This window comes from Magnolia sinica, chromosome 3 (genome assembly GCF_029962835.1).
Source record: "Magnolia sinica isolate HGM2019 chromosome 3, MsV1, whole genome shotgun sequence".
Lineage (NCBI taxonomy): Eukaryota > Viridiplantae > Streptophyta > Magnoliopsida > Magnoliales > Magnoliaceae > Magnolia > Magnolia sinica.
This window is the reverse complement of record NC_080575.1, coordinates 3,982,553-4,126,731: the sequence shown is the minus strand read 5'-3', so window position 1 is coordinate 4,126,731 and position 144,179 is coordinate 3,982,553. Positions and strand designations below refer to the sequence as shown.

Below are 144,179 nucleotides of genomic sequence, written 5' to 3'. Positions count from 1 at the left end.
AATTCCTTCAAAAACCCTAGAAAATTCGCAAAAATGCCAAAAAAAACTCATTCAAACGAGAAAAAGATCAAGAAAACGAGATCAAGGAGAAAATTACGGTAAAGAAAGAAAAAAGAAATGGAAAAGAGAAATTTGAGAAGTGCCTGCAGATCTGTGGCTGAGGTAGAAAAAAGCTAGGGTTAGGGCTTTTTCCGCCTGTTTTCCTTCCCTCGTCTTCCCTCAAAAGCTTCGGCGGCTTTGAATGACCAACGGAGCTCGGAAGAGAATACGGGAAGGAATGCGAGAGGGTCTTGGGAGGGCTTCGTCTCTAAGTATTTATAATAAGGGAAGGAAACAGGAAAGAGAGGGATGTGTTTTCTGATTAAATGGTATTGGAATGGACGGTCCAGATTGAATCAGCACGGCAGGAAGATGTACCCGCCGCGTCTGTTACAGCCAAAGGCGGGAGGTAAAAACGTGCTCCCAACTCGAAGTATAAAATGAAAGTTTATGATACAGCCGGCATTTTTGTACGGTGTACTTTATTTTAGAAATAGGATTGCGTACGAGTAAACTACGTTGAGCCCACCTTGAATGTATACAGTTTATCCACGCCGTTCATCTGTTTTTATAGCTCATTTTACGGGTTGAGCCCGAATTGAAGCATATCCAAAGCTCAAGTGGATCACACCACAGGAAAAAGTTGAAATAATGATTTCCATAGTTAATACCTTACTAAGGCGTACAGTGATGTTTATTTGTCATCCTAACTGTTCATAACATCTCAAAGGCATGGATGAAGGGAATGAAAAAATTTCATCTTGATGCAAAACTTCTGTGGCCCTAGATGTTCAATTCACACTTTTTCTTGTGGTGTGGTCCACTTGAGGTTCAGATATGCTTCATTTTTTTTTCTTAGCACTAAAATTATCTAATAAGATGGATGGACGGAGTGGATAGAGACATAAAATACGGTGAAACCCACAAAGAGTTGGGTCCATGGATCAATAATCCAGACCATTGATTTGTCGTGTCCCATTGTGAATGAAGTAAATTTTGAGGGGAGAAATAATGAGCTCTTGATCTATGGCCCAAAGATAAACGGTGATGAAGAGAAGGAAAAAAAAAGAAAAAACCAACGGTTTACAATCAATTGAAAAAGTCGTTATGTTGTCCACGAAATCTCTCGATCTTGGTTAGCATGATCAGCGGGCGTTTGGCGCATGGGTTTAAACGGACTAGGGGAGTGGGTTTTAAGATCCCGTTGACCAAAGATGTTTACGGAAGCATTTGCCCACAGTATAATTGATGAGACTTATATGAAACGTTTCCCACGTGTTTACACATTACACACGGGTTTCATTTCTGACGTATGGGGCACTGTGGATGGACACCATGAATCCAAAACTCGTTTTGGAGTTTCGCATGCATATGGACGGTTGAGAAGAAAATCACATCAGCTGTCCACATTCAGCTGAAAAATGGCACTAATCTTCATCGAGATTTTTGGAGCGATCTTCGTCCGCGGTCTGATGCAACCTGCCCAACGGTCTGGATTACTGAACCGAATGCCCTAGTTATCATAAATGAGAACGTGTGTACGCTTCGGAAATTTTTGGCCACGTGCCATAAGAGTCCCGTGATTTGATTTTAGCAATTGGTAGCGCGTGCTCGTCTGGTGTACATCCATGCACTTAAAAGCTGGGAAAGCGAGGAAACTAGGGCTGACAGTCCGCCGGATTCAAACCGACGGATCTGCCACCGACACATGAGGTTGGCCTCGGGCATGACGTGTCGGGCTTGGGCTACACGAATACCAACCCGCCCGACTTTCGACCTAATAGAAGCCACTATCGAATTCGAGTGGACCAGTCAAACCTCATATTAATTTACATTGATATGGTCAATCCATCTCGTCTACTATCTTTGATTTCAACCATCCATCATATATTAAATAATCGAGTGGTTAGACGCATGCATTCCATTGTTGTTGCATGATCGCGTTCGATTTTGGAACAATTAATGGGCCTGGTAAGGACTACTCACAGGGAATTCTTAAAACGATAGTTTATCAAAGTCCGTATAAATGAGTGTGCGTGGATCCATATAAGTCCCGAGCCCATTCAAACTAACCCAGAGCCTAATCTAAACCATTCAGTTCAAAAAATAGGCCAAGATTGGCCCCAGGATCAATAGCCCAGAAACGTGAAATTTAAATTTCACTTCTAATAATGACTCAATCGTAACATCATTTTTTTTTTTTTATGAAGTATTAATCTATTCCCCACAATATAAGTTGTTTTTAAAGCCTTTTATAGATTAAAAAAATCCTTAAAATAAAATTAATTTATATCTTTACCAATGAACATCACTCAAATTATCAAGCTTACCATCTTGGCTATTTAATAAGAACATGAAACGTATTTAATTGCTTTCAAAAGTCATTAACAACAAACTATGAGGTAATTTACCCTTCGGCTATTCACTAATAACTAAGATGTCATTACGTCTTTCTATGAGTACCTGGCTTTTTTAATTTTCAACATACCTATCAGCATTGGTTGAAGAATGAGGTGAGAGTTCAGGTAATGAAGCCTTTGAAGAGCATGATGAGAATATCAACTCTCCCAAAGACTTTCCATTGGTAGTCATCCCCTTCTAGTGAAATCTTGCCATCACAAATTCAAAGTATTGAAGCTTCCAGGAAGTCTTTTCACTAGTAGTCACCCCACATGTAAGAGAAGAAGCCTTGAGGAGCTGGCTAAGAGCCCTACTCTCTAAGGCCTTTTTTTCTCCTCTCAAGAGTAAGGTGTGGTTGCACCCTGGCCATTTTCTCAAATAGAGAAGTGCTAGTATTTTATTTTTTTCCTTCACTCGCATCTCTAATTAAAATCTATCATCTCATAATCAAAGATTTTGTAGAATAAAGTTGAAAATCTAAGAACTTGATCATATTTTTTTAAATTGTTGAAGTTCTTCCCTCTTCACTCACATTTTCTAATTAATCTAAACGGCTTATTTACTAATTTCATTTATATTGCATTTTATTTATTATATTACTATATTTTTCATACAAACCTCATTGTAATTTCATTTTTTACTGTGTTAATTTATTTTCAAATATAATCTAAAACTAAAATCTTAATAACCTCAAGTCATATAAAGTAGAAATCATATATTTGAACAGAAAGTAAGAGCCTCTCAACTTCCTTTTTTGCAAATGAAACTCTCACGAGGGTCGACCGTTGAAAACGATGCACGGAGGTCCAGGTTCGACCCTCAAAATCAAGGGTGGACCATCGACTGACCAGAGACCGAGGGTCGACCGTTGAAATTGAGGGTCGACCCTCGATGAATTTATGAACACTTATACTTGGTGAATTTTCACATACTCGGTCAATTTTCACATATACTCGGTGAAGTTTCGACAGTTAAAAACCGTCTCAATACTTGTACTCGTGAATTTTCACATGTAATCAGTGAATTTATGATGGTTGAAAACCATCTCAACACGGGTACTCAATGAATTTTCACGTACTTGGTTAGTTTTCACATGCACTCAGTGAATTTACAATGGCTGAAAACCGTCTCCAAAACATGTACTCAATGAATTTACAATGGTTGAAAGTCATCTTAACACTTGTGAAATTTCACTTGTACTCGATGAATTTATAACTATTGAAAATCGTCTCAATACTTGTACTCAATCAATTTTCATATGTACTTTGTGGATTTTCACCTAGTATAGGGGAAATTTGACCAAGTATAAGTAAATTTCACCAAAGGCAAATTAATCGAGTACGTGTAGAAATTGATCAAGTATAGGTGAAAATTCATCGAATACATGTGAAAGTTGACCGAGTATAGGTCAAAATTGACCGAGTACATGTTTAAATTCATAGAGTATAGGTGAAAATTCACCGAGTACGGGAAATTTGACCGAGGTGGGATTAAATGTTGCAAAATTTGTGTAGTTATTTTAACAACTTGACACTTTTAAATACATATCCTAATAAGATAGATTTTACAGAAATACAAATACACAAAGGGGGTAAATATATGCCATTCTCACCCATAATATATATACATATATATACATACATACATACATACATACATACATACATATATATATATATATATCCAATGGCATGGAAATTAACTAACTACGGGGTGAAATTTGACCGAGTACTCGTGCAAATTGACCAAATACTCGTGTAAATTGACCGAGTATTGGGTGAAAATTGATCGAGTACTTGTAATTATAGTTTAGGATTTAAAATGAAGAATTTTTTCAATTATACCTGCAATGCGTGGCTTTTTGGACGGAGGCACCATTTTCTTTCTCTTATATCTCTCAAATCCATCTTCAATGTAACAGGTTTAAAATAATGAATAAAATAAAGTGGTGGTGGAGATTTCAGGAAGAAAAATGAGGAGACTATTAGAGAAATAAATACAAAAGAAGGAGATAATTTCAAGAAAAAATACAAAGAGAAGAGATGATTTCGGAACAATTTTAGGAAGATAAGTTTTTAGTATAGCAAGGGTATTTTTGTTCGAAAAAATCTCTAAAGTTTAGACATGAGAAGTAAAGTGTTGGATATTTGGAAAGGCTGCTCAATTAAAAGTGAATTTTACAAAGAGAGATTTCTCTTCAATTGTTTGCTCGAAAAGAGTATTTAATATTTTATTTTAAATTGTCTAATAAATGTCTTTTGATCCAACGGTTGCAACATAAGCCCCACCAGTATTATATGATTCTAAACATTTTTCTTGTGGCTCCATTCTTATCAGTTACCCAAATCCACTATGATTTATACTTGCAAGAGGAAGATTAGAGCAACGATCTACATAAAAGATTACTTGGACAACTAGGATCATCCAATCATAGCATATTTTTGTGTTGCATGTAGTCCAATGAAGCCCCATAGGATTACATGATTTTTTTATTTTTTTTATTTAGTCCAAATAATTGGTTCATCACTAATAGAAAACTCATGTTAGTTGCAATATGATTAGGTTACATTATTACTAGGGCTGAAAGTCAGGTGGTTGGGTAGGGTAACCCAATGTATATATAGGCTATACCTCAACCCAACCTAACCTAACCCAACATTGGGTTGGGATTTCTCAACCCATGCCCAACCCAAGCAAGGCTCGATTATGTTGGCCGGATGAATACATGCTAATATGTTCATTACTACATTAGTCTATTATATTTTAAACACATGTCTTAGTTTTTGTACTTATGATTTTATTAATTATATATATGGTTATTTATAGTAAAAAAAACTTTATTTTTTCTAAACAAACAACTAAAATACAGGATAATTACTCCTTTAAAAGTCGTGTTGTATAGCACACAATCTATTTCAGAGAGAGAAATTTATCGTATTTTGTTAACTTGAGTCATCGAAAATGACCCAGACCAATGAAACCCAATGTCATTGAAATTTCTTGTGCCTTCAACACAAACAATCAACACTCAATTATAATATATAACTTATATATTAATTGGGTTTGGGTTGAGTTGGGTCGGGTTGGGTAACTCGAGTCCAACCCAAGTTTTATTGGGTTGGTGTTAAGGGTCATTTGGCACCGTAGATTAGAGAGGATTGAAGGGGATCCAAGGGGTTTCAAATCGCTCCATTGTTTGGTAGCATAAAGTAATTGAGGGTTTCCAATCCCCTCTTTGAGAGGGTTTGTAATCTACCATGAGAGCTTGGATTACACCTAAATTATTTCAATAGTTGTAGGTGTAACATATATGTCATTATACACTATCATTTTATTGGGCACATGACCCACTAATGGTGATCAACACTGTCCAAACATTGTCCATGTAAATCAACGATTAAAAATCGTTGGTTGGTCACCTAGACATGATCTTATGCTTGTGGCCCATTCGAGACTTGAAATTTCATCATTTTCGAGGCAAAGCATATATTTCAACGGACTTATCATAACCATTGTGTCAAAAATTATATATCTCACTAATTAAAGATATTAAAATTGATTTTGTAATTAAATTCAAATCCTTATAAATATACCATGGATAGGTACTTTTAATTAAAATTGTTTCACACTAGAGGGTCGGAGGATTGCAAATCCAGGGTGTTTCTGACCATGGGGTTCTGAATCCAGGGGGTTCCGAATGCACGCTCGGAGACAGGCAGTATAACACGATTGACTTGCGTTCGATGCATTATGCTCCAGATCAACCCAACGCGGATCGGTCAGATTGAACCCGCCCGACTTTCAGCCTCATCACATATAGCATTTAATGCGTAAATGCTCATGACGTAATTGATGACATGCATGTCATGGAGTGGCTACCCTAATTTTCTTTCAGTGGCAAACCGAGTATTCAATTTTCATTTTTATTTTTTTTCCGGAGGATCCATGCGAGGCATCTCATACGTCGAAAGATCGGTCCCTCGTTCCGAGAAATTGCTGACACAGACATTCAAGACTCTTGAGTTGAATGCTAGAAACTCTTGACTCTTTGGTCAACGGGCATCTTACCACTGTGGAATTTGTTTATCTCTAAAAAAACATTGATACACTGGTAGAGTTTGATGAATGATACACAGGCACTAACAAATTACACACGCGACATACAAGTAATTCAAAATTAAACTATTCAAAATACGGGTCCCTCTTTAGATGTATCAAGAACAAAAAACATTATGCTTATTTAATTATCATTATGTAAGATTGGTGGACACTTATCGGACGGTTAAAATTGAAAAAAACTCCAAAGTCGTATTTACATTGCTGAAGAATCAGTGGTCAGGATTGTTCAACCAATTGATTTTTGAGCCACCGACTTCCCGACAGTGGGCCTAAGATTTTGTCAGTTTAATTGAGTGGACGCATGCCACGTTTCTACGTGCCAGAAAGGGACGGACAAATCAGGTAGGCCGTCGGAGCACTCCAAATTGTAGTTCGCAGCTACGAAGCTACGCCGAAGATGCAGGAAAACCCATGTGCGCTAGCCGCCCTTTACTTTTGTGTTAATACTCTGTGGAGCCCACTGAGATGTATGTGTTTTGTACACGCCGTTCATCCGTTTTTCCATCTCATTTTAGGGCATGATTGAAAATTTTCAGATCTCAAGTGGACTACGCTACATAAAACGACGAGACTTTGGACGCCTACCGTTGAAAATTTCCTGTGGGCCACAGAAGTTTTGGATCAATCTGGTATTTCTTTTTTCCCTTCATCAAGGTCTTTGTGAAATTATGAACAGGTTGGATGGAAAATAAAAATCATTGTGGGCCCCAGGAAGGTTTCAACGGTGAACGCCATTATCCAAATGTTTTCTTTGGTGTGGTCTACTGGAGCTTTGGATATGCTTCAATCTTGGGCTCATGCCCTAGAATGAGCTGGAAAAAAGGATGGACGGCATGGATAAAATTCACACATAACAGTGGGCCCCACAGAGTCTTCCCACTATGGCAAAGGGTGGTGAGAGCCTCACTGCACAGTCCGCGTCCTGATGCATCAGAGCGTTGATGGTATCTGACGGACCAGTATGTGCAGCTGGGGCCATCCTTCAATGATCCGGACCGTTCGTCCTATGGGCCCAACCTTAACTGGGGAATGATGCCTGTGTTGCAACTTATAAAACCCACATGCAGAATGCTGAGTCAATTGGTTTTCATCCTGTGAGTAATAATCACGCTGAGAGGACGGTCTTACTACTCATTCACTGTGTTGAATCTGATCCGTTGAAAATTTTCTTCTCAATAGTCTACGCTATATAATAATCTAACTATTAAACAACTCAATATTCTCCATTTCTTTTTTTATTCGGTAACTCAATAATATTCCATGTCGTCCAACAGATTCCACCTCAAGGATATGAATCTAAAAGGCATCATCGTCGGATCATACGTGCAAGTGTACATTGTTAGGAAACACGCTATCTGCAACGAACCCGGTTTGGTCGGTGGTAGGTGGACCCCACCATAATTTATGTGTTTCATCCACTCCGTCCATCCATTTTTTCAGATCATTCTATGGCATGAGCCCAAAACTAAGTAGATCCAAATCCCAAGTGGACCACATCACAAGAAATCGGTGTTGATTAAATGCTTACTATTGAAAACTTCCTTAGAGCTATAAAAGTTCAAGCTAATATTTGTTTTTTTCCCTCCATCCAGATCTGAATGATCTAATCAACAGGTTGGATGTCAAATAAACATTACAGTGGCCCTAAATAGTTTTTAAATATACATTCAATTACTACTATTTTCCTTTAGTGTGGTCCACCCTAGATTTAGATCCACCTCATTTTTTGGATCAAGCCGTAAAACGACTTGAAAAAAAATAAATGAACGTGTTTTAACAAAGACATCATGGTGGGGCCCACAGAGCACCGACCAGTAGCTAGCGTCACTAGCCAAATCGCGTCAATGTGCTAGTGTCCTTGTCGTGCACACGACAAGCATGTGGAGCATGGGATCATCCATCTATTGTCCGTACGTGATTTTTCAACTATAACGATTGTGGGGAGCTTTTCTCTCATGAAGAATCTCAGCCAATGTTAGAATCACGAAGATGCTTTAAAATATATAAAAAAAAATATAAAAATAAACTTAAATAGAACATACAAAATTTAACATTATTATAACGATAATGAGCAGGGGTGTACATCGAGTTGAACCGTGTCGAGCTAGCCTCAGCTCGACTCGACTCGGCCACTGGCTGACCTTAGCTCAAACTTGGCTCGGCTCGGTCCTTGAGCCTAACTGGCCAGCTCGGCTCGATTCGGTCAACAGCTCGGGCCGAGTTCAAGCTAAGATCGAGCCAAGTTCGCCATTGAGGCATTTTCATAAACACCTAGACCGCACCTTCAAAATACCTGAACAGTACCTTTTAAACAATGTAAAAAAATAGAGTTGTTACAGCAGAGCTCTTGAACACAAAATAAAACTACAATACTCAACTTCTCCACTAACATTTCATAGTTGAAAATGAGATTATAGCAGGTATATATAGAGATTTCAAGTATATATAAGATTACAGTAGGTATATATAAAGGATTCAGAGTTTGAAGATTTTAAATATCCTGATTGATCCACACCCACCATCATCACAGGTGGGCCACCATTATAGAAACCATTCCCAGACTCATCAAACTTGTGATTAGATCCATTTATTAATGCTACCACCTTTTCATCAGAACCTGTAACCAATAGAAAATCCATGAATAAATGATTCATCCAAACATAAGAGAAGATTAAAATAAAAAATCCTCATCATGGGCAGAAAATAAATAGAAAGATAGACAGGTGCAATGATCTCATCCATCAGATGCAGCCTAACCCAGGTACACACCAACAAGCAGTGAAAAGATCAATGGCAACATCAATGACAAAGTAATCGAGTCACCGAACTAGTTCGATCTGAGTTCGATTCGAACTGGATTCGATCCGAGTTGAGTTGAGCTGGGGCTTGCTCGAACTCGGCTTGAACTCATTTTCGAGCTTAAAAAATCAGCTCGACTCGACTCAAACTCAACTTCGAACCGAGTCAAATCGAGCGAGCTAACCGAGCTAGCTCGGTTCGTGTACACCCTAATAATGAGTGGCAATGAAAAATTAATTGATTACATTTTAGAGCTATAAATACTATAAAGCAATCATTTTTCATATTTAGAGTTGATGATGCATGAGAGTGGAGAGATTGGCAATGATGCTATTCATGCATTTTAGAAGTGGATGGTTGGAGATGTAGTTTTGGAGCTTGATAGTATCATTGCATACCAATAAATTAAATGGTAGACCGGATAGAAAGTCTATGAGACAGGAACAACATGCTCAGATGATGAGTATGACTGAATAAATATGTTAGGATAGATGAGCAGCAAGATAAGAAAAATATAATGAATATGAATGCATTAGAGAAAAATTTATGAGTAAAACCAATAAATAATAAGATAAGAGAAGTATGCTTCAGTGATCTTTTCTTCATCTTTTATATACATAGTCTCACCCCATGCATACGCATGCACTCACACCATAGCGGGTTTTCATTACAATAAGTACTCGAACCCATGATCTTATGTTGAAACTCTTGTAAGTTTACCATTGAGGTGTGAGTAAGGACTACATGCTTAAATGCTTTAGGGGTTGCTGGACATAAAGGATTTGAAGGAATTTGAGGGAATTCTACATCCATCCATGGGACTTCAAATGGTACTGGTATTTCAAATCTAGGGGACTTCAAATCCTCACTTTTGGGGAGTTTGGCAATCCCTTTCTTTTGCTTGTATTTTAATCATTTTTATAGGTAAGAGAGTTGCATGGATAACATGTGTCACTAGGCTACTAATTTACTATGCACATGATCAACCGATGATATCCCAAAACAACTACAGAATTGACTGCATTACTAAAATTATTTCAATAGAATGATTTGAGTAGTTCAAACATTGCCCATGTAAATCAATAGTTAAAAATCATTGGTTAGTCACTTAGTGGTGATCCTATGTTCGTGGCCCATCCAAGGCTTAGAATTTCATCATTTTCAGCTAAAGTATATTTTTCAATGGGCTTATTACAATCATTGTGTTAAATATTATGTACTTATACTAATTACAGATATTAAAGTTTATTTAGTAATTAAATCCAAACTCTCATAAATATACTATTAATTTAAGTGCATAACTTCTTTTGGAGGATTCTTAATTGAAGCGTGCCAAACACATTTGGAGGATTCCAAATCCAGGGAATTTCACATCCATGGGGTTTCTAATATGAGTTTTCCTAATTCCCCATGCATATTGTAGCCTTGGCTATGTAGAAAACAGTGGTGATTGAACAATGCCCTATCAGTGAAAACTTTCTAGGGCTTACTATACTGTTTCCATCAGGTTTATCTGCCATTCAACCTGTTGGTAAGGTTAAAGAACTCGGGAAAAAAATATCAACTTGATCTAAAGCTTATGTGGCACATTAATGGTCAATCACCACTGTTATGGCTAAGGTCCAAGTGAGAATTGAATCTGCCTCATGTTTGGGCTGCCCAAAAATGATCTAGAAAAATAGATAGAACATGCCGATATAGAATACATATATCAATGTGGGCCCATAGAAAGGGTCACACCATCTTGGATGAGGCCGGGCCACACCTAATCCACTCCCTTGAGGGCCAACACACGCGGAAAAAAAACAAAGAGTGCTCGGAAGTAAGAAGCAATGATCTATAACCAACAAACAAACAGGTGTGATCACCTAGTAAATGGGCCTTCTTGATTTATGGTCCAAGGATCATGGTGAATGATGAGTCCCGGGGATCCAGCCAACATGTAATGTTGGAATGACGACCATACCTCTTCAATCTCTCCTTCTAAACAAAGGTATTGTACACTCTTTGGCCCTACAGTTCGTAGGGTGCATGTATGCTCCTGTTTTAAGTTTGCAAGATTGGGGCCACGGTTCAATGATCCAAACCATTGATTTGATAGGTATCGTCTTGGTGGATCATAAACCAAAAATTCCTACAACTTAGCAGCTGAAGAACACTTAACCGTTTGCCTTGTCAAACAAGAGCAATGTGGTGTATCAGCCATCTATATGGGTGGGCCACCTAATGAAGGAACAGGATGTTTTCCATCCTAGAGAATTTCGGTGCATGGCCATCCATGGGACCCACTTGCAAAAATTGAAATCTCAAGAGGCATAATGCAACTTTTACACTCGTTATTGCGGAGAAGTGGCCCACAAGGAAACAAACATCCATGCTCAGCGGCTAATTTGTCACGAGCCATTCGGCCTCTTGTCTAAGTGTTTACAGCACAACATCCACCGTACATTTCATCCCTGCATGCATTATTTCTCGTGGGGTGTTATGTGATACTCGGGAATCACACGACGCTCGATACTCAGGCACTTAGAAATTGTACAGGTGGCACATAGTAATTCAGATTAAATCGACTAAATTGAGGAACCATCTGTCACTGGGTCCTAGCACTAGAATCTGATTGATTGAATAATGCTAACCTCCGGTTCGGAGACACTTGTTCGTTGAAATATGACCATTGGATATTTTCATTCTTATCCGTCCAATAATTCTCCTCCAATCTGGAAGCTAGATAATTAAATACTCAAACGTTTCGGTTCATGATACATCTAAACTGGGAACTATAATTTGGACGGTTCAAGTTACCTTCTTTATATGCCATATATGCACTTTCCAAGTGCCTGCTTATCATCCATCACGTCATGCCAGAGCACCGAAGATTTTTTTATTTATTTTTCTATCCATGTATGCTTCTGGCCACTAGTTTCTTTCAGCAAGTGGACCACATCATACTCGGGGCCACTCATGCTGACCTCTGGTCGGTTTCTTCAAGTGGGCCCACCTGCCCAAATATATGACTAGGCCGGTCCGTAATTTTTATTTTATTATTGATTGGTGGACCATCTAATTTCTAGGCCAGGTCATCCATCTGATGGGTCCACAGGTGCAGGGTTTGATGCCACCCTGCATAGAGGCTCGTGTTACACGTGCTTGTTCAAATGAGAAAGTCAAAAGTCCAACTGGTTGGACTTTAAGTTACCGTCCAACCAGCGAATAACTTCGAATCTGTCATGTGCGTGCAGCATCCAACACGTCCACTTGTTTTGTCCCATCATGGTGATTGTCTTATGCAAAAAATCAGCCCCGTACACTCATCAGGTGGTCCATACTTATATTTTATTATTTTTTGACGGATATAAATGACCCACCCTTATATTTATATGCCATCCAAAATGCAAGTGCTTAACAATTTTTATTTTTTTTCACACGCACACACACCCCTACACACTCACGCTAGTAGAATTTCAGCACCTATGGGTACTGGAACCCTTGACCAGGTGTTGAAACTCAAGAGAGTCCACCACCGGGAGGAAGAGTAAGGAGCCTGCAAGTGCTTAAATAAACTAAAAACACAAATATTAGCAAGATCCAAAACTTATGTATACCATAAAGGTTTTGACAGTGGCTATTCCATCACCACTGATTCTAGTAGTGTGGTCCACTTTAGTTTTAGGTTTATCTTTTTTTTTATTTTTTTTCAAACCATGTCCCAACTTAAGTTAGAGAAACTGACGGATAGGGTGGATTTCTCGCATCTCTCGGATGCCCCCACTTAGCCACTAACAACGAGAACTTCTTGAAGGGGAAGCATTGACAATATCTTTTGGACCATGCCCCCACTTAGCCACTAACAACGTGAACTTCTTGAAGGGAAAGCATTGACAATATCTTTTGGACCATGCCCCCACTTAGCCACTAACAACGAGAACTTCTTGAAGGGGAAGCATTGACAATATCTTTTGGACCATGCCCCCACTTAGCCACTAACAACGTGAACTTCTTGAAGGGAAAGCATTGACAATATCTTTTGGACCATGCCCCCACTTAGCCACTAACAACGTGAACTTCTTGAAGGGGAAGCATTGACAATATCTTTTGGACCATGCCCCTACTTAGCCACTAACAACGTAAACTTCTTGAAGGGGAAGCATTGACAATATCTTTTGGACCAATTGTTGTACTTTTGTTTACACCCAGCCTGTTATAGCAAGCTCTAGCAAATAAGATGCCGTGGTGGTGTACGTGTCAGTATACTTGTACAAAAGTAGAAAAAAAAAACTTACGGAGTACTGAAAATAAGATTACAAGATTCAAAACACAAATATACTCAAGACATGTCATGTTAGGAATGCTATAGCACCCAAAAACATATGAACTAAAACTCTAAAGCAGTCATTCTCCTATTAACACACGGTTAGTAGATATATATTATACATATGCAAACTAGCTAGAGAGCACAAGTGACCTAACGTAACTCCCAAGTAGTAACATTTAAAGACACACGATCAGATTTAATTGACTACACACAACCTTAAACCACCATGCGATACCTCACGAAAAGTAAACTTTCTCAAAACAAAAATATAAATAATATAGCACCGTAATGCTTGCTAGCTTCATCTCAAAATAGAAGCGTATCAAGACAAGACCATTAACTGATCCGATTGTCGATCTCAAAAGCTAAGGGATCATATGCAGGCCACCGCCTAATCCAACTCTATAAAAGTAGAAGAGAGTGAATAGCTTTAAGCCATCACTAAATCAATTAAACAAATCTCTTATACCACTCAATGTTACTTGTCGAGTCTTTATGTTCAATACAAGTACATGTCTTAACTTAGCCTAATTTAGCCTTTCTACTTTTGTCCAACACCACGGTATAGAAAGTTTGAATCAATTACTGTAGTTTAGTCTCTTCACTTTGATTCAACGCATTGCTGTAGCAAGTAAGATTTAATTTAGTTTATCCACAAACTTGTTGTCGGAGCTTTAATCCCTAGGTCTTTGATTAATAATTCCTATGCCACAGCCCGTTGGCCAAACCACGACCGTCGGATGACCATGCGGCATGCCTTTCAATGTTGGACCCTGGAACCAAAAATCAGCCCAATGGGAAACTTAGGTGGGCCACAACATAGGAAGCAACTCAGAGGTGAGATCCCACAAATAATAACTTCTAGATTTATTTTGGGCCAACCTTGCTGTGTATTTACAATCCAATCCATGCATCTCACAAGCAGCACATGAGTAATGGACACGCCAAAATTTAGGCCATTCCAAAACTCTGGTGGCCACACCATCTGATTTTATTTTATTTTATTTTATTTTTTGGTGTTTTTGGGATGATTTGACATTGTACGTATGGCGTGAACCATCCCATTATTGGACCGGCCCCATTGGTACAGTGGTGAATACGAAGAGAAGAACAGGAAAGGACGTGGTAGTTCTGATGCACACATCACGTGGGCCCCACGCAGCCGGGTCCCACCGAAGGTTGTGGTGGCACGGGTACTTGCATGTGGTCCACGTCACTTATATTAAGAGGACATTCCATCAAGGCACACTCCAGAGCTCAATAAGAGATGAATGTTGGTGTTTGCTGGACAACTAGTCATTAAACCTTTGCAAATCTACCAATGAAAAAGTGAACTGCCAGGACAACTAGACAAGCCTAAAATGATGATGACGTGTACGGCCCATGACTGTGGGACGTGGTGGATCCAGAACCACCCGTGACTGTGGGGCCCACCTTGATGTATTTGTTTAATGGAATAAGCCTAAAAATGAAGAGACATGAATCGGAGATGGACCACGCCACATGAAACCCTGATAATTGAACACCTACTATTAAAGACTTACTAAGACCCGTTTGCCATTGAACCTGTTGATAAGGTCGCACAGACATTGATGATGAGAAAATCAGCTTGATCCAAAACTTCCGTGGCTCCCCAAATTGCTAAATTCACCACATAAGGCTCACATAAGTTTTTTTTATTTAGCTGATCTTTACAACTTCCTTTGTTCCAGTGAGTTAAACCTGATTAACTTGTTGGATGAAAGATACGCCACATATTGGCCCACATAGAAACACATGGTCCGTAATTTGACATCTTATTCCCACTATTCCATGTGATGTGGCATATTTGACGTGTGTATCTAACTGATTTTTTACTGTAAGACCCAACATTGAGTATAGAACATGATGAGGAGAGTGGATCTTGTACTTAAAAATATGGGTGGGTCCTACCCACCTGGGTGTTCTAAAGGGTTGGTGAAACAAGCGTTTGGAAAGGACTCTCATCTCCATGTAGCTCTTTCTCTTCTTATTTTTCTCACGGCATTTTTACATTACTTTAATATCAACTCATTTTTGTATACATTGATTATATTACTTTAGAATCAACTCACTGTAAAAATAGATGTATGTGATTGTTGAATTTAATATTTTTACATTAATTATATATAAAAGTATAATGATTACAAATTTTTAATCTCCTCGTGATCTACTAAATTTTACCTACTACTCTTGTGTTTGATTTGATTGTGGTAAAATCACAATAAGGATACAATTCTTTTAATTTATCAGGAATACAGCTAATTAAATAAGTCCTTGCTCTTTCAATCCCTTCCTCACTCCATGAAGGTTGCACACAACATGCTCCCTAATGGACATGGATCTGGTGGATCCAAGTGCTATCGAGATTTTGGTGAATTTGAAAATATAGGGCCAACTCTAATATATGTATTTTACATCCACTTTGTCCATTTAATTTTCCAGCTTGTTTTAGAATATGAGCCCAAAAACAATGTAAATCCAAATCTTAGGTGGGCCACAATACAAGAAGAAGTGGTGATTGAACGTCCACTATTAAAAACTTCCTAAAGCCCATTATAATGTTTATTTGCCAGACAGTTTCTTGATAGGATCAAATAGACTTGGATGATGAGAAAATCAAAACTTTTATAACCCTCAAAAAGGTTTTAATAGTAGGCATTCAATCACCACTATTTCCTGTAATGTGGATATACTTTATTTTTTGGGCTCATGCCCTGAAATGAGTTGACACAAAGGATAGATGGCGTGGATATGAAACATACATATCAAGGTGGGCTCCACAGTGATGGGTTCTGTCTCCACCAAATCCGCATCCCCTGTTACTAGGGCTGTTAATAGGCCGGGCTTGGGCGAGCCAAAACAGAGTTTTGAATAGGCCCAGCCCAGAAGCCCGCATGGAATCAGTTTAAAATCCGGCCGGGACCAACCCCAGGCCCGGCCTGTATACATCCCTAGCTTCCCCTGAATATTTTGCCGTTTTCATTGCTTGGATGTAGCTTTTTTCTTTCTTTCTTTTTTATTCCCTCAACAGGTTAAAATTAGTTGGCCACCAATTAAAGGGCGAGTAATTTTTCTCGATTGACATAACTTTTTCAGTCGGCCATCTAAACGTTGGGATCTACCTGGGAACGGCTAAGATTGTGCCTGGGAACGGCCATCATAACTTTTTCAGTCGACCATTAATTTTATTTTATTTTTTCCATCTTACCCAGAGTATGAAACCTCTGTAAGGCGAATATATGATGAAGTGGCCCAATCACATTACAGAGAACAAAAAATACCTGTTCCTTACCGACAGAAGATCCGGCTGAGAAGTCCCACACGTATCTTCTCCTTGCCTTGTGACCATCACACGTGGAAAGAAGACGCGGCTCGGATGCCATTTTCGCACGTCTCTCTCTCTCAAGACAGAAATGACTGGAAGGTGCATTGGAAACGAGTTCCTCACTATTTCCCCAATGATGGTGACCCATCCACCACATATTTGGCACACCAGGTCGCACTTCAGAACGTCTCTATCATGGTCTTCTCTGTGGATGTAGCATTTCAACGGTCCAGATTGTATTGAAACAATGCCATGTGTATGGTGGATCAATCACCAGCATTCAGAAAATGGTGGTGAACTAACACCACTTCTTCACGGAGTCGTTTCTCAGTATGTGGTCACAATGATATATGATCCACGTGTGAGCGTCTTTGAACCGTCTGGTTATTCGAAGTCGATTCAACCTTCTACTATTCTCTAAGAAAAGTAGAAATTCACCGTGGACCGTTCAATTTGCAAGCTACTGGTCAGATATTTCGGATTATTCTAGTTGCTGTTCATTTAAGACATGCGATTATATATATATATACACACACACACACGGAAACGCTCACCTGCAAACCGGTTCGTACATACTACATACAAACTTTTTTGAGAGCTCATCATACGTGATGTGGATCCACAATCAGAACCGTTTATGTGAAGCAGCACCTCATGAAACCCTCCAGGACCAAGTTTTACTTTGATCTAGAACTTTGATCATGAAAAATTAAAACAGTTTTCTCCCTTGATTTGCATTTCTCTTTTCTATGGCCCACCAGAATTTTAGATCAGGGTGAAAATTTCACAGATGAGGTTTCATGGGATTCCGCATCACATGGACCGTTCAGATTAGATACCCATGACACGTGTGCAAAGGTGCACACTTGTGTAGGTGCACAGGGGAGCATGACTCTATATATATATATATAATGAATGGCTCAATTTTGATTATACGTTTCCAAGTGTATGTGTGTTGGGCATGTCATCTTAAAATACTTAAAATATTAGATATGTGAAGATTGGCTTCTTATTTTACCACCTATCATTAGCATTGTGAATGGAAGATTTGTAAAGGGGAGGACATTAATCCTTCTTATGAATTTCTTTTGCCTTAAATACAATAACTAACATAGGAATGATGTGTTGAGGTAGAGCACTATCTACCTTCTGTCTTGAAGACAATACCTGAAGCAGGGAAAAATGTGTTAAGGTCGAGCATCGTCTTCTCCTAGGAGATAACTATTCCGAATCCACCGAACTTCAATAGGCTCTTCACAGGGATGCCTTAAATCTATAAGGAAAATAAAAAAAAATAGAATAATTTTTGAAAATTCATAATAAATTAATTGATGATGAAAAATGAGCTTACACATCTTAAATAATGAGAAAAACGCTAGGAAGTAGTTTCGGAATTAACCACTTGGAGTGACTTATTATTTATAAACGGTCGTGATTCCTAACATGGATTTGATGGAATTTTGCAGGTAGCTAAATTAGCTCGTCTTACCCTAAAATCATATATGGAATGTCCGGTGGTTCATTCCAATTTGTGAGATACGTCCTTTTTAAGTTCTGATGGTTCGAATCATCTCTACCCCCGGTCGAGCTTTCTTGGTCCATCTTAGCTATGAAATCAACTGCAACCCGCTCTACATCAATAACTTTTTCTATGATGATGATACCTTGTTTACTTTCTTCAACAATAATGATGTAATATAATTATATACATAATTATGTGCTGATTATTAATTTAAATATATATACAATACAAACGGCAAATAAATTAAATACAGAAAGCAGTATAAATTACCTCCAACCGTTTAAGCTGGTTGTGGCATAATCACACATCTACTCAGATTTACAAAATAGTGGCGACTCTTCAAACGTCTACATGAATGGGTACGACTATCCTGATCCAGTAGGTTGAAAAATTGCACTGAGAATATGCTATTAGCCATCTGATTTTTCCCTTTGAAAATTTGAGCACTCGCTATTTTAATCTGATCCATCCATTTGATAGCCATTAATTGGATGGTTAGGATTACTTGAACAGCGTGATTTTAAGATATGCACTCCATCAGTCCGGTTCAAAACTCAGGTAGGCCACACCATAGGGAAGGGATCCCACCATTAGTAGTGCCTGGGGACACAATGGCTTATATCTGCAATCCGTTCCATTCATATTTTTATTAGTAGGATGAAGGGAAGTGCCAAAAATCATGGTATTCTAAAGATAAGGTGGGCCACACCATTTGAAGTTAGAGATTTTAGTCATGATTTTACACTGTTTCCTTTGCCAAGGGCAACCTAAGTTTGAATCGGTCTGATGTTCAGGATCAAGGTCAAACATTGGGAAGTGCATCTGATGGACGGTGGGGATCTCATGCATATGAATCATGCGCTCCTAAGTAGCGGTACGGTCGCCTCTTGAATGAGGCCGACTGGTAGAGTCAATTACCCGGCTCGTCCGAGTCTCGACTCATAAACCAACTGAACCGAGTCCGAGTTTCTGAATCTTTTGAACGGTGGATAAAAGAGTCAGCTTCTGATATTATTACCGGAGATCTAAGGAATGTGGACCATGTGGTCCACGAAAATAGGAAACATGCCACTGACAGCTCGGCTTCTGGACCATTTATCCAATCGAATCCAATGGACACTCCATGTCCTTAAAAAAGAAAAAAGAAAAAGAAAGCAATGGTCCATATTCAAGGGAAAACAAACCCACCAACGAATGGCTAGGATTTTCATATAGCATGATTTTTAGACATTGGCCAACGACATAAACGGTCACAATCATGCCAGTAACACGTTGTCGACAATGCATGGGACAGATGAATCTCAACCTAGATACATGTGCCCTGCATTTACGATCATACCATAATATCTAAAATCTCTACCCCCTTTAAGAAGAATAGTATGTCAGTGGGCCCCACCATGGGGCATCCAAAGATGTCTCGCTGCATCAATTCCTTTTATTGTAATGGCCAAACATGTCAACCATCCAGATTAAAAGCCAAGTTTGGATTTATCTCATTCGATAAAGCAAAATATGTCCAAACACAAAAATCCAAATTTGGCCATGTTTGGATGCACAGGTGAATTGAATTAAGAACCAATGGCAGTAATGTCCCTTTCACCTTGAAAGTAAGGTAATGGCATTTTGGACCATACTAGCTAGCTTAATGTGAATGCTAACCACAGGTGCAACTCAGGTGGGTAGAATCTTGACCGCAAGTTGTTAAACATACGGTCAGGATCATATTTCAATTACCCAGATAACCTTCCCTTTTCTTATGTTTAAAACCCGTCAAATGTTCTTGGTTTAAAGCAGCAGCCCATGTATACAGACGTGTGCATGCATGGCGCATATGTATGAGTTTCAATTCATCCATCAGAACGGTACATCTATTTAGATGACGGTCCACTAGTAAGGTGGGCCGCAGCTTACAAAACAAATGTACTTCCCCGCGCGCGCCCCCCCCCCCCCCCCCCTTCCTTTTTCCCTACTGTCGTGGCTACCTGCTGAGTTGAGAAAGAGTTGCTCCGGTACAAGATACATGGAGGGTCGGACCCACGTACTGGATGGCTCCACAGTGATGGAGGGAAGGATGTGAGGTCTACCACTGTCATCCTCAAGGGAATAACTATTCCAAATTCACGAAACTTATCTGATTCTTCACATAAACTTCTTGAATTCTCGAAAAAAAAAAAAAAGCAAGCGAAATAGAAAATAAATTGCAAAAAATTTAAAATTGATTGATGATTTAAATAAACAAGTTTACAACCCTTTAAATAAGGATACCAAGTAATGAAAGAAAAATCAAAAGCAAACTACAACTAAAATTCCTAGAATTCACAACTTACTATAAATAGTAAACTTACTATTTGTAGACAGTCGCGAGGTCTACTAGTGTGTAAGGTTTTCGGCCAAAAATAGTAAGTATTCTATTTGACCTCACCAAGCTGTTCTTCTCATTATTCTAAGCTCGAAGTGACCGTTGATCCGGGGGTATTTCACAAATCCAGCTTACATAACCCGGCGTAGTGGGTTGGGTAGCTAAAGTAGCTCATTCTACCTAAAAATCATATATTTTACGTCTGATAACTCATTTCAGATTGTGAGATATGTCCAATCTAAGGTCCGATGGTCCAGATAACTTTTGTCGTCGATCAAGCCTTTTCTAATCCATCTTGGTAATGAAGTTATCGCAACTAGCTCTACATCACACAAGTAGTAGAGCGTAAATTGCATTTACTGAAGACACATCTAGACGTGGCAAAGCTCCTGCAGCGTCTACTTCATTTCAAACCCAAAGGTTTGCTACCATATATCTCACGTTTTGCAATTAAAGAGCGCAATGGGCTGGGCTGCCTGACCCAACCCTGATGGGCCATGGCTTGGGCCACTAAACTTGGCCCAAGAGCTTGGCTAGAGCTTGAAATCTTGGCCTGGTGTTCGGGCTGGGCTAATCCAAGAGCATTGATGAATGGTCCCACACACTTCCTAAGTCCATATTTTATAGATATTACATAAATATTAGCAATATAGACTACAAAATCCATATACTAGTGTAACACAGAGAACTTTAATACTTTAAGAGTGCAAACCGATGATACAAAGCACTTATAAACGGTCTAAATTATAGACCCCACATTGGATGGTAAATAATATACTAACATGTTTATTTAATTCCATGCATATAGTGGATAATTAGATTGTGGCCCAACCTTCTAAGGTGAGAGCTATGCTCGAAGCCTCTTTAATCCACTAGAGCTAGGAGTTAGGGTTTTGTTACAATTCAAAGGGTTTCATAGTATAACTGGATATATTCCTTTAGTTGGCTGACTTTTTAATAATTAGTATTAGAGCCAATACTACATCTTATGTTTGAGTCACAGAAGCAGTAACCTGTGAAATGGGTAACCTAAAATAGAATAAAAGCTGTCAGGGTGTGGAAATGGCTACCTAGACAACTACCATATCCCATAAAGGATCAATTTTAAATGAAGAAATAATCAAATATTATTCCTAGATATCTTAATGGGTCATTTTTTAACCAATTGTTTCTTCATTTATGCGTTCTAATGAATGCTCAGAGGATTATTATTCGGATTTTGAGATGAAAGAATCCTCAGGTCCTTTTCAATGAATCAAACAGTTTCGTTTATACAAAGGGCCTTCCAGTGCAAGGGAAATTTTTTTTTTTTTTAAAACCTACTGTTGAATTATTTTGGGCCCTTGCCAATGGGAACATCCGCATTCACAGGAAAAGAGTCAAATGGAGGGTTAAAATATTTGAAAGATGACTCATATCCAAAAGCTACAACCCCAGTGTATCCTATACTTGGGAATGTATTCTAGGAAACCTTACTGGTAGACTCACAAGAGTTATAACATTAGATCATGAGTTCAAGGATCCATTTGGTGTGATTGGTGTGTGAGGGAATTTGAGTGCATTCTTTACCCATCATGGTATGGGTGAACAATTTTAGTTGTAGGTTTGCTCCTTACCGGCATAAGTTTGATTTTCCTCCCCATGGAATGCCCTCTACATGTGGATAAAGACACGTTGCCGTCATAAAAAATAAATGAAACCTCCCTCATCCTTTCAGCTCAATGAAATCAACAGCGAGTTCTTTATGCTTTCAACTAAAATCTTTAAAGATCGTATATGCTTCAATCTAGCCGCTACAACTCAATTGGAATTTCGTCAAATTGCTCAATCTCACGCACTTGGGCTCAAATGTGAAGGTCGGGCCGGGCTTGGACGAAGACGTTTAAAAACCGATAGCCCGCCCGGCCTGTAGGATTTAGATTGGATTTCAAATTTCAAAATTTCATTCTACTTTTGGCAGCAGAGGAAACGGAGCGAAAAGTAATTCATTTCCAGGAAAGGGTTTCCAGCTCAGATGGGCCCCATCATGATCTTTATGAGAAATCCACTCCGACCATCACCTGTGACACCTAATGTTAGGCCTAAGGTCCAAAAATCAGACACGTAAATATTTCAAGTGGACCATACGATTAGAAAAAGTGTACATAAACCATTCACCGACCCTACATCTCTCCCAACCTTTTCCCTTGGTGGGGCTTATTTGAATCATTGATCAGCTTGATTTTTTGATTATAAGCATGAATTAATATTGCACATCTAATGGTCGGGTCGGATCTTATAAACGTAATGGTGGGTCCTCTGAAAAATAAAGGGAGGGCATCCCCAGAAAACTTATTTCGTACGCACATCACCAGGTGGCAGTCCCCGTGAGAGATTTGTTATATGGTTTATTTTTGGAAAGTGGGTGACTGCTTGGGTGGGATACACCTTTGTGTTGGTGTGAATCCGGAAGCAGATTGCGTACTGAGAAACTTAGCATACGGAGTAAACTCTGTGGGGTCCACCGTGATTTAAAAATTTTATCTACTCCGTCCATCCATTTTAAAAGATAATTTTATGGCTTAGCCCAAAATGAAATGTATCCAAATCTCAACTGGAACTCACCACGGGAAACAGTGTGAATTGAAATTCTACCGTTGAAAATTTCTTGGGGCCCACAGAAGTTTTTATCAAACTGATATTTGTGTTTTCCCTTCATCAATGTCTCTGTTATCTCATGAAGAGGTTGGATGAAAGATAAACATCACTGTGGGCCCTAGAAAGGTTTGAACGGTGGAAATCATTATTCCCACTAATTCCTTTGGTGTGGTCCAATTGAGTTTTGGGCATACTTATATTTTGGACTCAACCACTCAAATGATCTGGAAAAAGGGATGAACGGCGTGGATAACCCACGTACAGTCATGGTAGGCGTAGCTCAGTTTACTCAGAACGATAAAAGCCTCGTTGAATAACTCAGTACCCAATCCTACTTGGTGAAATCCATCCTGATCATCAGGTGTGTCCCGCTGTGATTGGAACATGTCCCAAAACTCAGCCTTATTTGTAATTCAAATGGGTCACACGATTAGAAACAACATACTAAATGATGATCATCCTTGGATGTTTTTCCCTTAGTGTGGCCCACATGAATCATAAATAAGCTTGATTTTTGAGCCCTGTGCCTAACTTCGATGTGGAATGGATTTTATATAAGCAACACGTCAAGGATGGACGTTTATTGCAACTGTTCCGCATGGTGTGGTCCATTTAAACAAGGATCAAAGTAATTTTTTTCATCCTCAGCCTCGATTTGAATTACACATCTAACGGTTCGAGTAGATTTTATACATACATTAAGATTGGGACTGCTTATTTTCTTGCACCCATCTTAATTAGGAAATTAAAATCCACTCCAACCATTAACTTTTTAATACTAAGCTACGTTTAGGTGCAAAAATTCAGGCTGATCATTTATTTACGTGGACCACACCAAAAGAAAAAATGGAGAAAGAGACATCCACCCTTGATATTTACAACGCCCACTGAAAATTATATAAAATCCACTCCATTCATTAGATACCACACAAAAACTTAGCCTGTTTCCCAAATATCAGGCCAATTCATTATTTAGGTGGGCCATATGAAGGGAAACATTTTTGAGGGTAAGTGTTGCCGATGCAAAGTTTCCGATCGTGTGGTACATATGAAATACGAACGGTGGTGATTTTAGGTATCTGGCACTAACATGAGGTGACATAACAGATGGTCGGGGTGGATTTTACATATACAACATGGTGGGGCCCACCTTAGACGGCAACTTCCTCTTAAAAACAAACTGAAAACCCTAAAAATCATTCCTTCAATCATTCATCTCCCAGTCTTCTTACTGCGTGCAAAACCTAATTTCGGAGTGGACAGAAATCCCAACTCGGTTAGCTTCCTCTGCTTCCGGTGGTGGGCCACCACTGATGTCCGACAATGAGTTTTCCGACGAGCCTTACTTTCCCATCTCAGCCCACAGATGGGGTGTGCCTCTCTTCCACGTCCAACCCAACTCTCCTCTCTCTCTCTCTCTCTCTGCGTTTCCGTCGCCATTGCCGTAAGTTCTCTCCTCTTTCTTGACTGTGGGCCCCACTAAATGCACGGATAAGATAGTATACGCAAAAGGGAGGACGCGTTCAGTAGCTATCTCCTGTTGAAGTGACATCACCAAGTACTGTGGGCCTGTCATGATATATTTGTTGTATCCACACCGTTTTCTTTTCTGTGGTGTACACTTGAGATTTGGATCTGCTTGCCCTAAAACGATCTCTCCAAATGAATGTACGGTGTAGATACAACACATATATCATGGTGGGCCATAGAACTTGGTGACGTAACTTCATTAGCAACATAGCTAATCCGCGTCTCCAAAGGTAAGGGCCCACAAAATTTTTCATTTAGACTTTTTTGGGCTCAGGTTTGGGTCAGGCCCTTTTTGTACATTGCAGGTTAGACTATTTTGGCCATCATGGGCTTGGGCCGAGTTTGAGTTTGAGCTTAGTTTGAAAAATGCAGGTCAGGGCAGAGCTTTGCCTAGCCTGATGACAGCTTCACTTGTGGCTAGGTGTTGTTTGGATGCAGTGGGTTTGGTTGACTCCTACCTATAGAGATAGCCATACAAAGCATGTTTAAAAGTTGGTAGGTAAGTGGGCACTTAATCATCTCACGGCAGCACGTGACCCAATCAAATTAGGCTATGTCCCAATACCATTAAGCTTTGGTTCACCGTCCAATCTAAGTCAATGCATGGTGATTGAGGATTGCCTGGTCACATAACATGTAGTTGCCTGGTATTAGGACTCTTGTGTATCTTTTGTTGCCGTGCTAAATCATTTTAAACCATGAGCCTAAAATTTAACCATATATATCCAAGGCTAGAGGCTACCACACCAAGGGAAGCAGTGGAGATTGAATGTTTACACAGTGAAAATTTCCTGGGACTATGGAAGTTTTGGATCAAGCTGATATTCAATGTTTTCCTGCATATGGGTACTACCTTTATAAAAGAACCAGATGACAAATAAACATCATAGTCAAGTTCAACGGTGGACATCATTGTCCCTACCATTTATTGTGGTTTTGTCTACTTGAACTTGTGATATAGCACACGGATTGGGTACCACCCCATCCCTAGATAGGAATGGATGGGGGCTGTGTGGGGCCATTATAGTGTATGGGTTTTGTAGGCACCATCCATTCATTTTGCTATATTAATTTACGCAAAAGCCCAAAAATAAAGTAGATCTAGGCTAAGTGGACCACACCACTGGAAGCAGTGGTGATATTAAAAGTTTCCTAGGGCCTACTAGGATGGTTAATTGCCATCCAACCTGTTCATAAAGCCATATAAACCTTTATGAAGGGAAAAACCAATATTAGCTTGATCCAGAGATTACATGGTCCTCAAAAAGTTTTCAATGGCAGCTGTTTAATTCTTTTGTCTTTTTTTTTTAAAAAAATCCTCACTGTGCAGTTTAATTGAGCCTTGGAACTGCCCCATTTTTGGGCTTGTAATCTAAAATAATATGGCAAAATGGATGGATGGTGTGGATAAAACCCATACATCGTGGTGGCCCCTCACAGCACCTCCGTTCCTAGCAAGGGGTATTACCCGATCCGCATCCTTGCATATGCTTCAAATTTTGGCTCCTCTATTATAAAATGAGCTTGAAAAACTGGCTAACAAAACACATTAGTGGGCCCCACAGTCCTAACACCGCATAGCTACGTGGTAATGTTACCATGCAATCGGGAGAAGGGGGATTGGGTACTGCCCTTGGACCAAGCTCGTTCCTCTATCCCCCTGATGTGGTAGGATATGATCGGAGAGATGGGACCCACATAAAGCACATCTGGAAGTTGTTCTGTCCAGTAGACCGTTGCATCTTTAACAACAGCCTACAATACAATCAAATCCTACCACAGGAGTGAATGGAGCCGAGTGCAATACCCCATATGCAACCAACTGCTCCTACTCCAATATGATAGGGACCCCTTTTGAGGGGCAGGCCAGATTGTTCATCAATAATCAACCGCAGGACGACAATTCTCCTGCTAGGATAGAGGCTAGTTTTTGGTAGCCCACAGTTAGATGAATAACACACATGCAACTGCTATTCATCAGAAGATAAAATCCAGGCTGTCCAATCGTTTTGATCTACCGGACTTCGATGCATGACAAGGATTGCTTGCTATGGGGTCTACAACAAGATATATTTCTTTACAGCCACGTCGTGCACCTATCTGCAAAGGGTGCCTTTCACGACTTTATAAACAACACGGGCAGCAGATGGATGTCTGACTTGGACCATACCAGTGTTGTCTAGGGCTAATGAATCCCCACCATGGAAATCTATAAATCCCATCAAAAAATGTAATAACGAGCTGGATGAAGTCCCCAGACATATGGAGAATCCCCTGAAGGGTAAAATGTTTCATATGGTTTAATCCAACAACTGAGTTTTGACCTACATTCTCTACACCATATATAATCCATCACTGGAAGGGTTAATTTCTGGCTAACAACAACATGCAAGGCCAAAGGCTTTGAGCAAACTTTACAACTGTTGAGTTGAGTTAAGAAGACCTTATACGAACATGACAAAAATTTCAACCAAAGAGCAAACTACTGTCTGTTATTTCCTGATTGAACTTGTCCAAAGAAATCAAATTACTAACCTCCAACTCATCTCCATCAAGAAAAGTTCGGTACCAACATCAACTCACGCTCCAGAAAAAGTTCTCCCATTGATAGAAGAGGGACATCCACCATCATCTACCAGTGGTTAATTTGTAAATCAAAGCTAACAGCGCAATTAAAAAAGCCAATATGACACTCACACGTGCCAAGATACCCTGCAAGCCCTTAACATCTTTGGAGTCTAACAAAGCATGAATTTTCCTGGGATAGTCCTTTATCAAGAGAAAGTTAAGCAGAGCTGTCTTCGGGTCCGGCATGTTGGAAGGAATTGCATTTGAGTCCAGCACGTGGGAAGTAGAGGCAGAGCCGCAGTCTGGCATGTCGGAAGCAGAGGCCGACACTTCCACCGTTTTCGTTTCACGTGAACTTCCTGCCAACACTGGTATAAGGTGAGTCAATGCAGCCCCACCCCTTAAGATTATCTTTTTAGGAAATTGATGATTAAAACCAGGAAAAGAAGAAGAAAAAGAGCCGACATTCACCATGTAAATGTAAATGTTACTTGATGGGATGGCTAACCACCCCATCAATGGTTGTTGCTGATGGATTACAATGGGATGGCTAACCACCCCATCAATGGTTGTTGCTGATGGATTACAATGGGGCCATGCCCTCAATTGACATTTTGAGAAAGTAGATAATGAAGCAGAAAATAGGATGGAGATTCACCCCTATTCAGTATCCCTCACTAGCATGCACAATACCAGAAAAAAAAATTACTCCATAGCCAGGATTCAAGTGCATGCAGATCATATGGTTTGGTAGGCATAAGGTTGATAACAAAAGTAGGAGACACCTACATATGAGTTCATCTCATTTAATCATTACATATGTACAAGAGATGACAATGATTGCTAGTTATCAAGATTATTTTTAATCCTTTACCAAAAGGAAATATGATACCTAATACATAATTAGGATTAACTAAAATGAGCTAATCAATTGGTGTGCTCCATAAACTTACATTTAAAAAATAAAATAAAATAAAACTAAAATGAGACGTTCATTTTTTAGGTGTCTCCCAAACAGGCCCTAAGGATAGAAAATAATCTTCGTTAACCAACAATCACCGATCTCTAATACAAAATTATGATATATGCTAAAATGAGATGAATTCAGTTCTTTACATCTCCCAAACAGATGCCCTTATTGGTTCAATTGATCAGGCAGTTCTACGTCATTTTCTTTGGGACCTATTTGAATATGGTGACATCTAAACCCCCTTTGTCCTTGGCATGTCTAATGGATTAGCTTTTTAGACAGGAAAAGAAGCTGCTTCTCTAAGAAACTGACCACGGATGGTTTTTCATAGTGCAAGTTGTTTGATTCGCATGTTGATTTCCATAAAAATGAACCTAACACGTTCGGATTGCCGGACATAAAAACTTAGTCAAGGAAAGGGGAATGTTGCATATGAGAAAACTGTAGAAAAGGATTTTTCTTTTTTAGGTCTGGGAAAGGAAGAAGACAACATTTTACTGAAGAAATCTACGGAACGAGAAACCGATTCCTCATCCTTTCTCCCTGAAACAGGAAATTGATTTCCTTTCCTGGGCTACTAATCTGATTTCAACCATTCAAACAGGCCTCAACAGTCAACAGTGAGAGTTGTCTGGTGTTAATGTGAAAGGGGCGTTTGGATCGTAAGTTACTTTGGATAAGCTACTTAATGCCATAAGTAGCTTATCTTAGTTTCTAATTGTCAACCAAAAAGTAGAAAAACATGTTTGGTTTCCAACATCATAATTAATTATCCCTCATGTTTGTTTGGTTTCCAACATCATAAGTAATTATTCCTCAAGTTTGTTTGGTTCCCCTCACATCCACCATGCATCATGTGGGACCAAACTTTGATTTGAACCATTCACTGTGTGGGCCTCACCTTTAATGTGGGTCGTCCATCATACAGGGCCCACCTTGGATGTGGGTTATTCATCATTATGGCTCAACCTTTAATGTGCACCATTCATCATGTAGGGCCCACCTTTGATGTTGATCATCCATTAAGTGGGGTCCCACCATCAATGTTATTGTCCATCATCTGGGGCCCACCTTCAATATCCACCGTCCATCATGTGGAGCCCACCTTTGTTGTGGACGAAACGTCTCAATGGAGGAGCATATTCTCGGTCTCTAGATGGGCGCCCTCAGAAACCGGGAACCTCTCATCATTTTCTAACTGGATTGGCTGATTATATGTACTTCAAACAAAATTTGCAAAGCTGATAACTACTAGATAGATGTTAAGTATCAATTCACAGAAAGGAGAGATAAATGCTACATGATAAAGAATCATGCCACATCTAACTTGTACATTGTACCTGCATGGCCATTTTGGAATGTGTCTGTTGTATTGAGTTCAGAGAGAACCCCCGTCTCGAAAAACATTGAATGAAGCACCCTCACACATTTTTCCGCTTCACTGTCATTCACTATCAAGGAAATGTTCACCTGCTAGCAGGAACAAGGGCCACATTGTTTAGATTGCACAGGATAGAAAGAATTTTAATGATCCAATGACCAGTAGGGATACAATGCCCAGTTTTTCAGTTCCTACAAGTAGGGTCGATGGTTGAATGAACCACGCTATTGGTGCAGATGGACTGTGCCCAGAAACAGTCCCCACAATTGAAGATCCTCACTATGGTTGTGGTAAGTTGCTAGATATTTCCCTTAAGCGTATATATTTGCAGTCCACTGATCCATGGGCTAGTGACTGTTCCCTGTTGAGAAGGTTTTTGAACCATGGTCCATTTTTTGTGAGGACCATATAATGAAAGTCACTATTGTAGAACCACAGGCCTGGATATGCAGACTGAAAACCTGATAGGACTGCATGTCCTCAGATCAAGGACCATGTAGGTTCCTCAATGAGATGGATAGGCATAAACTGAGGGAGGGAGGGAGGAAGGAAGGGGAGAGACCTTAGATGATCCTTGAGTGATCTTCTGGAAAGAGATTCCTTCATCTGTAAGAACGCTGAATACCTGCCATGTGGGAAAATTCTAAAATCATGCATTCATCCTCAATTCAGAAAAAGCATAAACCCTAATTTTGTGTTTCTTAAACTGAAAACAGAGGTATTCGAGTGATCAAAAACAGAAAATATCACAAGATTTTCAGCAATTCCTTGTAAAATTATTGCAATTTTTATGAGAAAATGAAATTTAAAGAATTTATTATATTCATACATATTTAAAATTTTAAAAGATTGTATTACTTTATAATAAATTAAATTTTTTTTTATTCAGCAGTGAGATTTTACCAATAATGCCCTGAGAAAACTCAAAATCTGAAAATCTACCAAGATATTGCTGAGAACAAGATTTGTCACTATGCCTTGCAACTAGGGAGAAGACATGTATTATGGGCAGAATGATAAGATTTGTGGAGCTTTTCGTTTTGATAGCCACGCATGCATGCAGACAGACAGGGATGGGGAGAGGGAAGGCAGAAGACAGGTATTATAGGCAGAATGATACGATTTCCAGCACCTTTCATTTTTAAGTGGGGGGGGGGGGGCGCCCTCAGCTTAAGTGCAGATATCATGGTGTCTCATTAAATCAGGTCTCACAGTATCATTCCACATGTATAGAACAGGTCAACAGAATGTGGCTAATTGCATCTGGGCTATGAGCTTTCTCAAAGGAATCTGCCCAACTAATGGTATCTATGGAGCCTCACCTTGCTTAGTGTCTGTGGAGAGTGCTGCAAATTGCCAATAAGGATTATTATAGATCTGTGCTGACTGGGATCCACTTCTGCAATCTGCTTGAGCTCTTCCACTACACGGTCGAGCTCCTGCACAACCACAGCAATTTCCAGTTGGTTCTACTGGAAAGGAAAAGGACGGTGCTAAAGTCACTATGAAAAATATCAAACAATCAAATCCGAATGATTAAGCTATTAAAATAATATTAGGGGTTGTGATGTTTTCAGTCATGATGATTTCCCTAGAAATCACAAGAAGAAAACAGTTTTGTTTCCCTCAAAAATTACTAGGCATTTTTGTAAAAGGGCAACAATATATGATGGTTGATTGAAAGAAACAGCATTTTTTTTTTTTCTTTTTCCTCCCAACCCACAAATGGCACAGGTTGGAACCGCGTTTTGTTGGCCTAATCAAGTGATGAAACTGGTATGCCACATCATTGGCTGGCCCATCCCAAACATCTTCCACCAGATCATCTTAGCCATCTGACGCTGATGGAGAATTACAACTGATGGTCCGCTTTTAACGGGGACAGAGATGGTTAGATATGGCTGATGGGAGATGCTTAGGGAGTATCACCCATCCACCATCAGCGCCATCATATGAAGGATCTGAATCACATCTAATGTGCACCCACCCCATATGTGCAGCTTGCCTCAGCTGAGCACTGCATGTTTTCATCCTTCAACAAACCTCACAGGTATAACCCGCGTATATTTAGCTGATGATAGCAAACTTGCCTGCATACTAGTGAATTACAGCATCGGCGCCGGAATCTATTCACAGAATGCAAATATACCAAATGCTGGATACAGCAATAAGTGATGACAGAAAGTAATCAGCTCAATGAAATAAAAGGATCTTAAACTCGTACACTTCCCCGCTGCTGAATTGATTCTCTGCACAAAATCTTTGAGGGATCCAATGTCAACAAAACACTGACTTCTCTAGTTACAACCACATCTATAAAGATACCCAATTCCTCAAAGATGGAAAGGACCTGTGCAGGAAAAAGGCAACACGAATCACATTTGGAAGATACAAACGAAAGCAGGTCTGAGAGGGAATAGATCTAGTGTGTTAAACTGGTTAACCTTCTTAAAGAAATAATCGCGCTGACCAACTAATTGAGTGCTCGTTATATCCAGCACAGTGACATTCCGCTTCAACGCTATGCTGGTTATTACAGTCTGGAATTAGGAAACAAAACAGTTAACACTGTTGGTACTTCATGCAATAAAACAATTCCACAAAAAAAAAAAAAAAGAAGAAGAAAAAAAAGAGAGAGATCTCGTTGACAGTAGTAAAGATGAAAAGTACATTGCTACAAACCTTACTCATATCTCTAGCTCTAGTGATGAGGGAACCTTCAGCATCAGGATTACAAAAGTTCTTGACCCTAACAGGAATATCGGCCTCTCTAGCAGGTCCCATGGATTGTGGATGCAAAACCTACAATAAAGGACTATATAATACTTATATAATAAAGATGGCAACAAATGACACCCCTCCTGGGTGATTGCATGCATCCATAGGGATTAGTCTCGCCTAAAAAAAGGGGCGGGGGACACCTTGTCATCATAAAAAAAATGACACTGAGATTTTAGAGAAGAAGAAAGGAGTGCTAAACATCATCATTGTCATCTTCATCATCATAGCCTCATCCCAGAAATTTGGGGCCAGCCAGCTTTACAAATTCCACAAAATTGGCACAAAGTAGAGACACAAAGGTAAATTCCCATTGGCAGAAAATCACCTATAAGAAAATAATAATAATAATGTGATAGGGATCAGGTTGTTTATTGCACCAGATTTATGTGCTATATAATTGACATGAGACCAGTGATGCTATGTCATTTGAAGTTTTCCATTCTATAAGTCCCTTTTATCTCCATATAAAATGCTTATCTTAGTCACAGGTTCTTGCACAACTTACGTGCGAACACACGGCACACAGGTGCCAGATCAGAATCGCTTATGAGGCTGGCCCCACCATGGATGCATGCATTAGGGTGGCCAACAGATCCTAACTTTTTAACTGCTGAATTTGGAGGTGGTGGCTGTTGGTAAATTTTTTTTTTTTTCTTTCTTTGGAACTCACCTGTGCACCGAAATACGCAAGCTCAGCTGCTTCATCAAATGTCAAATACGGTACAGGCTCTGCGCGCGGGTAAATATTAGGATTACAGGTCAAAAAACCATCCCCATACTTCCACACCTGTTATGAATTAAAAACTGGGTTGTCATGAATGATAAACTAAGTTGAAAAAAAAAAAAACATGAAAAGTAGCTCAAGCAAAAAGTTAGAAAAATAAATGCATACTTTAAGGTAGTTCTCCACTAGAAGTTCAAATGATTTGGTGTAACAAAGCAAGAGAATATCAGATGTTCTCTTTCAAATCAAAATGGGATGTGGTTATGATTATCTGGGAAAAAAGGGGCCAGTGGTTATGAATCTCTTTCCATGTGTACAGACAAGCCTTAAATTCACATGCGCTAAGGTTTTGAACTAAACCTGAATTTCTCGTACACCCAATGCTTTCCCAATGGTTGTAGCTGTCAAATCACTCCCGCCCTTTCCTAAAGTAGTTACAGCACAAGATTTCTGTCCCTGCAGTTAGCAGATTATCAAGATGAGAAGTTGCACCAACAATTGAAGTTCAATATATAACAGAATCGGTTCTTTCAGAAAAATTGTATGAAGTTACTCCCTTTATCACCTACAAAACCTGTATTTAAAAGAAAAGGGGACCACTTTGCAATAAGGAAAAACGAATGAAGCAGATTCTGCAGTAAACGACCTTTCCGAGGAAGCCAGTAACAACAGGAATCGCAGGATCACTTATCCAGTCTCCAATCAATCTCTCTGCAACAGCGGGATATGTTGCTTCCAAGATAACAGCATTTGTAAAGTCATCTGTGGTTATAAAACCGATATTATATGCATCATACTGCAAAAGATGAGGAGGTCATCAGTTAGCAAGAACAAAATCAGAAGCTAATTTACATTAAAGGAAAAGGAAACAGGATAAATTTTATGCTTAGGGCTGATAGCAAGGTGTTCCGTATCTGTTATCATGCGCCCGTAGAGGCCGATACGTATAGGTAACAGCTATGACCATTACACGATACAGAGGTGAAACGGGGCAGTTGGTTTTTTGAGACCATATCAGCCGTTACCGGGCATAACGACCGTTACTCCCATAACGGTCGAAAAACGGTCACTTTTTTTTTTCTATTTAAATTCATTTGTCTCCTTTTTTTTTCCTTCCAAAAACTCTCCTACATCATTTTACAATAGATTTCAACCATTTTACTATAGCTTTTAAGATTAAAACCGTTGATTGAAATGATTTGAGTGAATAAAAGCTCCGAGGCCATTTGTTTTCAAAAAATTGAAAAACTAGTATTTATGCAATTATTTATTTATTTTTTCTGATTTCTAGTTGTAATACTTGATTGTCATGTGTAAACATTAGAGACATAATCATATTTTAAAAAAAAAATCACTGGACAGCCTAATACAACACTCTCACCAAAGAGTGGACTGTTACACTTCTATAAACATGTTCGAAACAAAAAATGAATACATATTTGAAATATTTACATTATTCTTGATTTTCTAAATATTTTTTCAGAATTTTTTGAGCAAAAGAAAATTTTCAATTATTACGGCCGATACCCATATCAGTTACCGATACAAAATACCTTGGCTGATAGCATAATATAAAGACATGGATGTTAAGTGCCAAAGCTATGGGAATGGCAACTGGAAGTTGCGAGGAGAGTGGGTGGTGATAAATAGTGTAGGCATACAAGAAAAATTTTCAAGTGGAAACTTTTCTTCTTTTATTCTTTAAATTAGTGAGTGTACTCAAAAGGAAAATGAGATCAACGTCAAGGAAGAGGGAGATAGTTCCCAATACACCAGATAAATTATGATTATTTATTTACTTTTGCTTTTTGTAATATACTAATTCAAACAAACAACAGATAAAATGAACTCCATTGATAAACCCTATATATGCAATATTGAGATTTTTTGGGTTCAGGATTGAACTCATGAGCTCAATATCACATCACTGCCTAACTGCTAGCTCACAAGGCTTCTGCCATATCAAGGTTCCACGTAGCAAGAGTATCCTTTTTCTGAGTCTTGGGCTATTTCTTAAAGCAATTTTTATTTAACCTTACTCTCATCTCAGTTTAAAATGGTAGATTGGCAAAAGTTTTGTGATCAGCTGCCCACCAAACATTAACCTTCCTCTTTTACCCAATAGTTCTAGGAACCAGACATGGAAGAGAATCATATGGACACCACTCACATGCCAACATGGTCCACCCAGTATTGAGGAAAGAAGATGGGCCATTGAGGGGCAATTGGAAATGCAAACACTAAGCACAAAGAAGCATATGAAATGTCATGCTCACTTAGTTGGCTTCCAATCATGGCCCGTTTGGGAGCTTGGATGTGGAATGCATTGGAATCCAAATCACAATTACATCGGAATCAAGGTGATTCCAAATCCTCAGTTGTGTTTGGTTGAAATGCACTAGAATCCAAATCTTCCGTTTGGGAGCTTGTATTTGAAATGCATTTGAATTCTTCAATATATTCACGAGACCTGGATTTGATTAATTAAATCAACTTTCATTTCCCAAATTAGTGTGTGTGTGTGTGTGTGTGTGTGTGTGTAGCGGAACGCTCACCTGCGAACCAATTCGCACGGACTACTTACGAACTTTTTTGATAACTCATCATATCTGATGATTCTTGAAAATATGAACGGTCCACACGAAGCAGAACCTCATGAAACCCCCTGATACCAATTTTTACTTTGAACCAAAACTTTGGTGGGCCATAAAAATGCAAACAGTTTCTTCCCTTGATTTGAACTTCTCTTTACTATGGCCCACCAAAATCTTATATCAGGGTGAAAATTCACCTTCTAAGGTTTCATGGGATTCCACATCTTATGGACCGTTAGGATTCGACACTCATGACACGTGTGGAAAGGTGCGCACATGCGTAGGTGCGTAGGAGAGCACGCCTCTATATATATGCGATTTTTAATAGAATGATTGTAATAAGCCCATGGAAGTATATACTTTGGCCAAAAATGAGGAAATTTTGAGCCTTGGGTGGGCCACAAATGTAAGATCACAAAGAAGCGACTCGTTGATGTTCTTTAATCGTCCATTTAGATGCCCAATGTATGGATGCTTCCGATCATTCTACTGATGTGATTTAGTGTTGCAGCTGATAATTAGATTGCTTTGGGGTACCATCGGCATGTCACATGTACAGTGGATTAGTACCCTAGCAACACCTTTGTTACACGTGAGACTCTCTTACCTTTAAAACGGAGCCAAAAAAGGCATTTCATTTGGAGTACTTCGGAATCACAGCATTTTGCTGAGATTTCAAAACACACCAAAAGGCGGTATTTGAAATACCTCCGATTCCATTTACCACGAAATCCAAGTGGCCAAACGCAAGAAGTAGCTACTTGGATTTGAAATAAATCCATTTACCTGTAAATCCAAGGTGCCAAACGACCCCTCATATTGACACCACTCATGTGCCAACATGTGCCTTCCAGACTGCACGTTAGCAACACTATTGTGTGCACAGTCCACAAAGGGGAATCGGCAAACAATTCCTCACAAAGGGAAATCAACAAGCAATTCCCGTCTAGAGAATGGAATTCTAGACGAACCTAGGGGTGGCAATTAGTAAGCCAGCGCAGCCATGTAGAAACAGGGCCTGGGCCCCTAAATCTGGCCCAAGGGCCAGGCCCATGCCAATGATGAATGGCCCAACCCATACCTTTGGCACTAAATTAGTTTGTGCCTATTTTCTGTAGTACATCCTACCTACAGAAAATGTGGGACACAACATAAAAAAAAGTGCATGGTGTGAAAACCAGGATGGCAAACTAATTAGCAAGCTACATGGTTGAAATTATTTGACAACCAATGGTTTGAATGTGCATTTGTGGCCCACCTAATAAGTGATAGGTCTGATTTTCGTCCCAGCCCAATAGGGATAGGCAGGGCCTTTTTAGCCTAATCAGGGCCAGGATCAGGCCAAGGCTGGTGCCTTTTAGCCTACTTAGTGCCAGAGCTGAAAGGATTGAACCAAGCTATGACCAACTGGGCCCAGCCCATTGCCACCCCTAGACGAGCCTGCTGAGCACAAACAGCACACAATGTGCTACCACCGGACCAAAAGTGGGAAGGAAGTAGCTGCAAGGAATAGCAAGGAGTCCGTAACATGTGTTTATCAAGAGGCAGTCACATGCCAACACAGTCACTCGCAACACCGACCTTTTGCTGAACTGTTGTGCATAACTAATAGGGAAAATTTCAAACATATGGTCTCTAGCATGCAATTGCAGACAAACTCGATAGGCATGATTAGCAATTTTGTATTAATAAAAAAACAAAACTTAAATTAGAATATGAGGCCTAAAACAAGTGATCATGAAACAACATACTTGGCGAGCTTTAGCATTAATTTTGTTCAAATATGCTGCAAAAATCCTTGTTGACATGCACACTCCAAATGATACTAAATGGTCTATTGTACACGGAATCATCTCCTTCTCTGAAGCAATCTTTTCTAGAAATTGCTCCAACTCCTCCAGCAATGCTGTGATAATTACAAGACAAGAAACCAATATGGTTAGGCAACCTCATAAAAATCATCAACATCAATGAAACAAAAAATAGAGGCCAAAATGAGAATCGAAATCAAAATATGATAAGTTCAATCAAGCAAAATATGTTTGCACCATGATGACTCCATAGCAACATAAATCCAAAATTTGAAAATCATATAAATTTAAGCAGTTTTAAGTTTAGCCCATTATAATAGGCTTATGATGATACCACATTAACATTTAAATGGGAGAAAGGACACTATTTTCTTGGAAAAGCAGATACCTTCCTTTTTGGGGTGTACTCTAATTAATTTGGTTGTCTCTAATATCCAGGTCTATTATGCCTCTTTTACATTGTCATATAGTTAAGCAGAAATAGCATCATCAACGGCTGTTACGGCTCCGTAACATGAAATGGTTGCCACCATTACCTTCACATAACGGCGTTTATGGCACACCATGCTTAAGGGACATTCTCATTAAAAGAAACATTCACAGCGGTCTAGAAAGATTAAAAACATGTGAAATTCTCTCTTCTAGGAGAAACAAAAAGAGACAAACTAAATGCCCAGAAAGGCCAAAATGCCAAAGCATTTCATTTCAATAGGAAGGCATAATCCACGATGAAACAGTAGTGACAAACTAAAATCATTATGCCTGGAAAAAAAAAAAAAGGTACTGAAATTTTCACCATAATCAGATACCATATCTAATTCAACTGAATTAGGGACCAAATGGTATATACACTTTCAGGTTCACTTGATTAACAAAAAAAACTAGATTTAGAGAAACAATAAAGCCTCACGAGAAATGGTAGACCTATCCACTCCAAGCTCATCGACAGTCCTGCAGAAAGCAAAGCAGTGAGAAACAGGGATTAGAATAGGACTGATCGAAATTTCACACTTGGATAAGAAAAGTTTTAAAAGCAACTGTTACTCTGTTAAGGATATCAAAGGGTCAGACCTCGACAAAGCAAAATATAATTTTCGAATGTGGCAGGTGGACAAGCTTGGCCTGACCAGTTCAAAATATGGGCCTAAACCAACCCCAGGCATGGTCCTTTGATAGCCCTAACAACCATGATCACAAGCAAGCAGTGTATAGAAAGTAGCACTCATCTTGGAAAATCAGTCTTTCAAATACCAATACTTTGTCAGGCCAATGAAAAATTCACCAGTTTCACAAAATATCAGCTAAACATAAATTAAAATGAGCCATCTTTTATAGCAACTAACTAATTGAAAAATAAATGAAGTTGCAAGCTACAAGGTTGGTTGAGAGGCAGAGGACCCAATACAAAGTAATGATCACATCACATCATCCTGAGCAAGGAAATCAACAAATCTCATCTGTATGTTTCAATACATATGAGGATGAGATGCAGACCATGGATGTTAATACTGAATCTTGTCAGGGTCCATCAACCAATCTACACAAAGCTACAACAGTGTGAGTTGGGACTGGTACAGGTTTTCAGCCAAACCAAGTTCCCTCTGCTGAGTGCAATTCCATAAGCAACTTTTTTGAACATTACTAAAGATCAGAAAGAGAAGAATAATAATTGGGATCTTACTTGAGATGCAGTTCTTTAATAAATCTCAACTCATCAATGTTGGATACATTAGAAGCACCACAATCAATGGCCTTTTCCCCAGCCTAAGACACAGCCATTGAATCTTAAGATAAACATTGAACTATGCAAAAGTATAATTAAGAAAAATAAAACAACACAAACTACAAAACTGGATCCATGCATACCCATCGCAGCCTATTAGTCGTCTTCTCCATTGCTGACAGAACAATTACAGGTCTTTTTTCAGGATTACTGAGAATAAGTTCTGCAACTTCCCTCATCCTTTTAGCTGATGCCACTGAGGTCCCATCAAACGTCATGACACACCTCAATTGCCCCACACTTCCATTGGGACTTTGCACAGTCTTGGACTTCTCAACCACAGAAGTAGCTCCTCTCACACAACTGCTTCTCAAGGCTATACTTGAGCAACCAACAACTCTTCTTTGACACAAAAATCCAGCAGTCGAAGCTACAGATGTTGCAAACTTAATCCTTCTCAATGAAATCAACAGGGAACTCATTCTGCCAGCATAAGGAGTTTCACCGCTGCAGAAACTCAACGAAGTTGCCATTCGAAAAATGCTAGAAATACACTCTCTTCCTACTATATTTTTGCAGATCTATTGTTTGACTATATCCTTCTCTAGATGACGGAATCTAGGTTTCCCCAGAGTCCAAAATACAAAATGAGCTTAATTCAAAATCCTCTCTGCTTCTAACAGAATCTTTAAAGAACACAAATGCTTCAATCTAGCAGCTACAATTCAAATGAAATTTCATTGAATTGCTCAATCTCACGCACCACCAGCGAATTCCACAACACAAACATCCTCCATCGTCCTTTAAAAACCCTAGAAAATTCCCAAGAACAAACGAGAAGAAAAAAAAGAAGATATAACAGAGAAAATTAGGGTACAGACAATGCAAACTTGGAAGAAAAAAAGAAGGAAAAGATAGATTCCAGAATTGCCTGCAGGTGAGTGGGAGAAGCTTCAACGGCTTTTGAATGAACGATGGTACGAAAAAAATACGGAAGGAAATGCCAGATACGAGAGACGGCCGCGTGCATGGGTATTTATTAGAGAAAGGAGGCACGAAGGGGAAATGAGACATGTTTTAGAATGGACGGTCCAGATTGAATCAGCACGGCTTATCTGACTACCGTCACCAAGTTCTGTGGGTCCCGTCATGATATATTTGTTGTATCCATACCGGCCATCCATTTTTAGAGATCATTTTAGGGCATGAGGCAAATCCAAAGTTCTAGTGGAACAACCACATGAAACAGTGGAAGATACTAACTTTAAAAATGATCACATAACCATTAGGTTATAAACTTGGCATTACTTATTTCCGTAAACTACGTTTTTGGTTCTAAATCAGACCAGTGATCCTGCCTTAACGATAAGTCTTAATTTATTCGCTTTCATTATCGACTTATTTACACTCAACCAAATAATTGTTAAAAGTTCAAAAGTTGCTTAGTTTATCAAGGCAAAAAATAACTCATTAAAATAATATCTCTAACCTATGAAAATCGCTTGATAATGAAGTTGTCTTAATAAACATGTGATCATGTTCTCAGCCATCTGACTGCTCTATATAAGCGCCAAAGGTTAATATTTCGGTTTGAATCGGATCTAATTGATCCTAGCACTCCAACTGTAAAGATAAATGGCTATTAATACGAGAAGGAAGAAAAAAAAAAAAAACAATGATTTACACTTAATTGAAAACTCATTTGTCCATAAAATCTCACAATCTTGGTTAGCATGATCAAATGGACCAATGATACGTTTCCCCGCTTGTTTATACGCACGGGTTTTAATTCTGACATACGGGGCACATGGATGATCCACGGTCCACACCATGGCCCACCGTGAATCCAAAACTCGTTGACAGATATATTTGGAGTTTTCGCATACCTATGGATGGTTGAGAAGAGAATTAAATGAGCCGTTCACATTTATCAGAAAAGTGCTCGTGGAGATTTTTGGACGGATTATCATCCACTGGCTCGACTGTTGTTGTTGGCCGTCTACAGTGGCGCGGATTAGCTGCGTACAGAGTCAATAACTATCTTGGATTATGTATGTGTTGGATCCATATCCTCTTTGGCCAAATCATTTAAGGCATAACCCCAAAACTAAAGCATAGCCAAAGATCAGGTGGACCCATTACAGAAAATAGTGGGGATAAACCTTCCTAGGGCTCGTCATAATGTTTATTTGAAATCGAACCTGTTCATAAGTTTGTATAGATATCGACGTAGGGATGACACGAATATCAGCTTGATCCAGCACTTCATCAGCTTAAGTAGTTTTTAATGGTGGATGTTTAATACTCACTGTTTTATGCGTTGGGTACACTTGAGCTTTTGGTCTAAAGCATTATTTGGCTCATGCTCTAACATGATCTCTCCAAATGGTTGAATGGTGTGTAGATGTTTATATGCCATCCATACGGTTCGTATTGTCGTTTCCAATGAGATAAATTGAAAACACAAATATTATTCGGATTCAAAACATCCATGGCCCATGAATTTTTTAAATGTGGATATTCAATTCTCACATTTTCAGCCCACTTGAGCATTGGATCCAGGTTATTTTTGGCCTCAAATTTTAAAATGAGCTCACGAAATAGATGTATAAAGTAGATTTCTCACAAACAACACACGGTAGGCCTTACCTGAGTTTCTGGTGTAGGAACTTCTTGCATAAGCATGGTAAATTCATGTCTGGTGTTGATTTAATGGATTACCTGTGCAAGCCTTTAGCAGTATACTCTTACCCGGGTGGTAGACTCCCAGGAGTTTCAACACCGGGTCAAGGGTTCGACTACCCACCAGTGGTGAAATCCAACGGCGTGCGTGTGTGGGGTGTGTGTGCGTGTGTAAAAAAAAAAAAAAAAAGTTCATGTGCTCCGATGTAGATAAGGCCCACCATGATGTTTCGGAAAAATCTACCATGTACATCTATTTTTCCTAATAACTTTAGGAAATGAAATTAAGAGCGCCGTGGATCCAAAAACTAAAGGCGGCTATTCATAGGGAAAATTAGAAAAAGAGTTTACCACGTGCTATTGAAATCTTTTGGACTCCACCTTAATGTTTATATGCCATCCAAATCCTTTATAAGGCCATCGCCACTGGTATGAATTAAAAACACAAAAAACTTGGCCTGGTAATAGACTTTTGTAGCCATACTAATGTTTAAACGGTGGTAACTGAATCTCTGTTCGGCCACAACTGATTTTTGGTTCCACTTGATTATTGGTCTCATGTCCTAAAATGGTAGGAAAAACGGATGGAGGGGTGGATTTTTTTAGAAACACCATGGTCGCCCCACCTAGCAACCCAGGAGTGGATTATGTGATACCCGTGTCCACCAAACTGGGTAGGAACCTTGACTGTGGGGCTCACAGTTACGTGTTTTCACTAAATCCACACTGTCTAACCATTTTAAAATCTCATTTTTAAGCATATCTAAATCTCAGGTGGACTATAATACCTGAAATAGTGGTAATCAACCATTAAAAATTGTCGTAGGCCACAAAAGTTATGGATCAAGCTAATATTTTTGTGGTCTAGTCATCCAGGTCTTTGTGACCTTATCAACGGTTGCATGGAAAATAAATATTCTCCTGGTGCCCATGAAGTTTTTTATGGTGGGGATTCAATGACTACTGTTCCCTGTGGTATGGTCTTGACACAGGGAAGGAGGTCTAGCACCGTCTTCCTCGGGGGATGTTATAAAAAAGATGTCTTAAATCTTGTTATATTCGATTAGTCAAAGAAAGTTCGACTCGAAGTCCAGCAATAATGTTTCTGAAATTTTTGATGTCTTCGACCAGTCGAAGTCCAGGCTCGACCAGTCAAAGGTTACACAGATTGTGCGCGGATTCTATGCAGACTGCATAAATTTGAGGCAGTTTTAGAGAGGTGCGTAAGTGGAGTTTCCTAAACTATAAATAGGAGTCCCTAAGGCCATTCTAGGTGATGTTAAAGCTTTCTAAAAGTATTCCAAGGGTTCGTAGAAGGGGTTTTAGGGTTTCAAAGGGTGTAGCAAGGGTGAGAATCGAGTTCGTTCGAATCGGGTAAGTCATTTCTCTTTGAAATTTATGCTTTCATAGTGGATCTTTGTTGCTTTATGCCGTGGTTTTTTTCCAAAAGGGTTTTCCACGTTAAATCTTTATGTTCTCTTGTGATTGCTTGACGCTATTGGATTGCTATCCTAGATCCATATCTGTGTGATTTCGTAGCAGAAATCCCAACAAGTGGTATTAGAGCAATCATTGGGGAATAGATCTGAATCTTCAGGATTAACAATAATGGGAAACACCAAGTTTGATATTGAGAAGTATTCAGGAAAAAATAATTTTGAGTTATGGAAGATTAAGATAATTAGTCTATCAACCAAGCAAGGCAAATCTAAGGCTCTTGAAGAACGGAAACCAACTATGAAGGATGAAGAATGAGAGACTCTTGATAGTAATGTTTTAGCCTCCATTCGTTTGTATCTCACGGATGAGGTTCTCCACAACGTCATGAGAGAGAAAACTGCGGCTAAGTTATGGACAAAGTTAGAGGATGTCTATGTGAAAAAATTCTCTGAAAATCACCTACACTTGAAGCGACAATGGTATAACTTCAAGATGGCAGATGGTGGAGATCTAGAGGCCCAAATCAGCAACTTCAATAAATTGGTTTGCAAATTGCTGGATATGGAGGAAGTAATGAAAGATGCGGAACAAGCATGTATGTTGTTGAATTCTCTTCCGGCATCATATGAGTCATTCAAGGACATAATGTGCACCACAAATAAAACACTGAGTGTCGACACCGTTACCTTAGCCCTTCAAGGGAAGGCCATGAGAAAGCTAAACGGCGACATGAGGACATCTTCTGATGCACTGTTTATGAGGGGTATGAATTTTGAACAAGGTAGAGGATCTTGAAATTTTAGATCCAAATCTAAGGACAAGAGCAAAGGTAAGATAAAGTGCTGAAACTGTGGGATGGAAGGACACATGAAGAAGGATTGTGCAAATCTTAAATCAAAGAGAGAAGAATTTGAGGTTTCATATAGGGAGGCAACGCTACCACGTCAGATGGAACGAGTGGATGTAATGATGATGTTTTGATTGTGTTTACAATCAATCGCCCATATAATGATTGTAGGGGCGAGTGGATTCTAAACACAGGGGCATCCTTTCACATGACTCCTCATCGGAGTTGGTTTGTCACTTATAGGGAGTGTGATGGTGGATAGGTGTTTATGGGCAATGACAGTGCCTGTAATGTTGTAGCTGTTGGTACGATGCACATCAAGATATTTGATGGGATGGAGCATACCTTGACTGATGTCAGGCACGTTCCTGATTTGAAGAAGAATCTGATTTCTCTTGGTGTACTTGAGGCAAAAGGATGCAAGTTCATGGGTATTGATGGTGCCCATAAAAAATCTAAAGGGGCATGGATGATCATGAAAGCGCAATGGCTCGATAATAATTACAGGTTGATTGAGAGCACTTCGACAGGTGGAGCTGCAGTGGTTGTAGCGAATTCCAACTTTGCACGTGTGTGACATTATCGGCATGGCCACATGAGCAAGCAGAGCATGAAGGCTGATACGCGCGGACAAAGATACCGAGCAGGTGGAGCAGTCACCTGTGAGAAGAATTACATAACATAATCGCATGATATCGGCGATGTACATGAACGACTCCTATATCGCATATTCTCTCGTTATAGATGAGGTTATTCAGATGGTTCTAGGTGAGCTTGGTGCTGAGAAGTGAAAGGTGACTATGGGCAATGTGATAGGCTCGTTGTGTCAGACCGACACATGAGAGTTGATGGAGCTTCCAGTGGGCTGGAAAGGGGTTGGATGCAGGTGGATCGTTAAGAGGATACATCATAGATACAGAAAGAGGTTGGTAGCGAAGGGTCATGCTCAGAGAGAATGGATCGACTTCTCAAAGATATTTGCGCCGATAGTATAGCAGGTGTCTATTAGATTTGCATTGGTGCTGGTTAGCCAATGTGATCTCGAGCTGGAACAGATGGATGAGGAAACTGCACTTTTGCATGGGAAATTGGAAGAGCGGTTCTTTATGAAGCAATCAGAGCGGTTCGGAGTTTAAAGGGGCTGAGAAGAAAAGTCTGCAAGAGGTCGTTACACGATCCGTTGCCTGGGCAGTGGTATAAAATTCGATTCCTTCATGGTAAGTTAGAAATTTTCTAGGAGTGAATACGATCACTGTGTCGATTGCAAGACACTAAGTGATGGCACGTTCATCATCCTGAAATTGTATATTGATGACATGTAGATCGCCAATCATGACATGTCTGAAATCAATGTACTGGAGACTCGGTTAAGTGGGATATTCAAGATGAAGGATCTGAGGGCTGTAAAGAAAATTCTTGATGATGATATTTATAAAGACTGGAATAGGAGTAGGCTTTGGTTATCTCAAGCTAAATAACTTAAGTAGGTATTGTTCAATTATGTGATGGACCAGGCAAAGCCAGTGAGCATTTCATACGCGGCTCACTTCTAGTTTTCCTCAAGACGTGTCCTAATACTGATGAGGAAAATTTCTCATGAGCCTTATTCGAATGCGATTGACAGTACATGTCATGGTTTGTATTAGACATGTTATTTCACAGGCTATCGGTGTTGTGAGAAGATACCTCGGTAAGTAATATTGGGTGGCGGTGAGATGGTGCAAAAGACTACGTCTTAACTTTTGGGAAGACGAGCAAAGGTGGTTGGGCATGTGGATTTAAATCCGGCAGACATGCTTATCGTTTCTACAAAGAAGTTTAAGTTCTGTGCAACTTATATGAGCTTGGCGATGGTGTAAAAAGAAGGACGGAGTGTACATAAGAAGCATTGATAAAACTATGATGCGATGCAGAAATAAGAGAATAGGTCAAAAAGCTACACAGTTGAAGATTAAAGATATGGTAGAGGTTGTTATAAAAAAGATGTCTTAAATCGTGTTATCTTTGACTAGTCGAAAAAAGTTCAACTTGAAGTCCAGCAACAATGTTTCTAAAATTTTCGAGGCCTTCGACCAGTCGAGGGACAGGCTCGACTAATCGAATGTTATGCGGATTGTGCGTAGATTGCGTAAATTTGAGGTGGTTTTAGAGAGGTGCGTAAGTGAAGTTTCTTAAATTATAAATAGGAGTCCCTAGGGCCATTCTAAGCGATGTCAAAGCTTTCTAGAGGTATTCCAAGGATTTCTAGAAGGGGTTCTAGGGTTTCTAAGGGTGTAACAAGGGTGAGATTTGATGTTGTTTAAATCGAGTAAGTCTTTTCTCTTTGTAATTTATGCTTTCATAGTGGATCTTTGTTGCTTTGTGCCGTAGTCTTTTCTCGAAAAGGTTTTTCACATTAAATCTTTGTGTTCTCTTGTGATTGCTTAGCGCCATTGGATTGCTATCCTAAATCCAAGGATTTCTAGAAGGGGTTCTAGGGTTTCAAAGGGTATAGCAAGGGTGAGATTTGATGTTGTTAGAATTGGGTAAGTCCTTTCTCTTTGTAATTTATGCTTCATAGTGGATCTTTGTTGCTTTGTGCCGTGGTCTTTTCTTGAAAAGGTTTTTCACGTTAAATCTTTGTGTTCTCTTGTGATTGCTTGGTGCCATTGGATTGCTATCCTAGATCCATATTTGTGTGATTCCGCAACACAAATCCTAATAGGGGATAACTATTCTGAATCCATGAAACTTCTCTACACTCCTCACAGGGTTGCCTCGAATCCACAAGGAAAACAAAAAAATAGAAATAATTATATAAAATTGTAATAAATTGGTTGATGATGAAAAACGGGCTTACAAACTCTTAAATAATAACATAAACCTTAGGAAAAAGTTTCAGAATTAAACTATGACTAAAACTCTTAAAAATTGTGACTTACTATAAATAGCAAACTTATTATTTATAAATGATCATAATTTCTACTAGTGTAAAGTGTCCTATTTGGACGTACAATGATATTCCTGTAACTATTCTAAGCACTTTTCATGTTAGGCCCAACTCCTAAGGCCTAAGGGATGAAGAGTTGTACTCAATCTAAAACTGACCATAAATAGTAAAAATGAATTCACGGAATTAAAATAGGAATTCAACTGTCGATCTGATGGTATTTAGCGGGTTGGGTGGCTAAAGTAGCTTGTCCTACCCCAAAATCATATATGGGACGTCGGATAACTTACTCTACTTTGCAAAATACGTCCATCCGGATCACATTTGTCTCCAATCGGGCCTTTTCCAATCCATCTTGGCAATGAAATTATCCGCGATCCGCCGCATAAGATTTGGATCTGCTTCATTTTTGGGATCATGTTCTACAATTAGCTTTCAATAAGGATGGATGGCCTGGATGTAGTCGCATACATCACAGTAGGCTCCACATTAAAGCGTCCCTCCCACATCCTTGATCGGAATCGGATTGGCTACTCCCCTGCCACCAGCTGGCGGTTGGCACTCTGTGGGCCCCACCATGATTTTCATCCATGCCATCCATCTATTTTTCTAGATCATTTTATGGTATGAGACCAAAAATGAGGTATATCCCAATCTCAAGTGGACCACATTACAGGAAACAGTGTTGAATGAACGTCGACCATTAAAAACTTTTTGGGGGCCATAAAAGTTTTGAATTAAGCTGATCTTTATTTTTTTCCTTCATCTGGATCTGTATGACCTAATCAACAGATTGGATGTCAAATAAACAGTACAGTGGGCCTTAGGAGGATTTTAATAGTGGATATCCAATCACTATTGTTTTCCCGTGGTGTGGTCCACTGAGATTTATATCCCTCTCGTTTTTTGGATCAAGCCATAAAATGATCTTTAAAATTCGCTAAACGACATGGATGAAACACATACATCATGGTGGGGCCCACAGAGCACCGACCACCAGCCACTGGGCTGATGGCAGGGGGAGTAGCCAATCCGTTTCCCGTTGGATCCGGGTCTCACCTAATCCGCTCCCCCAGGCAGGAACTTATCGCAGGAAATCAGCGTCCGTGGTGGACAACCAGCCTTTAAACTTTGCCTGCAAATGTACGGTGGACTGCCAGGGACAACCATTAAACTTATACACACACACACACCAGACGGGTTCGAGCTCTGTTTCAAGTCGAGCCTGACCAAGCTCGAAATCGACTCATTTTTATTCGAGCTACAGTTACTTGCACTCGGCCTGATCCAAATCTTCATGTGAGTTGAGTCACAACGAGCTCAAACGAGTCAAGTCGAGCCGAGCGAGTTTATAGAGCTAGATCAACTCGTGTACAGCTCTAGACATATGGAGAACCCCCAGAAGTTTGAACCTACTGGGTGGGTTGACTGGTCAGTGTAAAATGTTTCGTATGGTTTAATCCAACAACTGAGTTGTGGAACTGCATCATTTTGGGAGGACCTACATCCTCTACACCATATATAATCCATCACTGGAAGGGCTAATTTCTGGCTAAAAACAACATGCAAGGCTAAAGGCTTTGAGCAAACTTTACAACTGTGAGTTAAGAAGACCTTATACAAACACGACAAAAATTTCAACCAAAGAGCAAACCACTGTCTGTTATTTCCTGATTGAACTTGTCCAAAAAAACCAAATTATTAACCTCCAACTCATCTCCATCATGCAACATAATATATATGGGAGAACTTGAAGAAAAGTTCGGTACCAACACCCACTTACGCTCCAGAAAAAGTTCTCCCATTGATAGAAGAGGGAGATCCAACATCATCTACCAGCGGTTAATTTGTAAATCAAAGCTAACATCGCAATTAAAAAAGCCAATATGACACCCACACGTGCCAAGATACCCTGCAAGCCCTTAACATCTTTGGATTCTAACAAAGCATGAATTTTCCTAGGATAAAAGTCCTCTATCAAGAGAAAGTTAAGCAGAGCTGTCTTCAGGTCCGGCATGTTGGAAGGAATTGCGTTTGAGTCCAGCATGTGGAAGTAGAGGCTGATCCGCAGTCCGGCATGTGGGAAGCAGAGGCCAGCCCTTCCACTGTTTTCGTTTCACATTAACTTCCTGCCAACACCGGCATAAGGTGAGTCAATGCATCCCCACCCCTTAAGATTATCTTTTTAGGAAACTGATGATTAAAACCGGGAAAAGAAGAAGAAAAAGTGCCGACATTCACCATGTAAATGTAAATGTTACTTGATGGGATGGCTAACCACCCCATCAAGGGTTGCTGCTGATGGATTGCAATGGAGCCATGCCCTCAATTGATATTTTGAGAAAGCAGATAATGAAGCAGAAAATAGGATGGAGCTTACCCTGACAAAGGTCACCCTTATTCAGTATCCCTCACTAGCATGTACAACACCAAAGAAAAAAAAATTACTCCATAGCCAGGATTCAACGCATGCAGGACATATGGTTTGGTAGGCATAAGGTTAACAATAAAACTAAGGTCCTTCATAGGAGGCGCCTAAATATGAGTTCATCTCATTTAATCATTACTAATGTACAAGAGATGACAATGATTACTAGTTATTGAGATTATTTTTAATCCTCACCAAAAGGAAATATGATCCTATTATAACTATGATTAACTAAAGTGAGATGAACTCCTTTTTTAAGCTGTATTTGTACCAACATTATTTTAATCCTCTTACCAAAAGGAAATATGATCCCTAATACATAATTAGGATTAACTAAAATGAGCTACTCAATTGGTGTGCTCCATAAACTTACATTTAAAAAATAATACATAAATAGTAATAAAATGAGACGTTCATTTTTTAGGTGTCTCCCAAACAGGCCCTAAGGATAGAAAATAATCTTGGCTAACCAACAATCACTGATCTCTAATAAACAAATATGATATATGCTAAAATGAGATGAATTCAGTTCTTTAGCATCTCCCAAACAGATGCCCTTATTGGTTCAACTCATCGGCAGTTCTATGTCATTTTCCTTGGGACCTGTTTGAACATGGTGACAACTAAACCCCCCTTGTCCTTGGCATGTCTAATGGATTAGCTTTTTAGACGGGGAAAAGAAGCTGCTTCTCTAAGAAACTGACCACCGATGGTTAGTTTTCATAGTGCAAGTTGTTTGATTTGCATGTTGATTTCCATAAAAATGAACCTAACACGTTTGGATTGCTGGACATAAAAAAGTAGTCAAGGAAAAGGGAACGTTGCATATGAGAAAACTGTAGAAAAGGATTTTTCTTTTTTAGGTCTGGGAAAGGAAAAAGACATAACATTTTACCGAATGAGAAACCGATTCCTCATCCTGTCTCCCTGAAACAGGAAATTGATTTCATTTCCTTGGTTGCTAATCTAATTTCAACCATTCAAACAAGCCTCAACAGTCAACAGTGAGAGTTGTCTGGTGTTAATGTGAAAGGGGCGTTTGGATCGTAAGTTACTTTGGATTAGCTACTTAATGCCATAAGTAGCTTATCTTAGTTTCTACTTGTCAACCAAAAAGTAGAAAAACATGTTTGGTTTCCAACATCATAAGTAATTATCCCTCAAGTTTGTTGGGTTCCCCTCACATCCACCATACATCATGTGGGACCAACCTTTGATTTGAACCATTCACTGTGTGGGCCCCACCTTTCATGTGGGTCATCCATCATACAGGGTCCACCTTGGATGTGGGCCATTCATCATTATGGCCCAACCTTTAATGTGCACCATTCATCATGTAGGGCCCACCTTTGATGTTGATCATCCATTAAGTGGGGTCCCACCATCAATGTTATTGTCCATCATCTGGGACATTCAATATCCAACACCCATCATGTGGAGCCCACCTTTGATGTGGATGATACGTCTCGATGGAGGAGCATAGTCTCGGTCTCTAGATGGGCGCCCTCAAAAACCGGGAACCTCTCGTCATTTTCTAACTGGATTGGCTGATTATACGTACTTCAAACAAAATTTGCAAAGCTGATAACTACTAGATAGATGTTAAGTATCAATTCACAGAAAGGAGAGATATATGCTACATGATAAAGAATCATGCCACATCTAACTTGTACCTGCATTGCCATTTGGGAATGCGTCTGCTGTATTGAGTTCAGAGAGAACCATCTCGAAAAACGTCGAATGAAGCTCCCTCAGGCATTGTTCTGCTTCACTGTCATTCACTATCAAGGAAATGTTCACCTGCTAGCAGGAACAAGGGCCACATTGTTTAGATTGCACAGGATAGAAAGAATTTTAATGATCCAATGACCAGTAGGGATGCAATTCCCAGGTTTTTCAGTTCCTACAAGTAGGGTCGATGGTTGAATGAACCACGCTATTGGTGCGGATGGACTGTGCCCAGAAACAGTCCCCACAATTGAAGATCCTCACAATGGTTGTGGGAAGTTGCTAGATATTTCCCGTAAGCGTATATATTTGCAGTCCACCAATCCATGGGCTAGTGATTGTCCCCTGTTGAGAAGGTTCTTGAAGCATGGTCCATTTTTTGTGAGGCCCATATAATGAAGGTCACTATTGTAGAACCACAGGCCTGGATGTGCAGACTGAAAACCTGATAGGACTGCATGTCCTCAGATCGAGGACCATATAGGTTCCTTAATGAGATGGATAAGCATAAACTGAGGGAGGGAGGGAGGGAGGAAGGGGAGAGACCTTAGATGATCCTTGAGTGATCTTCTGGAAAGAGATTCTTTCATCTGGAAGAACGCTGAATACCTGCCAAATGGGAAAATTCTAAAATCATGCATTCATCCTCAATTCAGAAAAAGCATAAACCCTATTTTTGTGCTTCTTAAACTATAAACAGAGGTATTCTGGTGATCAAAAAGAGAAAATATCACAAGATTTCAAAATCTAAGCTCTTGTAAAATTTTCAGCAATTCCTAGTAAAATTATTGCAATTTTTATGAGAAAATGAAATTTAAAGAATTTATTATATTCATACATATTTAAAAGTTTAAAAGATTGTATTACTTTATAATAAATTATTTTTTTTTATTCAGCAGTGAGATTTTACCAATAATGCCCTGAGAAAACTCAAAATCTGAAAATCTACTGAGATATTGCTGAGAACAAGATTTGTCACTATGTCTTGCAACTAGGGAGAAGACATGTATTATGGGCAGAATGATAAGATTTCTGGAACTTTTCATTTTGATAGCCACGCATACATGCAGGCAGACAGGGATGGGCAGAGAGGAGGGCAGAAGACAGGTATTATAGGCAGAATGATATGATTTCCAGCACCTTTCATTTTGATAGCCATTCACACATGCAGAGAGAGAGAGAGAGGGGGGGGGGGGGGGGGGGAGGGATGTGGAACTGCCAAAGCACCTTCATTGCCAAGTCCCTCAAGAAACCCACAGCCAGACAATTTCAGTAACGACTGCCGATGCCAAGAGGAAAGCAGCAATGACAAACTCAGGGCATCAGCTTAAGTGCAGATACCATAATGTCTCATTAAATCAGGTCTCACAATATCATTCCACCGTTCTAACAATATATAGAACAGGTCAACAGAGGCTAATTGCATCTGGGCTACGAGCTTTCTCAAAGTAATCTGCCCAACTAATGGTATCTATGGAGCCTCACCTTGTTTAGTGTCTGTGGAGAGTGCTGCAAATTGCCAATAAGGGATATTATAGATCTGTGCTGAATGTGATTCACTTCTGCAATCTTCTTGAGCTCTTCCACTACATGGTCGAGCAACTGCACAACCACAGCAATTTCCAGTTGGTTTTACTGGAAAGGAAAAGGACGGTGCTAAAGGCACTATGAAAAATATCAAACATTTCAAATCCAAATGATTAAGCTATTAAAATAATATCAGGGGTTGTGATGTTTTCAGTCATGATGATTTTCCCTAGAAAACACAAGAAGAAAACAGTTTTGTTTCCCTAAAAAATTACTAGGCACTTTTGTAAAAGGGCAACAATATATGATGGTTGATTGAAAGAAACAACATTTTTCTTTTTCTTTTTCCTCCCAACCCAGAAATGGCACAGGTCGGAACCGCGTTTTGTTGGCCTAATCGAGTGATGAAACTGGTATGCCACATCATTGGCTAGCCCATCCCAAACATCTTCCACCAGATCATCTTAGCCAGCTGATACTGATGGACAATTACAACTGGTGGTCCACTTTTAACGGGGACAGAGATGGTTAGATATGACTAATGGGAGATGCATAGGGAGTAACACCCATCCACTGTCAGGTCCATCATATGAAGGATCTGAATCACATCTAATGTGCGCCCACCCCATATGTGCAGCTTGCCTCAGCTGAGCACTGCATATTTTCCTCCTTCAACAAACCTCACAGGTATAACCCGCATATATTTAGCTGATGATAGTAACTTGGCTGCATACTAGTGAATTACAGCATCTGCGCTGGAATCTATTCACAGAATGCAAATATACCAAATGCTGGACACAGCAATAAGTAATGACAGAAAGTAATCAGCCCAATGAAATAAAAGGATCTTAAACTCGTACACTTCCCCACTGCTGAATTGATTCTTTGCGCAAAATCTTTGAGGGATCCAATGTCAACAAAACACTGACTTCACTAGTTGCAACCACATCTACAGAGATACCCAATTCCTCAAAGATGGAAAAGACCTGTGAAGGAAAAAGGCAACATGAATCACATTTGGAAGATACAAACAAAAGCAGGACTGAGAGGGAATAGATCTAGTGTGTTAAACTGGTTTACCTTCTTAAAGAAATCATGCTGACCAACTGCTCGAGTGCTCGTTGTATCCAGCACAGTGACATTCTGCTTCAACGCTATGCTGGTTAGTACATTCTGGAATTAGGAAACAAAACAATTAACGCCGTTGTTACTTCATGCAATAAAGCAATTCCACAAAAAAAAAAAAAAAAAAAACGAAAGAAAGAAAGAAAAGAAGATCTCGATGGCAGTAGTAAGGATGAAAAGTACGTTGCTACAAACCTTACTCATATCTCTAGCTCTGGTGATGAGGGTACCTGGAGCATTAGGATTACAAAAGTTCTTGACCCTAACGGGAATATCGGCCTCTCCAGCAGGACGCATGGATTACGGATGCAAAACCTACAATAAAGGACAATATATAATACTGATATAATAAAGATGGCAACAAATGACACCCCTCCTCAGGATTACCCAATGCATATGGTTTGCGGGTGATTGCGTGGATCCACAAGGATTAGTCTCGCCTAAAAAAGCAGCGGGGACACCCTGTCATCATTAAAAAAATAAAATGACACTGAGATTTTAGAGAAGAAGAAAGGAGAGCTAAACATCATCATCATAGCCTCATCCCAGAAATTTGGGGCCAGTCTTACAAATTCCACAAAATTGGCACAGAGTAGAGACATAAAGGTAAATTCCCATTGGCAGAAAATCACCTATAAGAAAATAATAATAATAATAATAATAATAATAATAATAATAATGTGATAGGGATCAGGTTGTTTAATGCACCAGATTTATGTGCTATAGGATTGACATGAGACCAGTGATGCTATGTCATTTGAAGTTTTCCATTTTATAAGTCCCTTTTATCTCCATATAAAATGCTCATCTTAGTCACAAGTTCTTGCACAACTTACATGCAAACACACGGCACACAGGTGCCAAATCAGAATCGCTTATCAGGCTGGCCCCACCATGGATGCATGCATTAGGGTGGCCAACCAATCCTAACTTTTTACTACTGAATTTGGAGGTGGTGGCTGTTGGTATTTATTTATTTTTTTTTAAAAAAAAAAAAAAAAAAAAAAAAAACTTTGGAACTCACCTGTGCACCGAAATATGCAAGTTCAGTTGCTTCATCAAATGTCAAATACGGTACAGGCTCTACGCGCAGGTAAATATTAGGATTACAGGTCAAAAAACCATCCCCATACTTCCACACCTGTTATGAAATAAAAACTGGGTTGTCATGAATGACAAAATAATTTGAAAAAAAAAAAACCATGAAAAGTAGCTCAAGCAAAAAGTTTAAAAAATAAATGCAAACTTTAAGGTAGTTCTCCACTAGAAGTTCTAATGATTTGGTGTAACAAAACAAGAGAATATCAGATGTTATCTTCCAAATCAAAATGGGATGTGGTTATGATTATTTGAGAAAAATGGGGCCAGTGGTTATGAATCTCTCTCCATATGTACAGACAAGTCTTAAATTCATAAAACCTACAAATCTGTCCATTGAGTGTGGAACGTGCCTATGCTAAATTGGAAGCTCTATTCTTCCATCGGTCCTACTTTTTATTAATTATATGATTTCTTAGTATGTGGGCATGTGATTTAGGTTAAATCAGATTTTATTTTCTACTGTTTACTCTTAATTAATTGGTAGGTTAGCATTTTTTGTTAATTGACACTACAAGAAAATTGAGCTTTACCGGCAGCCAAAAACACCCTTAAAAGTCTAAAAAACCGCCGGTAATGGAATTATCAGCGGTCGTACTCGAGCCGCTAAAGGGAGACGTCGTTATATCTTTTACCGGCGGTCGCACATCTTTACTAGCATTTTTTATGAACACTGCTAAAATAGAGACTTTTACCGGCGCTTATTATCTTTTACCGGCGCTTTTGGTGACTGCCGCTAAAAACTATAAAAGCACAAGTAAAAACTGTAGAAGCGCCGATAAAAACGGTACGAAGCACTGGTAAAGGCTGTAAAAAAAATAAAAATAAAAAATTGCCAGTAAAAATTATAAGAAACGCTGGTAAAATCTGTAACAAATGCCAGTAAAATCTGCAACAAATGCCAGCAAGAGATGGAAAAAACGGTGGTAAAAGCTGTAAAAATTGCCGCTAAAGATGAAAAAAATGCTGGTAAAAGATGCAAAAAGCATCGCAAAAAGTTGCCACAACACTGGGAAAAAATATGTAGAAACGCCAGTAAAGGCCTGATGAAAAGTTGTCTAGACATATCAAAGCACCGGTAAAAGTATTTTTGACCACTGCAATAAGGTTGCCAAAACACCGGGAAAGATATGGAAAAATGCCGAAAAAGGCATGCCGAAGTGCCATTTAGACATATCAAAGCGCCGGTATACGTTGGTGCAAATCTACGAAGGCATCAGTAATAGGTTCCTAACAAGCTAGGCATAATTCAAATGTCATGAAAGGCCAACATATGCCATGGAAAACCTTTAAATATACACAAGTAAAAACTGTTGACTGCTTGTAAAAGTGTTGACCGCGAGTTAATTTTTTTCTTAATCCATTTGATTGTTTATATTTAATTGGAACCTATATTGTTTTTAAATATTTAGAACCTAAAAAATGTTGCACAACACAATTAAAAATGAATACTAAATAAATTGTATTACTTTACAATGAAAAACATATAATATTTACAATAATGTGTTGAAAATGTTTTGAATACATATAAAAGAAATCCCTTCATCCAGCCATATATCATCTGTTTGGGCCTACAACCTGCAAGACAAAATAATAAAAATAAATTAATTACATTTCAACCATTTCATGTGATTTGGATAGCATATCCTATGACAATCAACGCCCCAGTAAGAATGCGTTCCTTCCCATACAAGTCAATGAAAGGAGGGGCCCATTCACTATAAGCGACAGGGTCAAATTCCAATCCAAAACTTACATGGGGCATATCCGGTGACTTTCAATGGCCAATCCAATATACGGAAGGGATTGATTCATGGGAAGAGGAAGCTGCAACAACCTAAAACAAACAAAAAAAAAAGGAAAAAAAAAAAGAAAAGAAGAGAGAGAGAGAGAGAGAGAGCTGCAACAACCTATCAAAAAAAGAAAATATAATAATGATGTCTCTTACCATTTCTGCCTCGATAAATCAACTCATCTAAGCCAGTGCCTATTTTTACACCACTCATGCACAACATATAAAACAGCTAAAAACAGCGGTGAAATCGAAGGAGAAGGCCATCATGAGCAGGAGATTATCAAACAAAGAGCAGGTTTTTGGGGTATCTAATGCAAACTGTATATCAGGTTACACCTCCCTTAGTACTAGAAATGGAACAGTCCCCAACATAGCTTTTCCCAATAGCTGAATGTATCATTACACATTTTTTATTTTAGAATTTTACACCTATGTTTGGTTGTATAAGCAAATTGAATTGTGAAAATTCAGTTCAAACAAGAAGAAAACAGCAAAAACTAATGATGTTTCGTTAGTAAGTAGCTCTCACATTGCAGCTACATTCCTTCAAGTCATCAAATTTGCAATAGTCGAGTTGCAATTGGGAGTCAGAAAATCAATGTGAATACAATGGCAATCATAAACTTTACTGGAAAATTTATTGTGATCCAATTTGATATTGTATCCAAACATGCTTTAAAAGAGACATGCCTGCTAATTTCACCATGGGTTTTTATCTATTGAGGGTTCTGTTTTTCAGATATTCTTTGTTTGTTCAAACTTGCAAAGCTGAAGTTGGTCTGTTTGGACAGGCTTGTGCTGGTGCTGTAATGCTGACGGATATCGTTTTCTGGTGTCTTATAGTTCCATTTCTCTCGATCCAACATTTCAGCTTGAATATAGTGAGAGATTTTTCCACATTTTTATCTTTTCCAAAAGGTTAATTGCTGGAAGATAGAGGGAGCTTTCCATGTCCATGCCTGTGTAGCAAGACACTCCATTTTCTAGAATTTCTGTGTCTGAAACTCATGTAGGACACACAACTGACACTTCTATTAGGAAAACCTTGGGGCCTATTTGGATGACACTTAAAAGTGAGCTCATCTTATCTATACTATATAAGGCAAGCGGCTTTTGGATATTTTTTCCACAGCAATTTGTTTTGTAGGATGGAAAACTTTGAATATTCAAATGAAATGGGAAGACATTTTAAATGAAGGGCTACTTTGGGAACTAGAAAATATTGTTGTTGTCCATGTTTCACCTGCAAAAAAAAAAAAAAGAGTTTACAAACGGCTTATATTTTACCCACAACAAAGTATTTTCATCTTTAAATTATTATTATTTTTTTGTATGTAAGTAGCCAGCTCAAACTTCTCCTCTTTGAATGTAACTGGCAAGGAGTTTAGTAATGCAACTGGTAAGGAGTTTAGGACTTCAACCCAAAAACAAGGAAGATCTAAAGCTCAAGTTGGCCCCAACTAGGAAATGTGGAGACGATCCACCCATCATTGAACCAACTAACCCACACCTTCACAAAACACTGCTGTTTTATGCAATTAGCTTACGTGAAACTTATTTCCATGCGAATGAGCAGATGGTATGATTTTTGTCTTATGACATCCAAGAGTAAAAAGTCTGAGGAACTTACTGGTTTACCCTCTATGTGATCACCATTGGGTTCAACCACCTTTTTAGCAAGCACCTGACCTCTTGGAAGTGGAGCACCTGTTAAAACATCCTTGTCAGCAAGAGCTGGCAGAACAGTATCATTAAAGAGTTAATGACCAAAACACTGGCAGATCCATGAATCACAAACAGCTCCATGGTTTATAAGATCAGCAAAAAACAGGCAATTACTACAATTTTAATCTTTTTGTTGTCGCATAAGTGGGCCAGCGGAAGTGGATGGAAAAACATCCAACTGCGATTTGGTGGTACATCCAAATGCACCTTTAATGTACTCTTGAACTGTACTATATGACTTCGCTTTGATGGTTGATGGCACATAAAAGCTGTAGTATAAACAGGATATCGAGATGACAATCATGGAATAAAAAACCATATATACACGTGGCTCTTGTTGTTCAGTGTAGGATAGAAAACAGAAGCTACAGCTCTTTTTGTTCAGTGTGGCAGAGAAATGAAACCCATGTTATAGGTGCTTTGGTTATTCTACTTTACACTCTCATCTCAAAGTATCATTGTTTATGGGTGAAGTGTGGTATAAACAATTTTATGAAGACGCCTCCAAATACTGCACTACGCTGGTGCAATCAGATGCACTGTCTAACTGAATTGCAATTACAATTCGTATCTGTTGAGCCCATTCTAAAATTTAGAAGGCAAACACACACACACACACACACACACACACACAAAAAGAAAAAAGAAGACAGTGAGAGAACAACCTGGATCAAGAGATATTTGATATGGTTCATAACTGCATGCCAGTGTGGAATACGTGTGGAAGTTTTAAACCATTCATTAGGTGGGTCATGGTGACATGTTTATGAGTTGGGCTATGGAGGTAGGTGTGTCAGACATCTTGCATCTGTTTTCGACACCGACATACGTCTAACTATATTTTTTTACCTTCTTCTTCTTCTTTTTTGGGATTGGCACATTTATGTATAAGTTAGCTATGATTGTTGTGGATTGGTTGGTTCAATCAAATATAGAAGTATTGACAAAATTTATGGACATCATCATCATCTAAGCCTTATCCCAAGTAATTGGGGTTGGCTACATGAATCTGCAAAAAAGTGTATCCCATTTATGGGTCCACTAGCAGTCAGGTGCTACTAAGGGATTTCTTAAATAAAGAACACAAACAAACCTGGATGAAATCAATTGTCTTGGGGACCACAGTTCTTGAGTTCCTAAAAATTTTCACATGAGGTTATTTAATATTGTGAATAGATATATCCATGTTTGTATTAACAAAATATATATTATTGGACGGTGAAACACTTGTAACAAAAAATATCTGCAAAATCATCATTCGTATAAGTACATGTAACTGAACATTTTACTTAGAATGTTCAATGTGCAGTAACAAATGAAAAAGTAAATGAAATTTCAGGCAATTCTTACCTTTGACCACTAGCTTAATGGGTCTAGATTCACTCCTCTGCTTGAATGACAATTATGGCTTGCCACAGGCCCAACTTGCCCATACAATGTACATAAGCACCGACTTGTTTTGAGCAATCGTTGAACTCTATCGTGATCTCACTACCAATAGAAAATAACAATTAAATACCTGAAAAGTCATATGAAACCCAACAGTCAAATCACTACCAATAGAAAACAACAATTAAATACCAGGTTGAGAACACTCGAACCAAATCCATCATTCAAATCATTTTCAAAAATTAAATACAAAAACCATTCACCCTAACAGATTATGCGGAAAACGGCATTAGATTATAAACCCATGATTTAAATCAGAGCCATCAATCAAATTCCACAAAAAATCAACCAACCTCTTGAAAAAGAAGACAACCACATTGAAATATTGAAAACCAAATCAGAATCCATTGTTGTATATCACCTCCAACACTCAAAACTTACAAATTTCTACACGTACATACATACACATTCATATGTACATATAAACACACAAATTAAAACCCACAGCTGATTGTAACAGCCCCTTCACTCACATTTGTTGTTGCAACTACTACTACTTCACTTTTCTGGCAAAGCACTTTATCGGGGCTAGAAACCAATACAGACAACAAAAAACACAGCCCCATCACCTGAAAAACAAGACCCATCTCAGGATTCAAATCAATGGAAAGAATTGTTCGATGTCTCATTGAAAGGAAATAGAACAAACATGATGATGTTACATCAATAAAGGCTCACAAATCCTACCAGGGCTTTCTGCTTTGGAGAGACCCGGCAGCATATGACAGCTGCACCTAGATCGCTCATTATTATAGTTCAACTGTAACTCACTGAGGCTGGATTGTGAACAGAAGAAAAAATCCATCAAGAAATTAGAAAGAAAATGACCTGTTGATTTGAATTAATGATAGATGATGAGGCAACACTAACAGCAAAATAAGAAGCAAGTTTGCCACCATATTGGAATTTGTTGTAAAGATGTCTAGCTTGATCACATATGGAGCTTCTACCAAAAGCACCAAACAAATCCCTGCGCTGCAAAAACGACGTTAGTAAACTTCATGTGCACAGTCTTTTGAACTAATCCAACTACACATCTTTAATGTCATACCAAACACAATTCAATATTTCCTTAGCAATTCTGACCCCTTACAGTGGACCCCACTGCTAGCTGATGGATGCCAAGATCCACCATCTAATTAGACATGGGACCCACAACACTTGGATACCACAACATTCAAATAGCCATCTCAGCTGCCGCTGAGTTAGCTTCCCTGGCTGCCTACACATACATAAGCATGTACACATACAACAAATGAAACTTCACTTCCCACCAACGACATTCTGACATCATATGACATCCTAGAAATCCATCATGGTATCACACAGCCTGTCGGATGATATTTGGAGAACCACCATCAACCATCAAAAGGGCAGACTGGCAATAGCACATAAGGCAAATGATGGCCCGCCTGGCCTTCACGAATCAGCTAAATAGTCTTGCAAAAGTTCTTGCATATCTTTCCTAATATGGAAGATACCACAAAAGACTGTAGTCACTGCAATTATGAAGCATGCCAGCTGTCTCCATCAAAATCAGGCTTAAGATGGACTACGAGTTACGATACCAATCAAACTGGACAGTTTCGGTGAGAAATCTCACCAAACCTATTTGTTAGAACCAATCCCACAATAGGGTGAAACATGCAGCTAAAGATGGTTGGCCTTGTCCATAAGGCACATCTTGAAGAACAACCTATCAAGGATAGGACATGATTAAGACATTAATTCCCTGCCTATCCCACTACTCATCGATGAAAAACGGCACTTTGCTTCAAGTGACAATATAGAATTTGAAACTTTTATAGGATAGCTATAAGACGAGGCATTCTTTAAAGGACAGAAAGTTGGCCAGTTCATAGGCCATCACCTTTGTCATGGTTGTGAAACAGATACAGGAGAGTGGGTGACTGTACCAATACCCTAAAACAGTTAATACCCACAAGGGGACTCCTTGATCAGGGTTCAAAGCATAACAGGATGGGAGTGAGCTAGCATTGGAGTTGGGTGAGCGAAAAAGGAGATGGATTCAAGAATCATGTTACCCCAGGGCATATGGTGTTCTCTACCATGCAAAGACAAAAGTCCAACAAAACATATTAAGCATCAGAGGCATTGTTGCTTGTGTGCCGACCCCAGTCATTTGGCATAAGGCTTAGATGATGATGATGATCATGAGGGATTGTTGCTTGTTTCCAACTAAGAGAAACTATGTGTAGAAACTGTTACAATTCACTGAAAGCATTCAAATTTCAAGAAATCAATCATGGGACCCACTTCAGAAGCAGCCCAACAGAAGAGAGTGGAACATCTAAGCTGTGCATCAGGTTAGCCCCACAATGTACATGACCTGGCCCAAAAATGAGACTGGCCACTATCCATGTAGACCACTCCACTTTGTGTGGCCCACCTAAAGACCTGATGCACAGTTCGTATGTTGCAGCTGCATTCCAGCCCCAGTGAAGCTCATACATAGCAATTAGCATACCTTAATGTTAGGCAAGGTTATGAAATTCTTGCTGACATGGACAACAAGCTTGTCCATGAAAGCTGAGGCGATGTAGAAACCATGAATGGTGTTTCTTTTTTTAAAAAGTAACGAGAAAGATTTCATTAAAGAGAGAAGAGAAAACAAGAAAGGAAAAAGGGAAAAAGAGACTAGCTGCTGAGATAGCAGAAGAACTCTAGACCCCTAAAAAACAAAGATCTACATCCTTCAAACCATTAACATTTACTGCCCATTCAACTAAATGCCTCTTGGCCCTAGTCCCAACTGCCAAAACCGAAGAAGAAGCGTTGTTAAAGCATCAGTCGTTCCTTTCTAAGCGTTATTAAACCATGCATGGTGTTGTCTAAGTTGTATCTGGAAACGGTTTCCGAATGCACAAAATCAAAATCAGTGGCCTGTTTGGGAGACTAGAATTCAGACAATTCAAGAACTGAAAGAAGAGTAGAGCTTTGGCATTTCTTTTCATTTTACGTATTGGCAGAGCCCGTTGCTGATGTATTCATAGGAGTTCATGGGAACCATTTCCTAATTGTCAAGTTCATTTGCATTAGCCTACCACTCCACATTAATATATTCATCAGGGATTCTTTTCCTTTATGAAGATTATGAATGCCAACTTATTCATCAAGCTCATAATCGAGAAACAATTGTTCCCTAACTAATACATGTTAGAACTATAGAACGCAATTTCAACTTCATATGCAACTATAAACAAAGAAATGGCATCACAGACAAAATAAGGAAGATCATAACGTTGCCTGGTTGTTGCTGGCAGAACCATAAAATTCCTCTGTTAGAAAGACCAGTTAATAGTGAGCAAGATAGGAAAATATTTTATTAGTTGAATAATAAGCGCACACTGGATGGTAATGCAATTGAATTCTCTTCTTCTCTTTTAAATATGACAGAATTGGTGATTATCAATGAATAGACATATCATGCAGAAACAAAGAGTGATGCTTAAATTAAGTATAGCAAGCATTTCAGAGCAAAGCTCAACAAAGATATATAAGTAAAGGGAAATTCAAAGTTAAAAAACAATGTCCATAAATAATAATAATAAATGAAGATATTATCGGATGCTGGAAAAAAAATCAGCAGCGCAATTAGACTTGATTCGAAATTTTTGGAAGAGATTCAGGATTCTTAAGAAAGAAAGAAATAAAAAAATAAAAAAATATAAATCTTTTTATGGACATTGCTGTGAATTAATCAATCATCATTGTATCCTTGTCCCAGCTTTTAGGAATCCTCTTATGACAATCATTCAGATCAAATGCCCTATCTTCGCTCAAAAAGCCTGCAGTTGGTATTGGATTATGACCCCACTAGATTTTTAATGAACATCTTCCTCAAAAATACAACATCCAAGTCCATACAAGTACAAAGATCAAACCACAGTTCTTCAAAAGCCATGATATTAGTGTCAAGACCATCATCTCATAAGGGCTTTATTGCCCTTATGAGATGAAATTACAGTATTCAGGGTATAGACTGATTGAGCAAAAGATGTATGCTTTGATCTGCAAAAGAAACGGAGTCTGATGTGAACCAATGCAAGCATGTGAGTATTTATGCCTATGAATAGAACTCCATTGGGAATGAAATACTCGACGCAACTAACTCCAATTACTGAAGAATAAAGAAAAAGGAATGACTTATGGAAAGGTTGGGCCACTCTTTCTATTACGATTACTGATACAAACACACTACAAGGTGACCATCTCAGTCACCTATCACTAAGCCTAAACCCCTCTCTATAGATGCTAGTCAGGTTGGAGCATATCCAAATGGTCTAGTACATCAATCCAAACAATTGATGGAGCATAGCCAACATTTAAACATAATAAATCCAAACAGTCTAGTAAATCAATCCAGACCATCCAAATCATGGGCCTGTTTTGCATGGAGCATAGCCAAAATTTATACTGATCAGACAATCTAATTTATTTGGTGTTGGCCATTGAATTTGGACCACTATCCATTTTATTTTAACTGGCCATTTGAAGGCTAAAACTAGATGTTTCTTAATTAGTGTGATTTTCAAGGTAGGCTCCATCCACAATGGGACCTCCAAATTGGAAGGTCTGGATTAGTGCCACATGTATGGTGGATGAGTCACCACCATTTGGGAAGTTACAACATACACACATCAGAGGGTAGCCCATGTTACATAATGCATCAAGTGGTAAGAAAGCGTAGTACCTGTTTCACTCTTTGCAACACATCTATTGCAGGAATGGCTAAGTAGCCAGGAAGATGATGTTGGAACCATGGATGTTGACGAATCTCAGGAATTGTCATTAGCTTAATTGGATCCACAACAAGGATCCGGGTGATCGAATCACTTGCTCCAACAGACAAATGGCTAGGAAGGGTGCATTTTCCACTCTGATGACAAAGAAGGTAACAAGCATATAAAACAACTTGCATCTAAAAATACTGCATGTATTAAAACAACAGGCCTTTTCCAATCATATTTCTTTCTCAGCATGTTGCATATCTGCATAGACAACATCAGCATCCTCCACAGATCTTTAACTACATCTTAGCAACAGTACCCACAGATTTTGTTGTTTCAGTCCTAAAGAATTCAGTTTAGCCAAGAGGAAGTGACAAAAAAATAATGATGAAACCTTAGCATTCACAGCGAGAAGTAGCTGGCAAATATCACCACTAGGGATATTTGCATTAACACAATACAACTCCAGTATTATTTCACCACTCAAAACTAAAAGCTTGTAGTAAAAATGACATGAAAAATGCTTATGGAAACCAAATCAAATCCCCTATTCATACAGCTAATGCATAAAATAAATAAATAAATATCCCCTGTTATACATGCAATTCTGCAATCCAAGAGTGCTACAAATTGATGGTCACAATTTTTTTCTCAAAGGAGAGGCAAGATTCTAGAGGGCTTCCCTGTTCATACTTGCTGCTGCTGCAAAGACAAAGACAAAGGCAAAGGCAAAGGCAATGGCAGAATCAGCTTGTCTTATGCAACAAAACTGCTTCTCTCATTCTACTGACAACTCCCTTCATCACCACAGTCAACAGGTGGATCCAGCCCTTGTATTGGAAGGATCCATCTCCTTTGGAAGGTTTGCGTCAGAATCTCTAGACTGGGGAAAATGGTCATCCTCCTCTCATAACAGGCACTTGGAAGAGGTGCAGAAATACTCCACCCTGGGCTCTGTTGCTCAGAAGAAAGCTTACTTTGAGGCCCATTACAATAGAATTGCCGCTCAAAAGGTGGCAGCATTGCTTGAGCAAGCAAATGCTGAGGTGAATAGTCTCTCGGAACAAGAAGAGAATGACAGAGTTCAGAAGGGCAATGCACAAGATTCAGCCACTGGAGAAATTACTGATAACAGCTTTGACATTGTACATAAGAAGGACAAGTTGGTGGAATCAAATAGCAATGCAGGTGGTGATAAACCAGATGGAGTTGAATCACCTGAAATTAACACAGGGTTCTTGACTGAAGCAAAAGGGTCAGACCTGAATGAAAAAATGGATGGTTTGGAAACAACGAACGTTGAAGAAGCAGGTCCATTAACTGAAGAAAAGATTATCATAGAGACCCCAGTGCAGATTCAATCCTCACCGCAACTTGGAGATACAAATAATTACAACTGCCAATCGGAGAAGCCACCATTAAAGGAAAGGTTTGCTGCTAATCAGAACTTGGCCAGAACAAAAAAGAAATCAACAGTTTCCACTTCAAAATCATCAGTTCCAAGTCAGGCATCCAATCTTCCTCCTTCCCCAGCTAACCCGCAACACCCGTCCATCCCAGAAAAGAAAATCACGCCACTTCAAACACTAAGAAGTCTGCAAGGGACTCAATGGAGAAAAAGAGATCAACCCCAAAATCATTGCATGTCTATCAATTTTGCACCATATCATGCTGGTGAAACCACTCCTTCCATAACTAGAACAGAGACAATAGACTCCTACAACCATGGCAATCACCTGTATGTTCCTACTAAAGTTTGTCTATATATGTTCTAGTTCTTGGTTGTTATGCATCCTATGTATGATGGTTTTGTTTTACTGTCTGCAAAAAAAAATAATAAATAAAAAATAAAAAATTCAGCAAAGGTGTTGGACCGTGATAGCTAGCCATACAATCAATGGATCGAAAAAGGAATGGTTAAAGCAATAGTCCACATTCAAAAAATGTAACTAACAACAATTGCATGGCCACATTTGTCAGATCACTCTGATTCTTGGTCTATAGCAAATCCATGCAGTAGCCCACCAGATCAACAGTCAACACAAATGTTTGCCACATTTACAGTGAAAGGAGCAGCATAGAAGTTAGAAGACACACTCTACATAATTGATTATAGCATTTCTCAAACAGAAACACCAATGTTTAACCTTATAAAGTTTCTCAGTTGCTTAGGGTTGAATGCCAATTTCAACAAATGGCAGATCTAAACCAAAATTGAAAAATGTACGTTCAAATGAAAATCCAAGGACTGTAAGTAGAGTACACGGTGCATATTTCCTGTAGCTATCTTATCCAACAGTAGCTCTGCATGTTGGCCTGTTGTCCCAGCCTGTACTCCACACAGTTGGGCCAAATGAAAATCCAAGGGCAGTGAGTAGAGCACACAATGCTTATTTCTTATAGCTATTGTATCAAACGGTTTCCCTGCATATAGAGCATATGTAAAAACTCAGTGTTCACCCAATGGGGGCGAAAACAGAACCAATGGGGGCAATATGCAATGATCAACAAGAGCTAGTGGCATCCATACACCGCTTGGTCCATGAGATTCCCTGGACAACTTAAATGATCAATCTCTTGATCTGATTGCTTTAATGGGACCCACATGACCAGTCAAATGGCTCAAACTATTGGATTGTTGGACCCATAATTCCAAATAACATCCTTAGTAGATTTGTATACAAGTAGCACATCTCATATAAGGCTATACAGTCGAGCACTTCTGAAAGAATCTTGTTAGTTTGGAATCTTTAATGGTCAGTTTTCTCTTATTACAACTTGTTAGGTATCGGCATCTTAATTAGTTAAGGTTTGGAATAATAGGATGCAAGCAGGATTATATTTTAATTGGGATTTCTGTTTCAGGAATTTCTTCAAACAGCTGACATGCTTGTTGCTCACTGGAATTTCATCAAACAAAGCAACACAAGGAAAAGGATAACCAAGCTAAGGCCGAATGTTACCGAGGTAGGAAGATTCGAAGGCTTCCCTGATCTCTCGTTTGGGAGATATACTGCTACAGGATGGATTCCTGCGATATGTTGCATTTGCTCCAGGACATTGTGCCACATCAGCGGGGCCATCAACGAACCAAACACACCCACCATTTCCATGAACGAGATTCAGCATTTCATAGTCAGATGGAGAATATGGCAGACAGAAGGTTGTGATCAACGGCAGAAATTTTCATTTGGATCGGGAAAATCGTGGTGGAAATTGGTCTGGTTGAAGACACAATTGGAAATCAGTCTGCCACTGCATGCCATGGTTGCTGCCCAATTTCTGGCCATTAAAAGAGAAAATGAGAGAGAAAGAGAGAGTACCTTTCACTTCGTGTGCTCTGATTTCTTCTATTCCCGTCAGCTATTGGAGGGAGATTGATCAATGGCTGCTTCGAAGAGAACGAACTGGGAGAGACATCAATGGAGAGGGATGGAAATCAGGGAGATCGAGAGATGGAGGGAGAGGAAGAGGGAGAGGAAGAGGAAGGCAAAGGGACAAGCGAGATGGGAGAGAGAGATGAGGAAGGGAGGGGGCCGAGAGAAGCGCACGTGACAAGAGAGAGCAGAGGGAGTGTGCGCGCGCGACAAGAGAGGGAAACGGAAATGATATTTCCCTCCGCGTTTTTCGTTTTAGTATCATCATTTCACGGGCGCCCACTTTTCAGAAACAAGGGCGTTTTTGGACGGCTGCCGGTGATTCCCATGATCACCGGCAATTATATATGGCCGCCAGTAAAAATAGGCACCTGGAATACTCCATTTTCTTGTAGTGTGAATTATTTTATGGACTCTTTCATAATCTCTACGTTGCATGCTAGCATTAAATCATGTGTCCTGCATCAAATTTGGTATCAGAGCATAGGTTTAGCATAGGATTTTTGTGTTGCATCTAGGTAAGAGTCGCATCTAAGGTTAGTAGAGCATTCATTGCATATAGGATCATATTGCTGATTTTTTGTTGGAGTATCATATTGCTGAATTTTCAACGAGCATTTCCCCTTATACCATTTCTGAAATTTCAACATAGTAATCTCAAGTCGTCACATTGCTGAATTTTCAGTTTGTAATTTTCAGATTACACTTTTGCTGAATTTTCAGTTTGGCACCGTCGAATTACTTTCCTGCTGAAATTTTTCAACATAAGATTTGAGGATAGCGACTTCCTGAATTTTCTGGTTAGTGTGTCTAGCGTGATCTCTAGGTTAGTACTATTATTGTCATCACATTGTCGTAGGACCTAGGGTTTCCTTTAAAGTGTCCTTGTGTATACCCACTCGTTCAGGACGTGGTTTTGGCCTACATCCCACTATGAATCTAAAGCAGATTGACGAGGCCCTTAACGCTATCAACAACCGTCTGACGGCTATTGAAGCGCACAATAAAACCACTACAACTCAATTGACCATGATCAATGCACGCATCAATCAGCTTAAAGCCTCCCTTCAGGCAAACCCTAACACTCGAGAAGATGTCCAATCACAAGTCAGTGATCAAGTTGAGAATTTGCCACTTACAATTATTAATCATGCCTTAAAGCCAAATTGTAGAAAGTGATGATTGGTGCAGGGATTCAATTTTCCACACTTATGCCAAGTGTGGTAGCAAAATTTGCAAGGTGATCATTGATAGTGGTGGTTGCATCAATGCAGTATCCACTCGCGTTGTGGACTGCTTAGGTATGCCAGTCATTGCTCACCCTCGGCCTTATCGAGTCTCATGGGTTGATGCATCTTCAATTCTGGTTTCTCAACGATGTCCCATTCCCATCCAATTTTGTTCCTATACGGACACGTTGTGGTGTGATGTTTTGCTTATAGATATAGGCCGCATCATTTTGGGCAAGCCTTGGTTGTATGACATGGACGCAACACTATTCGGTCGCTCAAATACATGTTCGTTTTTGTGTGGAGGCAAAAGGATTGTCTTGAAGTCTCTCCCGCCCAAAAGCAGCCCTAAAAAGGAGGACGTCAAGACATGCGGTCCTAAAGATGTGATGAAACTCCAGCTTGAGTCTCTTCTTATAGTTAATGCCAAAGAGTCTGAAAGAGAGACTAAAACTGATTTGATATTATATGCTCACTTGGCAAGTGAGGTCACACCTAAGGTTATTATGGAGATGCCACTTGAGGTTACACCCGAGGTTAGTGTAGAGTTAGCATCTGAGGTGAGTCCGATATTGGAGGAGTCCAGTGTTGTTATTCCAGAGGACATACCGGATGAGCTTATACCCATGAGAGAAATTTACACATTGACTCTACCAAACCTTCATCACGATCAAATGAGTCCTGAAGAGGACATGATTTGGAAAGACAAGTAGATGAGCCTAGGACCCCTATAGATTGCATACCCATGTCTGTGTTCCATAACCCTTTAGAGTTTGCATATGCATCCTACACAACATACGCATGACTTGCATGTGGAAATTAGAAAAAGAATCAATATAAGTAATGAAATATACAAAAAGATTGTTGACTCACACTATAGGTTTAAAGAGTTTGTTATGGGTGATGAAGTCATGATTAAAATATGTCCAAAAAGGTTTCCACAAAGAACCATAAAAAAATTACAAGCCCATAGCGTTGGACCATATAAAATCCTGAAAAGACTGGCTTCAAATGCTTACTTGATAGATCTTCCACCTAACATGGGTATCGGTTTCACATTTAATGTGGAAGATCTTGTACCGTTTCATGGACATTCCCCTAACCCTCACATGAACTTTGATGATGATACCCCTAACCTGTCCAAAAGCCCATGGCCATTACCTGACCCCTCTTCTCAACATTTACCATCCGCACCATCCATACCTATGAGAAGAGAGGAGATGGAGGATATCTTACATGAAGAAGCGATTTTCACACGACATGGCGGTTACCAGGAGTACCTTGTCAAGTGGAAGGGTAGACCAAAATCAGACAATATGTGGATCACAGAGTCAAAGCTTCATCGACGAGACCCGGATCTCCTCGAGCATCACTGCAACTTTATTTTGCCGGAGGCGAAATCTCCTCAACCGAGGGGAAATGATGGGGACATCAGAGGACCCACTTGGGTGTACCAAAGATGGAGACGACCACCCACATCAGCACAGCTTTCTTTGTGGATGAGAGACGAGTTCCAGATGGGGCCCACCAGGCCATTTTCATTGGACGTGCATAAAGAAGACCCCACTTTGGGATGATGCATGTGAGCTACTTAGGAGATAATTTTAGTCATAGTATTTCTATTTCGTGTCGATCTGACCGTTGGATCTTGTAGATCAGGCCATCGGGCAACCAGCTTTTTTAAATTTGGGCCCCTTGGATTCTAATCTTGCTTTCTTTATGTTTTTTGATATTTTTAGGAGTTATTTGATGATTAAGATTGATAATAGGCATTTTAGTTTTCTTATTTTGGACGATGGGCCACTTTACTTAAGTGAGTGGCATAGTTATAATTATGCCGAATTTTAATTCCAAATTTTTTATTATAAAAGCATAGGGGGGTGGAGTTCCAGCCCTAGTAGAGATTTGAAAAGAAAAAAAAAAGAGAGAGAGAAGCTCTCTTGTGTGAAGGAACCTCTTTATTTTTTAGGATTTTTTTTTTTTTGAAAAAACCATCCCTTACAATTAAATTGTGGAAGGGTAGAAGCTTGTTTGGTGGTGGATTTCCCAAAGGTATATCCTTCCTCTTCCTCATCTTCGAAAGGTATTCTTCTTCTTACATCATTCCCCTCTTCTTCGAAAGGTGTTCTTCTTCTTCTCTTGTCTTCCTCTTTTCCTTTCCATTACAACCTTCTAAACCCTATATCTTCAACTTCCTATTTTTCGCAATTTCTAAAAAACCCTAATTCCAAAATCCCCAATTCCCATGAACCCTAATTTCCCTGATTTCATATTTTTCCCTTTCCTAACCCTAATCATAAAACCAACAAATATGTTCATTGAGTATGAAACGTGTCTATGCTAAATTGGAAGTTTTATCCTTCCACCGGTCCTAGTTTTGATTGAATTATGTGATTTCTTAGCATGCGGGCATGTTATTTATGTTAAATCAGATTTTATTTCCTATTGTTTACTCTTAATTACTTAGTAGGTTAGCATCTTTGTTAATTGAATTACTTTATGGACTCTTTCATAATCTTCACGTTGCATGTTAACATTAAATTATGTCCTGCATCAGAATATGAGGCACTCTAAAACAAGTGATCATGAAACAACATACTTAGCAAGCTTTAGCACCAATTTTGTTCAAATATGCTACAAAAATCCTCGTTGACATGCGCACGCTAAATGATACTAAATAGTCTATTGTACACGGAGTCATCTCCTTCACTGAAGAAATCCCTTCTAGAAGTTGCTCCAATTCCTCTAGCAATGCTGTGATGATTACAAGACAAAAAATAGACTATTTAGTATCATTTGGCGTGCGCATGTCAACGACGATTTTTGACATGCACATGCCAAATGACACTAAATAGTCTATTGTACACAGAGTCATCTCCTTCACTGAAGAAATCCCTTCTAGAAGTTGCTCCAATTCCTCTAGCAATGCTGTGATGATTACAAATCAAAAAATAGACTATTTCGTATCATTTAGGCATCCTCGTAAAAATCATCAACATCAATGAAACAAAAAATAGAGGCCAAAATGAGAATCGAAATCAAAGATGTGATAAGTTCAATCAAGCAAAATATGTCTGCACCATGATGAACTCCATAACAACATAAATCCAAATTTTGAAAATCATATAAATTTAAGCAGTTTTACATTAAGCCCATTATAATAGGCTTATGATGATACCACATTAACATACAAATGGGAGAAAGAACACTATTTTCTTGGAAGAGCATATACCTTCCCTTTTGGGGTGTACTCTAATTAATTTGGTTGTCTCTAATATCCAGGTCTATTATGCCTCTTTTACATTGTCATATATAGAGTGCTATGTATTGTGTGTGTGGTTTGGTGGTTAGTGTAAGTGCATGTGCACACTTCCTTTTTCTCCTGCGGTATACTATATGCTTTATTATAATAAAATATTATGTGTTAGGGCAAGTAAGCCTAACACAACATCTCTCCCAAACTCTCTTTCTTCTTCTTCTCTCTCAATATTTTCCTCTCTTCTTCACATTATCATCATCAAATCTTTCTTTACTTGGTATCAAAGCATAGATCCAGGCATTCCGCATCCAACAGATTGAGAGGTGACACGTCACCTTGCTGACATCAACAGCCGTACGGCTGACGTCAACGTTGTACAGACACATGGACTCTATTTAAGCTAAAAGTTTAGGGGTTTGATAGATCTTGATTTTAAAAGATTTGTCATGATTTTTTCAGAATTTATTGGATCTCCTTTCATGATATTTTGAGCGAAATAGAGAAATTCGAAAATCGGCCCCATCTTCCGTTTTTCTTCGATCTACCTCAAATCGGTAAGCTTTTCTTTAGTTTCTTTGCTCAAGATGGACCGAAATCTTCCTCCCAAGCTATCCATGGTAGATTTTTTACTTAAGATCATTGTTTGAGAGGTTTTTAACCTCAAACGAACGTGCGGCTGGGCCGTTTTCACTCAGTTAGGGCTTTTTTTACTACATTTCATGGTATTTTTGGATGATTGATATTTTTTTGAGGTTTATCTCTTATTATCTTGAAGGATAGAGTGAGATAGAGTTGTTTGAATCAATCTCACTTGGCGTAGGGGCTCTCTTGGCATAGCTTTATCTCTCTTGGACTCTCCTATGGCTGACAAAGGGCCCTCATCTCTTGGCATAGGGTCTCTTAAATCTAACCCCTTGCAGATTACCTCCATTAAGTTGAATGGTGACAACTATCTTCAATGGGCACAATCTGTAAAAGTATTTTTAGGAGCCCGTGACAAGTTGTCGTATATTTTGGATGATCCCCCACAACATCTCTCCCAAACTCTCTTTCTTCTTCTTCTCTCTCAATATTTTCCTCTCTTCTTCACATTATCATCATCAAATCTTTCTCTACTTCATATAGTTAAGCAGAAATAGCATCATCAAACAATTTCTCTGGCAAAGGTTGGCATGTAAGAATGTTGCCAGAAGGACAGTTAGGCAAAATCATTTCTTCATCTATGATGAATCAAACTCTCTATGACAAACAGCTTTCGTGTTCTGGTTATGAGGAAGAGATACTGTGTGTGGGGGTAATTAGTTTTCGGTATGGATTTCTCTTACGTGGAGAAGGAAGCCTTGGGGAGACAATGATTGTCCTATCAAGATGTGGGAGGGCCATTGGGAATTTAAAAGGGTTTCTTTCAAAAGTGGCATTGGGTCTAGGTTGGGTTGGTTCGGGACCTTCAGGTTCTAGGATTATGTTCTAGAAGGATTCTTGATGATTTCGTGAATCCTCAAAGCATGTATTTGAAAGCATTAAGTCTTTTTATTATTATTAAAGATTGCTGAAATATTAATAAAAAGCCCGAAGGCTAAAACGCGAAGGAGCGAAAACAGGAAAAAAAAAAAAAGCATTAGGTGCACGTCGGGAGATGGGGGTGTTGTTGGCTGCTTTTGGAGTCCTTGGTTTAGGAGACACATGAGTTATGAACAAATTGATAGTTACCTTAAGTTGTTGAGGGAGTTACAGAAGGTCTTCAGTCCTAGAGTGGGTAGCAGGAGGGTAGGATTGGATAATCTTTGTGGGGTCCACCTACAATTAAGTTTAACGGAGGAGTATGATATAACCCCAAGTAACGGGCTTTGGGCCGTTTGAGGTCTCTCTTATAGTCATTGATAATAAATGGATATATTAAATGAACGAGTTGCCAAAATTACTGGGTTGCAATTCTTAATGAAGTTTTAACCACAGTTCCTCTAGAACAAGAAAATAAGGGTTACCAATTGTTGCATCATGTGCAAGAGTGGTGGAATGAATGTACCATGACTCAGCATTGTCCTTTCACTAGGTCTGCATGGATCAGCTTTCTTTGACCATTTTGAGTTTCTTGGTCAATGCTTTCAATCCCATTTGGATAGGTGATCCTGCAAATTTGGTATTAAGCTAATCCATATTATGATAGGTCCCTATCCTTCATCTCAGATTCACATCACTAAAGCAGCATTTCTTCCAATTAATCACAACTTTTGCCATGTTTACTTTTTTCAGAAATTCCAAAATTGTGATTAGGTGGAAGAAACCACAGCTTTACTTATGGGAACCTAATGTGAGAAGTACGGAGACCACTAAATCAGGACTAAGGTAAACCCATATTTTTGCTGGATGAACTACCCAAAAAAAAAAAAAGAGTAAGCCATTTTCAGACTTGTTGGAGGCTTGGGGAATAGATTTCAACCATCCTAGAGGTCAGGGTCCTTTATGAACCATTGCTTGGCTGGATCATTCCATCCATTTGGAGGGTGGCTACAAGATTATTTTTTTTTCGAGATAATGAGGATAGAATGAGTTATAAGACGAGGAACGATTTCTTAGAAACCTAAGAGGCTCCCTGAAGTGGGGAAAACAAGGGCACATTGAAGTCATTGAAAATAGTAAAAAGGCTGATGCAAAGGGATGCAAGGGGATGCGAGGTGAACGTCACCCATAGTCAACATGATTCAACTAGATTCCAAAGGGAGTTCTTCAGCAGATCCAGGTCTGTAGACTATAGGATGTATTATTTGGAATAATTTGAGTGGAATGAAATAAATTCGGTTGCTTGCTCTGAAAAAGAAAACAATCATTTTTTGGAGTGAAATGGGTGTTTTTTAGTCAAATCGGACCCTTAATTCAAATAAGGCAGAGATCCAACTATTTTTAAGATGTGAAGGAGTGACTGAGTCATTCTTGGATACTTCTGTAGAAGCATCAATAGGACGAGTTGGGGTCAGCCCAAGCCTGGCCCAATAGCGCTGACTGGGGACAAATCCATAGTCAAACCATGTTCCCTAGGACCGTGGCAGACCTGATAAATACTAAGCAGACCCATGTCGTGCCTAGGATTGCACAGCCAATTTTCAGCTAAATAGCTTGGATCCAATATGCCATTTCTAGTTATCCATGGACCAAATCAAGCACAACCCAATCCAGTCCCTTTACAAAATTTCGAATAGGTCAACCGCGGCCAAGGAGCCTCAACCTGAACTCAACATGATTAACTATCAAGCTCGAACTCTAGACTGGACATGAACCACTGGCCCTGGGAGTCTAACCCAAGCCCAACAAACAACAGGCCAGGCCAGGCCACGCAGTGTTACAACCTTGGGGGAGGGGCGATTTTTCAGCGCTGTAGAAACCAGTTCTAGCAGATCTCTATGAAGGATGGCGAATTGAATGGAAGTTATCATAAAGGTGTACAGTCATTAAGAGATTTCTCATTCATTCTGTGAGGCACTGGAAAGCAGACAGTCAATCTAGATAGGGAGTCAATAGATCCTCTTAGAGAGATCAGGTCAAAATTCCGCTGCTAGTAATTTTGATGCAGTTCCCTGGCCTAACTTTCTCTAACAAACTTTCGTCATCATCGAGGAAGGGGAAAAATGAATGAAACATTTACTTCACGATCCCTAAATAGTTGCATATTGACCTGAGTTATCAATTTCAAAATATATGTGAAGTTCCATTCATGTTATCAAGAATAGAAACTCCATGCTTTGTTTTTATCTGAAAGTTCAGCCTGTTTTGGCCTATTTTAGCCAGAATATTTCTGATTTTATTTTTTTTTTTTTCGTTTTTTAGCGATCATGGTCATTATTTCTCAATGACTTGAGGGCAAGGTATTCCGTAACGGTAATGGTGGCCATAATGGCCACCACTGTTACCTTTACGATACAGGTCGTGACAGTTGTTATAGCTCCAGTAACGGCTGTTACAGTCACTTTTTGTTTTGAAAAGAAAAAAAAAAACTCGAAATGCCTATAGCTGCCCCATAATGTTGAAAAAAAAAATCCAAAAAACATATATCTGCCCCGTAACAGATCATTATGGGGCTATTACGGCTTGTACAGGGAGCATAATGGGCCATTAACAGCAGTTACTAGTCTTTTTTTTCCGTAACAGCTGTTACGGCCGTTACGACCCCGTAACGTGTAATGGTTGCCACCATTACCTTCACGTAACGGCCTTTACGGCACACCATGGTTGAGGGACATTCTCATTAAAAGAAACATTAACAGCGGTCTAGAAAGATTAAAAACATGTGAAATTCTCTCTTATAGTAGAAACAAAAAGAGACTAAATGCATCCATCCTATCTGAAACTAAATGCCCAGAAAGGCCAAAATGTTGAAGCATTTCATTTCAATAGGAAGGCATAATCCACGATGAAATAGTAGTGACAAACTAAGATCATTATGCCTGGGAAAAAATAAATAAATAAATAAAAATTCACCATAATCAGAGACCAAATCTAATTCACCATGTCGCTTATTTGCCTCATCCCTAAATCCCCAAATTCAGATAAGTTCTCTAACTTTCGTCCAAAATAATAATAATAATAATAATAATATTTTTTTAAAAAAAAAAAATTTGGTATATACACTTTCAGGTTCACTTGATTAATAGAAAACACTAGATCTAGACAAACAATAAAGCCTCACGAGAAATGGTAGACCTATCCACTCCAAGCTCATTGACAGTCCTATAGAAAGCAAAGCAATGAGAAACAGGAATTAGAATAGGACTAATCAAAATTTCACACTTCGATGAGAAAAGATCTAAAAGCAACTGTTACTTTGTAGGGACATCAAAGGGTTAGACCTGGACTAAGCAAAATATAGTTTTCGAATGTGGCAGGCAGACAAGCCTGGCCTGACCAGTTCAAATGTGGGCCTAAACCAACCCCAGGCATGGCCCTTTGACAGCCCTAACAACCATGATCACAAGCAAGCAGTGTACAGAAAGTAGCACTCACCTTGGAAAATCAGTCTTTCAAATACCAATACTTTGCCAGGCTAATGAAAAATTGGCCAAATTCAGAAAATATCAGCTTAACATAAATTAAAATAAGCCATCTTTTATAGCAACAAACTAATTGAAAAATAAATGAAGTTACAAGCTACAAGGTTGGTTGAGAGGCAGAGGACCCAATACAAAGTGATGATTACATCACATCATCCTGAGCAAGGAAATCAACAAATCTCATCTGTCTGTTTCAATACATATGAGGAAGAGATGCAGACCATGGATGTTAATGCTGAATCTTGTCAGGGTCAATCAACCAATCAACCAATCTACACAAAGCTACAACAGTGTGAGTTGGGACTGGTACGGGTTTTCAGCCAAACCAAGCTCACTCAGTGTTGGGACTGGTACAGGTTTTCAGCCAAACCAAGCTCACTCTGCTGAGTGCAATTCCATCGGCAACTTTTTTGAACATTACTAAAGATCAGTAAGAGAAGAATAATAATTGAGATCTTACTTGAGATGCAGTTCTTTAATAGATCTCAACTCATTAATGTTGGATACATTAGAAGCACCACAATCGACGGCCTTTTCCCCAGCCTAAGACAGCCATTGAATCTTAAGATAAACATCGAACTATGCAAAAGTATAATTAAGAAAAATAAAACAACATAAACTGCAAAACTGGGTCCATGCATACCAATCGCAGCCTATTTTCCGTCTTCTCCATTGCCGACAGAACAATTACAGGTCTTTCTTCAGGAATACTGAGAATAAGTTCAGCAACTTCCCTCATCCTTTTAGCTGATGCCACTGAAGATGCATCAAACTTCATGACACAGCTCAATTGCCCTACACTTCCATATGGACTTTGCACAGTCTTGGACTTCGCACCCATAGAAGTAGCTCCTCTCACACAACTGCTTCTCAAGGCTCTACTTGTGCAACCAACAACTCTTCTTTGACACAAAAATCCAGCAGGCGAAGCCACAGATGCTGCAAGATGAAATCAACGGGGAACTCGTTCCGAATCCAGCATAAGGAGTTTCACCGCTGCAGAAACTCAGTGAAGTTGTCATTCCAAAAATGTTAGAAATACACTCTCTTCCTACTATATTTTTGCAGATCTATTGTTTGACTAAATCCTCTAGACGGAATCTAGGTTTCCCCAGAGTCCAAAATACAATAAATGAGCTTAATTCAAAATCCTCTCTGCTTCTAACAGAAATCTTTAAAGAACACAAATGCTTCAATCTAGCAGCTACAATTCAAATGGAATTTCATTGAATTGCTCAATCTCACGCACCACCAGCGAATTCCACAATACAAACATCCTCCATCGTCCTTTAAAAACCCTAGAAAATTCGCAAAAACAAACGAGAAGAAAAAAAAAAAAGATATAACGGAGAAAATTAGGGTAAAGACAATGAAAACTTAAAAGGGCCAAAAAAAAAAAAAAACAAAAAACAAAAAGCAAAAAGATAGATTCCAGACGCAGCCAGAGTATCATGCTACGGAGCTTTTTTTCTTTTCTTTTTTTTTCTTTTTTTTTTTGCTATGGAGCTGTAACTGATGGACGAAGTTGGATGTCATGCGGACATCGCGGTGGGCCCACGTAGCTTCCACTACAGGAACTTCCCGAAGGGAGGGGGCATAGGCAATACAGCTAATGGCCCACCACGTAGGATCAAGATGGAGAAAATTGGGCATCTCGCTCTGCATCTGGTCGAGTCCAAAAAGGACGTATATTCGATGGAGAAAAAGCAATTCAAAGACTCACAACAAATAGGAGGATTTTCATTTTATTTTTTTTACTTTTTTGGGTTAGCTTGTTAGTACACATCCACGTCAGTACATACACTCCATGTTAGCCACCCCCACTGGGGATCGATACCAAGACCTCAAGTGTTGAAACGAGGTATCTGCCAGTAGAGCTATGGATCTGGGTGTAACGAAGAGGGGGATTGAAAAGAAGAGCCAGTTTCATGGTTCGTTAAGTAGCGATGATTACTGGACTGTTTTTACAGGCCATCATCGGCTCCAACTTTTTCGCTCCTTCCCCGTTCGCAGCCCCGCCACATAAAATTAAAAACATTTTAAAACTGAAAAGACCAAAATGCCCCAAACCAAACAGAGAAATTCTTCTATGAATCCATTCCCCAGGAAACTTCCGGGCAAACCTCCGTCAAGAAATCTGCGTCCAGTAAAATCCCACGCTACGTGGGATGAAGAGGATGGTGGAGGGGGACGACAAGTCCGCATTCGAGTGCTTCTGCTTGGGTGAAGCTCGGAGTTGGGAACGGAATAACTTTCATTGGACCGGAATCCATGACCGAGTCATGGTCCACTGTCTATTCTTTACCTTTAATAATAAAAAATGTTAAAACAAAAAACTCAGACCGAACGCCTGATCGGCTGCTGACTGTCGCATGACGGGAGTGGGGAGAGAGAGGAGGAGGAGGAGGCCGGAGGGTTGCTGCTGCTGCCGGATGGAATGTAATGGGCGATGGATGCCGGACGGGAGGATTGGGTTTTTTCGGATCGGGGCGTGCAAGGGATAGGATAGAGGAGATATTAGGTTTTTTTTATATATATATACCTTACTTGGCAACCCGATTCGAGTCAGCTTTCAAATAGGGACGAATCCGATGGATCAAATTTCGGGTCGAGTTACTGGTAACTCAGACTCATTGGAAAAAAAATTCCCAAACTGCCCAAATTACCTGGTAACGAACTTGACAGTTGGGTGCATAGGCTGGTGGTCATAATCTGGACCATTTGACCGCGGTATCTCAAGCTGATAAAGACTCTTACAAATCACACATGTGTACCATGTATCCGAATTCTAAATTCCAGACCAATAGTAGTAATATTAACTTCTTAATTGATGTTAAAGATAAACAGTTGCTAATACAAGAAAAAATTGCTTTACACTCAATTGAAAAAAGTCCTCGTCTTGTCCACAAAATCTCTCAATCCTGGTTAGCATGATCGGCTATAAAATGAACTAAAGAGGTTGATTACCGAAGAAACATTGGCCCTAAGATTATTTGATGAGAGTTACATGATAAGCTTGTTTACACGCACATGTTTTAATTCAGACATATGGGGCACATTGCTGATCCACGGTCCACACCGTGGCTCACTATGGATGGACACCGTGAATCTAAAACTGGTTGACAGATCTTGATATTTGGAGTTTTCACATACCTATGGACGGTCCAGAAGAGAATTACATCAGCTGTCCACATGGATGAATATTCTTGGAAGAATATATGGACGGCATGGACAAAACATACCATAAAATTACCTCATTTTTGGTCTCATACTATAAAACGATATATAGAAAAATATATGGACAGCATGGATGAAACACGTACATCATGGTGGGGTGCACAGAGCACCAACCACCTGGCCGGTGGCAGGTGGAGTAGCTGTCGAAAATTATACAGATTACTATAATTTTTGTATAATATGGAAACCGAAAAATAAAATTAGCCTGAGTCAGAGTCCGAGACCGAGACCGAGCCCGTGCCCGAGCGCGCGCATGGGTGGACACGCAAGTCTATTCTCCTTTGGACCATGTGGGTAAATATTATAATACTCTACCATTCTCATATAAACCATTTTTTCTTCTTCTCTTTTTCCAATGTAGGACTATTCCCAAAAACCCACAAAACAGTGTTTTTCCAAACAACTTTTTATATATTATATATTATTTTATTATTAAAATATATTTTATTAAAAATCAATATTTTTTGCAACAATCCCTCACTTGATTTTTTTTTAAAAAAAAAAATTTCTCGATTAAACATTTCTGCCAGAAAAATCAGCTTGTATGCATACAGAAATATATCTTTCGATTTTAATCATTCCCTAATATAAGTATCTCAAAACTCTGTCAAAATGACTGGTAGCCGCAGCGTTGAACCAGTTATTCCTAGATAACATAATCAAATAAACCACACACATATTCGCTATGTTTGTTAGAGTTCCCACAATCTTGCTCAGTACATTTAATGGTCATATGCTTATCCTAATTCGTAAACGATCCCGAGAGAAAACTCCTAACTCTCATGAGAGACGGCACCATCTCTATGTTCATATATGTGAAATCCTTCTAGTGTCTCCGTTACTATATGACATTTGTCCTTTAGACTGAATTTCATTAAGAGTTTTAATACTCAACCCTCTATCGTAACGCTCAGCACTTATCTATTATGGATGGGGTTATAAAATTTAGTGCTGAAAATTTTTCACATATCAGTGACTTGTTCCTACCCATTAAACAAAAAATTAGAGATTTTCTGACTTTAGGTTGGGTTACCATCACTGGTGGAACTTTGATTGAAGAGTTTCAACTTCATCTCTCTAGATGTAGCCTTTACTATCTCTCTCGGTAGAGGTTTAATGAAAGGATCTGTCAGGTTATTATTTGATTTCATAGAGGAAATAACAATGATTCTATCTCGAATCAATTGTCTTACATAATCATGTCGAAGATTGATATGTCTAAACTTACCATTATAAGTACCGCTATAGGATCTAGTTAATGTGGCTTTACTATCATAATGTAGTGACACAACCGATATAGGCTTTACACAGAAAGTGATTTCTAATAGAAGATCATTTAGCCACTCAGCCTCTTTGTCTGTTGCAGCCATGGTTATCAATTCAGATTTCATAGTCGAGTGCGTTATGCAAGTCTGTTTCTTGGATCTCCAAGATATAGCTGCGCCTCCTAGGGTGAATATTCACCCCTTAATAGACTTGTTGTCCCCTGCACTCAACATCCACCTCGCATCGGTATATTCTTCCAATACGGTAGGAAACTTTAAATAAAATAATCATAAGTCTTTGGTTGCTTTTAAATAACCAAGGACTTTACTGATTGTATTCTACTATTCAGTAGTGGGGTTACTAGTAAACCTACTAAGTTTACTCACAGCATATGCGATGTCAAGTCTAGTGCATTACATAGCATACATAAGACTCTCTATCACACTCGCATATTTTAACTATGCAACTGTTCTTCTAGTTTTTTCTTTTACCTTAATACTTGCATCAAATGTGGTCGCTGCTTCTTTTATATTTAGATGGTTAAACTTGTTTAGTATCTCTTAATATAATGAAATTGACACAAAGCATAACCCTGATAATGTTTTTTAACTTTAATACCTAGGATGGTATCAACTTGTCTAGGATCCTTCATTTTAAACACGGAAGATAGAAACCTCTTTGTTTCAATTACACCTTCTATTTTGTTATTTATTATTAACATGTCATCAACATACAGATAAATAATAACGATACAATTATCATCTACTTTTGAATATATGCATTTGTCAGCTACATTTGCATGAAACCATGAGATAGTATTTTAGAATCAAACTTCTCATGCCATTGTTTCGGTGCTTGTTTTAATCCATATAAAGATTTGACTAATCTACATACTCTGTTTTCATTTCCTGGTAAAACGAAACTTTCAAGTTGTTCCATATATACCTCCTCATTGAGGTCACCATTTAGGAATGCGGTCTTTACATCCATTTGGTGGATGTGAAGATGATGTATGGAAGCTACCGCAAATAATATCCTAATGGATGTTATCCTAGCTACAGGACAATATGTATCAAAGTAATTTATCCCTTCTTTTTATCTAAAGCTCTTAGCTACTAGTTGAGCTTTAAAGGTTTGGATAGTCCCATCAGTGTGATATTTCTTCCTAAATACCCACTTACAACCTATGGGTATAGAACCTGGAAGTAAGTTTACTAGTTCCCATGTTTGATTTGACAATATGGATTCCATTTCATCGTTTATAGCTTCTTTCCAGAAAGCTAAGTTTCTAGAGGATACAACCTCTTTATATATTTTAGGATCATCTTCTATAGTCATCACTATAGGTATTTTTCTTATAACATTTTCTGTCTTCTTCTACAAGATGAAAAATGATGCATTGTGAGTCTATGTAGTCATCTCCTAGACTCTTCTCTATTTTTGTCCTTTGACTCCTACGAGGTTCAATAGGAGCTTCCACTATCTGTGGAGCTGTGCTATCTGGTTCTCTATTAGGAGTATAGATTTCATTATCCTTTGACTCTGAGGATACTGAGCTCTCAAAGAACTCAATGTCTCTTGATTCTATTACTGTATTAGACTCTATGTCTATAAGTCTATAAGTCTATAAGCTTTACTATTTTGTGCATACCCTACGAAGGCGCACTTAATAGCTTTTGGTCCTAACTTAGTTCTTTTTAGATTAGGAGTTCTGCAATATGCAAGACACCCCCACACTTTTAAATATCTTAAGTTAGATTTTTTACCTCTCCATGTTTCATATGGAGATATTTTATATTTTTTATATGGAATTCTATTTAGTATATAGCATGCTACAAACAGTGTATCACCTCATAGATTTAGTAGCAACTTTGCTCTCATCAGTATTGAGTTGACCATTTCTACTAATGTTTTATTCTTCCTTTCAGCTAGTCCGTTTTGTTGAGGTGTGTATGGCGCTGTACATTAATGTATCAGTCCATGTTCTTCACAGAAGTTACCGAATTCATTGGAGAAGTATTCTCCTCCTCTATCGCTATAGAGAATTTTTATCTTCTTATTTAGCTGATTCTCTACCTATACTTTACATATTTTAAACATGTTCAATGCTTCATCTTTGCTCTTTAATAGGTACACATATACATACCTGGAGCAATCATCTATAAAGGTTATGAAGTACCATTTACTTCCACGAGTAAGAATGCCGTTTAACTCACAGATATCACTGTGCACAAGATCCAAAACTTGAGCCTATTTTTCAACACTTGGAAAAGATTTCTTCGTCATTTTGGATCGTATACACACTTCGCATTTTTCGGTTTCATTATCTGTGTATGAGATTAAACCATTTTTAGCCATGAACTTCAAGGTACTATACCCTATATGGGCTAATCTATCATGTCACAGTCTAGCGGATTCAACCATATACACAGAAGTGCTAATTTTATTCAGAGAAAACTTAATCATTCCGTTACAAGCATATCCCTTTCCGACAAAATTCTCATTCTTTGACAGAATCAATTTACCTGACTCGTACACTACCCTTATGCCTAGTTTACCCAAAAGATCTCCAAAAACTAAGTTTCGCCTCATGTCTGAGACGTGCAATACATTAGTCAGAATCACTTTTTTTCTAGAGGTGAATATCAGTTCGACAGTTCCTTTGCCGACGACCTTCAATCGAACTTCATTACCCATTTGGACTTCTTGATCATCGGTCAATTCCTCATAGGTTTTAAAGGCTGATTTGTAGTAGTACACATGTACTATAGCAGCAGTATCATACCACCAACCTGGAACTTTACCTTAGATGGTATTCACCTTAGTGATCATAGCCATGATATCGCCTTCTTCTATTACACTTATTTCTTTTTTATATTTGCGATAGCGGCATACTCAAGCATAGTGCCCAGTTTTCCTACAGACATGGCACGAGCCTTTGAACTTTTCGTTCTTCTTTTGAGTGTTTTTCTTGATTTTCCTTTATTGGGTTTCAGGGAATCATTTTTCTCGGGATGTTTGTTATTAGTATTCTCTACTGCATGTACCTTGGACGAGGCATTCCTGTTATCATTCTTTCTATCACGGTTACGAGATTCTTCCTCAATCCTGAGGTGTTTTGGAATTTGTTCCAGTGTGTAGTCCTTGGTTTTATGCAACAACTTCTTTCTATAGTCTTTCCACATCGGTGGCAATTTAGTGATTATAGCCCCGACTTGGAATGATTCGGGAAGATCAATCTTTATCACTTTGATTTTGTTTACTATTAGCTGCAGTTCTTTGTTTTGGGGCAGCGATGATTTATTATCTATCACGCTGAAATCAAAATACCTGGCGATGAGAAACTTGTTGGTACCTTCTTCTTCAGCCTTGTATTTGAACTCCAAAGCGAGCCAGATCTCCTTTGTTGAAGACGTCTGTTGGTACAGATCGTACAGGCGATCGGAGAGCGCGTTCAGAATGTGTCCTCGACACAAGAGTTCATCTTCGGCTCGTTGAGTGCGGGCGGCCACCTGTTCAGGTGTGTCTGTGTTGGATGCTTTAGATAGCGCTTGTAGATTTAGATCTAATATGTAATAGATCTTCAGCGCCATTAGGAGAAATTTCAGCTTATCTTGTCATCTTATAAATTTGGTTCCATCGAACCAATTAAGACGTATCAAGTCCTGATTCATCAACTTGATGGATGAAACAATGTCGGCTTCCATCAAATAACGCTTTAAGATTGTTGAAAATTATACTGATTAATATAATTTCTGTATAATATGAAAACTGAAAAATAAAATTAGCTTGAATAAGGACAGGCTGAAGCATGTCTGAAACGTTGTCTTTAAAGCGTTATTCGCCCCTACTCAAATAGATTGAGTATGCTGATAGGTTACAGGCAAATTGCTTCAAAGATACGACGAGCCTGGTGTGGGTATGCGTTCAGCAAACACGAAGGTCCTCCAAATGGAACTCTTATACACACTATCTGGTAGAATTACAATATAGAAAAAAATTCCAAAAAAGAAAAGAAAAGAGAATATGTGATTTTAGAAGATCGATGCACTGGTCAGTTCTTCAGCCACTGGTTCAGTTGAACCGTAATATACTACATCGTTGGTTTGTTCTTCAAGCAAAGGTTCAACCCTTGCTGTCTTGCTGAAATCACTAGAGTATAAGAGAGGAGTGATAACTGTCTTAATTCGTATGGGTCTGTTGGAGTGGGTTAAAAGATTGTTTAGAAACACATCCAGACCCTTCTTTTATAGGCTATGGTGGCTAGGGGATTATGGTCCAGAGACATAAATTCCATTAAGCCATTTATGGCTGTTGAAAAACTAGCCATTTTATGGCCATTTTTTCCTGTTGTGCATGACCATTAATCTACTACATGCTGACTATTGTGAGATATATATTTTAATATATTAATAAAATATTGATTCTTAATAATATATATTTTAATAAAAAAATAATATATAATATATTATTTTATTATTAAAATATATTTTATTAAAAATTAATATTTTTTGTAACAATCTCCCACTTGATTTTTTAAAAAATATATTTTCTCGATTAAACAATTCTGTCAAAATAATCAACTTATATGCATACAGAAAGATATCTTTCGATTTTAATCGTTCCCTAGTGTAAGTATCTCAAAATTCTGTCGAAATGACTACTAGTCACAGCGTTGAACCAGTTATTCCTAAATAACAGAGTCGGAGAAATCACACACATATTCGCTATGTGTTTGTTAGAGTTCTCACAATCTTGCTCAGCACATTTAATGGCCATGTGCTTATCCTAATTCACGAACGATCCCGAGAGAAAACTCCTAACTCTCATGAGAGACGATACCATCTCTATGTTTATATAGGTGAAATCCATCTAATGTCTCCATTACTATAAGACACTTGTCATTTAGACTGGATTTCATTAAGAGTTTTAAGACTCAACCCTCTGTCGTAACACTCAACACTTATCTATTATGGATGAGGTTATAAAATTTAGTACTGAAAACTTTCCACGTATCAGTGACTTGTTCTTACCCATTAAACCCCAAATTAGAGATTTTCTGACTTTAGGTTGGGTTACCATTACTGGTGGAACTTTGATTAAAGAGTTTCAACCCCATCCCTCTAGATGTAACCTTTACTACCTCTCTCGGTAGAGGTTTAGTGAAAGGATCTGCCAGGTTGTTACTTGATTTCACATAGGAAATAGCAATGATTCCATCTCGAATTAATTGTCTGACATAATCATGTCGAAGACTGATATGTTTAGACTTACCATTACAAGTGCCGCTATAGGCTCTAGCTAATGTGGCTTCACTATCACAATGTAGTGATACAGTCGATATAGGCTTTACACAAAAAAAGGATTTCTAATAGAAGAACCCTTAGCCATTCAGCCTCTTTGCCTGTTGCAGCCAGGGCTATGAATTCAGACTCCATAGTCGAGTCTGTTATGTAAGTCTGTTTTCTTGGATTCTCAAGATACAGTTGCACCTCCTAGGGTGAATATCTACCCTTTACTAGACTTGTTGTCCCCTGCACTCGATATCCAGTTCGTATCGGTATATCCCTCCAATACGTCAGGAAACTCTGAATAAAATAGTCATAAGTCTTTGGTTGCTTTTAAGTAACCAAGGACTTTATTGATTGCATTCTAGTGTTCAGTAGTGGGGTTATTAGTAAACATACTAAGTTTACTCACAGCATATGCGATATCAGGTCTAGTGCATTGCGTAGCATACATAAGACTCCCTATCGCACTCGCATATTCAAATGGTGCAACTGTTCTTCCAGTATTTTCTTTTACCTTGATACTTGCATCAAATGTGGTCTCTGCTTCTTTTATATTTAGATGGTTAAACTTGTTTAGTATCTCTTAATATAATGGGATTGACACAAAGCATAACCCCAATAATGTTTTTTAACTTTGATACCTAGGATGGTATCAACTTGTCTAGGATCCTTCATTTTAAATACGGAAGATAGAAACCTCTTTGTTTCAGTTACACATTTCATTTTGTTACTTATTATTAATATGTCATCAACATACAGATAAATAATAACGATACAACTATCATCTACTTTTGAATATATGCATTTGTCAGCTACATTATGCATGAAACCATGAGATAGTATTTTAGAATTAAACTTTTCATGCCATTATTTCGGTGCTTGTTTTAATCCATACAAAGATTTGACTAATCTACATACTTTGTTTTCATTTCCTGGTAGAACGAAACTTTCAAGTTGTTCCATATATACCTCCTCATTGAGGTCACCATTTAGGAATGCGGTCTTTACATCCATTTGGTGGATGTGAAGATGATGTATAGAAGCTACCGCAAATAATATCCTAATGGATGTTATCCTAGCTACAGGAGAGTATGTGTCAAAGTAATCTATCCCTTCTTTTTATCTAAAACTCTTAGCTACTAGTTGAGCTTTAAAGGTTTGGATAGTCCCATCAGTGTGATATTTCTTCCTAAATACCCACTTACAACCTATGGGTATAGAACCTGGAGGTAAGTTTACTAGTTCCCATGTTTGATTTGACAGTATGGATTCCATTTCATCGTTTATAACTTCTTTCTAGAAAGCTGAGTCTCTAGAGGATACAACTTTTTTATATGTTTTAGGATCATCTTCTATAGTCATCACTATAGGTATTTTTCTTATAACATTTTCTCTATCTTCTTGTAAAAGATGAAAAATGATGCTTTGTGAGTATATATAGTCATCTCCTAAACTCTTCTCTATTTTTGTCATTTGACTCCTACGAGGTTCAACCGGAGCTTCCACTATCTGTGGAGCTGTGCTATCTGGTTCTCTATTAGGAGTTTGGATTTCATTATCCTTTGACTCTAAGGATAGTGAGCTCTCAAAGAACTCAACGTCTCTTGATTCTATTACTGTATTAGACTCTATGTTTAGAAGTCTATAAGTTTTACTATTTTGTGCATACCCTACGAAGGCGCACTTAATAGCTCTTGGTCCTAACTTAGTTCTTTGTAGATCAGAAGTTCTGTAATATGCAAGACACCCCCACACTTTTAGATATCATAGGTTAGGTTTTATACCTCTCCATGTTTCATATGAAGATATTTTATATTTTTTAGACAGAATTCTGTTTTGTATATGACATGCTGCAAGTAGTGCCTCACCCCATAGATTTAGTGGCAACTTTGCTCTTATCAGCATTGAGTTGACCATTGCTACTAATGTTCTATTCTTCCTTTCAACTATTCCGTTTTGTTGAGGTGTGTATGGCGTTGTACATTGATGTAACAGTCCATATTCTTCACAGAAGTTATCGAATACATTGGATAAGTATTCTCCTCCTCTATTGCTACGGAGAATTTTTATCTTTTTATTTAGTTGATTCTCTACTTCTGCTTTATATATTTTAAACATGTTCAATGCGTCATCTTTGCTCTTTAATAGGTACACATACACATACTTAGAGCAATCATCTATAAAGGTTATGAAATAACGTTTACCTCCACGAGTAAGAATGCCGTTTAACTCACAGATATCACTGTGCACAAGATCCAAAATTTGAAACGATCTTTCAATACTTGGAAAAAGGTTTCTTCGTTATTCTGGATCGTATGCACACTTTACATTTTTCGGTTTCATTATCTGTGTATGAGATTAAACTATTCTTAGCCATGAATTTCAATGTACTATACCCTATATGGGCTAATCTATCATACCACAGTCCAACGAATTCAACCATATACGCAGAAGTGCTACTTTCATTCTGAGAAAACTTAACCATTCCGTTACAAGCATATCTCTTTCCGACAAAATTTTCATTCTTCGACAGAATCAGTTTACTTGACTCGTACACCACTCTTATGCTTGGTTTACCTAGAAGATCCCCAGAAACTAAGTTTCGCCTCATGTCTGGGATGTGCAGTACATTAGTCAGAATCACTTTCTTTCCAAAGGTAAATATCAGTTCGATAGTTCCTTTGTCGACAACCTTCGATCGAACTTCATTACCCATTTGGACTTCTTGACCATTAGTCAATTCTTTATAGGTTTTGAATGTTGATTTGTCGTAGCACACATGTACTGTAGCGGCAGTATCATACTACCAACCTGGAACTTTGCCTTAGATGGTATTCACCTCAGTGATCATAGCCACGATATCACCTTCTTCTATTACACTTGCCTCTTTTTTAGATTTGTGATAGTGGCATACTTGAGCATAGTGCCCGGTTTTCCACAGACATGGCATGAGCCTTTGAACTTTTCATTTTTCTTTTGAGTGTTTTTCTTGAAATTTTCTTTATTGGGTTTTAGGGAATCATTCTTCTCGGGATGTTTGTTATTAGTGTTCTCTACTGCATGTACCTTGGATAAGGCATTCCCGTTATCATTCTTTCTATCGCGGTTACGAGATTCTTCCTCAATCCTGAGGTATTTCTGAATTTGTTCCAGTGTGTAGTCCTCAGTTTTATGCAGCAACTTCTTTCTATAGTCTTTCCACATCGGTGGCAATTTAGCGATTATAGCCCTGACTTGGAATGATTCGAAATCTTTATCGCTTTGATTTTGTTTACTACTAACTGCAGTTCTTGGATTTATAGCAGCAACGGTTTATTATCTACTATGTTGAAGTCAAAATAACTAGTGATGAAAAACTTGTTGATACCTTCTTCTTTAGCCTTGTATTTGAACTCCAAAGCGGCCCAGATCTCCTTTGCCGAAGACGTCTGTTGGTACAGATCGTACAGGCAGTCGAAGAGCGCGTTCAGAATGTGTCATCGACACAAGAGATCATCTTCGGCTCGTTTGGTATGAGCAGCCACCTGTTTAGGTGTCTGTGTTGGATGTTTCAGGTAGCGCTTGCAGATTTGAATCTAATATGTAATAGATCTTCAGCGCCGTCAGGAGAAATTTCAGCTTGTCTTGCCATCTTGTAAAATTAGTTCCATCAAACTGATCAAGATGTATCAAGTCCTGATTCATCAACTTGATGGATGAAACACTGTCGGCTTCCATCAAATAACGCTTTAAGATTGTTGAAAATTATACAGATTAATATAATTTCTGTATAATATGGAAACCGAAAAATAAAATTAGCTTGAATAAGGACAGGCTGAAGCACGTCTGAAACGCTGTCCTTAAAACGTTATTTGCCTCTATCCAAATGGATTGAGTATGCTGATAGGTTACAGGCAAATCACTTCTAGGATACAACGAGCCTGGTGTGGGTTTGCGTTCAGCAAACACGAAGGCCCACTAAATGGAACTCTTTTACACACTATTTGACAGAATTATAATATAGAAAAAATTCCAAAAAAGAAAAGAGAAGAGAATATGTGATTTTAGAAGATCACTGCACTGGTCAGTTCTTCAGCCACTGGTTCAGTTGAACCGTTCTAGACCACACCGTTGGTCTTTTCTTCAAGCAAAGGTTCAACCCTTGATGTCTTGCTGGAATCACTAGAGTATAGGAGAAGAGTGATGACTGTCTCAATTCGTATGGGTTTGTTGGAGTGGGTTGAGAGATGGTTTGGAAACCCATTCAAACCCTCCTTTTATAGCTATGGTGGCTAGGGGGTTATGGTCCAGAGACATAAATTTCATTAAGCCATTTCTGGTTGTTGGAAAACTAGCCGTTTTATGGCCATTTTTTACTATTGTGCATAGCTATTAATCTGCTGCATGCTGACTGTTGTGAGATATATATATTAATATATTAATAAAATATTAATTTTTAATAATATATATTTTAATAAAATATTAATTTTTAATAAAATATATTTTAATAATAAAATAATATATAATATATTATTTTATTATTAAAATATATTTTATTAAAAATCAATATTTTTTGCAACAATCCTTCACTTGATTTTTTTTAAATATATTTTCTCGATTAAATAATTTTGCCAGAATAATCAGCTTATATGCATACAGAAATATATTTTTCGATTTTAATCATTCCCTAGTGTAAGTATTTCAAAACTCTGTCGAAATGACTGGTAGCCGCAGCGTTGAACCAGTTATTTCTAGATAACAGAGTCGGAAAAACCACACACATATTCGCTATGTGTTTGTTAGAGTTCCCACAATCTTGCTCAACACATTTAATGACCATGTGCTTATCCTAATTCGTGAACAATCCCGAGAGAAAACTTCTAACTCTCATAAGAGAGGGCACCATCTTTATGTTCAATAGGTGAAATCCTTCCAGTGTTTCCGTTACTATAAGACACTTGTCATTTAGACTGGATTTCATTAAGAGTTCTAAGACTCAACCCTCTATTGTAATGCTCAGCACTTATCTATTATGGATGGGGTTATAAAATTTAGTGCTAAAAACTTTCATATATCAGTGACTTGTTTTTACCCATTAAACCAAAAATTTAAGATTTTCTAACTTTAGGTTGGGTTACCATCACTGGTGGAACTTTGGTTGAAGAGTTTCAACCCCATCCCTCTAGATGTAACCTTTACTATCTCTCTCGATAGAGGTTTAGTGAAATGATCTACCAAGTTGTTGTTTAATTTCATATAGGAAATAGCAATGATTTCATCTCGAATCAATTGTCTGACATAATCATGTCGAAGACTGATATGTCTAGACTTACCATTATAAGTGCCGCTATAGGCTCTAGATAATATGGTTTCACTATCATAATGTAGTGACACAGCTAATATAGGCTTTACGCAGAAAGAGATTTATAATAGAAGATCCTTTAGCCACTCAGCCTCTTTGTCTGTTGCAGCCAGGGTTATGAATTCAGACTCCACAGTCGAGTGCGTTATGCAAGTCTATTTCTTGGATGCCTTGCACTGAGCCCGTGCCCGAGTCCGAGACCGAGACCGAGCTCGTGCTCGTGCCCGTGCCCGACCGCGCGCGCGCGGGACTGGAACACGCAAGTACATTCTCCTTTGGACCATGTGGGTAAATATTATAATATTCTACAATTCTCATATAAACCATTTTTTCTTCTCCTCTTTTTCTAATTGGGACTATTGCTAAAAACCCACAAAATGGTGTTTTTCCAAACAACTTTTTATATATTATATATTATTTTATTATTAAAATATATTTTATTAAAAATCAATATTTTTTGCAACATTAGCCAATCCGTTTCCTAGACCAACTGCCTTGACTGTTGTTGCTGGCCATCTACAGGGGAGCAGATTAGCTATAGATGGAATGAATAACTATCTCGCTATTGAAGTCAGTTGGCTCCATCATTCTGTATGTGTTGTGTCTGCATCCTTCTTTTGGCCAGTGAAATTATTTTAGGGCATGATCTCAAAATTAAAGCAAGTAGATCCAAAGCTAGAGTGGACCCATTACAGAAAATAGTGGGGACAATGTCCCCACTGTTGAAACCTTCTTCAAGCTCACCTTGATGTTTATTTGAGATTGAACCGGTTCATAAGTTCATATAGACATTGACAGAGGGATGAGAATATCAGCTTTATACAAAATTTTAGCAGCCTAAGTATTTTTTAATGGTAGGTGTTTAACACTCGTTGTTTTCTCTGTTAGTCCACTTGCGATTTGGTTGTGCAACATTCTTTGGGTTGTACCTTAAGATGATATCTCCAAATGGATGAATGATGTGAAGATGTTTTACATGACCATACTGTTTACAAGAGTATTCTTAAAACATAAATATTATCTCGATTTAAAACTTCTACGGCCTCACGAATATTTTGAATGCGGATATTTAATCCTCACATTTTCGTCTCACTTGAACATTGGATCCCAGTCATTTTTGACCTCATATCCGAAAATGAGCTCATAAAACGTATTGACATCACGCATGGCTTTACCTAAGTAATTTCCATCATAAGATCTTTCAGCAAAAGCCTCTCACAGGAAATTTGCATACGAGTGTTTGGTGTATGGATTTCCTGCAAAAGCCTTCGGTAGGAAGATCTTATGCTCGGATGTAAGTGAGGCCCACCATGATGTTTATGAGATCCCATCCATCCATTTTTCTGATGATTTTAATATATGAGGCTAAATGTTTAGTAGATCCAAGATATCAAGGCAACCATATGGGAGAGAATTAGAGAAAGAGTTTCCTGCCATCCCAACCTTCTTGGGATTCACCTTGATGTCTATATGTCATCCAAGCCATTTATAAGGGCATTCTCACTAGTATTAATTGAAAACACAAAAAATTTGGCATAATATGAGACTTTTGTGGCCACATGAATGTTTAAATAGTAGTCAATAAATCTCCACTATTGTGGCCACAACGGATTTTTGGATCCACCTAATTATTAGTCTCATACCATAAAATGGTTTGGAAAAACAGATGGACATGGTGGATTTTTTAGAAACATCATATGGGCCCCACCTAGCATTCGAGTGCAGTGAGTGGATTAGGTGATACCCCATATCTACCAAACTGGGCAGGCTTAACTGTGGGGCTGACACCGATGCATTTTCATTAAATCCACACTATTCAACCATTTTAAAAGATCGTTTTTGGGCATGATACAAAAATAGAAGCAAATCCAAATCTCAGGTGTACCATAATACATGAAACAATTGTAATCAAACATTAAATAGATTTTTCCTGGTGTAAATCTCACCCTTTACCCACCAGCTTTTCAGAACCACCCAAACTATACTTTCCATAACTAAACCACTATCTTTTTATTAGACGAGAATACCCCTGTAATATAAACTCATTTTCTTAAATCTTCTCTTCCCTCCCTTCATACGAGAATACTTGTAATGCCCCGATTTCCAAAACTCGAGTACGAGACTTATTCCAAAAATCTGAGTATTAGTAAATTAGATAATTAGCGAAATACCAAAATCAAAGTGCAATAGCATAAGCAAGCAAGGATATCTCATATAATCCGAATATTTGACCTACTCAGCTGGGAGCCTTAATTACAAAATTAATAAGTTTCAAAGTACTAAATAACTATAAAGAAATATTGTATCTGCTAGTTAAGCTCAAAATATTCAGCCGCTTCATGTTGCGGCTCATCTTCATAATATCCGTCTTCGGGTTCCGCCATCGCGCCCTTAGGGCCGGTGCTACCATCATCTCCATCTATGCCTGCATACTCTGCGCGATTGGGTATTCGATGAATGAGTGGCCAACTCAGTGTGAATTCTTCTTAAGATTTCACACCACTGCCTTAGTAAACATAGTCTAAAGAAAAAGTAATGAAACATTCCAAAATAGATAGGATGCAATCTTATTAAAATGCATAGATGTATGAATGCACATCGACCTGGGGATGTGCATCCAATCGAACTTGGGCTCGTTACCCATGCATAAGACTGGTCACCAGTGTAGTATATCTCGTATAACATGGTACCAAGTCATGAAAATAGGTCGATAGTTGGTGGTCTAGGAGCTAGCGAAACGATACTCCAATGAACTTGAAGGCACGTGCTAAAGCATCCAAAATTAGCCACCCGTTATCACCAATATGCTATGAATGCGTGATTAGCCGAATTATTATTATTCCAATTACAATCAGCCAATTTAAGTAACTCAATGGTCACTACGGGGGGCTCGTCACCCAGCGTAGGCCGACAGCTCGGGCATAGTGTCCCATGACCACCATCCCCGACTCATGAGGTTTTCCACCTTAGTGTTTAATAGAACCCCTCCACAGTGGTCGATCAACAATCACTTTAAGTCGAGGGTCCCATTTCCCACATCATCTGTCTGGTTGCATCCCAAGTGTGGCTCACATGCAACAGTGGAAATTTTCCACGTATAATGTTGTGAATTGAATCTTACGAGCTACTCACAACAATTCACTTAACATGCAAAGGTACATAAATTAAATAGTGGCAATAGAATTTGTAACGAGGCATCATGAAATTAAAGTACAAACTATCAAGTAATGCGATGTTAAAAAATGGAAATCAATGATCATTGCATATGAACAACATTTATGAATTATCAACTAGTATGTGAACCTAGCATGTAACCCTTTTTTCATGTGAACGTGGTTTACCAATCATAGATCAAGATAGGATCGCTAATAGGATTTTAACACGATAATCAGAACCTTAAACTAGTGATCATGATTTAGATGGATACTAGGTTTGAACTAACTTAGAGATGAAAAGCCCAATGAGAAAAATCATCACCTGGCGGTTCGTAGCCCCTTCCTTGATTCGGATTTATTCAGTTAACTAACGGTCCAACACCGTATGATCGATTACCTATAATTATATACAACCCAAGAGTTTGTATTAGATCATAGTGCTCTCAAAATCACTAATCTGTCCGAGCCATATCAAGTGAGTAAGCTTGTAAGTACCTTTTAACATGTGAATTGGGCCAGATTTGGCTCAACAATCAAGGCCCAAACTAGGCCTGGTTTGGCCCAAATGGATCTAGGCTTTGGTTTAGAACCAAGAAAAGATCCCATCATCCCATGCAAGGGTCCTCTCTAACGTGCACCCAAGGGAGAACAAGTTAGGGACGTGTGCACTGTAGTTGATGGCCCACAATGGCCTCTTCATCAACAGCCTGAATTTAGGCCCGTGGATCTGTTGGTCCCATTTCGGGCCCAAAATAAGCAAACTTGGCCTATTTTTTTCTTGGGCTTGGGTTGATTTTAGCCCGTTTCTGGGACTGATTTCAGCCCAGTTCCAGGGCTAATTTCAACCCAGCATATGGCCCAACTTAGTGGCTGCCCTCGGCCCACACCACTGCCCAACTGAGGACTGTTTTCAGCACAGTTCATGGCCCAATCTGAAGGCTATTTTCAACCCAGCTTACGGTCCAACTGAAGGCTGGTTTCAGCCCACCATTTGGACCGATTCTAGCCCAGAACGTGGGCTAGTTTCGGCCCACTTTCCAGCACAGCTTGGTGGCTAGAACCAACCGATGGACGGTCCAAAAATGAGCTCGGCTATGCAGGCTTCGTCTATATATCATACAGTTGCAACAACACCCAAGGTGGCAGCTGTGCAAGGCGTCATCACCACACACTGAAGTTGAATCTAGGCCAGCCCAGCATGCCTACGGGAAGTCTGGCTGCCCAGAGCTTGTATCCGAGTTGGGCCCTGATTGGCGACTGGTTTGGCTCCAAACATGGCCATATGAACGGGCTGGATGACATATGAACATCACGGTGGGCCGAGGACGTTTCAATGGCGGACGTTGGGCTAAGCTTTGTAGATCAGATTGGTGTTTGGCTTCGACCCACATTACTGCTCGGCCCACATCTCAGCTAAAAGTCTAGCTCGGTCCAGAGCTTTTGTTGGAAGTCTGGATCGGCCCAACACTTCTATTGGACGTCTCTTAGATGATGTTAGCCATCTGATGAAATGGTCACTAACGATCAGTGGTCCACCTTAAACAAGGACAAGATTAGGACCTGGGATCATCTGTTCTCTATGGATGTTTAGTTAACAGAGATGGGGCGCTCGGCCTTACCCGAGCCTTGAGCTTGCTGGGTCGGACCAGCAAGTAACCCAGCTGCTGTAACGGTAGTGCTTCTGGTCTGCACTAACCCAACTCGGCTCTAGCTAGAACGGCCCGGGTTGGTGCAGTGCGGCACCGAGTCCACACTTCACCTCTCTCTCTCTCTCTCACTCTCTCTTTGGCTCTCTCTTACCTCCTCTATCTCCTTGGCTCTTTTTCCCTCACACCCTCTCTGTCTTTATTTACTTTCTCTCTTTCTGGATGGTGTTTACGGGCTGTATTGACCTGACTCGATCCGACTCGAACGGCTCAACTCGGTGCAGTGCAGCACCTGGTTTTACATGTAACACTAGACCTGACCTCTCTCTCTTTCTCTCTGTGAGCTTCTCGGTGAGAATCCCGAGACAAACAACTTGACTTTATAGGGTTGAGGCACGTGTGAACGGCCCATCCAACGGCCATGATTTGGTGGCCGATTGCATGCGTTTCTCTCGGGTTTTTTTATATGCATGGAATCCATCTATCGCTGGGGATGGGTTCCTGCTGCTATGGTTCACAGGAAAGCAGATTTTTACCTTCAGTGGGGCCCACGTCTTGATGGTGGGTGCTTAACGAGGAAGATGATGCGGCTGATCATGGCCGATTTTTGCTCACGGTGTATTTCCGTGATCTGGTCCGTTTGAATGGATCAGATGGGCCCCTTGATTACGTGGGGCCCATTTTTCAGGCCTTTCATCGGCGTTTCACCAGCCCTCATGAGTTTTTCCGCCTCGTGCGGTCTTCTCGCGAGATGAGATATGCCTAGCTTCCTAGCCGTTGCCGCCCTAGAGGGAGTAGTGGAGGTTTCTCCATGTGGCCTGTCGGATGGCTTGGATCGAGCCAACTAGCTTTCCATAAGAGGAAACCGCTCGACAGACTTCGGCCTCAACAGAAGATTGCCCGCTCTTTTCTGGTGCTGGATGCAGGGCTGGGATCTGCGTTGGGAAGAATGGCTGGGATTGTCGGTTTTAATCCCACGCGGATCGCCTACGTGGAAAAAGCCCTGCAACGTTCGATTTTTGGAAACACTGCTGGCCGTCCGAGTCTGCCCAAAGCATGTGCGCATGCACGTATGCATGGGATGATCTGTACGACATTTTTTTGGTCTCTCAGATCTCACCAACCCGATGAGAGGTCTGGATTTTATAGATAATGGCCGAATGTGGGCCACATCTCATCCAAGTAGACGCCTCTTAGTCCAACTCGTTGTAAGGTGGAAACGGGAGGGAATGCCCTTTTTTGTTAAAATTCCATCGGGTCAGCGCTCATTTGATTGACTCGACGGTCTGGTGCACGTCATGCACCTAGGTCTATGGTGCATGTGCACTCAGGTGTGGGCCTATCACGATTACTTCATGAAATCTGCATCGTCCATTCCCTTAAGGGGTCCTATTTGAGGTATTTGGCCATTGATCAGCATGATCCAATGCTTAGGTGGTCTCCGAGTTGTGATTGGAGCATTATTTAGGGTTTTCCAGCAATATGAGGGCCAGATTGCTCTAAGTTTGAGTATTAACGATCCAAAAAGAGTCATAGCCCTCCTAAGACACTTTAGTGTCATGCCTTAGGCGCTGATGGGTAGTTTTGATACGTAGGTCTATCCCTCGTCTTAGTTTTTGGTTTGAATCTAGGCTTACTATTATATTAATAAGGTTTAGTAGTAACACCTGAGTACTAACGATGTGGGGTGTTTCAATACCTTACCACCAAAAATTCATTTTTCCAAATCTTCCCTCCCCTTAATACAAGAATACCCTACCACCAAAAACTTATTTTCTCAAATCTTCTCTCCCCTCCATACAAGAAGACCCTACCACTAAAAACTTTATGAGAACATCTTTTTACTAAAAACCCATTTTCTCAAATATTTTCCTCTTCCAAAGCTTCACTTCTTTTCCTTGTTAGATCTTTTTTTTTTTTTTTTTTTAAATTTCTTTTTTACCATTTCTATCATAAATCATTATTATTTTTATTTTAATTTTCTTTTTTCAAGGAAAGACGAAAATAGTGCATCCATCAAAGAAGCCATGCATGGGAGGAAGAAGAAAATTTTATGGAATGTTGTATTTTGTTGTTAATATATATGAGCAGTTTTATGCGATAAAGGTTAGATTATATGCAGATGGGTTGAAATTGATTGGGGTGAGATTTGGGTTGATGGATATATGTAAACTAATAATCGATTAGAGTGAGGTTTGAGTCAATTTCATGTAAGGCTCAGCCAATTTCATGTGAAACTCGGTCAATTTCAAGAAATACTTTTTCAATTCATGTAAAACTTGGTTAATTTCATACGAGGCTCGATCAATTTCAAGGAGTACTTGGTCAATTTCATGTAAAGCTCGGTCAATTTCAAGAAGTACTTTGTCAAATTCATACGAGGCTTGGTCAATTTCATGTGGGGCACAATCAATTTCATATTTCAAAGGAGATCACAGGAAAATGGGCCCCAAAATGATATATTTATTATATCCACACCTTTCATCTATTTTTAGAAATCATTTTAGAGTATGAGCAAAAATATGAATCATATCCAAAGCTCAAATGGACCATGCTAGAAATAGCCGTGGGGATAATATTTTCACCGTTAAAATATTCGTAGGTCCCACCATAACGTTGATTTTCCATCCAATCTGTTCATAAGGTTAAAAAGACCTCTATGAAGAGTCCATGGTGGAAATGTAGACATCACGGTGCCACTGTAATAGTTTGTCTAAATTTTTAAAAGAATCAAGCAGTGCCACCGTGATATCAACAGTGCCACTGTGAAAACAAGGGTATTTTCGTATACACATAACACATAACGTGCCGTGCATAATTGGTTTGGTATGGAAAGTAAAGTTTGAAAACATTTATTAGAAGAGCCCGTGGATAAAATGCGACATCTACCTTGGAAAAAAGCTCAACATTGAAAATTATTGTAGGCTACAAAAGTTTTGGATCAGGCCGACATTTGTATTATCTATTCAACTAGATCTCTGTGACGTTATCAACAGGTTCGATGTATAATACACATTCCCGTGGTCCCCTTGAAGTTTTTAATAGTGGGGATTTAATCACTACGTGCTACTTCCCGTGGTAGGGTTCACATAAGATTTGGATCCGCTTCATTTTTGGATCATACCCTACAATTAGCTTTCAAGAGGATGGACGGTGTGGATGTAGTCACATACATCACAGTGGGCCCCATAGTCAGGGGTCCCAACCACATCGGTGGATCAGGGGTCTCACCAAATCCGCTCCCCCGCGCAGGAGCTTCTCACAGGAAATCCGCGTCCGCAGTGGATAATCAGCACTTAAACTCTGCATATGTACCATGCAAAAAGCGGGAGAAATTTTTGACTGTGGACCCCACTTTTTATCCACCAGGTTTTATGAAGTAATACAAACTTTGTTTGGAAACTTAGACCTGCTCGTACGGACAGCGAATTTGAGGACGAAAATACCCCTCCTTTCACGGAAACGGATTGGGTACTCCCCTGCCACCGGCTAATGGTGGATGGTCGGTGGTCTGTGTGCCCCACCATGATGTATGCTTTTCATCCATGCCGTTCATATATTTTTCCGGATCATTTAATGGTATGAGACCAAAAATGAGGTATATCCAAATCTCATGTGTACCACATTACAGGAAACAGTGTTGAATGAGCGTTGACCATTAAAAACTTTTTGGGGGCCCACTGTGATGTTTGTTAGAAATCCTCCCCGTCTAAGTTCATTTATAGGGTCACAAGACCTGGATGAAGAGGAAAAACAAATTTCATAACGAAAAACTTCTGTAACCCCTAAAAGGGTTTCACTGGTAGACATTCACTTCCCCATTGCCTTTTACAGTGTGGTCCACTTGATAGTTAGATCTATCTTATTTTTCATCTCAAGACTTAATATGAGTTCGCCAAATGGATGGACGGTTTGGATATAACACATACCTCATAAAAGGACCTACAAAAGGCAGTGGGGATTACAACAGAAAAACAAAAAATAAATAAAAAAAGCCAGGAACCTATGGATTATAACCATAGCCATAACCGCAACCCATTCTTTTTGGATATGTCCTTTGCTATGTATCGAAGATCTTTCAATATGTACTTCGACATATCGAAGGTCTTTCGATATGATCGAAAAAGGTTCAAAACTGTCTAGTGAGTTTGCCTAAAAAATCCTGCAATTTTCGATATATATCGAAGTGTTTTCGATATGTATTGAAGCTATAGCTACGAATTATAGCCATAACAATAACTTTAGTCTGTAAAAGTGTATGAATTTTTATTTTTTATTTTATTTTTTTAACATGGAGAACTTTATTCTACCTGCAATTTTCTCTAATACATATTTATATAAATATGTATATATAAGCATATAAATTTTTTTCTCCCTGTTTTTTTTTTTTTTTTTTTTTTCATTTCTTTCTTTATTCATTTAACAAGAATATCTTATAAATCAAAATTAGTTACTTGACGTACCATATATGATTTTGGAGTAGGAGAAGCTACTTTAGCCAACCAACCTGATTATTTTTCAAGATTCCATCAAGTCAATTACTTTAGCCTTAATATGAGATAAAAGTTGGAAAAATAGTGTCGATATGAAGGAGTTTGGATTGTAAGTAACTTGATATAAGTTACCTACGCATTAAGTAGCTTATCTTGGTTTCTACTTCTTAAGCTGAAGTGATTAAGTAACTTTAAGTAAAAAAGTTACTTATAATTGATCTTAAACCGAGCTTACTTATCTCGAATAAGCTACTTATCTATTGATGTAGGTATACAAAGTAACTTATTTCGGGGTATCCAAACAGGCCCTAAAAGCCAAATACCTTACCCCGCTGAATTTTATGTTTCCTCGGCTGAATTTCATGTTTGTTTCGCTGAATTTCTAGTTTGCCCCACTGAATTTTAAGTTTGCCCCGCTCAATTTCCAGTTTGCACTGTTAAATTTCAAGTTTGTCCCACTGAATTTCATGTTTACCCAGCTTAATTTCTAGTTTACCCCGCTTAATTTTCAGTTTGCCCCGTAGAATTTCTAGTTTGCCCCGCTCAATTGCGAGTTTGCCTTGCTCAATTTTTTGTTTACCCCGCTCAATTTCTAGTTTGCTCCGCTCAATTTTCAATTTGCCCCGCTCAAACTGAAATTTGAGCGGAGCAAACTAGAAATTGAGCGGGGCAAACTGAAAATTGAGCGAGGCAAACTAGAAATTGAGCGGGGCAAATTGAAAATTGAGCGGGGCAAACATGAAATTGAGCAGGGCAAACTAGAAATTGAGCGGGGCAAACTAGAAATTGAGCGGGGTAAATAAGAAATTGAGTGGGGCAAACTGAAATTTGAAGAATAAGACGCATACCAGAACATTGCAGGGTGTCATTGGAGTTCTCGCCTCTTGCCAAGCTTTCCTCAAGATGAGGGGTCACGTCGAGTAGGCAGGTCGGAGGCTCGAGACAGCTAAGGCCGAGATCCAGGCCCAAGCTATGGAGCCGGAAGTGGCTGCGACAAACTATGCCGAGGTCGAGACCTTACAGATGGCCCTAAGGGTCTCCCTCTCCTCTTTGTTAATTCAGGTTTCTTTATTATTGCTTTGATTTCTTATAGCTCCATACTATTTCACTTTTTCCCTTCAATTTGAATACTAAAAGGAAATTGTTTGTCTCACATCTGATAACTTTTCAACATAAAAGAGAGGTTTAGTTCATAAAATTAGTTCTTCCATTGACTATCGGAAAATGATGTTTGTAAAGTTTCTATTCCCTCACTTATAAGAGTGATGCAGCCCTTACCATGAGGCATTTTCATAAATACCTGAACTACAATGGTTTTACAGGTGTTTTATCAAACACCTTATAAGTAACATAAAAAAAAAGAGAGAGAGAGAGAGAAAAGGTATTTGTTTAATGTACATGTTTGCCCTGCTCAATTTTCGGTTTGCCGCGCTGAATTTCTAGTTTGCCCCGCTGAATTTCTAGTTTGCCGCGCTGAATTTCATGTTTGCCCCGCTGAATTTCTCGTTGGCCCGCTCAATTTCATGTTTGCCCTACTCAATTTCTAGTTTGCCTTGCTGAATTTCATGTTTGCCCCACTGAAATTTATGTTTGTCCCGCTGAATTTCTAGTTTGCCCCGCTCAATTTCATGTTTGCCCCGCTGAATTTCTAGTTTGCCCCGCTCAGTTTCATGTTTGCCCCGCTCAATTTCTAGTTTGCCCCGCTTAATTTAATGTTTGCCCTGCTGAATTTGATGTTTGCCCTGCTCAATTTCTAGTTTGCCATGCTCAATTTCATGTTTCCCTCCCTCAAATTATTGCTTGCCTCGCTGAATTTTCATGCTTCCCTCGCTCCATTTCTAGTTTACCTTGCTCAATTTTCATGATTGCCTCGTTCTATTTCTAGTTTGCCTCACTAAATTTTCATGATTTCATTGTACCTAGGTTATGCAAGGCCCCTCATTGCTCCAAGTGCTACTTTCAGTGTACGAGGCTGGTTCATCTTTGATTCACTAATACCTAAGTTATCAATATCAGAAATTATAAGTTAAAAGAACAACAATGGATGAATGGGCATCAGTTGGCTTGAAATAGGTAATGATGATGAGCCTTGCTAAGTCCACACACTTGTGCAATAAAGCTCATGTACACACTACACACACCACACATCAAGCTTATCACGTTTGAAGGTTATATATAGTCCCGTGTAGGTTAGCCTTACATGTAATCACTTACTAGCTTGCTTACCAGTACTATTGTCTACTTGAATTTATTTATTTTTAGAAGAAAACACCGAAAAAAATAATAAAAAATTGGGCATGTAGTGTATTGATGAAATGGGCATGTCAAGTTTAGTTGTTTGGATGATGCTTATTAGATATTTGATGAATGCCCAAGAGAAATATTGTTTGGGTAGAAGTAATTCCATAGTTTGTGTATGAAATAAGTATTCTTTTATTCAGTTATTCTATGTAATTTGTGTAGAAGCAATTCAAAAAAAATAAAAAATAATAATAATAAACTAAAACACATGGTGTGATTCCACCTTCAATGAGTTTATGTTTGATGATTCTCTTGGATGTCTATGAACTTATGCACTAGTAAGGTTTTGCATCAGGTGTGAAGAAGAAAGTTGATAAAGTAATATTTGCATTGAAGGCATGGACTCAAATTTCCTATGGTTTCAAAAAGAAAACAAAGGTGTATATCTGAACTATTGTATTGTTGCCTCTTTGATTTGTTAGAAAGGCACTATAATAGGCATTAGGTTATTCTTTAAAATAAAACTCAATGATACATTTGAGTTTCAAGAATGGTTAAATGGGAGCAATGAGAAATATGAATATGTCCAAAAGGAAATACTAGATGGTCCAAATAGTGGAGCTAGCCACTGGATGCTACATATCCAAAGAGTCACTTTGATCCAAGGATCGGTGTGATATAAACTTCCACTGTGTCAACTGTATGTCTCAAACTCAAGTGTGTTCTTAGTAAGTCTTTAAAGGTTATTCTCTATGGTGTCCTAATGCTTTGTTTCTTTGTTTCTTTTTTTTTTTTTGTTTTATTTTATTTTATTTATTTATTTTTGCATCAGGTGTGAAGAAGAAAGTTGATAAAGTAATAGTACTTGTGGGGGAAAAGAGAGGAGAAAATGACTGTAGACCTATAGCTACGGATTATAACCGTAGCTATAGATTGTCGATAATATTAAAGATGAATGTCGAATTGTCCAGCAACAAAACTCGAAAAATGGATGAATTTTCGTTATTATCGAGACTGATTCGATAGTATTGAGCATAAGTCATTGATAATATCGAGAAATGATCGATAGTATCGATAACTAAGATCAGGTAATTACTGTAGACCTATTGCAATGGATTATAATCGTAGCTATAGGTACCGTAGCTGATTTGGCAACCAACCCCGATTTAATGTGTCCCTTTGTCGCGGTTGATGCCAGATCGGCTACGGTTATAATCCGTAGCAATAGGTCTACGGTAATTACTCGATATTAGTTATTGATACTATCGATCATTTCTCGATATTATTGATAACTTATGCTCGATACTATCGAACCAGTCTCGATAATATCGAAAATTCATCCATTTTTCGAGTTTTGTTGCTGGACAATTTGGCATTCATCTTCGATATTATTGAACTATGGTCAATATTATCGACAATCTATGGCTACGGTTATAATCCGTAGCCATGGGTCTACGATCATTTTCTCCTCTCTTTTCCCCACAAGTACTGTTACTTTATCAACTTTCTTCTTCACACCTGATGCAAAAATAAATAAATTAAATTAAATTAAAAAAAAAGAAAAAAAAGAAGAAACAAACAAACAAAGCATTAGTTTACCATAGAGAATGTAACATTAAAAGGTAATGTTTTGCCCATCTGAGCTTCATGGGCAACATCTTCCCACAACATGAGAAGGCTCAAATTATGAAAGGAGCAAGCATCAACAAGATTCTTATCCTATTCCAGAATAGGATGGAGTAGTGATGAGAATGCAATCAGACCAATATTTGAATTACAATATAATATATTTTATAATATAACTCATGTAATCTGAAGTCTGGCTCAGTTTGTAAATTCAAGATAATAATGGCGATGATGATGCATTTGTAAATTCATACACATATACAAATATACATACTTATAGAAATATATAGATATGCATATGCACATATAGATACAGATATAGGCATGTGGTTTTGATTGTATATGGCGATCACAAAATGCAATTCTTGAGATTCCGGAAAAGTTTATCTTTTTCATAGCTAACAATCATGGCCACCTAAGACCTATCACTTGCCATGAAAGAGAAAAAGCCCTCAATTTATTTTAAAAAATGCAACAAACTTAAGACATCATTTCAGTGGCAATAGTGTAGGATACGATGTAAAGTAAAAACCCACTACACCTCGTGAATCAATGTAATTTCAAAATGAAATTACGCATGCATATAGGACTGATTTAGATAGTGGACTCAATCCAATTCCAAACAACACATTCCATCCAATTCCATTGCAAAATTCTTTTAAAAAATTCTGAATCAAGTTAAGAAGTATTAACAATATCCACTAATTAATGCAAAAATGATACCTATCAAGTTAAGATGTGACATACCAAAGTATGCATCTTACACCATAACTCTTTCAAGTTATTTTGAATTTTTAATAATATTCCTCCATATTATCATGCAATAAGAAAGGCTTGTTATTGATTAATTGCTCTTGAATTTAACAGGGACTCAACATTTGAATCATTTTATGAACAGGTTTGATAACAAACAAACATCATTGTTGGGCCTAATATGGTTTCAACGGTGGAAATCATTATGCCCACTGTTTCCCATGGTATGATCCACTTGATCTTTTGATATGCTTCAATTTGGGGCTCAACCCTTTAAATTAGATGGAAAAATGGATGGACGACGTGGATATACTACATACATTCATGTTAGGCTAGTTCAATTGCGTTTTCAATTGCCCCGCACATCCACCCATGCACATATAAGATCAGAAATATCATCCAAAGTTGAAGATATCAGAATGCATCATATAAAATAGAGTTTTGCTAAGCACACACCTATCAAAAAAAAAAAAGCTAAGAAGTCACTTCCCTGTAAGTGACTTATAATTGAAAATCACTTGCAAGTTGCAACTTAGAAACTTACATGCATCCAAATGACCCCTAAGTGCTATGAAAGCAGAGGAGCATCTCTCATTAAAATATATGCGATGAGGAAAGATTCTACTGGCCCCTTCAACAATAGTGAGTGAGAAAAAAATTTGTTGATTAACAACCATATATAACAGATTTGGGAAAATACTAAATTCCTGAAATCCATAGGTTTGTCAAATTCAAAATTTATTAATTTTCAAATCAGCAAAAAGAGAAACTCATAAAAGCTATTAAATCTCTCTCCTTGCAATATCCAAAGGTCTTGTGAATTTGCTAAATCCTATTCTCATTTCCTAGAAGCCAAAGTGGCCCTTAAGTCAAATCAAGAAGTGGATTTTTGAAAAGTTTGAAATTGTTTTGGGTTTATAAGGTGGTAAATACAGTCAGCTATTTTGGATAGGCTTTCTTTTGCAATTCTATTGAAGTAGTGAGTTATTTGATATGCTCTTGAATTCAAGAGAATGTGTATAAAACATCATACTTGCTGTGCTGAAATGTTTAAATTTTCTCATTAGATTATGGTGAACATAACTATTGAAAATGATGAGTAGAGTAAATCAGTTAAAGTGTTAAATTCAAATCACAAACACACAACAAACAGATCTCGGCTCTGGCAAGATACAAAAAGATGCCAAAGGTAACTGAGTGAAAAAGCAAAGTCTTCCCACTAATGATCAAGATTGAAGAATGGGAGCATGCTGCAAAGGACTAGAAACATAAACACACATCTGGGACCCTCAGTGCCCAGGCCAATTAATAGTGGTAATATCCAAACATGGATTCTTATCAGTGGATAATATTTTTAGAATCAAGTAAACAGAAAAGCTTACACAACATTTTTGTACTTCTAAAAAAACAACCCAATTTGCTACATGAAAGCTTAAGATAATGATGATAGTTTAATGGAAAGCCGACATTGAAGGTTAATACTAATACAAAAGTGGCACCAGCTGGAATGTTTTCTTCACAACACAATAAAAGATGCATGCAGTTATTTAGGAAGAAAAGAAATTTTGAAAAAAAAAATGAAAAGAATTTGGGAAGACAGTACAAAACCTACAAAACAGCAAGAGCTTGCATGAGTCCTATCACTTCTGGAATCTTCCCAGTAAGCCTATTTCCCTGAAGAGACCTAATAATAGCAAGTTTTTTTTATCAGAAGGGTCAACACACCATTATCAAGAAAAACAACCTAATTAGATGCAACAAGAATGGATGACAACCGGACACAAAAAATAAAAGAAAAAAAGTCACAAATTATCAGCTGCAATAGAGATTTAGTGGAGTATACTGCAGCAAGCAGTTTAACTAAAATAGTTCAAAAATATCAGTAGCTGAATGATTCTAATTGGTTGATTAGTAGATGAAACAAATAGTTATTTGCAGATGAAAGAAGAGATACAACAGAGCTTTTGAGAGATGGAAACATACAATGTAGCTACTTGCAGGAAACCAATGTTGTAAGGAATCTCTCCAGTGATCAAGGATGACAGATTCCTTGAGTTCTACAGTAGATGCACCACTCATCTTCTCTGCGATCTTCTTCAGATCAATCTCACACATTAAGTTCATCTTCCTCGAGTGTATTTTCAAGATATTGAAGCGGGACTGAAAAACAATCAAACAAATGAGATCAGGACGTCATATGTGTTGAGCAGAATTCCACACAGTAGCTAGAGAAATTAAAGCTGGCAGTGGTGGAATTATGGCAATTACAGGATAGTTGTCAATGTGCATTACATACATGTAAAAATACAATTTTCACATATGCAAAGATAGGTCAACATGTATCTATGTGTAGGTGTGATTGTGCATATGCAATGATTTTCCAACAGTGAATCTGTTCCAATATATGCACTAATTCCTGCAACATGTGCATTTTGCTCACACCTATACATCATGCATTCGCATCCATGCGTACTTTCATGAATATTTAATGCAACATGCATACAAATAAGTATAGCGTGAAAGTAGTCATCTAAAAGAAGCATCTAGAAATGCAAGTAAATTGAGGATCTACATGAGGATTAGAACCTTATTGTTTGTACCAACTGATCTGAACCAATTTATGCATGCTGAAAAAAGACGCAGAAACACCACAGGACTATTTACAGATAATTGTTCAGCTGGTTTTCTAGCCAACTCTCTAAGAGATTGAAGAACAAAATCTCTAGATATTTAATTAGTAAAATATTAAGTTTCCTCGTATGTCTTAGCTAAAAAATGCCCAATTGTTCTTTTCTCAAGTGTATTATTTAGGAATCTTTTTTTCTTTGGAAGGATTTTCACAAGAATTAAGACAAGATCTTGGCTAACATAAAGGAGCGGGGCAAACATGTAATTTAACAGAGAAAACATGAAATTCAGGGGGAGAACATGAAATTGAGCGGGGCAAACTTGAATTTCAGTGGGGGAAACATGAAATTGAGTAGGGCAAACTAGAAATTCAATGGGGCAAACTAGAAAATCAGCAGGGCAAGCATGAAATTGAGCGGAGCAAACTAGAAAATTAGCGAGGCAAACTAGAAATTCAGCAGGGAAAACTGGAAAATCAGTGGGGCAAACATGAAATTGAGCGGGGGAAACTAGAAAATCAGCGAGGCAAACAAGAAAATCAGCAGGGCAAACATGAAATTGACCGGGGCAAACATGAAATTGAGTGGGGCAAACTAGAAAATCAGCGGGGCAAACTAGGAAATCAGTGAGGCAAACATGAAATTGAGCGGGGGAAACATGAAATTCAGCGGGACAAACTAAAAAATCAGCGGAGCAAACTTAACAGATAATTTCATGGCTTGAGCCCAAATATCTAAACGTATCCAATGTTCAAATGGACCACAGCACATGAAAATTTTGAATTGAACTTCTCATGTTCATCGTTTCCTAGGGCCATAGAAGTTTTGGATCAAGCTTCCAATTATGTTTTCTATTAATCCATGTCTGTATGATCTTATGAATATGTTTGATAACAAACAAACAAGTTATCCCAATGAACATGTTATCCATATTAACACAATGACCGTGGTGATGTATTATTGACATCCTTATACATTAGTGATCTAATCTTCACAGATAATGATAATGTTATGATTGATGAGTTTTTAAAGGCTAGTTCGTAAATTTAAAATGACAAATATAGGTCTTATGGGATATTATCTTGAATCAGGATAAATTATATAGATGATGTAATTTTTACATTTGAGAACACGTATATTCATGAAACTCTAAAAATCTTTGAGATGAAAATTTCTAAATTAGTGTGCATACTCATGGAAATTAAGTTGAAATTGAGCAAAGACAAGAAAAACGATCTAATAAATCCTAAAAGGCTTCAAGTTGTCAATTAGAAGTTTTAAATACTTGACTCATACTAAGCCTAAACATCTTATATATTGTGGAATTACTTAACTACCACATGAAATTTGTAAGTTGAATTCATCCACAAGTAGGGAAAAAGATTTTGTATCATTTGAAAGGTATACTTGATTAAGATATTTTTATGTGTACTAAAGAATATAGACTCTTTTTTGGTTCACAAATAGTGATTAGGTGGGCCAATTTATATAGACAATAAAAAAGTACGTTAGGCTACTTATTCTATGTTTGAAGCGGTTCATTCACATAATTCTTAAAAAAGTAAGATGTGATAACAAAAAACATCACTATTGAGCCCACTATGGTTTCAACAGTGGAAATCATTATGCCCACTGTTTCCCGTGGTATGATCCACTTGATCTTTTCATATGCTTCAATTTGGGGCTAAACTGCTAAAATTAGATGGAATAACGGATGAACGGCGTGGATATACTACATATATTCAATCTGGGTCCATCTGAGTTTACTTAGTATAATGGGAGTGTACTGACTAACTCAGTACGCAATCATATTACGCTTGCTACGCCCCACAATGATGTTTTATTTGTAATACATTATGTTCATCGGGTTATGTAATACCCCTCCGTTTTCATCGGATTATGTTGTAACATCCTGGATTTTCACTGTTTTGGATTTCCAAAAAAAATCCTTGAATTTTTTTAATTAACTTATATTGTCACTTACTGACCGTTAGCACTCAATGTTAGCTTATACACGAGTGGTCCAGTTTGGTCACGATCAGACCGTGTGCAGGCCATTAAGTCAGATGATCGGTTTGTACTCGGCGACAGCTTGTGTAGGCCGTGCAGCAGCCGAGGAAGGTCAGAAAAATCTAAAAATTTGAGAAAGTATAGATCTCACTGGGCTTGTGGTCCATCGTAGACCACGGACCCAGTGGACACCCAGAAATAAACTATTCAGGCTATCCCAACGGCACTTGCCAAATACAACCCACCAATGTTAGAATTGGAATCTGGCACTGGTAATAAAACTGAGATTTCAAGCATTTCAGCCATCGAATTTCTTTCAAATTTATGGTAAAGGTCTAATGTATTTATCTATGCCTGCCCACAAAATCTGGGTTCCGATTGTGGCATGGTGACAGTTGATCACGAATCGGACCCGTACGACCAAACCCTATATCCGATCGTCTCTAAATTTTGCATGGCCCTTCATCGGGTCATGGAGTACCTATCCTATAAGTTTCATGGCTAGAGGGCCATCAGAACTGCCCTAATTCTCCAAACAAGCTCTAGACCGTTCGTTGGTGGGCCACTAGTTCCAAAACTATAGAATAATGTTCATCTTACTGGGCTTGACGCCCATCGTAGGAGTCAGACCGGAGTACTGTCCAGAACCGCTCAACTTGAGCCAAAGGACGAGCTCATGAGAAGTGCAAATACCCTAAAGGAAGGAGTTGGAACTTAAATGAATTAAGTCGTCCACTCTTCTGCAAAGTTGAGGATTTCGGACCGTCGGTTTGCGACCAAACTTTACCCATGGAGTAAGAATATTTTTCCGCTCATATCCGTATAGCCGCGGCCCTGATCGACTATCGGTGACCGTTGAATAGACTTTTAATCATATCTGTCGATCGACGCATCCAAATGGTGAGCCGATCATATACATGCATAGATCATCATTAGGGCCAATTATCCAACGGTGGGTGTCGACTCTTACGCCCCATAGTGGGTCCTAGAGGTTAGAAAGACCCTCTCATAGGTCTAGTATAGTAAAAACCTAGCACTTGGGGCCATTTGCACCAAATCTGGCATTATAAAAGAGGCTTCTTTGGGGCACCCCTCTCCCCTTACGAATTTGCCCTAGAGAAAGGAAAGAGAGAAGGGAGAAAAGAGAGAAAGAGAGAAGAGGAGGAGAAAGGAGAAGAAAGAGAGAGTGAATGTGAGAAAGGTGGACCCTAGACCGAGGTGGGGCCCAAGGAAACTCAATCTTGCAACTCCCTATCCCTTCTCCAAGGAAAACCCTACACCACAACCACAAGAATCATTCCATTGATTGTCTAGGTAAGATTCCTCATCCTTTTTTTCTTAAAACCCTTGTGTTGAGAAGGGATTGACATGAATTTCTAACATACAAATGTGTGCTTTAGGGATTCCGGCCGATCGACCCCAAATTCCTCATTCTTAGGTCATTTTCCAAGTCTTTAACGATCCATAGGTGCAGACTATTATCCTTAGGTGGCCTACCACCAATTTTATTATGAATCTAATGATTTTAATTATTTGGATGCTATATTTGGAGAATCTAGGGGACCCTAGGAATTGCATGTTTGTTGGAATTGTATGGAATTGTACGTTGCTTCTCATATGATATTGTTCTTGCCTCTCACATGATTTTGTGTATGGATGATCTCAGGCTCATGCCTTGTTGGATTTTCTCTTATAGTGTTGCTTCATAGTATCCATGATTCATTACTTTTGTGCTTATGATTTCTTAAGATGAAAGAAGTGCTTAACTTCCTCACCCATATACATAACTCACATGCACTTTGCTTCATGATATTGTTAGCCTTGCTTGCTATGAGAATCTTAATTATATGTTGAGAAGTATGAGAACATGATGTTGTTTATGCTGGACGATACATTAGTAGTTGGCATTCTATGAATCACTATTTCTACCCTTGGGTTGGTCAGGAACATGAGGAGAGCAAAGGTGGTTCCGTTGGTAGAACCGCCTTGAGGCTAAACCCATGGATTTGGGCGAGTGCGTATGGCCGACAGTAGTTAGACTACATGGGTCGCTTGCACCCGATGCCGTTCCGCCACATACTTTCTTAGACTCGTGCGGTCTAGTCCACTGGCTGACCAACCTTATTTGTTAACCTTGTTTGCTCACATATGTATGAAAACCGAGATACCCTACCACCGTTGTAATCCATCGTTAACGAATTGAATGTCAATCCACTGTCTCGTGAGCCGGGCATAGTGGAATGGGACATTGTGTCCGAGCTGTCGGCTTACGCTGGGGTGACGCGCCTCCCCGTAGTGACCGCGAGCGATCCCACATTTCAGCACCCCTCATGTGCTTGAAGTCGGGGATGAAGGAAACCCGACGGGATCAAGGATCGCGAGGACTCGGCCTCACACGTTGAGGGGCCTTGGCCTTGCAACCAGTTTAGGACATTGATATGTGGGGTGTACCAGTTTTCTCAACCTGCTGGATGAATGGACTTAACTAAGAACCCGGTTAACATTACCATTGCATTGCACTAGCTAGGTTGGCGACTTGGCAGTCGAGGTCGCTTTGAGGGAGTGTTGTGACGAGGGCATGCATCATATCATCTATCATGCATACGCATTAATAAGATCAGTTAGATATTTGTGAATGATTACATTTCATTAAGTTTATAATATAACTGATGCCTGTTACAACTTAAGACTAATAACACCCACTGAGTTGATTACTCACTCCCACTCTGGGATGGTGTCTTAAAACACCAACCAGACTTTTCAGTAGATGCAGGTGATGCAGGGTACGAGGAGCATGACGGCGCGAGACTGGATGTGGAGGACAAGTTGTCCTATTTCCAGTTGATGGGTGGCTTGCCCTAGTTTTGCGGGCGAACTTGGATTGCTAAGTAGGGGACTTGGTGAATCATTCTTTTAGACATATTTTGTTTGTACTCTTATTAGGCAACGCCTTGTGTGACCCATAGTTATAAATTTTCTTTTGGACTTGTAAACATTTAACTTTTCCCATTACAGTTGACTAGTTGTGAATTGTGATTCATGTTTCAAGTAATTCCAGGCTGCGTATCTAAACCTTATTAAATGCACTTTAATAAGAAAATAAGTTATAAGTGATACCCGGGAACTCGAGAGTTGAGTGTATGTACGACCCCCGATTTTTAGGGCGTTATATATGTATACACCAAAACCCCATATGTGGGAGGGAACCTAGACATTGAGGGAGGGAACCTTGACATTAAACGGAGCAAACATGAAATTGAACGGGGCAAACATGAAATTCAGCGGGGGAAACATTAAATTCAGCGGGGAAAACATGAAATTGATCGGGGCAAACTTGATTTTCAGCAGGGGAAACATGAAATTCAGCGGGGCAAATTATGAAATTCAGCAGGAAAAATTGCAAATTAAGCGATGCAAACATGAAATTCAGCGGGAGAAATAGAAAATTTAGCAGGAAAAACTGAAAAATGAGCAGGGCAAACATGAAATTCAGCGGGGTAAACTAGGAATTCAGCAGGGCAAACTAAAAAATCAGCGGGACAAACTAGGAATTCAATGGGGTAAACATGAAATTCAGCGGGAAAAACTGAAAAATGAGTAGGGCAAACAGAAAATTCACCGGGGGAAACATGAAATTCAGCGGGGCAAACTAGAAAATCAGCGGGACAAACTATGGATTCAGCAGGGTAAACTAGGAATTCAACGGGGCAAACTAAAAAATCAGCGGGGAAACATGAAATTGAGTGGGGCAAACTAGAAAATCAGCGGGCCAAACATGAAATTGAGCGGGCGAAACATGAAATCAACGGGGCAAACTAGAAAATCATTATGCCCACTGTTTCTCGTGGTATGATCCACTAAATATTTTGATATGCTTCAATTTGGGACTCAACCCCTTAGATTAGATAGAAAAACGGATGGATGGCGTGGATATACTATAGGAAACCGATTGGCTACTCCCCCTGCCACCAGCCAATGGCTGGTGTTCGGTGCTCTGTGGGCCCCATCATGATGTATGTGTTCCAACCATGCCGTCCATCTATTTTTATAGATCATTTTATGATATTATACAAAAAATGAGGTATATCCTGATATGAATTGGACCACATTACAGGAAATAGTTTTAACGAACATTGACCATTAAAAACTTTTTAGTGGCCATAAAAGTATTGGATCAAGATGATCTTTGTTTTTAGCCTTCATCTGGGTCTGTATGACCTAATAAACAAATTAGATTTCAGATAAACAGTACAGTGGGCCTCAGGAGGATTTAAATGATGGATATCCAATCACTATTGTTTTCCTGTAGTGTGGTACATCTAAGATTTATATCCTTCTTATTTTTAGGATAAAGCCCTAAAATGAATTTTAAAAATGGATTAACGGAATGGATGAAACACATACATCATGGTGGGGCTCACAGAGCACCGACCACCAGACACGTACATCATGGTGGGGCCCACAGATCACCTACCACTAGCCACGGGGCCGGTGTCAGGAGGAGTAGCCAATCCATTTCCTATACTACATACATTTAATGTGGGTCCAACTGAGTTTAAAATATACCTGTGGTGTGTGCTTTCTTCACTAGATTGACTATTTTAGAAGAAGACTAAATGTTGATAAGGGGGCCACAAAAGTGATTTTTTTGTGGTCTTTCTAATGGGGTGAGGAAATGGGGTGACAGCAATGGCAGTGAAGCAGTGGTGGAAAGGGAGAGGAAAAGCCATGGGAGTGAAAAGGAGGGGGGTATTTTCGTCCTGGAATTCGGTCTCCGCACGTGCAGGACTAAGTTCCAAAAGAAAGTTTGTACTGCTCCGTGAAAACCGCTGAATAAAAGGTGGGGTCTACAGTCACAAATTTCCCAACGAGCTGACTGCCAGGACAAGCGTAGAAGGATATACGTGTACGGTCGATGGCTATGGGGCGTGGTGGAATCGGGAGGAAGCGGATTACGTACCGAGTAACTCGGTACGCGAAGCATACTGGGTAAATTCTGTGGGGGTTCAACGTGATTTGTGTATTCTATCCACTCTGCCCATCCATTTTACCAGGTAGTTTTAAGTCTTAAGCCTAAAAATGAAATATATACAAAGTTAAAGTGGACCACACCACAGGAAACAGTGAGAATTGATGTCTACCGTTGAAATTTTCTTGGGGGCACAAAAGTGTTGGATGACGCTTGTATTTGTTTATTCCCTTCATCCATCTCTGTGTGATCTTATGAACGGTTTGGATGAGAAATAAACGTCATCGAGGGCCGTATAAAGGTTTCAACTGTGGAAATCATTATTCCAACTGTTTCGTATGGTATGGTCCACTTGATCTTTAGGTATGCTTAGATTTTGGCGTCAACCCCTTTAATGAGCTGGGAAAGCTGCTGGACGGCGTGGATAATCCACATACATTCACGGTTGGCCCAACAGAGTTTACTCAGTAGATAAGAGCTCAGTGAGTAACTCAGTACTACGCAATCCGATTTCGATTGGCGAACCTCCCGTGACTGTGGGGCCACCTTCTTGTATTAGTTGGACGCGGTTTGGCTAGTGACGCTGCCACTAGCCAGGTGGCTAGTGGTTGGTGCTACGTGGACCCTACCATAATGTATGTATTTTATCCACGCCGTCCATCAATTTTGAAAGATAATTTTGGGGCTTGATCCTTAAAATGAGATGGATCTAAATCTCAGGTGGACCACGCCATGGGAAAATAGTGAAAAGAGTAGTTATCGAATGTCCACCATTAAAAACCTCTTAGAGCTCACTGTAATGGTTATTTCGAAAAAAAAATAAAATATCATCCTGATGCAAAACTTTTGTAGCCCCCGAAATGTTTTTAAGGTTGGGCGTTCAATCAACGCTGTAAGGCCTACTTGAGATTTGGATCAACGTCGTTTGTAGGCTTATACCGTGAATGCTTATACCATAGAATGATATGGAATAATAGGTGGACTGCATAGATGAAACACATACATCATGGTGGAGGACACAAAGCAATGGCAGGGTGAGTAGAGGCTCCGTTTCCCTATTGGTTTAGGGCAATGAGCCAAAAATGAAGCAGATATAAATATCAGGTGGACCACACCCACGAAACAGTGATGATTGAATGTTTACCATTAAAAACTTCCTAAGGCCCACCATCATTTTTATCCAACCTGTTGATAAGATCACATAGACATAGCTTGATCTAAAACTTTTGTGCCCCCAAGAACTTTTCAATGGTGGTCGTTTAATCACCACTCTTTACTGTGGTGTGGCCCACCTGAAATTTGGATAAGCTTCATTTTTAGGCTTATTTCCTAAAATAAGCCGGCCAAACGGATGGACAATGTGGATATAAAACACATAAATCATGGTGGCCCCACTGTTACGATCCACGGAGTCCGCGTCCATGATTGTTGGATGTACGGTGACAGTGGCCCGCATGTGAAAGGACTCAGTTGGGACGTCCGCTGGACGACCAATGATGTTGATGGAAGATGGGAGGTGGGCCATGTCTCAAGGCGGGAAACATGGAGCGTGAATGAGGGTGTCGGAGGATAATATTCTTCCATCTGACGAAACGAAAATGGACGGTCGCCAGGAACGATCTGAACTTTGAAGGGAGAAATATACGGCTGCCAAGAGGTCCAGATTGGTCCAAGGTTTGCCCGAACATGGCCCGATTAAAAATTTGTGCTGCCGTATCTCCATGGGCCTGAAAGTTAAGCCCAAGACCAGCCGTATATGTAAAGGCCTCTCTGGAGGGCGTCGAATATAAAATGCTGTAAATTTTAAGTCAGGCCTGGCCCGTTTGTATGTTGATTGTTGAGACCGAAAATGAGGAATGGACTGGCCCGATACAAATGTAGGGTTGTCAATAGGCTGTACAGGTGGGCACGGGATGACTCGATCTGGCTAACTCAACCCAAACTGAATGGGTGAGTCGGTCTGAACTGAGTAGGCTTCGCCCAATCCGAACTCAAACTGAGTCAAGTTTGAGTTACCTAGTAACTCGACACGACTTGACCCGAAACCCGATTCGGTTAGACCCGACTCCCTAACCCTACCGGCTGCACCTTATCTCAACCCGATCCCAAAATCTCTTTCTCTCTCCCTTATCCTCCGCATCTTCCATGACCGGCAACCACCCACCGCCATCACTCTCCTCCTCCTCCTCCTCCTCTCTCTCCTATCCACTCTCTCGGTCTCTCCCTCCCTCTTCTCTCAATCCAACTCAGAGCCAACTTGACCCGACTTGGTACTTCTGACCGAATCGAACTCGGATCGAGTCAGGCATGCTAGACTCGATATCGAGTCGGATTGAGTTCGGGTCAGGCCTATTTCAAAGCCGGATCGAGTCGAGTCAGCCCTAACTGGGTTCGACTCGACTCGATGCCCAGCTGTAATGGGCTGGGACTTGGTGGCTTGTGATTTGGCCCAACCCATTACAGGAGCGAGAGAATGTAGGGTGGTGACTCCATTCGTGAAATTATTAGATGTGATTGAGAATATATTGTCCTTGATCATTCTCTGTTGGGTGTCCCACTAATCACTGAAACCGTTCATTTGGGGTGTTACACCGACCCATAATATGTTAATAGTCACCACCCACCCTCTGCGTGGTATGGAGCATGGTGGATAGGGATGGACCACCTAGGGGGCCCACTTTGGATGATCCCTGGTCAAGAATCGCACAGGATGAAGATCCTAGACATTGATTGGTGGCCGTAAAATGGATGATGGACTGAGTGCGACACACCACAGGAAAGTGGGCCACAAAGATCAAGCAGATCCAAACCCTTCACAAGGTGATTCCCACAAGGGTGAAGGGGAAACACAAATATCAGCTTGCTCAGAACTTTGGTAGGCCTCTCGAAGGTTTTAATGGTGGCCATCCACAACCCCACTACTTCTTGTGCATGGCCCACTTGATTTTGGATATCGAACTGGTTGTTTAAGAGCAAGTCATAAAAATGTAGCCGGTTGGCAAAGAAGGGTTGGAATTTTACCCCATTGAGGACCATTATTTGAACCATGCATGCAAAAAATCAGCCCAATTGGAAACTCACATTGACCCCACAAACGAGAATAATGTAAAATTGCTTGCCAAACTACTAAGCACATCACATATGGACAACCTAAGTTTTTTACTAGGCTGATTTTTGTATTTTCCTTTGTTATGATGAGTTAGACCTAATTAAAAGGTTTTGAAAGATGCACCACATGGTAGCCCTCACACAATCTAAATTTTTATACTCACAGTTGAGCATAGAATTTGATGAGTAGAGTGAATCTTGTACTTATAACATGGTAGGCCCTATCAACTTGGGTGTCTTATGGGGTGGGTGAAACAGGCGCTGGAAAGGACACTGTCTCCATTTGGACCTCTATCCTTTTTCTTCGAAATATATAATGATTACAAATTATTTTATTCATGTACAGACATCATATATATATATATATATCAATTGATTATGATGATATTTTTATATTATTTCAATGTCAAGTCATTATCAATTAATTATTTAATTAAATTTTTATATATTAATTAATATAAAATTATAATGTTTACAAATTTCTTATCTCTTAATTACATATGCATTTGATGGCCATTTCTGCTTTTGATTTCAAGAACCGATTAGGTGTTACCTAGACCATTATCATGGGGGCCCACCTTGATGATTTTGTGTATATCTACACCGTTTGTGCATTTTTTCAGCCCATTTTAAGATGTGTTCCAAAAGCAAATTCAAACCTTTGATGGACCACACCAAAGGAAAGAGTGGTGATTGAATGCCCATCATTAAAAACTTCCTAAGACCCAACATAATATTTAGTTGCCATTCAACTTGTTGATAAGCTAGGAAGATCTATATGAAGGAAAATTTAAAACATAAGCATGATCCAAAACTTTTGTTGCTCACAGTTTTTTTTTTTTCTTTTTTAATGGTCATTTAGCAATGTTTCCAATCGTGTGGTCCACCTGAGATTCGATTCTACACATCCTAAAATGATATGAAAAATGGATTGATAGAGTAAATGTATATTACATTCATCAAGGTGGGCCCTACATGGTCAGGTGAAAAGGGCTACCTAGACAACCGCCATGCCCTGGAAAGGACTGGTTTCGAATGAAGAAATAATCAAAATTTATTCCTATAGACATCTCAATGGGTCATTTTTGAACTAATTGTATCTTCGTTTATGCCTTTTAATGAATACTCAAAGGATTATTATTTGGATTTTGAGATGAAAAAATTTAGTTTGGCCTCATCTGCTAGAACTTAAAGAATTCCCAAGAAACCAGCATATTCAGGCCTAATACTTTGTTATATTCTTGTGGATATTTCTCTTTCTAACCACACAATCAGAGTGCACCTATTTTGATTCCTTATATGGGAGTAAAAATAGGATGCAATTGTGATAAAATTCGTGTGTGTGTAATAAAGAAAAGAAAGATAAAGAAAGACTTTTATCAATCTCTACTTCATGCATCATCCTTTTCAATGACTTTAACAGTTTCATTTATGTGACAGGCTTTCCCACTCATGGGAAACAGAAAAAAAAAAAACATAAAGTTGAAATATTTTGAGCCCTTTACCAAAACAGAACCCTTACCAAAAAAGTAGTCAAATGGAGGGTTGAAATATTTGAAAGATGACTCATATCCAAAAGCTACCGGCCCAATGCATCCAATACTTTTGAATGTATTCTAGGAAACCTCGAATTCTAAAATCCGTTAGACTAACAAATTCCGAGTCCCATTTAAGATTTTATACGTTGTATTCTCAAAATAAAACCAAGGGCCTAATATCTAAAGATTTTCTACCTGTATTCTCACCATTTGATCCCATATTGCCCGCGCCATGAAAGATAATGAGATGGGTACAGCACTTACACAATGCGCACGCCACAGTATTTTTTATTTCATGGTTTGGTAATCGAATCCATTGATTATATGGGTCCTTTTGTTCATGGGTGTGCCTCGAAATGCATCCAGATTGAAGTTCCTTACCCTTGAGTTGCCATTGAACTTTATCAAGAATCATATCCTTAGTTAAATTATAGGCCATCAAGTATTTTCTTACTATTTTGGTTAGAGCTGGGCATCGGACCGAGTCGGACCCGATTCGGTCCAACTCGATTCGGTCCGAAATCTACACATGCAGATCCAAACCTGAGCCGATCCGAGACCAAGTTCGAAACATATGACTCGAACCAATTTGATGCACGTTTGGCCTGACCGGAACCGAGCCCGACTCGGTCAGGAAAATCGAGTTGGATTGGATTGGGTATGATCCTCATCGAATTTTTTTAACGGTGAAAATCATTATCCTCGCTACTATTTTCGGTATGGTCGATTTGAGCTTTAGATATGATTCTTTTTTTTTTTTTTTTTTGTCAAATGCTCTAAAATGATCATGAAAAGTGGATAAATGGTATGGATATAATAAATACATCATTGTGGGGCCCATGTTGATCTCGTTTGAGCCGTTCATATAAATCGGATCTCAAGGTGCTTACAGCTGTTTACGTGCTGCGAACGGCGTACACTGTGACGTGCTGTGCACGAAAGTGTCGTGCGCACTGGTGGTGTGTAATGTATTGATGTTAGCAAGTTAGGTGGGTTTGATTATGGTGTATATGTTATATCAAAACCGTCCATCCATTTGTCGAGCTTGTTTTAAGGCTTGAGACGAAAAATAAGATAGATCTAACTATCAAGTAGGCCACACTGAAAAAAGCAGTGGGGATTGTTTAAAGGTGAAAATCATTCTATGTTGCTATTTGTGGTGTGGTCCACATGATCTTTGGATATGATTTTTTTTTTTTTTTGGATAATGCTCTAAAATGATCTCTAAATATATATGAATAGTGTAGATATAATAAATACATCACTGTTGGGCCATATAACTTTGATCTCCTTTGGATCGTTCATACAACTTGCAGCTCGAGGAGCGTCAGTGCTCGTCCTGGCACGAAATTGGATTGCGTAAACTCAGTTGGCCCCACCGTGAATGTATGTAGTCTATACACGCCGTCCAATCGTTTTTCCATATAATTTAAGGCTTTGAGCCCAAAATTGAAGAATATCCAAAGATCAAGCATATCATTACACAGGAAGCAGTGGGAATAATGATTTCCACCGTTGAAACCTTGTTAGGCCCCACGGTGATGTTTGTTTGTCATCCAAACTGTTCAAAAACTCTTCCAGACATGGATGAAGGGAAAACATAAAAATAAGCTTAATCCAAAATTTCTGTGGCCCCTAAGGTTTTTTCAACGGTAAATCTTCAATTCACATTGTTTCCTGTGGTGTGGCCCATTTGAGTGTTGGATATACTTTATTTTTGGGCTAGAAACTCTAAAATTATCCCATAAAATGGATGAACCGAGTGGATAAAATACATAAGTCATGATGAACCTCACAAAGTTTACTCAGTACGCTAATCATATTGAGTTACTCAGTACGCAATCCACTTCCTCTTGGCACGACACGTACCTACAGCTAGGCTCCTGCAGATAGATACATAGCTATGTGCGGTACACCAACAAATCCTTTTCTTATTGTACACCCTAAACTCTATTGGGGCCCACCTTGAATGAATGTGGTTTATCCACGCCGTCCATTCGTTTTTGCAGATCATTTTAGTGGTTGAACCCAAAATTGATGCATATCCAAAGCTCAAGCGGACCATACCACAGGAAAAAGTAGAAGTATCGATAAGAATTACTCCGGATCGGGTAGGATCGGATCGGTCCGGATTCATTCAGATCGGGTTTTTAGGTTGGGTCGGGTCGGATCAGGGCCAATCCGAACTCGACCCAAAAAAATTTCGGATCTGCATGGGGCAACCCGATCAGCATTGATCCAGACCGTCGGTTTGATTCTGATCGGGTCAGATCCACCGAATCAGGTCCGTTTTGCTTAGCTCTAATTCTGGTCATGTCCTTTTGAGTCTTTCCCTTGCTCCTTTTAGAGCTTTCAACTAGAGCCAACTTACTTCTAACTAGCACAATTGTACATGGCCAAATAATCTAAATTGCTTTCATTCATCACATTACTTATTGGCGGTGCTAGTGTTTTTCCTCAAATACCTTCATTTCTAATTCCGTCGTACATTAACTTATCATTCATTCATCTAACTTGTCATTCATTCATCCATCTCAACAAGTATGTTTAAGTTACACTCATCTTATGAATATGTTATTCTTTAACTACACGACATTCTATCACATAAAACATGACTGGTTATATAGCTATCTTATAAAATTTCACTTTCAATTTGATTAGCATACTACAATCACATAAAACTCCAGAGGTACATCTCCACATCTTTCATCCAACTTGAATGCTATGATCTTTCTTAATACCTTTACTCCCATGAATTATCAACTTAAGATACCGAAAAATATCACTTCCAAGCACTTCTTAGTTAGCAATCTTAATTATATATTAAAAACAACAACATTCTACATTCAATGTGGGGCCATGAATCAAATGCTTTGGATCACTGGACAACAGGGAACAAGCGAGTTGTTATTTCAGAGGACCGAGTTAAATCAACTCAAAACTTCGTTGACGTTATTAAGACAACAATTACAAGCCTTCTTTTTATAGGTAAACTGTGAATGAGTTATGCACTGCCTCTTGCCAAAGTGGTTGACCCACAAGAGTTTCAACACGAAGTCATGGGTTCAAGTACCCATTGTGGTGAAAGTTCTTGGGGCGTGAGTGGGTGTGAGCAGTGGTATACTCATAAAATAATAATAATAATAATAAACCTACCCAAACTCAATGATATTGCTAAAAATGCTAGAAATACACTCTCCCCGCTAAAATATTTGCAGGTCTACTGTTTAATCCAAAATCCTCTCTACTTGCAACTGAAACCCACGCACTCGGGCTCAAATGTGAAGCCCGTTTCTACGTGGGGCTTAGACGTACGACTAAAAACCGGATAGCCCGGCCCTGCCGGTAGGATTTAGATCGGATTTTAAATTTCGAAATTTCATTCCACTTTTGGCAGCAGAGGAAAGGAGGGAAGCGGAAGGAAAAGTTATTCATTTCATGGAAAGGGTTACCAGCTCAGATGGGCCCCGTCATGGTGTTCATGAGAAATCCACTCAGATTATCACCTGTGACGCCTCATGTTAGGCCTAATTTTCAAAAATCAGCCACGTCAGTATTTCAAGTGAACCAAACGATTAGAAAAAGTGTACATAAACCATTCACCGACCATACATCTCTCCCGACCTTTTCCCTTGGTGGGGATTATTTGAATAATTGATCAGCTTGATTTTTTGATCATAAGCATAAATTAATATTTCACATCTAATGGTCGGGTCGGATCTTACAACCGTATTGGTGGGTCCTCTGAAAAATAAAGGAAGGACATCTCAAGAAAAATTATCACGCTCGCACAGCACCAGGTGGCAGTCCCCATGAGAGATTAATTATATGATATATTTTTGGAAAGTGGGTGACTACTTGGGTGGGATCCACCTTTGCGTTGGTGTGAAATCCATACCGTTCATCAGGTGTGTCCCGCTGTGATAGGAGCATGTCCCAAAACTCAGCCTCATTTGTAATTCAATTTGGTCACAGGATTAGAAACAGCATACTAAATGATGATCATCCTTCGATGTTTTTCTTTTGGTGTGGCCCACAATATGAATCATAAATAAGCATAATTTTTGAGCCATATACCTAACATCGATGTGGAATGAATTTTTTATAAACACCACGTTGATCCCTGTGAAAATCAACGAGGGACGTTTGTTGCAACTGTTTCGTATGGTGTGGTCCATTTAAATCAGGATCAAAATAAGCATTGAATTACACATCAAACGGTACGAGTAGATTTTATACATACATTAAGGTTGGGACGGCTTATTATCTTGCACCCATCTTAATTACGAAATTAAAATCCACTCTAACCATTAAATTTTTAATATTAAGATATGCCTATGTGCAAAAAATTAGGTTGATCAATTATTTAGGTGGGCCACACCAAAAGAAATAGTTGAGGAAGAGACGTCCACCCTTTATATTTACAAGGTCCACTGTGAAAATTATAAAAAATCCACTCCAGCCATTAGATACCACACAAAAACTTCGGCCTGTTGCCCAAATATCAGACCAATTCATTATTTAGGTGGGCCATATGAACGGAAATATTTTGAGGGTAAGTATTGAGTATGCAAAGTGTCTGATCATTTTAGGTACTTGTGCCTAACATGAGGTGACACACCATGTGGTCGTGGTGGATTTTACATATACAACATGGTGGGGCCCACATTAGCCAGCAACTTCCTCTTAAAAGCTATTCCTTCTACCGTTCATCTCTCATTCTTCTTATTGCATGCAAAACCTAATTTCGAAGTGGATAGAAATCCCAACTCAGTTAGCTTCCTCTGCTTCCAGTGGTGGGCCACCATTGATGTTCGATAATGAGTTTTCCAACAAGCCTTACTTTCCTCAGCCCATAAGTTATTGGGATAAACGGTGGAATCATATAGGGATGAGTATAAAATTGCAATAAAAAAGCATCAAGCAAACACAAAGAGAACACAATAATTTAACGTGAAAAACCTTTTCAGAAAAAAACCACTACACAAAGCAACATAAATCAACTATGAAATCAGAAATTACAAAGAGAAGGACTTACCTGATTCGAACAACCTCGAATCTCACCCTTTGCTACATCCTTTGAAACCCGAGAATTATTTAGAAACCCTCTGGAATAGTTTTGGAAACCTTAGAATATCTTAAAATAACTTTAGGGGCACCCTAGGAACTCCTATTTATAGTTGGGGAACTCCAGCTTTCACACCGACTTGGAATAATCCAGAAACCGCTTCAAATTTACACAGTCCGTACACAATCTGCGTAACCTCCGACTAGTCGAACCAGAGCTCGGGCTAGTCGAAAGACACTTTGACTAGTCGAACTTATCCTTCGACTGGTTGAATTTCTCAGAAGTTTTGTTTGATCATTTCTAATAAGTTGTTAATAATTAAGTATTTTAAAATATTTAATATTCTAAATAAAATAATTAATCCTATTGGTATTATTACAGGAAATAATAAGATTGTTAAATATAGATAACAACAATAAATTGCAAAACCTAAAACCATACAAATAAAAAAAAAAACTTTAAGGAATATAAAAAGATATTATAAAATTTTTGAATAATGAAAACTTTTCTTGTTAATAAAAGGATTACAAAGTGAGGTACATCGATTGCAAAACGAAATACTTACAAACTAAATTTGTACTGGAGAAATTATAAACTGGAACATGATGTTAGGTCATACTAGTTTTACAAGGATTGGGTTTGAAGAGGCTAAAAGTTGCGAATAAGAATGACTGAGTAGTTAAGAGATTAAATGCCTTCCTTTGATGCAGAGACAACTCTTATATAAACGACGGATTCTAACTTGTATGAAATCCAGAAGTTGCTTTGAAGTTGCCCTAGATTTAAACCTGATTGAAGTCCGGAAGTTTCGTGGAAGTTGCTTTACTTGTCTTTTTGCTGGTGGCTACAATGAGTCCATGCTACAATAGTGACTGTTAAGTAATCTTGTCGGTTTGTCTTTTTGTGGAGCTGTCATGCTGCAGTACCTTCTGTCGGTTTTGTCTTCTTGTGGAGCTGACATATCTAGAATATGCTTGCAAGATCCGGTATGTGATTACTGTTGTAATTTTCTACTAATGTGCTGTTACTTATTATAATTGGGGTATATCATATATCCCATAACAATCGTCTTCATTTAGTTACAGATAATGAGTACTTGAAACGTCAGAGTCTTCTTCTGCGCCTAAGGCTGATGCTGCTTCATTTAATATTGTTATATATTTGGCTTTTGTCTTTGCTGCTGCTAGCTTTACTTGTATGGATGTCTTTGAAACTAAGAATTGTTGATCTTTGGTAGAGATTGATTGAGATTTTGAAAGATGAGGATTATTGTGAAAAAATTGTTGAAGAGTGGATTTTAAAAGTCTATCTAATTTAAATTGTTTCTACCATTTACTTTTAAAACATCTAACTAAATAAGGTGTTGGAGATAAAACAATCCCTTGAATATGATATTCCCAAGTATTAATCCATGCTATAAAGAATAGGGAGAAAAAAGTTAATAATTTTGGAGATTGATTTTGTTGGTCTAAAAATTTATAATTTTCTAAAAAATAAGAAAATCCTTCTTGTACTAGTGGAGGTAAATTTTTTGAGTCTGGTCCAAAGTAATTCTAAATTTGGTGAAACCATAAAGGAAAATTTAAGTTTGCTTTTTAATGAAAATGGAAAAACCATGAATGTGAAAGATTTTGGTTTTGGTAGAAAAATGCATATAACCATGTCTGTTGATAATCATAATATGTAAAACTAGGTGGATTAAATTCTTGAGAAAATTATCGTGCTAAGTTGGGATTAGGTCTCCATTATGAGAAAGTAAGTACTTTTAAAATTTGACATTTGAAATAACCGACTTTTGTATTATTTTGTCTATCTCTTATATGAGTGAAAATACAGGAATCAGTATCTACTAAAATAAATTCATAGTACTTTTATATTTTGCTTCTTATGGTTGCTGGCCAATGCCAATTTGGAGGAAAACATTGCTGTGAGAGGAATATGCTTATTTTTGAATTCTGATTCAATGGGTATTATTGGATAGACTTTGGTCTTGTATAAATACTGTGGTTCTAGATTAAAGATATTTGTGGGGGATGGAAGAGAGTGAGGAATATGTTAGAAAGAGGGATTATCTTGCAGTCATGGATTGGTATCAACTAATTTACTTGCAAATGTTTGAGAGGTGGAAGAAGAGGAAGAGGCTAAAGAGGTTAATGGACTAAAAGGATTTGGTGAAAAAGGAATGGTAGGTCTTAATCTTGTTCCTATTGTAGATCCTAATTGTCCTCTAAAATAATTTCCTAATCTATTTCTTGCTGGAGAAGGTGTTGTTGGAGAAGGAAAAACTGATCTTTAATTTAGTGGTGAAGGCATAGCATAATCCTGTTTGCTTGTAGGCTTCGGTCTTTCAGCTATTGTTGCCTTGTAAATATTTTCTGTATAAAAAATTTGGTAAAGAATTTGAATCTCATTTAATAAATTCAATTTGAAAATCAAAACTTGATAAAATAGCTTGCCATCTAACAAAAATTTGTTTATGAGTTAAATTTTTAACATATTTTTCTAAATATATTTTGCGCTTTTACAATCTATTCGAAGAATAAATTCTAATTTAAAAGATCGCTTTAGAATTTTGAAATGCATTAATTTTGAAATGCATAATACAATAGATAATATTTCTTTTTTAATAGTATTATAATTCTTTTGAGTTTCATTCTATGATCCGGAAGTAAATCTTATTAATTGTTCTAGATCATTTTTCTTTTATTTTAGAATTCCTCCATATCTTAAATCGGATGTATCTGTTTATACTATTTTAGGGGCTAATGGGTCACCTATATGTTGTAATAATAATTTTTTTATTTTAAGTTTTACTAATTTTACTATATCTGTGTGTTGTTGAGTTCATGAGGGTGGATTCTTTTTTAATATATCATACAATAGTTTACATATTTTATGTAGGTCTTGATAAAAGTCTCTTATATAATTTAAATTTCCTGAAAATCTTTGTAATAGTGTTTTATTTTTAATTTCATTGGGAAATTTGTCAGCAAATTCTAAACTTCTTTCTACAGTGTAATTGTACCTTGTGATATATGATGTTCTAAAAATTTAATTTTGGTTTTAAATAATTTGATTTTTTTTGCTAAAATAACTAATCCATTTGTTTTTTATTATATTAAAAAATATTATTAAATGTTTCCAATGTTGTTCTAAGAATTTTAAAAATACTGAGACGTTATCTATATAAACTATTGTAAAATTAATATATGGATTGAAAATATCATTCATAATAACATTTTGAAATTCTGATGGTGCATTTTTTAATCCAAATGGTATAACATTCCATTCGTATTGTCCAAAAGGGACATTAAAAGCGGTTTTATATGTATCTTCTTCTGTTATATGTATTTGCCAAAATCCTGACTTCATATCAAATTTTGAGAATATTTTTGCTAAATATAGTTTTTCTACTAAGTTTTTTTATATTTGGTATTGGATATCTTATCCATTGTAATACTTTATTTAGTGGTTTATAATTTATTACTAATCTTGGGATTCCTCATTCTATCTCTACTGATTTATTAACATAAAATGCTGAACAACTCTAAGGTGATTTACTATGTCTAATTAAACCCTTTTGTAATAATTCTTTTATTATCTTTATCTTTTTTTTTTTTTTTTTTTTAAATTTTTTTTTTTATTTTTTTTACACAATGTTCTAGTAATTCTTTTGGCATTTGGATTGGTCTGGCCTTTGTGGGAATTTTTGATTCATGAATATCTGTTTCATATCGTAATCTAATTATCTGCCTTTTTCAATTCCAGAAGGCTGTAGGTATATCAAAACATATTTATTTCTTTAATAATTCTTCAAAGATTTTAATTCGATTTTTTGTATCTGGTAACTCCAGGTCTTGGATGATTTTAATGTATTAAATTTAAATTTTAACTTGCTTGATGTGTTCCCTTTTATGTGTGATTAAATTTATTGATTTTGTTATTAAGATTGATTTGAATTAATTTATGTCTCTAATTTTTGGAGGACTGATGAATTCAAATGTTAGATTCTGACCCATTAAATTAGTTTTAATTTCAAAATTTTCTACACTAAATGGTTTGATTAATTCTAAAAATGGTGTGCCTAATATAACAAGTTGTGTTAAATCTTTGATTAATAAAAAAAATTATTTTTACACATATTTCTTGATTCCATACTTCTGCTTTAAATAATTTATAATTTATTCGAAGTTTTGATCTACTAGTAGTTGTCAATTGTTCTAAAAATTTTTCAAAATATTTACTTGGTACTAGTCCTTTTTGGATGCTATTCATATTTGCTCCAATATCTATTAATGCAATTGTATATATATGAAATTCTTTGTTTATAACAATAGTTAGATTTACATGTCATTTTTGAGAGTTTATATTTGTAATTATATTTAGTGCATCTAATTGGTTATCAATTTTTTCGGTAGTATTTTCTATATGGTGTTCTTTATTGGATTATAAGAAATAAACTTGTTCTTTTAAACTATTATGATATTATAGTAAATATTTAATTTGTCTTTTTAAATATTGTATTTCTTTTACTTCTAAATATAAATCATTTAAATTTAACATTTTCTCTTGGGTTGGTTGGAATCTGTTTAAGATTTCTGTTATATTATATGGGTTTAATTGATTATTTGTTTCTATTGGTTTAGATATAGATTCTTGTAAATTTTGTAAATATATTCGTTTTAAATTAGGATCTAATATATGTTCTGCAAAATCTAATAAAGTTCTTTGTTCTTTTGTTAATGTACATATACATTTTCTTGAACATTTTAAACATGTGCCGATTTTTTCTTCTTAGTCTGGTTTATCCAATTCTTCTGAACTAGAATCTACTTCTTGTTCGGAATATATTGTTTCTATATTACTAGTATTTTCATTGATATTCTGCATATTATTTTCTAATTCTTTTGAGTCTGTTTCGCTAAATTCTAAAAAGTCAGAGGATGAATGTTCTTTTAAAATATTATATAATATTTGTTTTAGTTTTTTATTTATTTCTAATTCGTTGATTTTATTTTTTAAGTTGCAATTCTTTGCAAAATGGCCTATTTTACCGCATTTGTAGCATGTTAGTTTTTTCTGAAAGTAAGGTTGAAATTGTTTTTTCTTATAAAAATTAGGGTGATAGACTTTTTTATTTTTATATATTTTTCTTTTAGGATTCTGATATTTTTGTTTCCAGTGGTATAATTTATTAAAATTTTGTTTGAATCTTTTATTTCTGAAATAATTTTGTTTTAATCCTTTCTTTCGATTAGAGGGGGCTACAATTTTTTAGTATCCGAATTGTTCACAAAAATTCCCTAATTCATATCTAGTTAGTTTTCTATCTTTTTTCATTTTAGCTTTAAGTCTAATATCTATGCATAAGACTAGTTTTTAATTTGTAATAAAGGCTATTAAGTCTCCATATGTTATTCTATCATAATGTATGTTACCATTATAAAGTTATCTTAATTTTTGACGAGTTGTCTCTGCAAATAATTTTGGTAATCTTGCAATAAAACGTTCTTTTCAATAAGACATATTACAATCTTGTCGTATTATAACTTTACTAATAAAAGTATCTTTATACCATTAAAAATCATCTACTTTTGGGCATCAAAGATTATTTAATATTTCAATAGTTCTTTGTCTAATATTATTTGGATTTCCTGCAAAATGTTTAATAATTGTATATAAGAGGGTATTAACTGCATCTTGAATGGGTTGTCCTTGATCTAAAATAGGTTGTCCAGCTGTTTCTAATTTAATGGTGGATAATAAATGTTCTCTATCTTGTAGGGACATATAGTTATCCCACCAGCCTTTAAGTGGCCAGTAAAGCCTGAGACTAATAATTGGGTGGCGGTAAAATCATTGACACCTCTATTTCATTTGTAAACAGTGGCTACTATAGTCATTTCATGAACTAAGTTAATAATATTATATTCGGACATACCATTTATATTCCACTCATATATGGAGTCATTAGAATAAACACTTTGAGTGATTTGGTTATGTTCTTCAAATTGTAAACCAATTGGAGTCGGCTTAGAATAATAATTTCTAGTTATGGGGAAAAGGGTGGTATATTTAATTTCATTAAATTATATACCAGAGTGAGTTCTTTCTAAAAGAGATATACCTAACATCGATGTGGAATGGATTTTTTTTTATAAACATCACGTTAATCCCTGTGAAAATCAACGATGGATGTTTGTCGCAACTATTTTGTATGATGTGGTCCATTTAAATCAGGATCAAAATAAGCCTTGAGTTACACATCAAACGGTACGAGTAGATTTTATACATACATTAAGGTCGGGACTGCTTATTTTCTTGCACACATCTTAATTAGGAAATTAAAATCCACTTTAACCATTAGATTTTTAATATTAAGATATGCTTATGTACAAAAAATCAGGTTGATCAATTATTTAGGTGGGCCACACCAAAAGAAATAGTTGAGGAAGAGACGTCCACCCTTTATATTTACAAGTTCCACTGTGAAAATTATAAAAAATCCACTCCAGCCATTAGATACCACATAAAAACTTCGGCTTATTGCCCAAATATCAGACCAATTCATTAATTAGGTGGGCCATATGAATGGAAATATTTTGAGGGTAAGTATTGAGTATGCAAAGTTTTTTATCATTTTAGGTACTTGTGCCTAATATGAGGTGACACACCATGTGGTCGAGGTGGATTTTACATATACAACATGGTGGGGCCCACATTAGCCAGCAACTTCCTCTTAAAAGCATACTCAAAACCCTAAAAAATCATTCCTTCCATCGTTCATCTCTCAATCTTCTTACTGCGTGCAAAACCTAATTTCAGAGTGGATAGAAATCCCAACTCGGTTAGCTTCCTCTGCTTCTGGTGGTGGGCCACCATTGTTGTCTGATAATGAGTTTTCCAACAAGCCTTACTTTCCTATCTCAGTCCACAAATTATTAGGATAAACGGCGGAATCACACAGAGATGAATATAGGATTGCAATCCAAAAGCACCAAGCAAATACAAAGAGAACACAACAATTTAACGTAGAAAACCTTTTCGGGAAAAAATCACGGCATAAAGTGACATAAATCCACTATGAAATCAAAAATTATAAAGAGAAAAGACTTACCCAATTCGAACAACCTCTAATCTCACCCATTGCTACATCCTTTGAAACCGTAAAACTATTTAGAAACCCTTTGAAATAGTTTTGGAAACCTTGAAATATCTTGGAATGACTTTGAGAGCATCCTAGGAACTCCTATTTATAGTTGGGGAACTTCAGCTTTCGCACGGACTGTAACGCCCTGAAATTCGGGGGTCGAGCATAACCCAGCTTCCGAGTTTCAAAACATCACTTATGCAACATATTTAATGATGGATATATGTTGTCTGTATGAGTACATAAAACATGGAATAGATTAAGCCAAACTGCAAACATAATTCAGGGATAAGTGAAGAATGCAAGCGGAAAACTTAAAGAAATATATGTTTACATGTGCAAATCCCTGAAATACATATACATACTAGGTCGTATTACAAGTGTTGCTATCAAAATTACAAGTATCAAATGACATCATCTATTCTCAAAAAAAGAAATCTCAGAATCCCACGCATCAGAACAAGGCTCACTAGAACCCGCCTGAAAACTGCATAAAAGAAAATACAGCCTCATCATCCTCGAACTCCTGCTCGGCCTCAGAGGTCGCATCAACATCTGCAACTAAGACAAAGTCTGGTGGTGTTTAAGCACCGTCCCAGAACGAGGGAGTGAGTGATCAACTCAGTGGAACAATATAGCAAAGGTTAACATGTTATCAATTCAACCAAGCAGTAATGATAAAGCAGAACAATCAAACATGTCCTAAGTACTCTTGTTAGTGCAAGGATGTATGCAGAATGATGTATACCCTCGCTTGTACACCCTCAGCGTCTTCATCTTACATTACGCATGACATCACCTCAAGTGCTCCACCTCTTCCAGGTACATGCAATGCGGTGCATGAACATGATTACCAAGTTGTTATTAGTCCTTTTCATACAGCAGGATTGAGAAGCTAAGGTACCTTCTTCATATCAATTTCCAAATAGTGATCCATTCTAGGGTCGTCAGTCCTAGGTAATCTTAGACGATCATATGGTTTTAGGTCATTGCAAAGGGCTCGTCACCAATCAATGCCCGCCTATCATACCTTCGTTACTACAATAAGGCTTGTCACCTCAATGCAGTATTCAGGCATGCTCGAGGTCACTACAAACGGCTCGTCACCAATCAATGTAGGCCGACAGCACGAATATAGTGTCCCATACCACCATAATCGGCTCACGAGTTTGGTTGCTCACTGGTCATTACGGGGAGACTCGTCACCCCAGCGTAGGCCGACAGCTCGACCACGGTGTCCCATACCACCATGTTCGGCTCATGAGTCTTAGCGGATCAAGGTACAATGGTTAATAGGATTTCATCGGTAAGTTTGGTACCCTAGATTCAAACAATAGCGTCCATATATGGTGAACATACATCAGACAATCGGGTTACTTGACGAACTCGACTAGCATGAGCGCACGTTGGGTTGAACGACATAGAGTGCGCAAATACTCCGTGTGACCAAACCACTGCCGACAACTCTAATACGACTCGGGTTCGTCAAATCGCGTCCTTCGTGACAAAAGCAACCTCAGCCACGAACTCAAGGCCGATTATCGATTTCCTGGACTATTTCCTAGTCCCAAACATATTTCACTACAATAGATATTCATATCAACAATTTAGAATAGTAAGGGAACAACAACTGAAATCATATGGTATGTAAGCATTTGAAGAGTATCAACTTAACATGGATTCTCACATAAGTAATACTTGAACTTAAACAACAAGGAATATGACTTGCATGCGGTAAATCATACACATCAATAGGAGTGTTGAGAATCACTTCTCAACACCCGCAATTAGGTTAATACATTACACTTTAGATCATTCAGACATTTCTACAAACACTTAAACTACAAAGTTCAACATACATGACGCATGTTGAAAAACACGCATTTGGACAATTCCTTTTGCCAAGGAGTTGTCACACATACGACTAACACAATTACACGACAAATAATCATGGCAAACACATGCTCATATTTTATACGTATACGGTACTTCCTACATATACATAGAATACACAAATCTCAATTTAACACATGCATATCAGGAACGCAAGATAAACATAACATTTGACATATGAAATTTCATCCATAATAAGAATAAATCATTAGCTAACATTGAAAGCCTTGAAAACCATAATCTATACGATTAAAGTCCGCACCTTAAACCAGAAATAGAACACCGAACTGATTCAGACGATATGTCTTCGTCAACGGCGACAAGATAACCTAAAACAAGAATAGAAATGAGCTACAATAACACATAGACTCTTCGAAGCTCTAAAACAGATTAGGTTTAGGTTAACTTACCCAAGGAAGAACTTAGAATCGCCGGAATAACGATTCAAAAGTGATGGTTTAAGGATGAAGAGTAACAGGAAAGAATCTAAGGATGATTCACCAACTTCTCTCTCACTTTCCCTCTCTTTTCCTCTCCTTCTTAGCTAGGGTTAGGAAATTCGTATGGAAAAGAGAGTGAGGGTTTTAAGGTCTTTATATAGGCCTAACATTGATGAAAATAACCCCAGGGCCAAGGTATATTTAGGTTATAACCAAAACAGGCCTCTCTCGATTCAACGGAACACTACCGATGGGCCTTTTCCACGTGCGGTCGGACTTAAGCTCACTGACCATGGATCTGGGTTAGACTGAGTTTTCCTACCGATCGGATCTTCAGATCAACCGTGGCGGACCATACTCAATTCAACGGTCACCGAAACTCGATCAGGTCCACAAGCATAAAGACATGCCTGGGCCACCTTCCCTGATCCGAACGTAAAATTGGGTCAGAATCCAACGGTCAGATTGCTTAAAATCGTTGCTCAAGTGACACTACTCAGATTTCATAAAATTATATTTAATTTCTCACCGTTCTCACACTCTTCACTCTGGACTCAATCAAATTGACCCAGAACATCATCTAAACTTGATTTTTGAGGTGATGGCCAAGCCCAATATGGTGACCACAATTGTCTAAGATCATCGCTATTGGACTTTCGACGCGCGGTCCAGGTCCGATCCAAAGCTTCTAAAAATTTTCAAGAGCAACTGGATTTAGCGATGAATCCCAGATTTCAGAGTAACATAGCGCTAATGATTCTACAGGTTTTGAGTCATGCAGATCAAATTTAAAGTGATTGATGCTAATTTCACAAGCAATCGAGTTTAGCGCTAATTACCCCACAACTCGCTTCTAAGGAAAATAGAGGTAGTACTCGGGTCTTGGCAGGAAATTTTCTAGGTCATTACAATCTACCCCCCTTAAAGAAAATTTCGTCATCGAAATTTGTACCTTCTCATATTCCTCAAGGATTTGAGGGTAGTTCTTTCTAACCTCATCTTCGGTCTTCCAAGTAGCCTCTTCTTCACTATGATGCGTCCATAGAACTTTCACGAGAGGGATAACCTTGCTACGCAATACCTGCTCCTTCCTATCAAGAATATGCGTCGGTCGCAGTACATATGTAGCATCCTCGCTCAACTGCACCTGCTCCTAACTAATAATATGCGAAGGATCAGGAACGTACTTCTTCAGTATAGAAACATGAAATACGTTATGCACGCCCGCAAGAGGTGTGGGCAAAGCAAGGCGGTACGCTACCGCTCCCACTCGATCCAGAATTTGAAATGGACCAATAAATCTCGGCGTGAGCTTCTCCTTCTTACCGAACCGCAGAACTTCCTTCATAGGGGAGACCTTAAGAAATACATGGCCTCCAACCTCAAACTCAAGCGATCGCTGCCTTGTATCAGCGTAACTCTTCTGCCTACTTTGAGCTGTCAGAAGTCGACGTCGAATAATGTCAACTTTCTTTTAAGTCGCCTGCACCAACTCCAGCCCAATCAAACTACGCTCGCCAACTTCTGCCCAACAATGCGGTGCTCTGCACGGGCGACCATACAACGCCTCATAGGGAGCCATGCCAATAATTTAACGTGAAAAACCTTTTCAGAAAAAAACCACTACACAAAGCAACATAAATCAACTATGAAATCAGAAATTACAAAGAGAAGGACTTACCTGATTCGAACAACCTCGAATCTCACCCTTTGCTACATCCTTTGAAACCCGAGAATTATTTAGAAACCCTCTGGAATAGTTTTGGAAACCTTAGAATATCTTAAAATAACTTTAGGGGCACCCTAGGAACTCCTATTTATAGTTGGGGAACTCCAGCTTTCACACCGACTTGGAATAATCCAGAAACCGCTTCAAATTTACACAGTCCGTACACAATCTGCGTAACCTCCGACTAGTCGAACCAGAGCTCGGGCTAGTCGAAAGACACTTTGACTAGTCGAACTTATCCTTCGACTGGTTGAATTTCTCAGAAGTTTTGTTTGATCATTTCTAATAAGTTGTTAATAATTAAGTATTTTAAAATATTTAATATTCTAAATAAAATAATTAATCCTATTGGTATTATTACAGGAAATAATAAGATTGTTAAATATAGATAACAACAATAAATTGCAAAACCTAAAACCATACAAATAAAAAAAAAAACTTTAAGGAATATAAAAAGATATTATAAAATTTTTGAATAATGAAAACTTTTCTTGTTAATAAAAGGATTACAAAGTGAGGTACATCGATTGCAAAACGAAATACTTACAAACTAAATTTGTACTGGAGAAATTATAAACTGGAACATGATGTTAGGTCATACTAGTTTTACAAGGATTGGGTTTGAAGAGGCTAAAAGTTGCGAATAAGAATGACTGAGTAGTTAAGAGATTAAATGCCTTCCTTTGATGCAGAGACAACTCTTATATAAACGACGGATTCTAACTTGTATGAAATCCAGAAGTTGCTTTGAAGTTGCCCTAGATTTAAACCTGATTGAAGTCCGGAAGTTTCGTGGAAGTTGCTTTACTTGTCTTTTTGCTGGTGGCTACAATGAGTCCATGCTACAATAGTGACTGTTAAGTAATCTTGTCGGTTTGTCTTTTTGTGGAGCTGTCATGCTGCAGTACCTTCTGTCGGTTTTGTCTTCTTGTGGAGCTGACATATCTAGAATATGCTTGCAAGATCCGGTATGTGATTACTGTTGTAATTTTCTACTAATGTGCTGTTACTTATTATAATTGGGGTATATCATATATCCCATAACAATCGTCTTCATTTAGTTACAGATAATGAGTACTTGAAACGTCAGAGTCTTCTTCTGCGCCTAAGGCTGATGCTGCTTCATTTAATATTGTTATATATTTGGCTTTTGTCTTTGCTGCTGCTAGCTTTACTTGTATGGATGTCTTTGAAACTAAGAATTGTTGATCTTTGGTAGAGATTGATTGAGATTTTGAAAGATGAGGATTATTGTGAAAAAATTGTTGAAGAGTGGATTTTAAAAGTCTATCTAATTTAAATTGTTTCTACCATTTACTTTTAAAACATCTAACTAAATAAGGTGTTGGAGATAAAACAATCCCTTGAATATGATATTCCCAAGTATTAATCCATGCTATAAAGAATAGGGAGAAAAAAGTTAATAATTTTGGAGATTGATTTTGTTGGTCTAAAAATTTATAATTTTCTAAAAAATAAGAAAATCCTTCTTGTACTAGTGGAGGTAAATTTTTTGAGTCTGGTCCAAAGTAATTCTAAATTTGGTGAAACCATAAAGGAAAATTTAAGTTTGCTTTTTAATGAAAATGGAAAAACCATGAATGTGAAAGATTTTGGTTTTGGTAGAAAAATGCATATAACCATGTCTGTTGATAATCATAATATGTAAAACTAGGTGGATTAAATTCTTGAGAAAATTATCGTGCTAAGTTGGGATTAGGTCTCCATTATGAGAAAGTAAGTACTTTTAAAATTTGACATTTGAAATAACCGACTTTTGTATTATTTTGTCTATCTCTTATATGAGTGAAAATACAGGAATCAGTATCTACTAAAATAAATTCATAGTACTTTTATATTTTGCTTCTTATGGTTGCTGGCCAATGCCAATTTGGAGGAAAACATTGCTGTGAGAGGAATATGCTTATTTTTGAATTCTGATTCAATGGGTATTATTGGATAGACTTTGGTCTTGTATAAATACTGTGGTTCTAGATTAAAGATATTTGTGGGGGATGGAAGAGAGTGAGGAATATGTTAGAAAGAGGGATTATCTTGCAGTCATGGATTGGTATCAACTAATTTACTTGCAAATGTTTGAGAGGTGGAAGAAGAGGAAGAGGCTAAAGAGGTTAATGGACTAAAAGGATTTGGTGAAAAAGGAATGGTAGGTCTTAATCTTGTTCCTATTGTAGATCCTAATTGTCCTCTAAAATAATTTCCTAATCTATTTCTTGCTGGAGAAGGTGTTGTTGGAGAAGGAAAAACTGATCTTTAATTTAGTGGTGAAGGCATAGCATAATCCTGTTTGCTTGTAGGCTTCGGTCTTTCAGCTATTGTTGCCTTGTAAATATTTTCTGTATAAAAAATTTGGTAAAGAATTTGAATCTCATTTAATAAATTCAATTTGAAAATCAAAACTTGATAAAATAGCTTGCCATCTAACAAAAATTTGTTTATGAGTTAAATTTTTAACATATTTTTCTAAATATATTTTGCGCTTTTACAATCTATTCGAAGAATAAATTCTAATTTAAAAGATCGCTTTAGAATTTTGAAATGCATTAATTTTGAAATGCATAATACAATAGATAATATTTCTTTTTTAATAATACTATAATTCTTTTGAGTTTCATTCTATGATCCGGAAGTAAATCTTATTAATTGTTCTAGATCATTTTTCTTTTATTTTAGAATTCCTCCATATCTTAAATCGGATGTATCTGTTTATACTATTTTAGGGGCTAATGGGTCACCTATATGTTGTAATAATAATTTTTTTATTTTAAGTTTTACTAATTTTACTATATCTGTGTGTTGTTGAGTTCATGAGGGTGGATTCTTTTTTAATATATCATACAATAGTTTACATATTTTATGTAGGTCTTGATAAAAGTCTCTTATATAATTTAAATTTCCTGAAAATCTTTGTAATAGTGTTTTATTTTTAATTTCATTAGGAAATTTGTCAGCAAATTCTAAACTTCTTTCTACAAGTGTAATTGTACCTTGTGATATATGATGTTCTAAAAATTTAATTTTGGTTTTAAATAATTTGATTTTTTTTGCTAAAATAACTAATCCATTTGTTTTTTATTATATTAAAAAATATTATTAAATGTTTCCAATGTTGTTCTAAGAATTTTAAAAATACTGAGACGTTATCTATATAAACTATTGTAAAATTAATATATGGATTGAAAATATCATTCATAACATTTTGAAATTCTGATGGTGCATTTTTTAATCCAAATGGTATAACATTCCATTCGTATTGTCCAAAAGGGACATTAAAAGCGGTTTTATATGTATCTTCTTCTGTTATATGTATTTGCCAAAATCCTGACTTCATATCAAGTTTTGAGAATATTTTTGCTAAATATAGTTTTTCTACTAAGTTTTTTTATATTTGGTATTGGATATCTTATCCATTGTAATACTTTATTTAGTGGTTTATAATTTATTACTAATCTTGGGATTCCTCATTCTATCTCTACTGATTTATTAACATAAAATGCTGAACAACTCTAAGGTGATTTACTATGTCTAATTAAACCCTTTTGTAATAATTCTTTTATTATCTTTATCTTTTTTTTTTTTTTTTTTAAAATTTTTATTTTTTATTTTTTTTACACAATGTTCTAGTAATTCTTTTGGCATTTGGATTGGTCTGGCCTTTGTGGGAATTTTTGATTCATGAATATCTGTTTCATATCGTAATCTAATTATCTGCCTTTTTCAATTCCAGAAGGCTGTAGGTATATCAAAACATATTTATTTCTTTAATAATTCTTCAAAGATTTTAATTCGATTTTTTGTATCTGGTAACTCCAGGTCTTGGATGATTTTAATGTATTAAATTTAAATTTTAACTTGCTTGATGTGTTCCCTTTTATGTGTGATTAAATTTATTGATTTTGTTATTAAGATTGATTTGAATTAATTTATGTCTCTAATTTTTGGAGGACTGATGAATTCAAATGTTAGATTCTGACCCATTAAATTAGTTTTAATTTCAAAATTTTCTACACTAAATGGTTTGATTAATTCTAAAAATGGTGTGCCTAATATAACAAGTTGTGTTAAATCTTTGATTAATAAAAAAAATTATTTTTACACATATTTCTTGATTCCATACTTCTGCTTTAAATAATTTATAATTTATTCGAAGTTTTGATCTACTAGTAGTTGTCAATTGTTCTAAAAATTTTTCAAAATATTTACTTGGTACTAGTCCTTTTTGGATGCTATTCATATTTGCTCCAATATCTATTAATGCAATTGTATATATATGAAATTCTTTGTTTATAACAATAGTTAGATTTACATGTCATTTTTGAGAGTTTATATTTGTAATTATATTTAGTGCATCTAATTGGTTATCAATTTTTTCGGTAGTATTTTCTATATGGTGTTCTTTATTGGATTATAAGAAATAAACTTGTTCTTTTAAACTATTATGATATTATAGTAAATATTTAATTTGTCTTTTTAAATATTGTATTTCTTTTACTTCTAAATATAAATCATTTAAATTTAACATTTTCTCTTGGGTTGGTTGGAATCTGTTTAAGATTTCTGTTATATTATATGGGTTTAATTGATTATTTGTTTCTATTGGTTTAGATATAGATTCTTGTAAATTTTGTAAATATATTCGTTTTAAATTAGGATCTAATATATGTTCTGCAAAATCTAATAAAGTTCTTTGTTCTTTTGTTAATGTACATATACATTTTCTTGAACATTTTAAACATGTGCCGATTTTTTCTTCTTAGTCTGGTTTATCCAATTCTTCTGAACTAGAATCTACTTCTTGTTCGGAATATATTGTTTCTATATTACTAGTATTTTCATTGATATTCTGCATATTATTTTCTAATTCTTTTGAGTCTGTTTCGCTAAATTCTAAAAAGTCAGAGGATGAATGTTCTTTTAAAATATTATATAATATTTGTTTTAGTTTTTTATTTATTTCTAATTCGTTGATTTTATTTTTTAAGTTGCAATTCTTTGCAAAATGGCCTATTTTACCGCATTTGTAGCATGTTAGTTTTTTCTGAAAGTAAGGTTGAAATTGTTTTTTCTTATAAAAATTAGGGTGATAGACTTTTTTATTTTTATATATTTTTCTTTTAGGATTCTGATATTTTTGTTTCCAGTGGTATAATTTATTAAAATTTTGTTTGAATCTTTTATTTCTGAAATAATTTTGTTTTAATCCTTTCTTTCGATTAGAGGGGGCTACAATTTTTTAGTATCCGAATTGTTCACAAAAATTCCCTAATTCATATCTAGTTAGTTTTCTATCTTTTTTCATTTTAGCTTTAAGTCTAATATCTATGCATAAGACTAGTTTTTAATTTGTAATAAAGGCTATTAAGTCTCCATATGTTATTCTATCATAATGTATGTTACCATTATAAAGTTATCTTAATTTTTGACGAGTTGTCTCTGCAAATAATTTTGGTAATCTTGCAATAAAACGTTCTTTTCAATAAGACATATTACAATCTTGTCGTATTATAACTTTACTAATAAAAGTATCTTTATACCATTAAAAATCATCTACTTTTGGGCATCAAAGATTATTTAATATTTCAATAGTTCTTTGTCTAATATTATTTGGATTTCCTGCAAAATGTTTAATAATTGTATATAAGAGGGTATTAACTGCATCTTGAATGGGTTGTCCTTGATCTAAAATAGGTTGTCCAGCTGTTTCTAATTTAATGGTGGATAATAAATGTTCTCTATCTTGTAGGGACATATAGTTATCCCACCAGCCTTTAAGTGGCCAGTAAAGCCTGAGACTAATAATTGGGTGGCGGTAAAATCATTGACACCTCTATTTCATTTGTAAACAGTGGCTACTATAGTCATTTCATGAACTAAGTTAATAATATTATATTCGGACATACCATTTATATTCCACTCATATATGGAGTCATTAGAATAAACACTTTGAGTGATTTGGTTATGTTCTTCAAATTGTAAACCAATTGGAGTCGGCTTAGAATAATAATTTCTAGTTATGGGGAAAAGGGTGGTATATTTAATTTCATTAAATTATATACCAGAGTGAGTTCTTTCTAAAAGAGATATACCTAACATCGATGTGGAATGGATTTTTTTTTATAAACATCACGTTAATCCCTGTGAAAATCAACGATGGATGTTTGTCGCAACTATTTTGTATGATGTGGTCCATTTAAATCAGGATCAAAATAAGCCTTGAGTTACACATCAAACGGTACGAGTAGATTTTATACATACATTAAGGTCGGGACTGCTTATTTTCTTGCACACATCTTAATTAGGAAATTAAAATCCACTTTAACCATTAGATTTTTAATATTAAGATATGCTTATGTACAAAAAATCAGGTTGATCAATTATTTAGGTGGGCCACACCAAAAGAAATAGTTGAGGAAGAGACGTCCACCCTTTATATTTACAAGTTCCACTGTGAAAATTATAAAAAATCCACTCCAGCCATTAGATACCACATAAAAACTTCGGCTTATTGCCCAAATATCAGACCAATTCATT

General features: G+C 38.0%; 1 protein-coding gene and 1 pseudogene across 16 annotated transcripts; both read right to left on the bottom strand.

Moving 5' to 3' along the window:
* Window positions 1–27,523: 27,523 nt before the first annotated feature.
* LOC131241423 (aspartokinase 2, chloroplastic-like) lies at window positions 27,524–79,329 on the bottom strand (annotated as a pseudogene).
* On the bottom strand, window positions 56,376–68,408 carry LOC131239324 (SNF1-related protein kinase catalytic subunit alpha KIN10-like). 16 transcript variants are annotated; one of them, XR_009168133.1, is made up of 8 exons: window positions 66,508–67,893; window positions 65,103–66,357; window positions 61,259–61,363; window positions 60,862–61,164; window positions 60,290–60,430; window positions 60,033–60,075; window positions 58,845–58,921; window positions 56,376–57,256 (listed from the first exon to the last, which is right to left on the bottom strand). XR_009168133.1 is itself a non-coding variant. In XM_058236975.1 (4 exons), the coding sequence occupies exons 1-4, from the start codon at window positions 65,170–65,172 to the stop codon at window positions 60,917–60,919; spliced, it is 300 nt and encodes a 99-aa protein (XP_058092958.1). In that variant the 5' UTR covers window positions 65,173–66,261; the 3' UTR covers window positions 60,536–60,916. The 16 variants fall into 16 exon arrangements, 4 of the variants coding, with proteins under 4 accessions (XP_058092955.1, XP_058092958.1, XP_058092957.1 ...); XR_009168125.1 differs by lacking the exon at window positions 66,508–67,893 and having other exon boundaries at window positions 56,541–56,997; window positions 57,176–57,256; window positions 65,103–66,261; XR_009168126.1 differs by lacking the exon at window positions 66,508–67,893 and having other exon boundaries at window positions 56,547–57,256; window positions 60,862–60,957; window positions 61,076–61,164; window positions 65,103–66,261.
* Window positions 79,330–144,179: the final 64,850 nt, after the last annotated feature.

Bases quoted from the DNA above. Each gene is read 5' to 3' on its own strand.
- LOC131239324 (XM_058236972.1), bottom strand. From the start codon at position 68,252: ATGGAAATGGTGGGTGTGTTTGGTTCGTTGATGGCCCCGCTGATGTGG. The intron at 65,289-68,102 runs GTAACATTCGGC...CTTTGTCATCAG, and splicing joins CTTCGAATCTTCCTACCTCG to AGTGGAAAATGCACCCTTCC. The intron at 61,364-65,102 runs GTACTACGCTTT...TCGTTTTTGCAG, and splicing joins TGTTGCAAAGAGTGAAACAG to CGCAGGGATTTGTTTGGTGC.